Source organism: Mesoplodon mirus (assembly GCF_964341445.2).
Source record: "Mesoplodon mirus genome assembly, contig: HAP1_SCAFFOLD_820, whole genome shotgun sequence".
Classification (NCBI taxonomy): domain Eukaryota; kingdom Metazoa; phylum Chordata; class Mammalia; order Artiodactyla; family Ziphiidae; genus Mesoplodon; species Mesoplodon mirus.
In genome coordinates this window covers 14,518-158,696 of record NW_028295217.1, presented here as the reverse complement: position 1 = coordinate 158,696, position 144,179 = coordinate 14,518, and the positions used below count along the sequence as shown (strand labels likewise).

Below are 144,179 nucleotides of genomic sequence, written 5' to 3'. Positions count from 1 at the left end.
ATCTAATCGCTGCGCTACACTCGCCGACAAAATTATAAGAATTCGGAACGTAATAAATCTAAGGAACGGGCTATATTCACATCTATCTTCCCATCAAGGAAGAGAACTGCTAAATAGCAAGCTGAACTGCTTAAATACTATGCTGTCCAAACACATACATGCTCAAAGTCACGGCTGTTCGATAGCTGCGGATAAGATTTCGATAATCAGAGCTGAAGAGTTCCGAATATGACAGACTTGAAAAAGACAATTTATACTAACGTTCTATGTTTATGTGTAAATTTCTTAAGCGCAATTTCCATCGGTTATAACTGGGCGGGATTTCGTTATGTTTCTCTGACTTTTGCATCTTAACGCAGTAATGATGCTCTTCTCTCGTCCTTCCTTTTATCCCTTCTCTGAAGAACTTTGCAAGATCGGCATGTTGCTCGCGCATCTCCGCGTTTGGGTATCTACCGGAGTGCTTCTGCCGACGGACTTGTGCTTTTAAATTATCGGCTTTATTAGCACTGACATGGAGACGTTGATTTAAAGAGTCTCTTCAACTGCTTGAGGTTTCGAGAAACCTTTTTTCTTCGGCATCATAAATCACTGAGGTATTCCAATCTCGGCCTATCTAGTGATACCGTTCTTAACCTTCTTAGCTAATATCACATCGTTAGTCAAAGATTCAGACGCAAGTGTGTATGCGTTGTAGCGACGTATGTACAATACGCCTTTATACTATCACCAGACCCTAGATGGCTAGAATGATGCTGAGATTTAGTGACCTTGTTTGGCTCATCCCACCCAAAGTTGCCTTATTATAAGTTCTTTTGAGGTGATGAAAATAAGACAATTTATTTTCGCTATTTTTGGCGACAGCTACCATTGGATCGTTTGCAAGACTCCGCCAAGGAAATTGATATTTCTACGAGCATAGCTCTTCGGACTTTTATACAGCATAAGTGAAGCGGAAATGCTAGACGTAAGGTTGCATACTTTGATACACGACAAACGGTATTAATAAAGGTAGAATAAAGCAGTTTCTAAAGCCATGTGTTCAGCAGATCTAGGAATAAGGGAGGACGGTATACTTAGATATCTAAGTGCGTAACTAACACACAGCAGATTCAATAGAAAAGAAAATGTTAGATGATTTAAAACGTCAAAATAGAAATGAAACTGAATCAGTTGAAGTTTGGACGACTGACTAACAGAGAATTGGTTAACATGATACAACTTCTTGTCTGCCATGGACAACAATATTGGAATAGGAGGCACTCAAAAATACCGTAACAAGGATGAGGCTAAGAAGATTGTTAATTAACATTGTTAAAACGCGCAAATATAACCTTTTTCAACATGTTGCTAGAACAAAAAAGAAGGAAAGCTTTCGAAAATAATCACAATAAAGAGGGAAAATCACTTAAGAATGCCGCAGATAAATGCTAAAAGAATACACCCGTTTAGAAGTCGTCACGTGTTTCTTGTACACGAGCGCCAACAACAATTTATTGCAATTCAAACAGCTTGTGTTTTCCTTGTCACTAATGGTTTTCGCCCACACATACAAACAGTCATCAACAAATGAATTTACCAAAACCATAACAAACAATCAACAATCTACTTTTGAATAAATTTAATTATTCTGAATCCTATAAAAAGAAAAAAAAGCAAATTCCTCTCCACAGTATCGAACGATATATGGTAGAAATGTGCTTAGCAAGAAACATAATACTGTTATTAATGTTAAAGGATAAAGGATGAAGTGGTTGACGTTGATCAATCCTTGGGATGCGCCATGCATTCGACTTCATTAGACATCATAGAGGTGATTGAATGCATATGTGGCCTATACAATGCCTTGCGGGGGCCAGCCGATGTGTCAAGGCAGTATTTTTATCCTCCCATACAATTCTGGTACCAATTTACCGACTCCGAAGAGATAGTAATCTTGGTGAGCCCGCCGCGCGGTATCGAATGCATTGTGCATTGCAGGGCGCCTCTAACCACTGCGCTACACGTGTCCGTTATTATCGTTACGTTTATCAGTCTAACGTGCCCTTCCTCATCTTCGAAGTGGGATTCTCCAGGGTGAAAGTTTGAAACCAACGTTGCACTGTGCGTTTGTTAACAGCTCCTTGACCCCATGCGTTAATTGTGCTACTCTATGTCCCAGTCTGAAATCGTAGAAATAGACTTGTCGAAATTTTTCTTTTGACACCTGAATTTCTAACGTTTTAGATATGTCAAAAACATAATTGGCAGCATTAATTAATTATGAAATTAATTAAAACATATACAAGAAAAAGATATAGAGAGAGATAAGATAGGGGCACGTGTAGAGCAGTGGTTAGAGGTGTCCTTCAATACACACTTCATTCGATCCCCACGCCCTGGGCTCACCAAACCTTCCATCCATCCGGTTCAGCAAACTGGTACCAGAATTGTATGGGAGGATATAAAAAACACTGAGTTGACACATCGCGCAGCACCTGCAAGTTATAGTATAGGCCAGACATCATTCAATCACTTCTACGATGTCCGATGAAGTCGAATGCATGGTGCATCTATTAGGGATTGATCAACGCCAACCACTTTATCCTCTATCCTTTTGTAGAAGAAAAATGACATTACGAAAGCAACATTATTCTCCGAACAACCTAATACATTACTAACTAATTATGTGAATAAATAATAAACCTGATTTTTCGTGAATGAAGTTCTAACTTTCTTTTCTTGGCAATTTTGGTCCACGAATTCAGCTTCGTCATTTCGAGCACACCGGTTTTTTTTATCATTCATCTTAAAGTGTTACTGTTAGAACGCAAATATCCTTACAAAATACATGTGAATTTTCAAATTTACCTGTTGATATCCATATAAAATATTGTTGACAGAAAATGTAGGGTTTTCCATTCGCTCGAAATTGTATGAATGATAATACGAAGCAGCTACAGCAATTCCTCAGAAAAGAGGAGAATAAGCGGCGGAACCATAATGAAATTCGGTGTTAATGTCAATCAACTCGTTTATTTGCTATTAACAACCACAATGACATTGAAAATGAAAATTAAAAGCGGTGGAAAGTAAAATGACAATTAGGCAATCGACATAACTGTTTGCAAGCACTGTTATTCTCATCCCGTATGTCGATAAGATCATTACGACGTCTAGTTGTACTTTAATTGCGGAGAAACAAACTTTCTAATTGTATAATAAAAGAATAGAGCTAAATAATGGTACTCAATAATACGCAAAAATTTTGACCTCGCAATTTTACCAAAGGGGTGCATTTCAGTGCTTGGCCACGTTGCCTTTGGCTCGATCTCGTGTTCTCGGCAACCGAGGCCTCCATCATTCCGGATTCCAAAAATTGGTAGTGGATATGTTTGGGAGGATAAAAACATTGACTTGATAGGTGAGTTGCCCAACGAAAGTCATTGTTTAAATGTCATAATCATTCAATCATCTCTAATATGTATTAGCTCGAATGCATAGCGCATCCCTGAGGCATTAATATCACCAACACTGAGGATAACATTGAATTAAGAACAAACACACTTAATTGATGGATTTAATTCCAATGATTTCTGTCTGCATAACATGTCATAAAATTGGAATTTATAAAAGTCCTATCACAGCATTGCCATACACTGCATTTGCATATTTTCTGAAATTTAATGACCAAAGTAAAAATCGTAGAATTCCACTGTTTTCTTCAAAAAAGGCATTCTTTTCTAATATATATGTATATATTCGTATACTTTATGATGTCAAAAAATTTAGGAATTTGGGCATTCTTTGCATATTCCTTGAATGTGGATTTTGAAGCAAATGTACACCAAAAGTAGTATTCGAGAAGAATCTTGTTCTATAACCTCAAAGCGACAAAGCTAAGTCACTTTCTTAAGTCTCCAAGCTCTTCGCGGTGCTCAAGTACTTTAGTTGTCGGAAAATTATTGGGAGTTTTGGATAAACCATCATAACTCATTATGTGCTTACTATAGACTAGAATTATCATCAGGTCTAAACAATCCATCGTCGTTTGCTGTCAAGTTTTGTTAACAAATAAACGTTCAAGGTTATGGCTCACCTCCATGTTTCCTATAATTCATTCAACGATATGGAAGACAGGTTTCATAGGATTAGATTACATTTCGAACTTCCCAACAGAATTTACCAGGGACTTCTCAGACATCACAAGATACGAGTGTACTTGAATATTTATGAAATTATTAGTGTCCTAACGCTATCACTTAGCCATGTACTTGAAAAGGCTGATAGAATTTCGAGACAACGGAATGACAGAGACGCTGTGTTGCCTGTTATAACAGGTTCGAAAAAATCTACTTTAATGTGTACCAAACAGGTCAATACTAGATGTAGTCAATGTAGAGGTTGTACACTGCAATAATTGTAATATGTATATATATATATATATATATATATATAGTGTATATTGTAAACGATACGGATTTCAATCATGTTTAAATGATGTAAAATGTAAACGTCACATTTTAGAGAAACATTTTATTGAATATTTTGTGAAGAAAAATCGTTTAAAGGGTGCAAGTTATGTGAACACCTAGCATTTTTTCAGACAATCGTTTTGACGAAGCCGAGTGTTCAACTACATTACAATTTCATTCGTACAAGTCTACTCAATGATTTATTCTTTTTTTTAACAAACAATTAAACAAGATATTATTGCAAATGTTGAGCTTCAGAGCTTAGAAAATACAGTATTTATAGTCGTAGCTTCAATGATTTCTTCTAAGATGATTCTCACTTCACCATCAGCAATCTGTCGCCCTGAATTGGAAGTGTCAGAAAAAGTACCTACTTCAACATTTCCAGTGCAGTCACGGACTACAGAATCCAACTTAGACAAGAATAAGATCTTCGACAAGACAAAACGACAGATTAAAATTGTCATCAAAGTACTGAAGACAAGAGTAAAACCAGAACAAATGATGCGTGATGTGATCAATATTAACCTGGAGTGATTGGAGCTTGCTAATAGTCTCTAAATAAGAGCATATGAAATATTAGGATTTTGATTGTGAATTAATTTCACCGTCAGCATCTTCGACAGCTTCGCTCCTTTTATCATCCGACTCTTTTGTCTTATTTTCTTTATTGTCGACGTTCGAAGTAGACGCAATCTGAATTCTGTGTTCGACGCACGGAAATAACGAGCTGCGACTTATACTAGCAGCAGTGGTACACATGTATACAGTATAATTCTTGTAAATGCTTACCTAGTTAGATGTACAGTATATAGAATCATTTTATATTACACAGCTATTCCGCTAGCATTACGAAACCATACGATTAAAATATGAACGAACCTCGGTGATTGATCCAGTTGGCTCATCCGATGCTGCCGGACCAGTCTCCTCAACAGCTGGTGTTGAATCTTTATTTAATTCGCTATTAACGATATGCTGAAATCATATCAAGTAAACCAATGACACGCCATTCTCGATGAGAATGTTTTGAAGAGTCGCTAATTTAAAAAATGAATTCAAATTTTTAGAGTATCTTTACACGAACGAAGAATACAAACACACACAAGCAAATATACACGCCCAAATATTCACATGAAAATACGTAGGTATACCTTAATACGTACACATGAACAAACGTTTATATGTATATATATCGGACCACAGTTTAAAGATTTAGGTTCTGTCAGCATTCGCATTTTCGTTGAAGAACGTACCACCAGAGGTAAGATGCGAGCACTTCTGCTTAGGAAATACTTTTGATTAAGGGCTGGTAATACCAATGAGGAAAAAATTGTTACAAAACATTCTTTGATAATGCCCTGATAATGTCATACTTTTGAATGAATTGGTTGGTGTTTGTTCAGTACGACGATGATAATACAACAGCACTGAGTGAAGTTTAGTTTATTTGCGGTGTTGCGGTGTAGAAGGTAGAATCATATGATGTCGGTGAGTTAGTAAAAATTTTTGAAGCTTTTTTCAATTGTGCATAAATGTAATGTGTGTGCGCATGTGTACATCGCATGTGTACTTTTCTATGTACCTAACTACATAATTTACAAGTCTCTCTTTCTGATGCATAATTACAATTTTTAACAACCACAATAGAAAACCACTACGTAGAACTATTCTCTAACTTACCAAGTCTGTATTTCAAACATTTTGCTATGCCAAAAAGTGCATAAAGTTTTGTGAGTTAGAAAAAAGGCTACAAAATTAACATAGACTGAAAGTAGGCAGAGCAAAAATACACCTGTGATAGGTTGAGCGAGCCGTAACAGCATTGCGGATGCGCGCACAAACGATAGGTATCGATCGGACGAGAATACGAATGCGAAGGCAATAACATATAACCTACCTATGCAAAAAATAAATGGTTAACAATACTTAACCTTAGTGGTATAACAGCTTCTCTGCTTTGTCACACATTAATTCTTCGTGTCGGAGACAAAACAACGATTATGGAGTTTATCTCATCATATTTGTAAATCACATCTTTTCTTTTCGACTTTACGACGAATAACTAGAAAAAATAAATCAAATAACGATGATATTTTAAGGAAGACTACGAAAAAGAAAAAGCGAAAAAAAGTTCAAGAGAGGGTAGTAGAATTGTTCTTCGAGGCTAGTTATGTTTTTTCTTCTATGTGTGCCGAATAATCGCAAACTTCTTCATTAGCTCTTTTTTAATTTTAACAAAGCTTAAAATATACTAAATACGTTGGAATAACAGATCGTCGTAATATGAAGGTTAGCAGAGTGTGAGATTTTTCGTTTTCTTGAGCAGCGATGTGTGCATATCAACGCCAAAAATTCAGATAACAAACCGTACAAAGTGGAAAAACTTACCAAATCGTGTGGAGAAACGGTGGGAAGGAAAGTTGAGGTAAGTTAGAGTGCGCGGAAAAGCGCAGTGGATAAAAGTGCCATGCAATACATGTGGTCACGAGTCGACCCAGCAATTCGACGTGACCAAGCCGCCATTCATTCAGTGGAGGCGAATTCGTACAAGATTTATTTGTTAGGCAATCAATACTATACCTCGTATATTAAAAGGTCATAACGAATTATTTTCTGGACCAAATATGTATTGGGTCAATTTTAGTAAATGAAAAAAAAAAGTAAAAAATTAATGAATTTCGAATGCGTGGCGTATCTCTAAGGATTGTTCAACGCCAAACGTTTCAAGCTTATGGAACGTGTGCGTTTGTTTTCTTCTGGAATAGAAATGGGTAATTGAATTGGCCATGTGCACTGCTTTTACCTTGTATCCATTTACAGATCTACACATATTGCTGGAAAATTTTGATAGCTGTGCTAGAGTTTTCTCACATATTCATTCAAATGGAGTCGCTATTCTTTGTAGATCGAAGGAGGCTTGTCCCAATAAATCTGGCACCAATCTGCCGATTTCGGATGGTTGGGAGGGTTGGCTGGCCCTAGGCGTGGAAAACTACACTTATTATGCATGTGTTTTACAACATCTTCAACCACTACCCTTCCAATGCCCGAAAATGAACCGTCCAAATAAAATTGTAGGCTTATTGCTGCTCACATGTGTGAATAATGATGGAAGCAATTTTTAGGGCGAAAACAGAAAGGAATGTGGTGAAGTAGCAGTTGACATTGACAAATCTCAGGAACGTAGAGGAATCGTGGTTGAAAAAGAGAGAAGAAAAAAACTGAAACAAGAACGAAAGTCTCGCAGTGCCGATAGAGCACAAAGGCGTAGTGAAGTTAGCAACAACGAGAATGCATCGATGTTAAAAACACGGAACGATAAGTCCTTCTACGATGTACCGAAAGCGAAAAGTCTATGCAGAATGCAGAATGTCGATGATGAGCCGCAAGCAAAATCATTGAAACGATCGACAGAGAGGCTCTCAATTTCGCTATCAACAGATAATCGCTCTATTTGGGCTCAAAACCTCTTGATGCACGTGGTTTGTCTTTTTTATATTATTATTCTACTATGAACCGCCATGGAAGACAGCCTGTAAAAATCTACATAACAAAAAGAAAGGAACACGTTTAAGAACAATGTAAAATTTTAGAATATAACATCGTTAAGAAAAGAATTCATTCAAAATAAGAGAAATTCGCAAACGAACTACACATTTGAACACTGCAAGTGAAATATGACGAAGAACAGGTGTATTTATAATAGAAGAATAAAGTAGTGGTTTTATTATTAGTACTTAAATTTGTGCTTTCGATAAATAAAATTTGCTAAAGACTAGTAACTATAGCGACTCTTTCTTAGGCTTAGACAAGTTAATCGAACTATACTTTTTATTATACATGTTACATCACCCGATATCTCATATTTGCTAATACCAATACTTGCTCCATCGGAATCGCCTCCAACCACTAGTCTTTGAATTTGGGGGTAGATTCAGCTGATCCTTGAGGGTTTTAGTATTCTTTATGAAAGTGGTAAAATACGGATCGAATATCTCTTCGTTATCCTGGGACAGCTCTGAGGAGCGTTCTCATGTCTTAAACATAGGCAGTCACCAGTCCATTATTAATCATTCTTCGTGCGAAAAAACAAATAAGGCTAGATTTTCCCAAGGCCTTCCAGTGCCGGTATGTCTTTTAAAACTTTCTCAGTTATTCGTTTCATCAACTATATTACTGCAGGATAATGGTGATTGTTGCCTGAAATCTGACGGAACATGCTTGAATGCTGCTAATGAAGCACCTTCAGAAAGCAACAACGGCGCGGTTGGTATAATCACAAGTATTTCGTTCTATCATTATTAAACGATTGAATATCTTGTTCCAGGTTTCCGTTAGTACTAAAATCGTAAACAAGGAAAACATAACGAGTGATGTTACCAATAAAGACTACGATCACATGCTATTAGACATGCAAAAAGTGATTAAGAACTTTCTTGGAACTGCTACTGTATGTTTTAAGCTTCCTGAGGCGTTCAAATTTCAGCTTAACTTGAGTCATAGTTGGAGTACTCCCAAGCGGATTCTGGATTCATCGTATGTTACCAACGAACCGACAAACCCTTCTGTTTCATCTTCAGGAGTCGTACAAACGAGCACTCCTATTTGTGTGTTACTGCATTTTCATATTAATTCTATAGCCATCCACTGCATATTCACTCTTTTACATATATATATATATATATATATATATATATATATATATATACGTATGCACACGTACATACATGTGTATATACATATATATATGCATATATATACATATATGTGTATATATACATATATGTTTTTTAGCCTTAATAGCCAAAGCTACATCTCGACATCATGATCTTGCTAAAGAATTCCATGGTATATCTCTGATCCTGCCTGAAGGTAATTTACATGGAAAAATTGGCTTTAGTTCGGGTTCCTTTTATGTGTATAGAGTTGTTTTTTCTTTTCAGCTTCATCTACACTTGATGAGCACTCTGTTGCGGAAACCACGGGATCGCTTCATTTAAGTATAAGGACAATTCAAGAGGTTTTAAAGGAATACCTTTGATCCTAACGAAGAGTGTATCTTCGATAATCAAAAATTCTGAAACGAGTATTTATTGTCTTAACTTAAGCAAGAAGTATATTTAAAAGTGACTATTACACATAAGTTAGGTTAGTAAATTCTTGCGAAACATTGATAACCCTGGCATTAAAAACAGCATAGTTTTTCTCAGTTATTTATTCGTTAAAAAAGAGATCGCGGTGTTTGAGTTCTTGGAAGAACGGTGGAATTATCTCTAATGTCGAATCTTTTAACCCGTTTATGAAAATGTTTCTTATTAGTCGGACACCTTTCCAGAATTAAAACGAAAAATTTTTCAGAAACAACCCTCTGGTGCTTCCACAGAATCGTTAATGAAGGTGTTGGAAGAGCATAGAAAAAGTCGAGTGAAGGCACGAAAAGCTCATAATCACCTTTTTGCGCCTCCGGTTTCATATATGTCATTGCATATATCTTAATTAGTAAAAAAAGGTGCATTCACACTGCTCTATTTAAGTAAACCATCATTGCCGTGTACCTCGCGTAATCTCTCTTCCACTAAATCATGTAGCAGTGGTGGAATCATGGTAGGAGCTGTCTTTTATAGTTGCCGCAATAACATTGCGCAATATATTTGTAGTTTAGGCTGGATTCGCTGTGGCAGAAAATGCTTTGGTAGGTTAAGTTTCAAGTGTTTCTGTAAAGGCTGTCTTCCTGATTTATTTTCAAGGCTAACATATTCTGTTCAGGATAAAACTACAGATATGAATAAGACAATTGTTCCTGACAATGAAATGGTTTCAAAGGTTTCTGCCACATTGACGGTTGTTCTTTGACTTTATTTTGCTATCGTTCTATTTAGCATGATTCATTTTCCTTTCAGCTCTTTATTTTGCTCGCCCACCCACTACTTTTTTATTGCTCTTCTCCATATATTTAATCTATACAGCTTCCCGATGCAGACGTTATATCACGCGTCGCCTGAGAAGCTTATTTTGTACAAATTAAAGTTTGCAAAATTTTTTTGCAAACGGGTTAGTTCTTTTCGCGACGGAACTGTTCTAAGAAGAAGGAAACTAAGAGTACCAGCTTATTATTATGATTCCATATGTTTTATCATTGAAGACATTAGAGATACTCGACTCTATCGTAACAACTCGTATAACCTAAACGTTTTGCCATCAACTTTTGAACCTTTTGGTATACCATTTATATATATACTTGTGGAGTTTGTATATATGTATATATACATACAAACAAACATATATACAAACATATATACATATAACATTTATATATTTATAATATATATACATATATATAACCTCAGGAGGGGCTGGTGTAGAGCAGTGATTAGAGGTGAATTTGCAATATGCACTGTATCGAACAAAGGTTCGATCCCTTCATCTAAGCTCACCATGCCTTCATCTCTCCGTGGATGACGAGTTGGTTAAAACTTGTTTGGAAGGATAAAAGCACTAACTTGAAACATCATTGGGCCACCTTTGGCTAGTGTATAGGCCAAATACGCATTCAATCATTCCTATGATGGTTGATGGAATCGACCACATGCCACTTCCTTCATGGTCTAATCAAAGCCGAATAGTTAATCCTTTACCTAAGGAGCTTCTATTCACCAATTTGAAAACTTTTTGAGCTTGTGCAATCTTTCCAGCGTCCTAGAGAGGTTTTCAAACAGGAAATTTTCTCTACTGAAGCAAAGTTAGCAATTCGCATATTGTTTAGAAGACATTTTAAAAGTCTCCAGTTCTACTTTCATTGTAAGCTAAGTAAGACAGATTTTCAAATTTATCTCTTGATGGGATTTGGGATTCAAGAGGATGGAATACATAAGCGAAGTTTGGAATTCCTCTTAATAGTGTTAACAGTGGTTATGTGAAGGCACAGTCTAATAAATATGTTCATCTCTTCAAAAGATGTTGGTACCCTCGATTCTGATTCGTCGCCTGCCCAAGCCACTTTACTTTCACAACGAGATATTAGAAGTACTCCAAAAATTCTTAAAGTTCTGTTCATTCTCCCAGAAGCTGCAGTCCATTGCAAAATCTGTTCTCGATAATCCAAGTGTCGTGATGCATCATATTGCTCCACCACTGAAGTCATCTTTGTCCTTCTATGTACCTCTCTTTACTTTCTTCGCATATGAGAAACACTGGATGTTTCTGTGGCTTATGAATTGTATTTTTTACACTCGTTGAACAATTCGAAAAAGTTCAGTTCTCTTCGGCCGACATAACACAAGCGTTTATTTGAACATACAATTTAACATCCAGTTCAACTGTATCACCTGTATTCCCGTTGATCTTCGATTGAATCAAGCGGGCGCCAGTAATTCCTCCATCTGTCCCTGTCGCGTGCAAGAGTGGTCCAAAGGGTTCTGCTCGCTCTAGGGACACGTTGAGCATCATACCATTCGTTCAGCGTGTTTGTAAAGAACTCTGAAGAATCGGGTCGGTGGTCTTCCTGTTGTGCGCTTGACATCCCGAGGAATCCAATCCGTGGCGGCTCTTGTCCATCGGTTGCCATTTCGTCGCATCACGTGCCCGGCCCACCTTATTTTTGACATTTTGGCGTAAAGGACGGCGTCTCTAATTTTCGATCGTTGACGTAGGTCCGAGCTTCGTATTCCCTCTCTCACTTGCGTGACACGCGACACTCCTAGCATCGCCCTTTCGCTGAGTGTTCTTTCATCCTGCCTACGTAGCGATCAGGTCTCTGATGCGTATGTTAATGCAGGAAGCATAGTTGATTCAAAAATGTGGGCACGGAGTCGAGTGTTCTTCATCCTCTTCACTACATCCTCGATGCTCTTAAAAGCTCCCTAAGCTGCTCTCTTCCTCCTGCTCAGCTATGGAGCTACGTCATTCATCATTTGAGTTCTCGAGTTCTTCTAGGTACACATAACTGTTGCATTCGGAGATATTTGTTCCGTTGAGCTTAAATGGGGCCTTTGAGACCGATCCGTTTTCATGAATACCGTTTTCGTCATGTATAGTCGAAGACCAATACTTCCACATACTCGGTCAATGTCGGCAAGCATTCGTTCCGCCTGACTGATGTTTGATGTTATAAGGACGATATCATCAGCAAAGCTAAGATGGTGTAGTTGCCGACCATCATTTTTCACTCTTTCATTGTCCCATTCCAATTTTCGCATAACGTCTTCGAGGCTCGACGTGAAAAGTTTTGGCGACATTGTGTCGCCTTGTCGAACACCCCTCTTTACGTTCATTTTAATTGCGTTGTAAAATGGCGATACGGTATTCTATTCGTGAAATTCTTCTATAGCTCACGAAGGAGTGGTGTTTGGGTAGCGACGCCCTGGTTTCCCAGAGCTTCTATAACCGCTTCTGTCTCAACGGAGTCAAAGGCTTTCCTCAAGTCGATGAAAGTGAGACAGAGCGGTCTTTTATACTCTCGTGATAGTTCGATGAGCCTCGTTATTGTGTGTATGTGGTCTATCGTACTGAATCCTTTTCGGAACCCTGCTTCCTCGCATGGCTGTACCTCGTCCAATGTTCTGTCCATCCTGTTGAGAATGACTCTAGTAAAGAGTTTATTTACGACGGACAGCAGGCAGATTGGGCGATAGTTGCCAATGTCGTGGAGGTCTCCCTTTTTGTACAACAACACGGTTTTGCTGGTCTTCCATTGTTTGGAACCTTGCATTCTAACAGGTAGCCTGTGAAGAGACGAGCCAGTGCATTTGCACACCCAAATCGGTTATGCAAAATCTTCGGTTTACTATGATGTGGTCTATTTCACTATGGTACTCTCCATTGGGGGATTCCCACGTCCAGCGTTGAGAGAGGGGCTTTTGGAACTGTGAGTTACCATGGATTGTCTTGGTCGTCATGATAAACTCGGATAGCCTCTCTCCCTGTTCGGTCCAATCTTAGCGTTGAAGTCGCCAATTATGACTTTGAAGGAGGTATGATCTTCTCTGTAGAACTTCTCCAAGTCCATATAAAACGCTTCGACCTCATCTTCGTCGTAGCTTGAGGTAGCTGCGTAGACGACGTAGATAATTAGAGCCGGCATAGGCCCACATCTCTTCAACCTTAACCGTCCGATTCGGGTTGTTAGTTGTTTAAACGATTCGATGTTCATGGCCAAACTCGTGTTGACGAGGACACCAACGCCTCCAACTCCTCTATTGTCGCATGTTCCAAGGAAGAGTTCTTTTCCAGAATCATAAACGGCGTTAAAGGAATGATGTCTCCTCGTCTCAGCCAGTCCGATGTCGTCGTATCTGATCTTTCTGGCCTGCATCAGCAAGTCCTCAACAGCGGACTCAGATGCAAGCGATCTTGCGTTGTAGGTACAGATCGTCACCTTAGTCCTATCACATTTAGGTAGCCCAGATAGCCCTGAGATTGTAGCAGCCTCTCCGTACTCGTCCTACCCAACGCTGCCTTATCGGGGGCTCTTTCGTGGTCAGGAGAATGACTCTCATTTATTTTACTCTGTTTGGCATCTTTTGTACCCATGGGGTAGCTTGCCGGGCTCTAACCATGGGGGCTGAATATACTAATGAGTAGCTTGCCAGTCTTTCCCAGAGTTCATTGGAGTTGAGTGGACAGGACTCCTAACCGCCTCCCATGTACTTCCTAGTCACTTGCTTGCAGGCTTTTGGCCGAATTGACTTGTAGAATACAATTTGCACTGCCAGATCTGCGCAGCAGAAAAAGAGTGTTCATCCCTTTGATCCACCTGCTGCTCTGGGAAGCACAAGGTCGCTTTTGGTTCGCGTTTGACCCCCTATCCGCCACCTGGGGACGCGCCACGTAGCCTCACGACTAACCGGCTCGAGATCCATCAGTGAGGAAAAACCTCAGTGAGTGGAAATCCGTGGAACATCCAGTTATTACCAGCAATTGGTTGTTTTTCATTTGAAATCTCTTTTAAGAATCATAGTTGTAGTACTGAATTTATAAGAGGGTAGAGTTTTTGGCGTTGGTCAATAACTTTGGGATTACAATCTATTACGCTGAGCCTCGAACAGGTAAAATATTTGCCCTATACGATCTTGCGTGGCCTACCGATGTTTCCAGGTAATGTTTTTTTTTGGAACCACTTTCCTGATCTCAAAGGATGGAGAGTTCGGTTTGTTTGGAGCGCGAGATCGAGCCAAGCCTCGTTTATTATAGGGTTCCTAGGCGATAAATACTTTTCTTTAAAGTGGATAGTTGTAAATGTTGTATAAAATTGGAGAAATATACTATATGTGTTGCAAAATCGACCGCCAAAGGCGACAGCAACGTATTTCAATAGAAACATGGAAAACTAAATAGATAAGCCAAATTGTAGAGCCGAATACACAAATAAGGGGCGGGCTATTGCGAAACTACAGTGAAAATCATGAGTCACATATTATTCGTTGCGTGAGAGATGAGAAATTATACGTTGTTCCATGGGCTTGACACAAAAATTTAGACGTTGTACACGTTGTCTTAGGTGGGTTAAAAAAGAGATTAGATCAAGACGAACTGGAAATATATCTGGCTAAAAATTCACCTCTCAAAATGCTTTACATGGTGAAGACTCTACTCCGAAGCGAATGGTACCGCCAACATTCATTTGAATATTATTTCCTTCTCGGTTTCTTTTTGATTTTCTTTTTTTTATTTCCTAATGTATACATTTTAGAAAATGGATCATGGTGCTGCTTGTAATCAAGGGAAGGTTACATGCGAGGGAGAGGTGCGTTGTGAGGCGGTTTTTTTGCTTTTATGATTTTAATAGTTCCTCTTTCTCTTACAATATTCGTTCCTGGTGGTGATCCTTTTCGAGCATCGCGACGTTTGCGTGTGTTATTCTATAAAATACAAACGTACAAATCTTTTGAAGTTGCAACTACAACTGGGTGGCTTAAGCCACAATCATTATTGTCAGCCATCCCAATGTTCACCTTAAAGCTCTCTTGCATCTTATTCTGTCTCTCTGATATCTTTCTGGGCCATTTATAATGAATACAAGAATGATTGTAAAGTTGCATTCAAACCCCGTATACAATCCATTTTCCATCCTTGGATTAGGGTTATAAGGCAACGAAAGCAATAAAGGGAAAGCTAGGCAAGTACGATCTAATTAGCAAGCACTCTATGTATAATAAGTAAACAATTAGTATTTGTGTATAAATTTTTGTGTTCGCTCTCATCAACTTCCGTGCTGTTGTTTGCTTGTTTATTAGCTATTCAAGCTGTTTTTCATACATATTTTGGTAATTGTACGCATATCTCTATGATGACACTTCACTCCGTTAGCTGCATAGTACTATATGTTGCGTCCTATTGCTGTTTGTGAGTAAATGTAAGCCAAAACCAACTATGTATTTTTTATGATCAAAAATATAATTCCTATATCTGTTGTGCTGGGATGGTTTGCACACAACATACATTAGTCATAATCATTCTTGATTCTGTGTATACTGGTTGATTCTATGATTGGGAAGAAGTGGTGAGACACTTCAGAGCTTGAAGAAGTAAGTCCACGTATACTCTTCAAAGGTCGTTAAGGCAACTAATAGGTTTGCTAAGTTCCCCAGAGAGCGGCTCGTAGCTGTTTTTGGTCGTTATTCACTTCTTTCGTATGCCCCATACAACCTAATGACGTGCGAGTGAATGAAGTTGACGAATATATCTTTAGTTGAGCTCTCGACCGCATTCCTCTGCAAGATCATCTAGCTCTTTATCTACAAACGCTATGGTTCCATGCTTTTCACAACTGACTTCTAATCCGACGCGGAGGTTTTTTTTTCACTTACCAATAAGAATTTTATGACAGCTTTATTTTCTGAAAATTGAGATTTAGGTCTGTGCTTTATATCCCTCAACTCGAAGTAGCGTTCGGTTTCGTAGCTATTGGAGATACAGCTGTTTCGAACGTTGATGTTACCAATCGTACAGATACCTCTCTTCGAATAAGGGCGAAGCTCAGTCATTCTGGACCACCTTTTACTGTACACTAGTTATTTTCTAAAATCTTTCCTATCACTATTCAATGCTCTAATGAAGAACGACTATATTGGTTGCAGCTCTTGGACAGCCAAATCTTACTTCTGGATGCACGTCGTACTGTTCCGCTTCGAATTGAATTTTCCCCGTCTCAGATTGCTCGATTCTATACAAATCTTCTGATTGCGGTGGAGGGAGGAGATGGACCTCAAGTGAACTATAGGGTATTCTTTTTTTTCTTATAAGCTTTTATTTATAGATAATGTTTCATTGTTTCTTTTCTTTTCTTAAATCTTTGTTGTGTAACTTCAATGGTGTTAATTTCATTTTTATGGTTACTTTCAGCTGAAATAAACTCTTAATTTTTCTTTCTACTTTTTTAATACACTTCTACATAAAGTATTATTTCTTTTAAGATGCCGGTTCGAGGACTGGGTGGAGCTGCAGTTGTTAGAGTGAAGGCCAGAGATGACCTACGTATTTTACGAAATGGAACTTATATCTTACAGTCTTGTCATGAATCAACTTTCTCATTTTCGTTGACAAACTCAGGAAACCGGTTTGTTACTAACAACCGTTGTTGATTCAGAAGCTATTGGAAGAGCATTGTATGTGATTATATCTTATATGATTCATTATAAAACTTGAACTTTTAGACGAGCGTTTTCCCGTGTAGTCGTTTTATGCACTACAGAATCTGGCGCTCTGGAACACATTCCTGCTGATATTCGTCCAGCTCCTGGAATTGTGATAGATCGTGGTGACTCTAAGGAAAGGATATTCACTGTTATTTATTTTGCTTACGTCTTGTTTTTATTTTCATTTAAATGTCCTCTGTAGTAACACATTTAGATATGTGGTCGTAAACAAAATTCACTTAAAACTTATAATTATGATTTTATCCTGAAGAAAAATTTATCGTAACGCTCATCTAACTTTTCAAAAAATTTTGACGCGCTTAATATCGCCTACAGTTATTTTAGCCTTTTTAAGCTGGTTTCCATACGTCTCCATTCTCCCATATCTTCAATGAACTCAATTGTCTCTACTGCGTCAACAGCAGTAAGCATTTTTGCATACCTGTATTTCTGTACTCCCTTTTGGTTTCGAAACTTATTAGATCCATTTAAAGTAGTTTTGTTGTAGCAACAGCGAACAGCTAGTGAGCTTCAAGTGATGGTATATTGGGGAGAAGAACGCACTCGTCAACGACTAAGATGGTTGATTTACTTTCTCCTCATTCTTCTTTTTTGAGACATGAATATGGTGTTTTCATATCCTTACGTTTCACTATTTTTTACTTTCTTAAAGGTATCTCTGTCATTTCAGAATAGTTTTGTACATATTTCTTACTTGTATTTTTTATAGCTCACGAAGTTTTAGTTTCGAGAAATTGAAAGACATTTCACATCTGTGTGAAGGGATTCGTTTTACGGATGCTTTTCTTGGTGAAGAGTTATCATTCTGCCCTCCTGAAGACCATCCCATTACCAAAGAGGACGTGCGACTTTTCGATCAGAAGCTGAGGATGTCTACTATATATGTGAGTCGGTAATTTTTCGCAATGTCTGGTTTTCATAGCTGTATTATTTGTAGGTTTGCTCCCAGCTAGTTCGCCTAAGGCAATCATTGGCCTCGAGCTATTCAACATCGTTTGAGAGGAGCCTTCAACCAGAAGACACTTTTCGCGAGGAATCTACTTACAAAGTAGCTGTTCCTGACCAAACGCTGCAATAGATGGGATCAAATCTTATATTTAACTAGAGATTTTCTAATTTCTTATTTCGATCTCTGGATCTCTTTCACGATGTATGGTTAGAGGGTGATATAAAAGCTGTGTTTTTGTGATACATTTCGTTCCAACGCTGGAAATGCGTTTAATGTAATGTCATATTTGAAAAAAGTGAATTCAAGAGGCAAATGATGCTGGCGACATACTCTTATGGTCCTGAATACGGCCTGGATGTGGTCCATACAACAGGTTTCATGACGGAATCCTGATTGCTGTTGTTGTGACTCAAAGTTCACGATATGCAGAAGAGGGTAATCTTCGTGTAAAAATTGTAGAGAACACTCAACAAGCGTATCGGACAGTACTGATGAAGAATTCTTTTGTAACCTAAGGAGGAGGAGCGTGCGCGAGATCGACTATCTAGGATCCTTTCCTTTGAAAGTAAGACGTCATATGGCTTGTGGCTTTCAACAGAAATAATTTTGTAATGATTTTATTTGGCAATCAATGACGGAGTCACTGACCTATCTGTGAATAAATGAATAAAGATAGGTTGAGTCTCATGTGTAGATGGAAACGAATAACGCAGAAAATTATAAAATAGTTCTACAATTCTCAATTGATCTCAAAAAGAATCCTGAATGGTTACAATACACTACTTTCGTGGAGTGTTGCTATAGTTGAAAGAGTTCAAATGGCATTTGCAATACACCTGATTTAAATACTAATGGTGCGCGTGTAGCGTAGTAGTTAGAGGTGGCCTGCAATACGCTTTCCAACAATCCTTGGTTCGATCCCGTACCCAGGCACACTAAACCTTCCATTCCGCTGGAATCGGTATATTGGTACCAGACTTGGTTGAGAGGATAAGCACACTGACGTGATAGATCGGTAGGCCACCGAAAGTCATTTTATTGGCAAATATATGCATTTATTAATCTCTACAATGCTTGATGAAGTCGAATGCATAGCGCGAGACTGATCAGCACTGATTGATTGTCCTTTATTTTTCAAATAATAACAAAAACCACAACAATATATCGTACTTGGCAAGAAAACGGAAATATCGATGAAAAAAAAACATAAAAAAACCAAAGTGTGCATAGGATGAGACCGATGTCAAATAATATTGTGGTTTAATGAAACGAAGAAAAAACTCGAAAGAATCTAAAATGCCCAACTAATTTATGTGTGTAGGGTGGATACATATTAGAAAGGTATTTCTTCGCGATTCTTTTTATCCGTTTGCTAGCCTTAATAAAAGAACTAATTTACGTGGAAATTGTTTTGAAATTAGCAACATTGTCGCTTTTTAGATCCATGTTATATGGCTTTGGACAATTAGATCAAATTTGCCACACATTTTAAAAAGGGCAGCCAGAAACAGTCAATTATTTTGTACAAAAATCCTCGACAAAATCTGGTACCTGTAACGCTGTAGATTCTCGACTAATAGATTTACGTAACCCTCACATACGAATCATTTCACATCGGATCTCTGGCTAACCGATTACCATTTTTTCGCAGGAATCTCGAAAGCTACTACTACTAAGAAGTCTTTAACAACTAGACCGCTGCTGAAAACGTTTTCAGGCAAATCGTCGATTTCAAGACGTCAAAATGCTATGCGAACAAAAGAAAAGTGTCTCGTTGGTAGAATTAGTAGATTCCAACTGTTCCTTTTTTCAGAGTAGCCATGTTGTGTTTGATCAGGATTATATCATTTTAAAAGTAAATTATGACCTTTATAAATAAATCGTCTACAATCCATCGTTATTTTATCACCTGAGATTGTTTTCATGAGAGCAGCGATTTGAATCTTCCGATTTGTTAACAGACGAACTGCTCGACAACAATGTTACAAACCAAATTCAAGGTTTAAGGGCTTCGTTGGTCTGGTGCCGCATTGAACCAGTAAGGTTATTATGTTGTTAAATGGTTAGGAAAGTGTAATCTTCTGGAATTTACTAAAGAGACATCTGGGTAAAAATATGAAGGATATTGATACTTATACTACTTCATAATTGAAAATTAAACAATTGTTGTTCAACCCTTAAGTAGTCGCCAGTTATGCGGATTTGAAGAAGCCAATTGGTCCTGAACAAGTCTGGTACCAATTCTCCGACCCGACTCCGGAGGGATGATAGGCTTAATGGTCCTCGTGTATGATTGAACCAATACCTTTCTTTTGCTGAACAGTATCACTTCTAATGTGTTATCAATTCCTAATTTTAATAGTACTCTATGAAATTTAATGAATAAATTGAATGGATTCTGCTGCCTAGAATATAGCTTTTCGGTTCGTTTCCTTAACACAAAAACGCCATGTGTACCAAAATCGGTATACACCCCTTGAAAGATTCCCAGAGGTTTTCTTACCGCACTTCTTGAAATCACTAGAAAAGAAAATTCGACGTAAATCGTATGTCCGGAATAGCTCTTCGAAAACTGTTCTCTCTCCTAATAATTTATAAAAAACCTCCATTTAGAGCAGCTCAATTTGGGACAAGAGTGTATTGCTTTTTAAGAGAATATACACTACAGATTATGGCCAATGAGAAAACGCAGATATTCCCTTGTTTAGACATTGAGGTTCATTACCTTAGGACAGCTTTTCACTATGATGTAATAATAAATCAGTAATGATAAATGTTCTAACTTACTGTGTTTCTTTTCACGACAGTGAAATTATTGGAAATAATTTGGATATATAACAGCATCATTGCAGTTCTTTGAGAATTCTTCTTCAGACTGTTCAGACATTAGGGGTGAGAAGATTTTCTGTTTGGAAACAATTATTAATTCTTATTACCACCAATTTTTATTGCTGGTTTAGACCCTTACTGTTCGAGAACATACATATATGCGATATTATAGTACAGCCCATAAGATAGGTCCTTCTATGGAGTAAGTCCTCAGCCAAAGGAATACTTGTATACCAACACTATCGGTGTACAAATGCCTTCTCTTATTTAGAAATTCGTACATAAAGTACATCATTATGGAATGCACTACATCTGCACTAAAATTCAGTACATCCTGAATAACTTGTGAATTCTGAAGAACTTGGTTTTGTTCTTGGATCTCTTATGTGAGATGTACTGGTAGAAAGCTGTCACAATGAATTGTCACATTGTCATACGTCAGCAAAATGGAGATTTGCCATCGGACATCCAAATCACTTTCTTGACATAAAAGGCCAATGACACAATGAGATGGCATGATGAATGTTTTAAAGTGAAATAAGCTTAAAATGAAAAGTACACACACCTTAGAAAACTTACTAGTACTTTCCTACTTTGGTAGATCACTTTTTACAGATAAATAACTGGTGTTATTAAAAATTTTGCATCGTCCATGTAATGTATGTGTAAAACATGTAATGTATAATATTTTGTATTTGTATTACATTATTTTATTTATTTATATTTATTTATTATATTATTTTGCATTTGCCCTCAGGGCAGAGACGGTGATTGCATGATCTCAGGTACAGTGTACCTGATTTCTTGCAAAACTTGCGGAGACGAATATATTGGCGAAACGGGAAGACCTCTTTGTGTCCGCATTGAAGAACACCTAGATGGAAAATTTAAAAGCAAAACGAGTACTCCACTAGGCACGCATAGGACACAAAGACACAACGGAGAGGATTTTGATGTTAAGGTTAATATTCTTGCGCAAGAAACTAGCATATCGACGCGCAGGGTTCTTGAGGCATTTTGGATTAACTTCAAAAACCCAAATATGAACCGCAAGGAAGAGTGCCTCCTAATCACACGTGATTTCGCACAATATATCAGATTGATCTTCTAGTCTGATAAAGGGGCACTCTAGAAGGAAGTGTACCTCATTCCTCTTCCGCAGACACAACCTAGCGGTTGGTCGAAGGCAGAGAAGTGGTGAGTATTCGATGTTATTCACGCGGTTAGGACTTGGTTTTTGAGTTTCTCTGTTTGAGTTATTGACGTGTTTGGCTTGGTAGATCGCTGTCAGTCGACCTTTCCAGGCTCTGAAGAAGGCGACACGGCCGAAACGTCAGCCTCATAATAAACTTAACAACCTCGCGCTCGTTCAAAGAAGAAGAATCAAGAAGTATTAAACAATGCCGAGGTTAAAAGACAGTCGGTCTTGGAAATTGTGGAATTATAACTTTCTTACCTAAGCTTTATAACTTTAAGTGATATCAAGCTTCTTGCACAAATTTTTGGCCAGTAACAATAAGGATGATGCTCTTAGAAATGCATATTAGTTGACTCAGTCTTCCTCATTGATAATGATGTAAGGTGTGACACAGGCTGAAACTTATAGGAATGATAGAACAAAATTCTAATAAAGAATACTACCATGATATTCGTCCAAGCAGGCATTACGTTCATTTGGTGTGTTTCGGAAGTAAGCTCACAAGCAATGAGCATAAGCTTTTTACGGATTTTCCTCGCTAACGAGTATGTGGTCTTCGAACTTTCGGCAGATGAGTAATGTTATTGCTAACAAATATTTGAGAAACTCAGTTGAGAAAACACTACATATGTTATACTCTTTTCATAGTGTTTTGTATATATCACCTTTTTTACAGAATGGGTGAAATCTGATTTTTACAGGCACCAAGAGATCAGTATCGCCTCTTATAACTCAGCTCTGGCTTGCAGTTTTGTGGAAGCTCATCTGTGAAATAACGAGGAGAAATGTAACAAAAATATTTTTAAAAATTTAATCATATAGATAATGATGTATAATAATGCTAAAATTTGAAAGAGAAAACGTTCTTCCAAAAACTTGGAGTGAATACTTTTTAAATCATGAATTTACCTCAAACGAGTTCGAAATCATAGCACGATACCCAACGAAGCAAGCTTTACATCTACTGTTTAGTCTATAATTGAACAATTTATTTGATTGAAACAACTGCGCAAAAGCAACAAACAAACATAAACTAATAATTTACTATTTATCCCCGTCGAAGACGCTTCTATTCACGTAGACTTAGAGCCTGAGGAGTTTTGTTTCAATATTAATACACTTTATATCGATGGAACATTCTATCGATATGCTGTTTTTCAATACTTTATATTATTGTAGTATAATGAAGCCAAAGATTGTAGTGAATAACTTCTCACAGTTTCAAATTACTTTATTAATTACATTTCTGGTTGGTTTCATGCAAAAACATACAAGCGATATGACGGAATTAGTCGTCACAGCTGACACCACTTGCTCGCTAATTTCCGCTATTGCTGACAATGTGGCGCTGATCCAATGTTCAGTGTTCTCTTCTTTTTCCCATTATCTTTTCTTTGATCTTGATTCTGTAAATTGATAAATATTGAACAAGGGAAGTAAAACTGAATCAAAGAACTAGAAAATGGATGTATTGCACTTATATCCTTAATCCCTCAAGAGGTAAGGGTGTATTTTTTTTGCTAAAGTGATTGCAGTTGCTTAGTCAAGAACGGTAGAGATAAAAAATCGATAGTATACCGTAATGCTTTCTGACTTTCTAAGATTATGTCGCCATCTGCATTTAAGAGCTCACCTTAACGATCTCACTCGGTCTATATGCGAACACATCGTCCGCTTCATTCTAAAATGAACTAGAATAATTTGAAAGCAGAGTGATTTGATAAAACTTGCATGTTAAACTGAAGCATAGCTGTCTTGAGTTAGAGATTAATGGAATTAGTGACTATGTGCAAATTTTTGTTAGCTGCATAGATAAAAAGAAAGATTGTGACCTTGTGATTGAGTATGAAAGTCGTTACATCATTTGCCACCATTGACACGAGTAATTACGAGATTTATTTGAATAAAATTCATCTATTCACATAGAAAAGGCTATGATGGAAGATTTAAAAAAAATGCTCGTCAAAACTTCAGAAGTCTACGAAAAAAATCAAATTATGTACATGTAAGCATCACAAGACAAGAAATGTTGGAGGAAAGTGATAGTGATAGCACGAAATGCTACAGAAATCTTAACGAAAAAAAAGGAAGTAAACAAAGAACACGATGAATGTTGGGTGATCAAAAATTGCATTTAAGAACTGTTTATGAAATGTGAAAATTAAACCATTGAAATGATAATGTCTTCATGCAGATTCTTCTACCTTGACTGGCTTCAAAAGCTTCTCCTTTGAAATGAATTTCCTCATATCTTTAGCCGACCAACGGTCTTTTCCTCGTGCCGTCAACGTTCTAAAAGAAATATGCTCTTCTTCCACGACTATCTTAAGACTTCGAAAATTATTTAAACAAGTAATTTTTCTGCTCAATTACTGAATAATAAAAATAGACTCCTATACAAGTTTTAAGCACTAGAAATGTAACATTTTTGTTTTGTCCTCAATGATTTACTTGTCGACCGGGATGAAAGCGCTCCTGATTGTCAAACTGTGATGTACAACAGAGTTTCTTCCGACAGATGATCGCCCAAATTGAAAACGAGTTTGAGATTTCCATCCAAAAACCAAGCTGTTATAAATTATTGAGAATAATAGCTATTTTCCTGTGAAGCATAGTCGTTAAGTTGTAAACCTTGAGAAATTCCTAATAATGTTATAACGGGAAAAGAAAGAGATCTCACTAAACCAGCAACATACTCTTTATGTGTAACGGCAATATGAGACAATAGGCTTACTCTTGAATGTGTTGCAGCATGGAAGTGCCGAACTTGTCCTCAGGAAACCAAATGCACGAGCAATTACAACTATCTCAGATTTTAGCCGCTTAAATTAGATCTTAGTAATATTTCACGATTACTATGTAGCTCATGCTACTCGTTCGCAAGAGTTGGATAAAAAGTAAAGAAAAATAGAAGTCCGGAAGTCGACATTTTTAGTCAAACTTACCTTTTCATAAGTTTAAATGCTTTTTCACTAAACAACGTCCATCGTTTTGGTAGTGTCGGATTTTTATGCTTCAACCATTGCTCCCATTCCCAGTACTCCTTACACATGATAGACGCTTCTTGCCATAGGAATCGTCCTCTCAAGCAGTAGTAAAAGATAACACCTGAAGTGGCATGAAAATCAGTATGCCTTGCCATAGTTAGTCATTAAATTCTATATATTGTTCTTTCATTTTACTAAATGCTTCCTGAACCTTCTTCAAAATACTTTGCAAGCTCTCATACAACTTCAATTGTATATATGTTCTCCATTTCAAAAACTTGTTTTAAAAGCTACACTTCAAACATTGTTGTATTTTCTTATTGTGTTGTTAATTAGTGGTAATTATTAAACTTTTGAATGAAACGCGTGTCGTGTGGAAACCCCAGAGTGATATTAATGATTATGAACAGAAGCCATAGATTCATCAAGTCAAGAAAAAGATTGATTTTGGCTTTGAAAACATAACAGAAGAACTGCTGTAGGTAAGAGAACACAAATACTTACCTTGAACCTATTCTTGAAAAAGGGCATAAAGTGTAGATCCTAGAAGTGCAAGAATGTTTACCATTTTGAATACAGACAATCTAAGAAACCATGGGCACGGCTTCAGTGACCGAGTTATAAAAAGTGGTTTCTACCTCATTTTTACAGAGAAGATCTAATCATGAAACTTAGCCATGTACGTTTTTTGTGCATTCGTCTGTTTATTATATAACCATTCATGAAATGAGAAATTCCGTCTAAAAATAAGAACCGCACGTCTTTTTCAAGCAGCTCCCTTACTGCGACTCCAGGAAGAGTGGACGGTGTCGTTTTGCCGAAGAGTGTCTAACTGACGCCCATAAAGAACGAGATTGATAACCTCACATGAAAACGGATCAACGAACTCCATCATCAAATCTTATCCACGATGATTCAGATGAGGGATAAAATCGACGAAATCGATTCCAAGCATAGCTAGGGAGGAATAGAACTTTCGTCACACTAAAGGAAAGCTTGAAGCACATTCCAGATAAAGAAAGTGATGCTTGTAAACAGGAAATACTTTACACTACATTTTTCTTAACTAGGTAGGTTTAACAAAAACTTTTTAATCCAAAATTTAGTGGAAATTGTAAGAAGAATTATTAGTGATGTCGACGCCAAAAATAGGATAATTATAAGAGGCTGAAGATTTATGATAATGTAACACACCAAGTCAGTCTAGCCGCTGGGTTAAACGGCAACTTACAAGCGGTAGCATCATAATATCAGATGAATTCATTTCAAAATCATGTAAAACCACTATGAGTTGTTTTCTATTGAACAGTTCCTGATCAATAGTACTCGCGATAATTCCTGATAAAAAAATTTCTTGCAATAATAAGTTAATAAAGCGAAGATAAAGTGGTATGCCTCGATCAATCCCTGAAGAATGCGCCATACAATCGACTTCATCAAGCATCGTAGAGGTAATTGAATGCATATTTGCTCCATACACTGATCTGCGGTGTCTTCCTATGTATCAAGTCGATGCCTTTACCCTCTCATTATCAATTTTCCGATCTCGGAGGTACGGAAGGATTGGTGAGCACGATGCGCTGAATCGAACCATCGATCGATCCAGTGTGAATTTCAGGACACATCTAATCGCTGCGCTACACTCGCCGACAAAATTATAAGAATTCGGAACGTAATAAATCTAAGGAACGGGCTATATTCACATCTATCTTCCCAGCAAGGAAGAGAACTGCTAAATAGCAAGCTGAACTGCTTAAATACTATGCTGTCCAAACACATACATGCTCAAAGTCACGGCTGTTCGATAGCTGCGGATAAGATTTCGATAATCAGAGCTGAAGAGTTCCGAATATGACAGACTTGAAAAAGACAATTTATACTAACGTTCTATGTTTATATGTAAATTTCTTAAGCGCAATTTCCATTTTAAATCGGTTATAACTGGGCGGGATTTGGTTACGTTTTTCTGACTTGTGCATCTTAACGCACTAATGATGCTCTTCTCTCGTCCTTCCTTTTATCCCTTCTCTGAAGGACTTTGCAAGATCGGCATGTTGCTCGCGCATCTCCGCGTTTGGGTATCTACCGGAGTGCTTCTGCCGACGGACTTGTGCTTTTAAATTATCGGCTTTATTAGCACTGACATGGAGACGTTGATTTAAAGAGTCTCTTCAACTGCTTGAGGTTTCGAGAAACCTTTTTTCTTCGGCATCATAAATCACTGAGGTATTCCAATCTCGGCCTATCTAGTGATACCGTTCTTAACCTTCTTAGCTAATATCACATCGTTAGTCAAAGATTCAGACGCAAGTGTGTATGCGTTGTAGCGACGTATGTACAATACGCCTTTATACTATCACCAGACCCTAGATGGCTAGAATGATGCTGAGATTTAGTGACCTTGTTTGGCTCATCCCACCCAAAGTTGCCTTATTATAAGTTCTTTTGAGGTGATGAAAATAAGACAATTTATTTTCGCTATTTTTGGCGACAGCTACCATTGGATCGTTTGCAAGACTCCGCCAAGGAAATTGATATTTCTACGAGCATAGCTCTTCGGACTTTTATACAGCATAAGTGAAGCGGAAATGCTAGACGTAAGGTTGCATACTTTGATACACGACAAACGGTATTAATAAAGGTAGAATAAAGCAGTTTCTAAAGCCATGTGTTCAGCAGATCTAGGAATAAGGAAGGACGGTATACTTAGATATCTAAGTGCGTAACTAACACACAGCAGATTCAATAGAAAAGAAAATGTTAGATGATTTAAAACGTCAAAATAGAAATGAAACTGAATCAGTTGATGTTTGGACGACTGACTAACAGAGAATTGGTTAACATGATACAACTTCTTGTCTGCCATGGACAACAATATTGGAATAGGAGGCACTCAAAAATACCGTAACAAGGATGAGGCTGAGAAGATTGTTAATTAACATTGTTAAAACGCGCAATTATAACCTTTTTCAACATGTTGCTAGAACAAAAAAGAAGGAAAGCTTTCGAAAATAATGGATTAAAAAAAATTATAATTTTTATATTAATATAATAATTATAATTAAAAAAAATAAATTATGGATTTGCCGTCTACATTCCAACAGTTCCTCTTGCATGAACTTCGGCTGTGCAATGATAAAATCTCTAACCTCTACTTATGTTACCAACTCTGGAAGTGTTTCTTCAAAAAAGAAAACCTTGTTTGGTGTCAAGACCAAGACAAGAATATGTCTAGAACTATATCATATGAAAAATAAAAACAGGATTTTGATAAATAAGCAACATCAAAATGAAGGTCGTAACTTCAAGTCTGACTAGACTGCAGCAACTATTTATGCTATAAGATAAGATATTAATACGTTTCCGAAATATCTAGATAATAGGTATTGGAAAAAAATCTGTCAGATTGCAATCTATGAAAGTAGAGAATAATCTTCTCATTTTAATATACGATTGAGTAACAGCACATCACAATAAAGAGACATTAACATTTACGTGTGCAAATGTTATGACGATAAATCCTAGCGAAATGCAACTAGTGGGATGACAGAATGATGCTCGACTTTATTGGAAAGCGAAGAACGTCCATTTCAACCATATAAACATTAGAAGAAGGAGAATGACAATAAAATTGCCGGACGACAATAGCGACTGACAATAGTTAAACAGTCAATTGTGGCTGTTGCAAGAGAACATTTAACTGAGAATTTTTAGACGAAAATACTTTACTAAAAATACAAGATGAAGGTGCTACGATAATGTACGACTTAATATCAGTATCCTTATGCCAACTTTTTTGTTCGATGAATTATAAGAAAAAATTCCCAGAACCGACTATATCTTAACCTCGGCATTGTTCGATAATTGCAAACTTCTTCTTTAAGAAAACACGAGGTTGTTAAAATAATATTTATTAATTACACGTTGGCTGACGTTTCGGCGGTTCCGCCTGCGGTTCATGTTTGGGTTTTTGAAATTAATCCAAAAAGCCTCAAGAATTTTCGCGCTGATATGTTAGATTCTTGTGCGAGGATTTTAACTTTTATATCAAAATCTTCTTTGTTATGTTTTTCTGCTTTGTACGTACCTAGTGGAGTATTTGGTTTGTTTTTGGATTTTCTATCTAGGTGTTCTTTTATGCGGACACAAAGAGGCCTTCCCTCTCGCCAATATATTCGTCCCCGCATATTTTGCAAGAAATCAAGTACACTATACCCGAACTCATGGAATCACCGTCTCTCCCCTGAGGGTAAATCGTACATTTTTGCATTGTACATAGACGGTCATATAAGCGACTTTCAATTAATTGGCGCCGTAGAGGGTTTGGTGGTATTTCTATACTGCTACCGATTTTTTTAAGCCTGCCCCTTTCAAGTATCGTTTTATAGCTGTGCTTATTTCGTTCTTATTAAAGGGTAGGAGGAACGGGATTTTGTTTTCGCTAGACTTTTTATTACGGTTCATCGCCTTTCCTCTAAACATATCTCGAGAAGTTACAATATGGTAACCGTTGGAAATGGCTATTTCCGTGCCAAGTTGTGTGATTCCTCTCTCTGTTCTCCCCCTGTACATACACCGGAGGCTGTACGAAACCTGTTTCTTATCAGTGCTCTTTTGGTGTGTGAAGGATGAGAAGCGAGATAATTAACCAATATGTTTTTGTTACTTGGTTTACGGTACCGCTTCGTAGCATAGCTGTTATGATATAGGTTAACCTGAACGTTTAAAAATGGAAGCCAATCCTCTTTTGGTCTCTCTGGGGTGAACTTTATGTACTCTGTTTGTCCATTCAATAATTCAAAAGATTTGTTCATCTCCTCTTGTGTGGAGAAGATGACAAAACAATTATCAACATATCTACAGTAGGGTATCGGCCTAAGATTAATTACCGTGGCTTCTGTTTTAGACATGAAAGTAGTAGCAAAACTATGTGCCAGTCGCTGCCCCATTGCCAACCCTCTCTTCTGTGCGTAATATTTGTCAGACCATCTAAAGATTGAGCAGTTTAAGCACTCCTTTAGTAGGGTCATGATTTTTGGAATCGACAAGCCATACATGTTAATTTCTTCTTGGTGTTTAGAAAGGAATTCGAAAATGGCTTGCATTGCGGAGTCATTTGTTACGTTCGTATAAGGGTCGGTAACATCGAACGACTCCATGACGTTAGCGAGAATAAATAGAGGGCTTCAGAATTTGATAACATGTCCCGCGTATAGAAAAAAATTTCTTTATTGGATGGATTTCATGGGTTTTAAAAATGAAAAAATATTATGCAATTAAGATCAAAGAAGTCGTATTTCCTCTGAAAATCTTTTTTCCAGCTTATGCAGTTCATAGCTGTATTTCTCATATCCTAGCGTTCCATGCGATAAATATGATCCATTACACCTTCTGAAAATCAACTATGTTAATTTATTTTCAAAGGACGCCTATTCGGCTTTTTAAAATATGGCCTGTCCTTTGAATATTTCTAAGTACACAACAGAGATTTTCAATGTCAAAACCATTCTTAAATCTGTTTTCAAAAAGCTATTTAATGACTGCTTTCAAAATGTCTGGGGATCAAAACGGAATGCGGAAAAAAAAACCACGAAAAAAATGAGCATTGATACAATGCCGATAGTCGTCAATGTGTTAAATCACATCGTTATTTTTGAGTAAAAACATAAACATAAAGCAACGCTTAGAACTGGAAATGGCCACAAGATATGGACAAGGAAGACTTTACTTACACTCTGCACGAAGTTGGTTGTAAAGGTTTTCGTCCCGGAGATATGAGTCTTCACGTCGAAGAAGGTCGAGTATCAGAAGTTGATAACAACGAAAATAATTGGTGCTGCCATCTAAAAACTATTTGATGAGTTGTACAGAGACTTAACGTTATAATTGAATAATCATTCGTTATTTTCGAGACAGTAAAAAGTAAAAATGCATTCTAAGTGAGTGCCTCGTGAATTCAACGGATATCTGTGAGATAATCGTCAAGATGTCTGTTAAGCATTTGTTTTACGCAACAAAACCGATCTAATTTCTAATGATATTGTGATGTAGATGAAAAGCAGACTCTATACGATAACACACGACGTTCAGCACGTAGAACTGAATGAGACGACACTTCTAAGCACTTTGAAGACGTAGAATTTCTATCAAAAAATCGTTATGATCGTATCGTATCACATCGTAGGAAACAAGTGCTATGCATGTTCAACCTGGTCAATTAAATTCTAAAACAGGCGACAGTGCCGAAATGTTCGCCACAAAGAAAAATCATAAGAATCTGGCGTAATCTTACCAATAAACTAAGATCGCTGTTATCAACAGAGATTAAAGGAATAACGCTGTTTAAAAATAGTTTGTAATGCCCTCGTAGGTTTCATTTGATTTCTCAGATAAAAGATAGATAGTTATGATTGACAAAAATATGCACTAGATGGCATAAAAAATAGTTTCGACGATTTTTAAGTGTTTAAATTTTAAAGCAAAATACAGACTACTTTTTTCATTCTATTAAATTTACGTCCGATCTTTCAACATGTTTGATTGTGACACGTATTTTTGCTGGAACAAATATTCAACGGAACACCACTGCACATGGACGATCGCTTTCCATCCCTGGATGAAATTACTATTCATCATATCAGACCGTTCCACCAAACATTCACTCATACATGAAAAATGTTTTGCGAGATATTTCTATCGAAATATCATATTGAGACATAGAGTGTGCTACAATTCGAAGCGATAGTCAAATAATTTCCGCAATATTACTATTCATTGCCTTAGAAAACGCATGAAAACATAGTGATGAAACACAAAATATAACCAAATTAAAAGTAACTCGAAATTTTTTGTGTAAATAAACTGTGGACATATCATTCTTCATAAACGGAATCAATAAAATCACATACTCGATAAACGTTTCAGAGCCAGCCGTAATATTTCGAAGACAATTTTTTTTCGAATTCATTTGAAAGAGATAAAAGTACTAGGGTGAATTCAACTCCATGACGATTAATGCCAGAAAAGAGCTGAAACATTTGAACATGAAATAATCCATGACGCATAGAGGAATACGCTATTCGTAATTCTCGTTCAAATTTGGATATTCTGTTTCAGCATCTCACGTAATACTAAATTTATTTTCACACTATTGACTATAAAGAAAATTGAATTTTTTCGTGCGATTAACCATATGATTCTCAACGCCCTTTGCTAAGAATAATGGGCTTGCTATTTTATCCTTACAAAGAATATACAACATAAACACGGATGCATCGATGATCCCAATTGTTGGCATATGTGAATGTAAAGTAGAAAACAGATTCAGAGCTAGCATAGTGGCAGTAGGGCCGTTCATTAGAGCGGTTAAAAACAAAAGGCAATGGTTCGATCCTATCCTGGGCTAACCAAGCCTCCCATCCGTCTGAAGTCAGGAAATTGGTACTAGACTTGTCATAAACCCGCTAGTTCCCTCCAGTCTACAAAAACTGGCAACTGTCTTTGGTGGAGAAGTCGAAACTCTGTAGCATGCTTGTCTCAGGAATGGAGAATGAATCGCCTCGACTAGCCTTAAACGACGTTCATATATGAGACTGAAACTCTTCAAACAGCTGCCGAACCCATATGCGAAAATCCAAAGACCTTCGTGGATGATGGATACGAGAAAAGGAAGAAAATGCAAGAATTGCTGGAAACCACACAAATGTGATACATCTGTGATGTCGGGCCATGCAAGCGAAGGAAAAAATTATTGCGGACTTATCGCCACTCCTAATAAGCAGTTAAAGATGAGAACAGTTAAAAATGAAATTTAACATCATTATAAATTGACCAGCGTCAGCTTAGCTTGGGTTCAATGCCGATTTGGGCATCCAAGATCATCCCGATAACGGATGAGTGCTGATAGCGTTGATAGAAGCAAAATAAAACGCGCTGAGAGAAAGGCAAAGCGAGGGGCACGGATGGTGTAATTGACAACTGGTGAACCCCTGGAAAGGGCAATCATCTGGTTGGAAGTTTGCATCGCCCCCAAGTTTTGCAAATTAGCGTCTTAGCGGTTATATTTCGATTTATAATAGCACTGCAGACTAAGAAAAATAGGCAGTTAAAAATGAAATTTAACTCCTAATAGTTTCTCAAATTATGCACTCTAACTAGACATCAATTATTTCACCAGAATTAGAGAAAAAACATAAAGGACATAAAATAATTACAAGAAGCAAGAAATCCGATTCTGTGAAGGCGTGAATATTATACATTTGCCATTTTGCGTGGTGGAAAACAAAGCCATCACGTGAAAAATGACACTACGGTACTAAAAAATTAGAGAATAAAGATATGTTGCCGCACCAAATTAACCTAATTGCATTTGTTCGCCTGAATTTGACCTAGTAGGGACATGGAGAGAGATAGTGTCACTGAAACGATAGTGATACGACTGACAGGCGATTTTTTCGACAGAGAGAAACAGCTGTCCACAAATAATCAGTATAGGTGGCCCTACTGGAGAGGGCTCTAGTTGACATGTGCAAAAAGAAAAGGAAAGTTGGTAAAAGCTGGTAATATGCCAGAACTTGAAAAGCGAACAATTCAAAGTTCAAGACCATCCGAGGGCTGTGAAAACATTTATTTCACAACGCACAATTTTTTTAACGCACCAGCCTACTCTGTCAAATGTGCAACCTATACCAGAAATGTTCACGGTTTTATTCCTACGTACAATCAAGAACTCCTTGACAGCACATTGCATTTTCATAAACAAACAACAACACAAAGAAAAATCAACGGAAAAATAATACGTGTGTCGTGAATTCGTTGACTAAAATCATGAGTGCGTTTGTAGAAGAAGTGGACTAATCGTTCGCTGATCATTCCAACACTGAACCACCTATACCTATAAAAACCAATAGTTGAGGAATAAAACTCACACGAATTTATAAAGGAGATTCATTGCGAAATAAACTAAAAAAAACCTAAAATCAATCACATAAATATCGAATTGGGTGGTAACCTGAGAACGTAACCCGCTTACTCATCTGTGTCCCAGCTCAGCTTCCGAAGACGTCGCACGAGTGCAGTCTTTGTTATGCGTGGTTTCTTCAATACGGCTGAAGTGCTAGCCCATGTTTCACCTGCACAGCATAGAGGTGGAAGAACTCTTGTTGTGTTAAATAAGTGAGAACATAGATCGGCATCATAATTTTGATCAATTTGCTCTTTCAGAGGCCATACCGCGCCCATGATTATCGCTGTCTTCTATTTTCTTTGTCACCCAATAATCTACAATAATGCTTTACGAACATAGTAAACCAGAATTTATTCAAAATAAAGGAAAAACAGTATCAGAAAGATAAATTTAGAGAAAACATCATCGTGTGGACCTGCACAGCACCATTCTTCTAAAAAACTATAAAAACCAAACTATAAACGCAACCTCTTTTGTTTTTGTTTCCTTCTCGATTTCGCAAAACGTTCCTGCCTGAAATCCGGTTCAATTTTCAGGCTGCGTAAAACTCTTCAGTGACGGCGAAGTTGCTAACGTTTTTACCAGCATTGAATGTAATAAAAGTTAACGTATGTATACATGAAAAACGGTTACCATAAGGTATTTCAAATGCGATAGTGTTTAGTTACAAAAAGACGAATATAAGAAGCTTTGCAGAATACTTCTTAATTTTTCTTCTTTGAACAAACACGAGGTTTGTAAGCAATTTTATTATTGGGCTGACGTTTCGGCCGTATCGCCTTCTTCAGAGCCTGGAAAGGTCGATTGACAACGATCTACCAAGCCAAACACGCCAACAACTTAAACAGAGAAACTCAAAAACCAAGTTCCAACCACATAAACAACGTCAAATACTCACCACTTCTCTGCCTCCGACCAACCGTTTGGTTGTGTCTGCGGAAGAGGAGTGAGGTATACTTCCTTCCGGAGTGCCCCTTTATCAGACTAGAAGATCAGTCTTATATACTGTGCGAGATCACGTGTGATTAGGAGGCACTCTTCCTTGCGGTTCATGTTTGGGTTCTTGAAATTAGTCCAAAACGCCTCATGAACCCTGCGCGCCGACATGCCAGCTTTCTGCGCGAGAATATTAACCTTAACATCAAAATCCTGTCCGTTGTGTCCTTGTGTCCTATGCGTGCCTAGTGGAGTGTTCGCCTTGCTTTTAAATTAACCATCTAGGTGTTCTTTTATGCGGACACAAAGAGGTATTCCCGTTTCGCCAATATATTCGTCCCCGCAAATTTTGCAAGAAATCAGGTACACTGTACCCGAGATCATGCAATCACCGTCTCTGACCTGAGGGCAAATCGTACATTTATGCGTTGTACATAGACGGTCGTACAAGCGGTTTCGAATCAATTGGCGACGTAGATTATTCGGTGTTATTTCTATAACTACCACTGATTTCTCTAAGCCCACCCTTCTTAAGCATCTTTTTATAGCTATGCTTAATTCGTTCGAAATGAAGGGTATTTGCAACGGAATTTTATTATCGCTAGACCCATCGTTAGAGCTCATCGCCTTTCCTCTAAACTTATACCGAGAAGCTACGATATTGTAACCGTTGGAAATGGCTATTTTCCGTGCCAAGTCGAGTGAATCTTCTCTCTGTTCTCCTCCCGTACACACACCGGAGGCCGTACGAAACATGTCTCTTGTAGTGCTCTTTTTGTGTGTGAAGGATGAGATGAGAGATAATGAACTAGTATGTTTTTATTACTTGGCTTACGGTACCACTTCGTAGCATAGCTGTTATGATGTAAGCTAACCTGAAAGTTTAAAAATGGAAGCCAGCCCTCTTTAGGTGTCTCTCGGGTGAACTTAATGTACTCTGACTGTTCATTTAACAATTCAAAATATTTGTTCATCTCCTCTTGTGTGGAGAAGATGACAAAACAATCATCAATATATCTACAGTAGAGTATCGGCCCAAGATTAATTACCGGGGCTTCTATTTTAGACATAGACGCAATAGCGAGACTAGGTGCCAGTCGCTGTCCCATTGCCAACCCTCTCTTTTGTGGGCAATATTTACCGGATCATCTAAAGATTGACCAGTTCAAACACTATTTTATGAGGGTCATGATCTGCTCAATCGACAAGCCATACATGTTAATTTCTTTTTGGTGTTTAGAAAGAGGTTCGAAAACGGCTTGCATTGCGGAGTCATTCGATACGTTCGTATAATCGAACATCGAATGACTCCATGACGTAGGCGCTGTTAGGACGCTCGTAACGTAGATGGTCCAGAAACATTCGGGTGTTCGTGAGATGAGTTAGCAAATGTTTCAGTAACTGGACGACTATCAGGTTTATAAACCATGTTATTCTGTCCGTTGGCCCGTTTACACAACTGATAATTGGTCTAACCTTAAACGTTAATGGATTTGTTGACCACAATTCATCAGTGGATACCAGCTTATGAGTTTTAATAAGCAAGTATAGCACGGGACATGTTGGCAGATCGGTTTTTAGTTGAGAGATAAACGATGGTTTTAATTAGTTAATTTAATTTCAATTAATTTTTTCCTGGAAACTTTGCAGAATAATTGTAAAAGTTTAAAACAAACCTTCGTTCATCTATCTGGGCGGTCCTCCCACAGGTCATTTGTCTCGGGCGAGTTCTGAAATTAAACCAAATAGCTGTCACTTACAAAATATTTTATGGTTCATTTTGATTTATTTTTTATAACTGTTTAAAATAACTTACGCTTTGATCTTGGGCACAAGAGAGAACAGCAGTGGTGGGTGATGACGGTTGACCATCACTGCGCTTCGGTCGAATCCCTCCAGGGACAAAGAAGTCCCTAGAACTCTCCCTCCTGTTTCAATGGTCGGCAGCTAATAGTGAACTACAATAGGTGAACAATTCAAGAATCCTTTAATAATTGCTTATATTTTATTGAATAGAGCATTTTAACTGCAGAATTGTAAAATAGAGCATTCTTTCCTCCTGTGAACATGTCAGATTTATAGTCATCGTTGTTTTTGTTTATTCTTTTGTTTATTCTTTAAAAATCCTGCAGTAGAGAAAGGGTTTTTCTATAATCCACTCATGTTAGCTATTTCTAAAGTTTTCCATTGACAATAAAATAATGCTCTGTTTTGAGAAATAGAAAATTGCTAATAGACCTGGAATTAGGTGTCGTCGTCAATGTACTAACCGCATGTTTAGTCACTTCTTTCTTGTTCTTTAGAATAACTAATGGATATTTCATTTCATTATGAAATTTTCATTGATTTGAAATTTTCATTCATTCGTTGTCTCATTACTTTTGCCTTTCTTTTAAATTTAGCGTTCTCTGCTCTTAACTTACCTAATATGTTATTACTGCGATTGATGAACATCAGAATGAGCTTATAACAACTTTCAAAGAAAAGTACTGCAGGCATTCCAAGGCTCACAAGCGAACCGTATTGCCTTACCGATTGTATGAAATAGTTATTTGGGCCATGAAGGTATGTAAAAATTGATAATGTATTCTCTCTTTAAGTTCAACTTTATTAACATTTCGAATTATGTACTGTTTTGTTTTAAATGTTGGGTAAAAAAGTTGTATGGAATCGTACACAAACCTTCCTTATGTAGACCGAGATCTAACTGAATAGTCTGGTTGAAAGTTGTTTTTATCATTCCTTAAGAAATTTGTATAATAAAGAATGCCTCTCACGTCATCGAGGATACCATGCGTAAGCTAAGGAGAAATATCGTCATCAATCTCTTAGCGATTTTGTTTGTGATTGGAGATTTTTGCAGAGATGTTCTAGATTCTCTAAATTTAGATGGTCTTTTATAATTTTAGGCTGAGAGCTTTATCATTTTTTTCCTGCTACAAGGATGATCAAGCTGTATGAAGTTTGCCGTTGAGAAAACGAAGCTTGGCATTTGTGTTTTCACAATTTTAAAAGATCCTAATATATGTTCTTATGAAAAGAACATTGTATTTCTGTTAATGCCAAAAATTTTAAAGATCATATTTTTTTAGGTAGAGGAATGGTCTGCCTAGTATCCATTTTTTCCCAAAAATTAATTTTCCACCATATTTTGCGCTTTTCTTTTATTTCTGCAATATATATGTACATATATGTATCTATTTATTTATATTTTAAAATTATGTTATTGTATAGTACATTACGTCTTCAAATGCTCTTCATAAGTGAAAATTTAGGTCCTAATGAGAAGAAGAAAAAGACCTTTCTTGTTTACGGTCATCAGGTCGTACAGGCAGCTGACAAGAAGATCCGCTTTTATTTTTATCTGTGAGTAACGCAATATGTAATCTAAATGTAAAATGTTTTAAGACTGCTTTGCTTTTATGAAAGTTAGATTCGTTCAAGCTAACAGAGAAGGACGGTAGTTATTCGCTTAGTTGACGAGGTGATATTTTTACTTACGAGTTCCTTATTTCTTATGGGTAGCTATATTCGATATAAATATGTTTCCCAGTGACGATATGATTTTTAAGGGATGCACATTGAAACTGTAAACGTAAAATAACGATGTTAACTGATCTTATTAGGATGAAACTCCAGTTTATTGATTCATGTGCCTTTGCAATGAAGTGCTTTGTGCACTGACTTTTTAGTGTTGTATAATAAAATCATTCTCATTGAAGTGGACAAATCAAGGTCACATTTACTTTTGCATCTATTGCATTGATTCATGTCACGCTTGTCTTCAAAAAGGCAGGATTTGTTATTCACATTAATTTAAGGATTCTTAGTTTCGTCCTTTTTTAAAGGTATTATGATTGTAGTTGTAGTCTAGTTTTTGCTAATTCTTACTAGTGTTTCTTTTCGTTCCAAACATTTATGTAGCTTGTTTCCGAATTCATGAATGAGTCTCCTTTCGAAGCTCCTAAGGAAAGCTCTCAGTGGTCATAAGGGATATTTCTTCAAAAACATTTATATGAAATGATCTTCAAGCCTTCAGAGGCAAAAGAATTACCTCAAGTATAGTCTGAGCCGAGATGTTTTGCTATCTGCTCATTTGATAAAATATAATTCTATTCGAAGAAATGTTGTGTCCTATCAGTTCTCAGTGATGAATATATAATTTTCGTATTGGCGCAGAGCGAGTTTCAAATATGCTTGTGAGTTAAGCAGCAAAAAATATTACATAGCGTGCGGGTGAGGCCAAACTTTGATAAATACTTTTTATGTCCTAAATCAGCTGATGATTTTGATAAAATTTTGTGACAGCTGGTTGAATAGGAAGTTGCACTTTTCGCGCACACTACATCCACAATATTACTGTAAAGCTAACAACGATTTTGTTGACAAGTCGACTAATATCTGCAAGGAATGCCAATAGACAACGTCGACCTTACCCCATATCCTCCTCTAAGCCTAACAACAGCTGTCAACATGGTTGGATTCCACGCGAGGTCAGTATCGTAACCGTCTCTTTTCATCCGAAGCAAATTGCAGCAAATTGAATTGGTGATTGAGTGGTAGTGTTAAGTGACACACCGACTAGTTTATTGTTTTAGTTTTTGGTGCCTTTCTGCTCCATTTGATGATAGGATAGCTCTTGAATTAGTGATTTGCTCGTCAGTCGCCATGGAAGTTTTTTTGATTTTGTTGTCTTTACGGCCCTGCCTCAAACATGGGTAATTAAACCTTTATATACATGGTACACAAAAAATAATCACGAAAGAATGAGATCATGAATGTACATAGAATGAGACACTCAGTAATATGTTCAACAGAGAGAAGCAATATAATTACCTAGTTGCACCAACGTCAACGTTTTGCGATGTGGAGAACAGAAAAGATAAGGTTAACAGTGCACATTACGTAGATTACCTCGATTCCCGTTGATCTTCGCGTGTATCGAGCGGGCGCCAGTATTGTCTCCATCCGTCAGTGTCGCATGCAAGAGTGGCCCAATGTGTTCTGCTCGCTCTAGGGACGCATTGAGTATCATACCATTCCTTAAGAGTTTTTGTGAAGAACTCTCACCATCGGGTCGGTGGTTTTCCTGTTGTGCGCTTGGCATCCCGAGGAATCCAATCGGTGATGGCTCTTGTTCATCGGTTGTCATTGAGTCGCATCACGTGCCCGGTCCACCTTGTTTTTGACATTCTGGCTTAAAGAACGGCGTCTCTAATCTTCGATCGCTGACGTAGTCCGAGTTCCATATTCCCTCTCTCACTTTGCGTTAGACGGGACACTCCTACTATCGCCCTTTCGACTGCGCGTTCAGTAACGCTGAGTGTTCTTTCATCCTGCTTACGTAGTGGCCAGGTTTCTGATGTGTACGTTAACGCAAGAAGAATCGTCGAGTCAGAAAGGTGGGCACGGAGTCGCGTGTTCTTCATCCTCTTCACTACATCATCGATGCTCTTAAAAGCTCCCCATGCCGCTCTTTTCCTCCTGCTCAGCTCTGGGACTAGGTAATTCATCACGTTGACTTCTCGACCTATATACACATAACTACAGCATTCGGAGATATTCGTTCCGTTGAGCGTAAATGGGGCATTCGACACCAATCCGTTCCTCACGAACATCGTTTTCGTCAGGTTTAGCCGAAGACCAATACTTCCACATACTCTGTCAAAGGCGGCAAGCATTCGTTCCGCCTGACTGATGCTTGATGTTATAAAGACGATATTATCAGCAGAGCGAAGATGGTGTAGTTCCCGACCATCAATTTTACTCCTTCATTGTCCCATTCCAATTTTCGCATAATGTCTTCTAGGGTTGTTGTAAAAAGTCTTGGCGATATTGTGTCGCCTTGTCGAACCCCTCTCGTTACGTTAATTTTAATTTCGTTGTAGAATGTTGATATGATAGTTGTGAAATCCTTATACAGCTCACGAAGGATCTTGATGTACTGAGTAGCGACGCCCTGCTTTTCCAGAGCTTCTGTCACCGCTTCTGTCTCAAAGGAGTCAAAGGCCTTTTTCAAGTCGATTAAAGTGAGACAAAGCGGTCTTTTGTACTCTTGTGATACTTCAGTGAGCCTCGTTATTGTGTGGATGTAGCCTATCGTGCTGAATCTTTTTCGATACCCTGCTTGCTCGCATGGCTGTACCTCGTCCAATGTTCTGTCAATCCTATTAAGGATGACTCGAGTAGATAGTTTATAGACGACGGACAGCAGGCAAATTGGGCGATAATTTCCAATGTCGTTGAGGTCTCCTTTTTTGTACAACAACATGGTTTTGCTGGTCTTCCATTGATTTGGAACCTTGCATTCTGAAAGGTAGCGTGTGAAAAGACGAGCCAGTGTGTTGATGAGAACTGGCTTAGAACTGGATTCTCATCAACAATGTGCATACATGAAATAATTCAGTAATGTGTTCAACAGAGAGAACCATTGTAACTAGTTAGTTGTACTGGCGACTACATTAACGTCTTGAAATGGATTCACTAGCCATTATGAAGAACAGAAGAGTCCTACAAACATTGACTAACAATGAGAGTTTAGGAAGAATTGGAAAAGCGAAGCAAAACAGACGAGATCCGTTGACCACTCATTAGCCATACATTTGCTACTTCTGGGCTAGTTATTGACCTTGAGCTTTGGATGGGTGGAGACGGTCACGACACCAGTCTCGTATGGAATCCAACCATGCCGACAGCTATTGTTAGGCATGGAGGATTTGGGGTAAGGTCCATGTTGTCTATTGGCATTCCCAGCAGATATTAGCCGACTTGCCGACAATTCATTACTCATAATTGATCCATCAAAAAGACTCCTGCATATTCAAACTATTGAAGTAGAAGTTATTCCTTTGTTGTTTCACATGGCGATATCTTTTCAGTATGGTTGAATAAAGTGCGTTGAATTTGTGGCATTCAATTACTATTCATCCCTCTAATATTTTGTGGTTAATTTAGCTTTATGAAGTACCCATGGCTGCATGGTGGCCAAAAATATAGGAAAGAAATGAAGAGGGCACGACACTAGGATTCTGATATTATTCGTGTCTTCGCATATCCTTCATTATTAAATAGCTGCGATACGCGAAGAGGAACATAAGAATTTATTGGTACTTCCTTGAGTTATCTCAGGATTAACGAGATTACTATTATAGTAGTATAGGGATCTGCGATCCATAGGTATATTGATCATATTCCCTTCTCTCGTGAACTACCGTTAAATGAGGCAGATTGGTTGTGTTGCAGGTAAAGAACTGTAATAAAGCATAAAGGATAAAGTTGTTCGAGTTGATCAATCCTTGAGGGACGCGCCATACTTTTCGACTTCATCAAGTATTATAGAAGTGATTGACTTGCAGTGGCCTATCGTTGTATCAAGTCAGTATTTCTGTCCTCCCAGACAAGTCTGATCTACTAATTCGCCGACTCCTAAGGTACTAATAGCTTAGTAAGCCCAAGACGAAGGACCGAACCTCCGATCCGTCCGAGTATAAATTGCAGAGTATCCCTAACCACTGCGCTACATGCTCCCCATGAACTGTAAGGTGATTTCTAAAAATTTTGACATGATTTTAGAAACCGTCGCTTCTACGGTAATACGCCATTAAGATTGAAAAAAAGAAAATTGAAAGGTTGTAGAAAAAAAGCACCTTTGCAGTACTTTGCAATTTAATTCTTGCGTTTGAGCTAGCAAAAAATTGTTTAGACGACCTTATATTACTTTTCCTAGGCGTTGTTGAAAAGTTGTTGGTGTCGAAAGGAAGGCTTTCCTGTAACCGTTGAGCGAATAACTACTGGAAACATGCAATTATTCTACATAAGACTATTATAGGATTTTGTTCTTAGTTGATGATTTGGTAAGAACTTAAGCATGATTGAGTATAAAGTTTAAAAACTATGTTACTCTACCCATGGCTCCTAGCTGAATTGAAAATGAAGCCAACTCTTCAATACAGCGTACAACACATCGTTGCACTTCTGCGAAATCGCAGCTAAACCTTCTCGCGATGGCTATCAACAGTGGTGTTTAAAATGTCTCTGCTTCTCATTTGTGTTCTTCTAATCTTCCTGACATCGTCGTTTTACTGCCCGTCAACTCACATTGTTAGATAATGCACTCTTAAATTTTGTTTGTAAGTTTACATTTATTTTTACATCGATTCACCTGTATCACCCTCCGTTGATCATTGTTATGTGATCCGAACAGATTACGGTGGAGTTGTTACTTCTACCTGTAAAAAGAGAATACTGGTGGAAGCTGCTCGCTCTAGAGACTCGAAGAACATCGTAATTTCTCTTCTTGGCTTCTCTACGTGAGATTTCTAACCCTCGGGTTAGTGGTCTTTCTCTTGTGCAACTGATATCACGAGGAACACAGCCAATAACGGCTCCCGTTTAGCCGGTGCCGTTACATATCTGGCCTACCTTAATTTCGACGAGCAGATCTTACACAACTGCTTTTCTGATTTTTTACCAACTGAAATAGGTGTATTCTTCAGAATACCTATCACGCTATCGTAATCCTTGTTACTCCTTGCATCATCCCTTATAAAGCGCGCTCACAAGATTTCACCCTGGTTACGCCGAAGTTTTCGAAGCCATGTTAAGCCAAAAAGAATCATGGAATCAAAAAGAAGGGCTCGAAACTGCCTGTTCTCTGCATTTTTCACTATGTATCCGACGTTCCGCTAACCTCACCGACCCAGTCGAAAAAATCCCTTATTTATTAGTAAGGAAAATACGAAGAAAACACACGAAGAACGGTGAGGATTTAAGAAAGCTGTTCCGTATGCGATTGAAATTTAGATTTGAGTCTTTTCTCTGTAAGTGTTAGTCTTTTCCCTGTTAGCGTAGGTGCTGGGCTGAGAGCTGTGACCTGGACCTTTTCAGCCTATGAAGAAGGCGAACCGCCAAAACGTTATCGATCATATAATAAATATTGTTTTATCAACCTCGTGTGTGCTCAAGAAAAGGTATATAGATATCAATCAATGCAGAGGTTAAGAGAAACTCGGTTCTAGGAATTGTATTTTTAGTAGCCATTTGTGATATATCGCATTGAGGGCGTTTGAGTAAACAACCCGTATACGTTGGCAATGGCTAGTTTTCATGACCACTTTTGTCTCAATTGAATCAAGAGTGTTTAATGAAACCTACACAAATGTTATGTTGTGCTTTTGCTATAATTCAACGAGGTTTGTTGTCGTATGGGTGTAATTTATTGTACCGAATTCTTTTCCAAACCATGCCTGGTCTTCATCACTGCCATTCATCCAGCGTTCCGTCAATTCTAATCAATATGAGTGGAATTTATGTGAACACTCGTGTTGAACACAATGTGCGAAAATCTTGAACAATCTTAATGGGAAATAATTGTTTAACGCTCAGATGCAGTTGTTCGGGTCCAACCTTGTTAGAACCGAGTGCAATGCGATTCTTCATCAACGAATGAAGTGGGACTTCTGGGCAAAGCACTGCCCATACCTGCTGAGCTGATGTGTGCACAAGTGAACAGGGCTGTCAAAGATATATATAAAGAAATCTACGGATGGCCTTTTCTGGTAGTTGTTGGAATGTGTTAAGTTTTCCGTCAGAATTTCGGAAGTGTTTAGCTTGATCTGAAGTATCGGAAAGTGTTCCACTGGCATTGCTGAATTTTCCAATACTGTTAAATCTTCTTCTATCGCTAATCTGCAGATCTTCCCTAGCATAGGAAATGGTAGCCAATTGCCGATAGTTCATATATCTTTAGATTTATGTTTAAGCTAAAACATTTCTGCGGGTTGTTGAACGCGTTGCGATGACCCGATCGTATTCATCACCGATTTTTATAATCTTAAGATTTCATTTCCTGATATTTTCAGCTTTTTCTCCTTCTGTCCTAAAAAGGAGTCTGTGTGAATGATGCGACATTGTCCCATCATGTATGAAATTGGGGAACAACAGTCGCTTCCATTTGGTAAAATCTTCTGCTTAAATGTCGCTTTTTTTAAAGAGTAATCTCCATTGGGAGAATTACGAAGGATATAAGTCGTCCAGTGTTGAAATGTACGTCACCGGGTTTACGAGTTTCTATGAATGGCTTTAGTGATAAACTCTGATAGTTTCCCGCTCTGTTCGTTCCATTCTATTTATTTCGTGTTCTCGGATTTGAGATTATTTAGGCGGCCAGTGGGGTGTTATACTTCTCTCGTGTGCTACTACACGGGACTTATATTAATGTAAATCTTAAACATAATTAGTTAGGCACTTACACAAATAAGACGTCAATATAAAGAGAGATCGATAGAAGTAGAAAGCATACATTGTGTTGAAGCATACCTTCAATGATCCTGGTTTTATGAGAGGGAATAGATAACATGTGGGAGTTCAATCGAATTTTTGATTATCTTAATACCAGGACCGACTATTGGGAAGGCATAGCAAAATTAGGGGGTGGTTTTTCAGAGACCTCAACAACTGGATTTTACTACTATTAGTAAAGATTTCAAATAGTGTGACAAGAAGTAAGAGAGCGTAAAAGCGTCAGAAATAAATAACGATATTTGTAAAGCGTTTGGAGCGCATAGACGCTATCGTGACACAAAAAAAAACAGTAAAAAATATTAATAACTTTCATTATTAATTCCCTAATTCTAAAAAAAAGAATTACGCAGTTAATAAAGAAAGTTAATAACAGTTTCCAAGACCGACTATCCTTTAATCTCGGCATTGTTTAATACTTGAACAAACACAACGTTGGTAAACAATTTTACTTATTGGGCTGACTTTCGGCCGTATCGCCTTCTTCAGAGCCACTTCTCGATCTCCGACCAACCGCTTGGTTGTGTCTGCGGAAGAGGAGAGAAGAAGAATTGACAAAGTTAATAACATTGTAAGCTAACTGCAGCTTCAGCTCAATTGGGGTTTAAAACCGATTTGGGCAATTAACACAATCAGAGGTAATCAAGTTGACGGCGAATGGTGATAGCAATGATAGAAGTAAAACATACTGAAAGGCAAAGCAAAGCGCACAGATGGGTGTGGTGAATAACTGGTGACCCCCGCAGATAGGGCAGTCACGGGTTGGAAATTCGCCTACGACAAATTTCGTTGCAGTGTAGGGGTCCATCTCTTGTCTTGCTTAGCGAAACTGTAAAAACGATTTATATATTTCCACCGCGTAGCCGAAAACAAAAGCGTAAGAGCATGGCGAAAATCACAGCTATCTCATGATAAGAGTTAAGTCGCCTATAATATTGAGCATCATAAAAAGTTCTACATAAATCCAACGTTTGAAGGCTTTCGTTTTTCGCAGTCAACGTCGTGTTATGAGAGTGATGTGTTTAGTAAATCAAAGATTGTTATACTTCCGACCGCGTAGAATTTCATTTGATGCTATTCCATGTGTTTTCGCTTTGCATCATTTTCATGTAGTAAAAAAATATCATGTTCTATTGTCCTCTTATTAAATAGATCCTGGACTTGTACAGTGGCGAGTTCTTGCGACTGGGTTGGTTTTTGCTTTTGGTACTGAGGCTCCTGTTTCGAAAACTGGGACGATTTAGTGAGCGAGCTCGATTGCTTACCGAAGTGTATCGTTTGTGTTTGCGGCTACAATACGTCCATTACGAGCTTTGAAAAATCGAACTTTTAATAATGCTTATAAAGAATCGATAGAACACTTTGAAGAGGACTTGATGAGTTGAACATTGGCTTGATTGTTCGGTAGGCCACCGAAAGTTATGGGATGGGTCACATATGCATTCATTCACATCTGCGTGATGAAGACGAATGCATGGCGCATTCATCAACGTTGAGCGTTTTGTCTTTTATCTCTATCCACAAGCACTCCAATTAACGAAAATTGTTTGCGATTATCGAAAAAGTAGCATCGTCACGCATGCTTTGATGTCACCTGGATCACCTGGATTCCCGTTGATCTTCGAGTGTATCGAGCGGGCGACAGTACTGTCTCCATCCGTCCCTGTCGCGTGCAAGAGTAGCCCAATGGGTTCTGCTCGCTCCAGGGACACGTTGAGCATCATACCATTCCTTCAGCGTTTTTGTGAAGAACTCTGACCATCGGGTCGGTGGTCTTCCTGTTGTGCGCTTGACATCCCGAGGAATCCAATCCGTTACGGCTCTTGTCCATCGGTTGTCATTGAATCGCATCACGTGCCCGGCCCACCTTATTTTTGACTTTTTGGCGTGAAGAACGGCGTCTCTAATTTTCGATCGTTGACGTAGGTCGGAGCTTCGTATTCCCTCTCTCACTTGTGTGATACGGGACAGTCCTAGCATCGCCCTTTCGACTGCGCGTTCAGTAACGCTGAGTGTTCTTTCATCCTGCTTACGTAGACACCAGGTCTCTGATGCGTACGTTAAGGTAGGAAGAATCGTTGAGTCAAAAAGGTGGGCACGGAGTCGAGTGTTCTTCATTCTCTTCACTACATCCTCGATGCTCTTAAAAGCTCCCCATGCCGCTCTCTTCCTCCTGCTCAGCTCTGGAGCTAAGTCGTTCATCATGTTGATTTCTCGACCTAGATACACATAACTAGAGCATTCGGAGATATTTGTTCCGTTGAGCGTAAATGGGGCATTAGATACCCATCCGTTCCTCATGAACATCGTTTTTGTTAGATTTAGCCGAAGGCCAATATTTCCACACACTTTGTCGAACTCGGCAAGCATTCGTTCCGCCCGACTGATGTTTGATGTTATAAGAACGATGTCATCAGCAAAGCGAAGATGGTGTAGTTGCCGACCGTCGATTTTCACTCCTTCATTCTCCCATTCCAATTTTCGCATAACGTCTTCGAGGGTCGTTGTAAACAGTTTTGGCGAGATTGTGTCGCCTTGTCGAACACCTCTCTTTACGTTAATTTTAATTTCGTTGTAGAATGGTGATATGATAGTTGTGAAATCCTTATATAGCTCACGAAAGATCTTGATGTACTGCGCAGCGACGCCCTGGTTTCCCAGAGCTTCAATCACCGCTTCTGTCTCAACGGAGTCAAAGGCTTTCTTCAAGTCGATGAAAGTTAGACAGAGCGGTCTTTTATACTCTCGTGACACTTCAATGAGCCTCGTTATTGTGTGGATGTGGTCTATCGTGCTGAATCCTTTTCGGAACCCTGCTTGCTCGCATGGCTGTACCTCGTCCAGTGTTCTATCAATCCTGTTGAGGATGACTCGAGTGAAAAGTTTATAGACGACGGACAGCAGGCAGATTGGGCGATAATTACCAATGTCGTGGAGGTCTCCCTTTTTGTACAACAACACGGTCTTGCTGATCTTCCATTGATTTGGAACCTTGCATTCCGACAGGTAGCGCGTGAAGAGACGAGCCAGTGTGTTGATTAGAACTGGCGGAAGGTTCTTCAGATGTTCAGGTCTTATCCTGTCTAGACCGGGTGTTGTGCGGCTTCTCAGAAATGAGATAGCATGTTGGATTTCTGAAGGGAGAACCGGTGGAACAACATATTCGTCCTCTTTGATTTCATATGTAGGGAGGAGGACGTGGCTGTCGAAAAGATCAGAGTAGTAGTCGTGGATGATTTTCTCCATTGCCCTTCTTGAAGCTGTAAGTGTTCCGTCTGGGCGTCGGAGTGCAATCATCTTAGTTTTATAATTGGCAAAGCTCCGGCGAACGTTGCGAATGTTCTTCCCAACTTCAGCAGCTTCAACCATCACTGCAGTTCTTCTCTCTTTGAGATCTTATTTTATTGCCTTTCTGCACAGTTTTGCGAGTTCGGACGTGAGTTTTCGGTTGCCTGTGGCTCGCGCAATACCACGTTGGCGTATCAACTCGAGTGTTTCTGGAGAGAGACGTCTCTTAGTGACTTTGGGACACTCGGCGCTTATAGCACTAACGTGAAGATGTTGAATAAGCCGATTGTATTCTTCGTCAATGTTGTCAGTAACAGAATCTTTCCATAGGCCGACTATTGATTTGAATAAATCCCAATTAACGGCAGTTTTGGGATTTCGTTTTTTGAACATAGCGGCTTTCTCTCCTTTCCGCGAAAAAAAGAATTTTGCACGAAGAAGGCGATGGTCTGATCCGGTGTAGAACTTGGGGACAACAGCGACATCGGTTAGGCAAAACCTTCGGTTTACTATGATGTGGTCTATTTCATTATGGTACTCTCCATTGGGGGATTCCCACGTCCAGCGTTGAGAGAGGGGCTTTTGGAACTGTGAGCTACCATGGATTGTCTTGGTCGTCATGATAAACTCGGATAGCCTCTCTCCCTGTTCGTTCCATTCTAATCCGTGGGTCCCAATGTGATGTTCTTCAGACATTCTTCTCGGTCCAATCTTAGCGTTGAAGTCGCCAATTATGACTTTGAAGAAAGTATGATCTTCTCTGTAGAACTTTTCCAAGTCCATATAAAACGCTTCGACCTCATCTTCGTCGTAGCTTGAAGTTGGTGCGTAGACGACGAAGATAGTCAAAGCTGGCATAGGCCCACATCTCTTCAACCTTAACCGTCCGATTCGGGTTGTTAGTTGCTCAAACGATTCGATGTTCATGGCCAAACTCGGGTTGACGTGGACACCAACGCCTCCATCTCCTCTATTGTCGCATGTTCCAAGGAAGAGTTCTTCTCCGGAATCATGCACGGCGTTAAAGGAACGATGTCTCCTCGTCTCAGCCAGTCCGATGACGTCGTACCTGATTTTTCTGGCTTGCATCAGCAAGTCCTCAACAGCGGACTCTGATGCAAGCGATCTTGCGTTGTAGGTACAGATCGTCACCTTAGTCCTATCACATTTAGGCAGCCTAGAATGGCCCTGAGATTTTAGCAGCCTCTCCGTACTCGTCCTACCCAACGCTGCAGTATCGGGGGCTCTTTCGGGGTCAGGGGAATGAGGCCCATTTGTTATACTGTTTTTGGCGTTTTTTGTACCGACGGAGTAGCTTGCCGGGCTCTGACCATGGGGCTAAATATACTCATGAGTAGCTTGCCAGTCTTTCCCAGAGTTTAGTAGAGTGGACATTGAGCTTATTTGTTGGAGGCGACTACTAACCGCCTCACATGTACTTCCCAGTCACTTGCTTGCAGGCTTTTAGCCGAATTTACTTGTAGAATACAATCTGCACTGCAAGAGCATATCCACACACGCGTGCACGAACATGTCTACACAGCAACAGAAGGTATGTGCGAAATCGGCGCAGCAGAAAAAGGGAGTCCATCCCCTTAATCCACCTGCGGCTCTGGACAGTACAAGGTCGCTTTTGGTCCGCGTTTCACCCCCTATCCGCCACCTGGGGACGCGCCACGTAGCCTCGCGACCGCCGGCTCGAGATCCTTCCGTGAGGAAAAACCTCAGTGAATGGAGATCCGTGGATGCTTTGATGTAGGAAAAAGAATCTAAGGAAGCATATGAATGTAGCACATGCTGAGATATGTGTCTTCCACTACACTCATGATGTATGTTGATGTTAATTTATAGTTAAGGAGTGTAGATGATGTGTAGTAGACACTGTGATACAATCAACTCTTGGTTCTAAGTGAGCACTGTAATGAGAAAAGGCTCACCGCGAAGAGAGCTTGTGAGTCTACCGCAGAAATTTTTTGCTATGTCCTCGTTTAGGTATAAAAAAAAAGATAAAGGATAAAAAGGATAGTTGGCGTTGATCAGTCCCCGAGGGATACGCCATGTATTCGACTTCATTATAAATCTTAGAGGTGATTGAATGCATATGTGTCATATACAATGATTTGCGGGGGTAAGTCAATTCAGTGTTTTTATCCTCCCAGACATGTCTGCCACCAATTTGCCGACACAGTAGGGATGGAGGGCTTGGTGTGCGCAGAACGCGGGATCGAATCCACTGTGTATTGCAGGACACCTCTAACCACTGCGCTACACGCGTCCCGTTTAGTACATATTTGAAATTTCGACCTTTGCTCCGCCATCTATTTTATAATAGATAGTGACTGACGTTCTAGAAAATTAGACCAATTGAAACACGTGGTAGTTGTGAATGTTAATGATGCCGCACTTGACATTTTGCTCAAATATGTTGTGGTTGAACAGGTATATGTTAAAGTATACTTCGTATTTTATGATATATTTCAGTTTTGTACCGATGACGCATGTACTCGTTGTTTTTGCAGGATTTGCAAATATTTCGAGATCCGATTTTCGAACAATCCTCTTTCAAGTTGACACTTCATGGGTAGACTAACCCTAGTGGGTCAATACGATTTTACATTTAAAATAGTGTAACTGTCCGATACGCTGTAATTCAGCTACATCTGCTGTTTCTCAATGTCTCTACCAAAATACAAAAAAAAAATTTTTAAGTTTTTCTGCCTTTAAATAGATCAACTTGGATGCAGTCTTGATCTTGTATTTGTGTTAATTATGCAGTTTTTTTGTCCAATTTTTTATGTTTTCCTAACTTTTCTATGTTGTTAATGAGGAGACCGGCCAGTAGAGAGATCTCTGCTTCTTGAAAAAATAGAGCTACCTTTCAACGGACGAGAAGATGTTAAAAATCCCTTTGACGAATTGTAGAGTGCAGTTGTTTACTGGGTGTAATCAAAACTATTTGTCTGTAAAATGGCTAACTGTTCACCAGTGTTTTATGTCGTAAACACGTAAGTAACTAAACTTTTTTTTTGCAAAACTCCTACAATTAGCACTTCTTATATACCATCTGGATTCTTTCCATCCTCCAACTTTCATAAGAGTTTTAAATCGTTATAAGATAAAGCCCTCATAACTAGCACTCTAGATGTAAAATCGATGTCAATTTGAGGTTCGAGATAGTAGGTCAGCTTTTCCATTATTAGCACTTATCCTCATCGTTATGGGAAGCGAAGTCAAAAACTACTTCAAATCAAAATAACCGCTAAGAAGACACTGAGATATTTGCAAAACTTGGGGGCGGTGCGAACTTCCAACCCGATGATTGCCCTTTCCGGGGGGTCACCAAGTTATCCATTACACCATCCGTGCCCCTCGCTTTGCCTTTCTCTCAGCGTGCTTTTTTTTTTTTTTATTTTACTTTTATCAACGCTATCAGCACTCACCCGTTATCGGGATGATCTTGGGTGCCCAAATCGGCCTTAAACCCAAGCTAAGCTGAAGCTGCGGTTAATTTATAATGTTGAATTTAAAATTCAACATTACTTCAAATCAATTTGAAGAAATTTTTAACTAGAGTAATAGAAGAGTGCCTAAAATGGAGAGAAAGTAAAATCCATAATTTCAACTACTTTTGAGAAAAGAATACACAAAACATAGTAGCAGCTGGGAAAATTTGGTAAAACATTTAGTTTTGCTTGTGAAGGCTTTTCGAATACATCTAACTCATCAGAATCATCGACGAAAGTTTTTTCTACGACTGACTGTGCAACTTGGAATATCAGAGATAAATCAGGATAGACATGCCAACATTTTTTAACAATTTCCATTGACAAATTGCACAGAGGAGTGCAAGAAAAATTGTTATGAAAAGGTTCGGGTAAAAAGTAAAAATGATTTCCGATGTCGACTTGTAGATTTAACTTTCACTTTAGAAATAAGAGGTTGTAACCAACTTAACCAGGAATTAAGAATTTCATAACGACAAAGAAATACTATTGATATGTACCTAGAAAGCTTGAACGCCTTTATGCGCTTTACCAATGTTATTATTGATATGTGAAGTAATAGGAATAGAAGCAATTAAAAAGAAAACAACTGAAATTTTCGCGTTGAAATGGAGGAATTTTAGCAGAAAAGGAATTATTTTAATAAATCATAAAAATTTAATCCGCTAAAATAACTGGTTAAAAAATAATGTGTTAGTGTTCGAACGTTGCAGGGGGATCTCTATGGGCTGTTGAATTTCAATCACTGAGCGAATCAGAATTGGTTACCAAGCCTGATGTACTTTCATTATCCTGGAACAGGAAAGGGACAGGTTATGCTAGGGTTATAGTTATAGGGGAAAGGAGATAACATTTTACTTAATTGGCGACTGTTACATTTATCTTTGTGCCTTATTTACTTTAAAGAAGCAACGCTGGGAGACTTACATTTCTTCATTGTTGGCACAGTATCACTAATAAATTCAGATTTTAAAGCACAACATTTTATGGAGACTACAGTTAATGGGGGGATCATAGGCTGTATCTTGTGTCAAAAAGAAAAACAACAGCAACAATACCACATTGCTCCAGTTAGGATTTCTTTAAAAAAAGAAAGAAGAAAGGTTCATATTTCAATAAAAGAAGAATTAACAGTTAAAGCCCTAATATAAGATACGAAGAGCAATGTCCTCAGGGTCTATGTACATTTGATAACTAGCTTCAAAACTCATAATAAGATGCCGAGAAACTCCTCATCTCTATACTCATTCTCTGACGTAAATTCATCGTGGACCCCTACACAGAGAACTCAATGCTCATAAGCTTCAAAAACTTTAGCATCACTGTCGTTGAAGAGCTGACTTAAAACCTACTGGAAATCGTTATTAGAATCCCTGTTCGCCCCATAAAAGTTCAGCTCCTATCCAGTTTAAAATCGTTCAGATAAACGAAAAGCTTCATTACAGCACAAAGTAGAACTAATATTTCATAGATAGATGTGTTTGTGGCATTCCAACGACATAAACAAGCAATTAAGAGAAACGGAATAAGTCAACTGTTCACTTTTAAGTAGCGCTTTGCAGTATATCGGCGAATATAAAGCAATAAAATATAAATACACATAGACTGATAAAAGAAATTGCATTCGATGTATGGAGTCATTTGTATCGTCTGAAATGACCTAATGTAAAGATGTGGTTCCCATTGACTCCCGTATGACCCCTACAGAGGTCTTTACGAATGTGTTAATCAGCTGTCAAGAACATAGAACTTTGTTAAGTGCACGCATTCACTCACAAATATATACATAAAATGGAAATTCGAGCTATGCCTGGAATTTTATAAAGAATTTTTACCACCACATATAGACAAATACTAGTATGTTGGATGTTTCCTACATTAACTACTACATCATTGAATTTTCGTTTAACATTAAGAGGATGAAGACAAAGAAAAATAAGAATTCAAATTTACGAATTGCACGAACAACTCTTTGAAAATTTGGTGAACCAGTATACTTTCCATTTAGTTTGAAAGAAAAAGCTTCTTTTCAGTGCGGCATTGAACCAAAGCTTGTGCCTCTGGCAGTCATCATAAATTTCGGCATCAATAACACTGCCTTCATTTATCTTACCAGCGAGACTCCATTGGTGTGAACTATTTGCACAAGTTACACCTTCATTGCTGAAAAAAAATGTAATGAAATATATCTGCACTGATAGATTAGTTGTGAGAGTTTCATAACGGTTTACAGAATCATTGTGGATAGAAGGAGGGCGGGAAAAGCATCATGGAAACTTTTCTAGAAGTCCCTTGTCTTCTATGTGAACAGAAAGGATTACTTTTATGGGAAAAGCTTTAGCATAGAACAAATGTTCTGCATCACATGATTCCAACACCCTAATAATTGACATTGGTTGATGAACCGCAATGGATAGAGATTGGGTCACACACTACAATGATAGGTGGTGTATTACTGAAACCAACAAAATTCGGTCCCATCCTAATGATTTCAGTATTTGAGTTAGATATTACTGCAGGCGTCAAAAGGATGCTACCGCTACATGGATTTTGGCATTGGTCTCTAGGTGGCAAGATATATGCAATTAAAACGTGAGAAAATGAAATTTTGCTATTCATAAGAATTTTCGTAACAAACAATGAATGCAAGAGTCGAATGCAAGAAGTTTTGGAATCTCCATTATGTGTAATGTGAGTCATGTAAAATAAAAAAAGTATTACTTATTTAGTTGTTCGCATTCCCAGGACGAAGATACGCGACGTTTCTGTTCATTTGATAATCAACTAAATGTTTGGTAAGCACGTACTTGTCTGTTACTGGAAAAAAGAAGAAACATTGTTATTCAACCACAACTATGTAGAATTAACTTTAAAATATTACAGCTATACAATAGTATTATTAACAAACGTACATATAGTTAAGATATTTGGTTATGTTACCATAAGGTGGTTAACTTCGATCGAAAAATGATTTTTCGATAGCAAAAGCTATGCAGCAGAATAAATAAATAGCGGAAGTGAAATTAGCTTTAAGTGCTAAATATTAACCAAATGCGTGAAGATATGGACAAGCAGAGGCAATGAATTTGGTCCCAATATCAGTTGTTTGAGGAAACTTGTAGAATGAGAAACCATCAACCTCACTCTTCAGTAGTCATAAACATGAGCAAAATTATTTCATTTACGTAGTATTGAAGAATAGCTTGAGTTTCCTTGATGAGGGGATACATCGATATCAAAACTATTTTCATTCGAGAGGTGCCGCTAAAGCTATCCAGAGTGACGAATTCAGCATAAAAATAGATGTAGATGCCATCAGGCTTCTTGGAGTTGCCATTTGAAACTGAGTTTTTGTGCTTTATGAAGTAATATGAGATCAGAGTGGTTAAGTAAGTAATGTGAAGAATTTTTTTTGATTTCTTGAACAACAAGCGATCATTTTCTAAAAAAACATACACAGTTCGCAATAAATAAACCATTTTTTAAAAAAAAAACTCAATTAACGAGATAATTGACCAACTACTTGACTGGTAATTGAGAGGTATTCCAATTTCAATCGCAATCACGAATCATGTTTATAGTATGGAATTAGTGGGTATGAAAAGATAGAAGTGGATACCAGTAAAACACTTTCAAGTGTTGCCAGTAAAAGTCTCTTCTTTTATGTTCTCAACCCCTATTCTCCAGTTATAAGAAAAATAGATCTCCATTCTCTAGTTATAAGAAAAATATCCTCTGTTTCCGAAAACTGGAAAAACTGTAACTACATGAAATGCATATGAAACATAGCGCACCTATTTATGTCAACGAAGTGTATGTCCATCACAATATCTTCAATGTTCCTTAATATTGCGTAGACTTTCCTTGAGGAATAACCGCCTCTAAGTTGAAACGGTGTCATAAAGGTCTCGTATAGGCTCAGCTAGTTATCTACAACGATTTGAATACACTGAATAAATCCGCCATTTTGAAAACACTAAAATAGCCACCTGCATGCTTGAATAACACAATTTCGTTGGTGAAATACTTGAGAAATAATCTGCAATAAACCACATATTATACGATAAACAAATTCTTTAATATAAAAACCCGTTTGTCTTTGATTAGAAGAAAAAAACCACCAATCATACGCAACAAGAAAAAAGCAAAAGAAAAGCATTAAGCGTGGTTTCTGGAGAGCTAATAAGAAAGACTGTCATATGAAATTTAAAAAAATTTAAGGCTTTAAAATAACATAAGAAATTAAGAACGCTCAAAAAGCATGAATGATTCCCCACGCTTTCATATAATTAGCTATCCCAAATAATTGTAGCTTTGAGGTCTTAAGGAGGGGTGGATCGCGAAGAGTTTAAGCTAGTTATTTCTCATAAGATTAAATGACGTGACACGTAATGCTCGAGATAACTTGTATGCTGTACATTCGTAGAGGGCGAAGTGGAGGAATTGCATTGTATCCATTGAATCTTGTTCTCACCGTTTATTTTGCTACATAGAGTTTTTTTATCGTACTTTTTGGGCTCAATCGATACCTTGTCCAAAACATTTGTGGTAGCGATCATTACTTGTAAAGAGCTATTTTCAACGCCTAATAACTCTGCACATTTATTAAAACCGTTTTTTTTTTTTGGAAAGATTTCATCCACTAGTAATTTGAATGGTAATTGACTGACATTTTAATTCGTATCGCTATGATAGAACATGGTTATCATATGTAAAGGGCGGCTATAAAAAATATAGAAGTGGACTCAACACAGCTGAAAAATGCTTGTAAATGCTGGTAAAAATGCGGTTATGTGGAAATATAGAGAAAATTGCATATTTAACACATAAATGATCGCAGTTGATTTTATGGAGAGCAGAAAAGTCTTGAAGTTTTCTACGAAAAGTTGTTCGGTTCCGATAAGGTATGGACCACATAGCTCAAAGGTGTTTCAGAGTCTCGTAATTCACTTGAGTGCGTCTCTTTATGACCCACATTCTCTATGGCGTCCTCTTTAAAAGCAACAGTGTCTCGTCATAAAATGACCATCTCCAACAGGATTTTGTTTGTAAATTATTAAGGATAGAGAACATCTTCTCATAATCCGTGCAGACATAGCGGTTCGGTCAGATTTGTTATCGACTCCCAACAAGAAGTGCGATAAAAAATCTCTGCGAAGCGCTGGATGGATGTGGTGTGTTATAATTTCAGTACAGTGGTTGGTTATGTGTCAACACCTTATTATTAACACTTAATCGACCATCTGAATCCATTCGGATGCAGGCCTCTTCAGCAGTTCACAGAAGTTTTTTACGGGAATTTTTATAATCATTCGATAATCAATCTCGCCTATCGTTTATGGCCTGCATGGATCTTGAAATGTTTTCTGTATACTTAACTATTTCCAAAAATATTTGGGCAAGTGCATCGACCTTTAATTCGACTGGTAATCTATTGTGATTTTAATAATAGTCGCTATAATGAACCATAGTTGTCATATGGAATGAGGGATATAGAAAATACAAAAATGCGCTCAACATAAACTGGTAAACACTCCAAAATTGTAAAGGTGCTATTTTTGTGCTGTATACTTGATAACATAGTGTAAATAGTAGCATGCATACAATTCATACTCTTAGAGCAATAGAGGAAAGTATTTTCCACAATAATATCATTTTCTGAACCCTAAAACCATCGTGTATTGTTGAAAAACCAGCAAGTTGCGGCATCCGTGAAATTAACTGTGGTCTGTTATGTGTTACTACTGCCTAACATTAACAAGGACAGACGACCTACCAATTTTTTTAGCAGTTATAGTTAATTTATAGTTGTAACACAAGATCTGTTGCATCTAGGTTCTCCACTGAGAAACTGTTGATGCAGGCTAAGAAGATCAAGGTCGTTGTTTTCGGACTGGTCCAAATGAGATGATACCGCCCACTTGACACCGTCTATTGTACTGGAGAAACGCTTTCGAGAACATGCGAAAACAGGAAAGTCGGCAGCGTCGGTGCCCCCGTCGACACAAATATGACCATAAACATTGATTCTTTCGATCAACTAGCAACTCGAATTGGGCGAATACGGTTGAAGAGGCGCCTATACCGGCGTTGACATTCTTCATCGTCTACGCACTCACATATAGTCACGACTATGACGACGTCGAAGAGTACTATATAGACATGGAAAAAGCTCTACAGAGATGACCATACCTTTATCAACGTTATCACTGCCAATCCGCACGGTAAAATTAGTTAGTGGTTTAGTGAGATCTCTTTCTTTTCCCGTTATAACATTACTAGGAATTTCTCAAGGTTTACAACTTAACGACTATGCTTCACAGGAAAATAGCTATTATTCTCAATAATTTATAACAGCTTGGTTTTTGGATGTAAATCTCAAACTCGTTTTCAATTTGGGCGATCATCTGTCGGAAGAAACTCTGTTGTACATCACAGTTTGACAATCAGGAGCGCTTTCATCCCGGTCGACAAGTAAATCATTGAGGACAAAACAAAAATGTTACATTTCTAGTGCTTAAAACTTGTATAGGAGTCTATTTTTATTATTCAGTAATTGAGCAGAAAAATTACTTGTTTAAATAATTTTCGAAGTCTTAAGATAGTCGTGGAAGAAGAGCATATTTCTTTTAGAACGTTGACGGCACGAGGAAAAGACCGTTGGTCGGCTAAAGATATGAGGAAATTCATTTCAAAGGAGAAGCTTTTGAAGCCAGTCAAGGTAGAAGAATCTGCATGAAGACATTATCATTTCAATGGTTTAATTTTCACATTTCATAAACAGTTCTTAAATGCAATTTTTGATCACCCAACATTCATCGTGTTCTTTGTTTACTTCCTTTCTTTTCGTTAAGATTTCTATAGCATTTCGTGCTATCACTATCACTTTCCTCCAACATTTCTTGTCTTGTGATGCTTACATGTACATAATTTGATTTTTTTTCGTAGACTTCTGAAGTTTTGACGAGCATTTTTTTTAAATCTTCCATCATAGCCTTTTCTATGTGAATAGATGAATTTTATTCAAATAAATCTCGTAATTACTCGTGTCAATGGTGGCAAATGATGTAACGACTTTCATACTCAATCACAAGGTCACAATCTTTCTTTTTATCTATGCAGCTAACAAAAATTTGCACATAGTCGCTAATTCCATTAATCTCTAACTCAGGACAGCTATGCTTCAGTTTAACATGCAAGTTTTATCAAATCACTCTGCTTTCAAATTATTCTAGTTCATTTTACAATGAAGCGGACGATGTGTTCGCATGTAGACCGAGTGAGATCGTTAAGGTGAGCTCTTAAATGCAGATGGCGACATAATCTTAGAAAGTCAGCAAGCATTACGGTATACTATCGATTTTTTATCTCTACCGTTCTTGACTAAGCAACTACAATCACTTTAGCAAAAAAAAATACACCCCTACCTCTTGAGGGGATGAGGATATAAGTGCAATACATCCATTTTCTAGTTCTTTGATTCAGTTTTACTTCCCTTGTTCAATATTTACCAATTTACAGAATCAAGATCAAAGAAAAGATAATGGGAAAAAGAAGAGAACACTGAACATTGGATCAGCGCCACATTGTCAGCAATAGCGGAAATTAGCGAGCAAGTGGTGTCAGCTGTGACGACTAATTCCGTCATATCGCTTGTATGTTTTTGCATGAAACCAACCAGAAATGTAATTAATAAAGTAATTTGAAACTGTGAGAAGTTATTCACTACAATCTTTGGCTTCATTATACTACAATAATATAAAGTATTGAAAAACAGCATATCGATAGAATGTTCCATCGATATAAAGTGTATTAATATTGAAACAAAACTCCTCAGGCTCTAAGTCTACGTGAATAGAAGCGTCTTCGACGGGGATAAATAGTAAATTATTAGTTTATGTTTGTTTGTTGCTTTTGCGCAGTTGTTTCAATCAAATAAATTGTTCAATTATAGACTAAACAGTAGATGTAAAGCTTGCTTCGTTGGGTATCGTGCTATGATTTCGAACTCGTTTGAGGTAAATTCATGATTTAAAAAGTATTCTACGTGAATAGAAGCGTTTTCGACGGGGATAAATAGTAAATTATTAGTTTATGTTTGTTTGTTGCTTTTGCGCAGTTGTTTCAATCAAATAAATTGTTCAATTATAGACTAAACAGTAGATGTAAAGCTTGCTTCGTTGGGTATCGTGCTATGATTTCGAACTCGTTTGAGGTAAATTCATGATTTAAAAAGTATTCACTCCAAGTTTTTGGAAGAACGTTTTCTCTTTCAAATTTTAGCATTATTATACATCATTATCTATATGATTAAATTTTTAAAAATATTTTTGTTACATTTCTCCTCGTTATTTCACAGATGAGCTTCCACAAAACTGCAAGCCAGAGCTGAGTTATAAGAGGCGATACTGATCTCTTGGTGCCTGTAAAAATCAGATTTCACCCATTCTGTAAAAAAGGTGATATATACAAAACACTATGAAAAGAGTATAACATATGTAGTGTTTTCTCAACTGAGTTTCTCAAATATTTGTTAGCAATAACATTACTCATCTGCCGAAAGTTCGAAGACCACATACTCGTTAGCGAGGAAAATCCGTAAAAAGCTTATGCTCGTTGCCTGTGAGCTTACTTCCGAAACACACGAAATGAACGTAATGCCTGCTTGGACGAATATCATGGTAGTATTCTTTATTAGAATTTTGTTCTATCATTCCTATAAGTTTCAGCCTGTGTCACACCTTACATCATTATCAATGAGGAAGACTGAGTCAACTAATATGCATTTCTAAGATCATCATCCTTATTGTTACTAGCAAAAATTTGTGCAAGAAGCTTGATATCACTTAAAGTTATAAAGCTTAGGTAAGAAAGCTATAATTCCATAGTAAAAAATCGCTATCTCATGGAAAAACAATGACCATAAAAGGCGAAACTACTTTTTATTATACCAGAATCAATAAAATATCATCTGGTTGTCTCCTTTATGTACTAATTTTTTAAATCAAAATCTTTGTGTCACATGAAAATTTCTGCAGTCGTCATTCGGACTTTTAATCCTTGGCATAAAGCATTTAGGATTACTCGCATCCTTCAAAAGGTTGTTTTTTAAAGCCATCTTACATTTAACGTGCACTTATCTTAGCTAGGGAGAGTGTCACAAAAACTAACATATTTCACGTTTTCTACTCTTGCTCTTCTTTTTTTTTTTAAAATGCGACGTGGTAAATGGATATACCTTATTTTTTATACTTAGTTTTCTAAGTATTGCTTATTTGTCCAAAATGTAATATTCCTTTTTGAAATTAAAAATAAGTGATCGAATATAAAAGAGTGATTTTTACATAAACGAATATAAAGAGTAAAGTGACGACACGGAGTATACAGTTCATATTCATTGGTATCAATGGATTCAAACTGTGAAAATCGAAAATTTCAGGGTTTACCATTTTATCTACACATGTCTATTCACTATGACCAGTCAACATCCGAAAACAGCATTCGATTTCCTCACCTACAATTGGACCATCCAACACTTGAACAAATCAGCATCGAGCGGGTGAAAAGCGTCGAGAAAGCGTGCAAGAGACTTTTTCGAGTGCCTTCGGATTTAATGTAGTAATCATGTCGAGTGCCAAATATAGTTTAGTTTTCAAGCTGATATTTCCTTAAATATACCCCATTAAGAGATGCCATTAAGACACCATTTTGATACTGTGCTGGATTAGTGTTTTACTTAATTTGGGGTCAAAATTTAAAGATGATAATTTGCCTAGATTTAAACACACCTATAATTTTGAATTTCATTTTTAACTACCTATTTCTGTTAATCGGTAGTGTTATTATCAATCGAAATAACGGCTAAGACACTGAGATATTTGCAAAACTTCGGGGCGGTGCGAACTTCCAACCAGATGATTGCCCTTTCCGGGGGGTCACCAGTTATCCATTACACCATCCGTGCCCCTCCCTTTGCCTTTCTCTCAGCGTGCTTTATTTTACTATACACCTATAACTGTTCCAAAGCAGCATTCCGTATATGTGAAGCTAGATTTAACACAAATATTGCTTACCAGCACTTCTTTCCGCTGTATACTTTTTCGTCAAAGAATGATAGCCAATAGAATAAATCTACTCACAAAGGTCTGAACTATTCGCACTTTTAACGTTAGCTTTCTTTCAACCTATCCTCAATAACGGATACTTCGCCGATCATGTTCTTATTTTAGCAATAAATATCCGATTTTGAGCAGAAAATTGAACACCACTACAACATCGTTAAAAAAAATAACTTTATCGGCCAAAGTGAAAGCCTTAATAAGTACTGAATTTTTTTTTTAACTGTACAAGTTTAGACATTCCATCCATGCAGAAGATAAGATTTTTTAGTCTGAAGTCGTCAAAGGCCTGTTTGGTCGCTTCTGAATTGATGTTTAGTGCGAATGAAGTTGTCCAGGATTTTGAAGTGGCAGTAATCCGTAATTCCCACTTTAAATTAGTAAACATGTCCAACTCCAACATGTCCTTCTACACTACCACTTGCAATTCGCGCTGCTTATAATTACATAGTAGAAACCGTCTTTACCGATCTTTCATCAACATCCTATATTCCAATTTTTAGTACATTATAGCGACTTCTGCACACTAATTCTTGCCGTAGTAATTTTCCCAGGATTTTATGCGTTATGATTTCATGTGCTCAATAACATCCATGACCAGTGGCCGCAAAATTCTTCGAGCGTAATTTCGCACAAATGTGTTTCAGGGTTTTCTTCATGTGTCTTTTCTCTTGGTCATCATAAGGGTAGCTGCGATCCTTGTAATCCTCAAGCTGCTTTTCTCCATCAATAAACATTCCGAAACGAACGTTGTAACCATTGATCATTAGCAATTCTCTGACCAAATGCAGTTCAATGCAACCAGTTTCAACGATTTTGCGTCACTGTTCAATTGAAAGTTAAAAAAGTCAAATTTTGAAACGACATTATCTCAGTAGTCCAAATCAATGAAGGACAATGGACAAACCATTCGGCATTGGTCACTATCGTTGATTTTCTGAGCAATGCATCATGGATTCGACTTCAGGCATTGTAAAAGTGATTGAACGCAATGAGTTCCGGTTACCTGGCAATGTATGAAATCACTGGCCTTATCCTCCCAGACTAGTCTGGCACCAATTTCTCGTTACCAGAGGAAGGAAGGACTTGATTAGATCGGCTCTCAGATCAAACACTCAGATAGTGCTTATTCCATTGCACCTCTAACTACTACGCTACAGGTACCCACCCAGAATCAGTACAAGTTAGTATTAGAACAAGATCACTAAGAAAAATGGTGAAAAAAAACGTGAACTTTTCGCGTTACGAAATTGGGCAATCTACTCTAAATAATCCAAATATTTCCTCAATCTTTTATAATTTTTTGCTGCATTACCTTTACAATCAGTTTTGTGGTTTATCAATTGATTGAAACCGTTTATGCTCATCTCTGACACAGTCGACTAATCTGTTCTCCACACCCCATGAGCACCAGGAGCACAATGATTTTTTTGTATGAGGCTTTCTGTTTTCAATATCTGTGATAAAAGATATCCACGGCAGGCTTGCCAAGCTTTGTCATTGCAATGCAGGACCTAACAAAGGTGTAGCTTGTCAAGTTCCTCCTATTACAAGTCGGGTTTATTTATTGGAATCTACCTCACACGGTGTCCCATTTCTACCACCTCACTTCATTTCAGCCTTCTGGTCAGTTGACATGCAAAATACAATCCATGCACATTGAGAAAAACTCATAGATTTATTCATGAGTATGGTTACCTGTATTTGAAAAATATAAATCATTCCGACAATTCAGAAGCCAAAAATCCATCTCTTCAGCGTTTCACTATCTACTAACGTAGTCGTTTTTGGCATAGTTCTAATAAGTTAGCCACTAACTATGTGTCTGGGATTAACTGAGTTGAATTTTTTCACATATCTCCGTGGAGTATTTTGAATTATGGACGAAGATTAGGGCGAAAAACAGGAGCAAAGTTGTTCTTCCATTATCCGACGTCAGATGTTCTGCGGGTCCCAGCACATCTCTTATTGGTTTCCTCGTATTCACCATCTACGAAGGTCCACGGATTTGTGTGTGGATTCGGCTTGAAAAAAATAGGAGAAAACGAGATCAAACTCGGGCGTTGTTGCAGAATAGAGTATTTAAAACAGCAATGAGGATTAGGCCAAGGAATGCACAGGGCGACATTTGTTTCAAAAAAATCGTAACGGCGAGTTCTACCTTGGAAAATATAAAAGTCGCTGTCATTCCCCTGCTACGGTCGAAGGAGCTGGGCCACGAAACCCTGCCTCACTCACCATAGTTGCCGCATCTCTTATCTATCGTCTACGACTTTTTCAAGCATCTCGACAGCTTCCTGTTCGGTAAAAATTTCAGAAACAAACGAAGGCTTAAACTGCATTCAATGACTTCATCGCTTCCAAAAATGCAGAATTTTATGCAACCGATATGTGCCTCGTTCGCAAAAATATGTAAATTTTAAAGGTTTTTATTACGGTTAAGAAAGCTTACTCTGAGCTAAGATGTGGCTTTCTAAGAAATAGCCCACATTTTTGACGTCGGGATGCAAAAGCAGAATTTTAGAGGAGATTTTAGGACATGGTATGGGTATTGTAGAACTAAGAATATTAGAGTACAACTTTCTCTACATCAACTTCATATAATAGAAAGAAGTGGTAGAACCACTGTGTTTCTCAAGTAGAATTGGATTCAGATCTTTATGTTCACAATTGAACAGAAGCATTGTTTCCTGTTTTGGACTACTTCCAGTGTTTTTTTAACCTGTTATATTTTCCTGCAAAAATAGTGTATAGCTAATATTTAATAATCACCAACCGTGTTAGGTGAACTAATATCTTGCTTCAGTTTTCATCATTTCTTAGCAATATTTCGTAACACCTTTGCTTTGCTAGAGATAATACAAAAACTTTATTACTAAAGATGATGAAAGGCAACAGATTACTAATGAAGAACTGAGATATAATCGAAATAGCCTCTTTCCGGTTCAGTCTACTAACAGTCTTTACTCTAAATCTCCTTGATCAGCCGGTTCTCTCGTCATATAATATTTATATATTTTTATTTATTGTCATGTTATTTTTGATGAAAGAAGCTCATTTACAGATTGCAGATGATTTGAATCATTCCACGAAGATGGCGGTGAATTGAGGCTGTAGGGAAACTTGTAAACTGCAGTGATGTCAACTTAATACTCGACATAATCCTAATGTTCTAAACCTTTAAGATTTACCTAACTTCTAAGCAATTGTGAATTTCTACAAGATGTTTGCAGGTGTATTTCCAAGCACAGATCTAATCTTCATTCGAGGACAATTATTTGAAAAAAACAACACGCGTGATTGTGCTGCTTATGGAGAAGACTCAGGTGGCTGTCATTTCAAAGCCTAGCTGCCTACTTATTAACAGCTGCAGATTAATTAATCAAGCGCAAAAACTATTCGGTAGTGTTATTTACGAAGCACTAAAGTACTAAAGATATTAACAGAAAATGAGCATTTTATTGATGTTTACTTTAAACGCATGTTTCCCTGGGTATTTTTATAGTCGTTCTTCTTCAAATAATATGCGAACCCCAGTTCCCAGTAGTTTTAAGGAGTGCAAAGAAAAAAACCTCTATAAACCACTCGAATGAGGGTTGTACAGATTTTCGGCATGCGTTAATATGCAATGACTTAAGTCCTTATGTGACGTCATAAAACATAAAATAACGGATCAAAGGGATCGTCGTTGATCAATCCGTGAGGCGATGCGCCATGCATTCGACTTCAGCAGACATCATTGAGATGGTTGAATACATATTCAATTTATACAAACTTACGATATCTGACAAATGTAAGAGTCTAAATAATTTTCCGATCCCAGAGTGATATGGACGACTTAGTAAGCCCGGAATCGAACCAAGGATCAATCGTGAATTTTAGGGCGCCTCTAACCACTGCGTCATACTGTCGTCATGTGGAGTCATACGATGATTGAATGGTTGCTTTTAACTTTCAACACATTACATTCGAGATTTATTTGATCCAGTGCATTCAATGAGAAAATAATGAACGCTTTTAACTTTAAATTAATATATTGTCGGTTCGTATTGAACCTTAATACTTGGAATAAAACCATTGAAATCTATAGATTTTTGCCTACAGATATCCCATCAAATTAAAATTCTTATTTTCTAAAGGCAATGATATTCTTTTCACATTTCAGAGAGAAAGCCTTTATCTCCAATACAAAAGCTGTTCAATTCAACAACACAATATTTCGCCCTAGAATGCATAGACGTATTTTTCGTAGCTCCGTTTGTATTTGCGGCTACCGCGCTTATTTGAAAAGTTTGAAAAAATTTAGATTTGGTTTCATTTTTTTGGAATGTTTTGCTTCATTTGTAATAGATTTACATTACACTTGGAATGGTAGAGTAAAGTTGTTTTTATTGGTATGTAGATTTCCCAATTCCCTTACTATTAATGAAGAAATTATAGTCTGTTATCGAAAATACAGTTTCGTTACGGAAGTGTTAATAATGATTACTGAACAAATTGCATAATATACTTAATTTTTCAAATAGTGGAATAACATTGAAGTTCGCAACTTATTTATTTTCATTTTCCAATAGAATATAGTGCTTGACAGTTGCAATAAGCCGGAACTCTTAACATTTTATAGTTCTCTCGCACAGTTCGACGAGATCTACAATATTTTTTTTAAATCGTCGCGCAATATCGAATAAATAAACTGTAGGAGACACTATTATTGACATTCATAATCATAATGAATGCTTTCCTAAGCACAAATCAACAATTAAGAAGCGGTGGAAACTGCCTGCTGGCGGTCATAGGGATTTTATAGTGACGTGTTGATTTCTATCCATTTCTAGCTGGTTATCATGTTTTTCATTTCACGAATAGATGTGTAAAAGATATGTACGTGTTGTTTTCTTGATTTCGCTGATATAAAAGTAAACCGTCATCTCAGTGGTCTCAAATGAGTTCTCTACCTCGTAAATATACTCGCGCTCAACTTGGTGCTCCTCGTAGGTTTTTTGGAATTCAAAAATTCATATTTATCATTTTGAAATTTCCATATCGATTACTCAGAAATAATATATCGATTTTCTTAATGCTTTCTCTATTGTGTTTGAGTTTTACTGTTCCGTTAATGTTAGTGGATTTTTAACGTTTAATCTGGATGACCGTTGCTAGAGTCAGTATGCATTCCAAATATATTTTTTTATTTGTTGTTCTCTTTAATACCTTCAGACACTTCCAAAATGTCTAGCATTGCGGATGATGAAGAGATAGTGGAAGACAGATTCGATGATCAGAGTTTCGACGATGCCCCGCTTTCAGATCGTGAATCAAACTGTGAGTTTGCACTAGAATTGTTGTATACTAATTAACGAGGTACTCGTAGAATTTCCTCTGCAATCTACCATGTCGTGATGTCATTGTGTAATACTTTTTTTTTAATTTAGTTGATGAAAAGGAATTGCATGAATATGACAATGTTCAACAATCCGTTGACGAAAGGTATGTGTTTTGCGCAACAGATTGTTTTTAGCTAAAACAACTTCGAATGTATAACCTATTTAACAGGATTCATTCTTTCCTTTCCACAATTCCGGAGGAATCGAAGATTGGAGACATGCCAAATAGTGGTTTGCGCTTTAGTTCTTAATCTTAATCAGTATTTGTTGTTTTGGTATATGAGACTTCTAATCTTAAGCTCCACTTTTTATTTTCAACCACACTCATGTCTTTACGCAGATGAAATAGGTTCCTATACTTTTACAATTAACCATTCTGTCATCAATAAGTCGACATCCGTCGAATAGCAATACCTTCAATAACGATGATTGTTCATCCTTTCGGGCGGTTTCTGTCAAAAGCAGCGAATTTATTTCAGACCGTTAGTTTTGTGTTATTAGTCATCCAATATAAAGAACTGATAAGTCTCACTTTAGAAAAACCAATTGACATCATTCAAAGAGAGCAGGAATCATTTCTTCGCGATCATGGCCGCTTCATTTTAAACGATCCAAGGTTTGCAAACTGTTCCAACAAGTCTATATCTATTTACCATTTTATTTCTCTGTATTGAAGGTTCAATCAGAGCAATTTCGAGAAGGAGAATAGTTGGGAGCCAAGCATTATTAATCATTCTTCGTGCGAAAAAACAAATAAGGCTAGATTTTCCCAAGGCCTTCCAGTGCCGGTATGTCTTTTAAAACTTTCTCAGTTATTCGTTTCATCAACTATATTACTGCAGGATAATGGTGATTGTTGCCTGAAATCTGACGGAACATGCTTGAATGCTGCTAATGAAGCACCTTCAGAAAGCAACAACGGCGCGGTTGGTATAATCACAAGTATTTCGTTCTATCATTATTAAACGATTGAATATCTTGTTCCAGGTTTCCGTTAGTACTAAAATGTTTTGTCAGAACATCGTAAACAAGGAAAACATAACGAGTGATGTTACCAATAAAGACTACGATCACATGCTATTAGACATGCAAAAAGTGATTAAGAACTTTCTTGGAACTGTTACTGTATGTTTTAAGCTTCCTGAGGCGTTCAAATTTCAGCTTAATTTGAGTCATAGTTGGAGTACTCCCAAGCGGATTCTGGATTCATCGTATGTTACCAACGAACCGACAAACCCTTCTGTTTCATCTTCAGGAGTCGTACAAACGAGCACTCCTATTTGTGTGTTACTGCATTTTCATATTAATTCTATAGCCATCCACTGCATATTCACTCTTTTACATATATATATATATATATATATATATATATATACGTATGCACACGTACATACATGTGTATATACATATATATATATGCATATATATACATATATGTGTATATATACATATGTTTTTTAGCCTTAATAGCCAAAGCTACATCTCGACATCATGATCTTGCTAAAGAATTCCATGGTATATCTCTGATCCTGCCTGAAGGTAATTTACATGGAAAAATTGGCTTTAGTTCGGGTTCCTTTTATGTGTATAGAGTTGTTTTTTCTTTTTAGCTTCATCTACACTTGATGAGCACTCTGTTGCGGAAACCACGGGATCGCTTCATTTAAGTATAAGGACAATTCAAGAGGTTTTAAATACCTTTGATCCTAACGAAGAGTGTATCTTCGATAATCAAAAATTCTGAAACGAGTATTTATTGTCTTAACTTAAGCAAGAAGTATATTTAAAAGTGACTATTACACATAAGTTCGGTTAGTAAATTCTTGCGAAACATTGATAACCCTGGCATGAAAAACAGCATAGTTTTTCTCAGTTATTTATTCGTTAAAAAAGAGATCGCGGTGTTTGAGTTCTTGGAAGAACGGTGGAATTATCTCTAATGTCGAATCTTTTAACCCGTTTATGAAAATGTTTCTTATTAGTCGGACACCTTTCCAGAATTAAAACGAAAAATTTTTCAGAAACAACCCTCTGGTGCTTCCACAGAATCGTTAATGAAGGTGTTGGAAGAGCATAGAAAAAGTCGAGTGAAGGCACGAAAAGCTCATAATCACCTTTTTGCGCCTCCGGTTTCATATATGTCAGTGCATATATCTTAATTAGTAAAAAAAGGTGCATTCACACTGCTCTATTTAAGTAAACCATCATTGCCGTGTACCTCGCGTAATCTCTCTTCCACTAAATCATGTAGCAGTGGTGGAATCATGGTAGGAGCTGTCTTTTATAGTTGCCGCAATAACATTGCGCAATATATTTGTAGTTTAGGCTGGATTCGCTGTGGCAGAAAATGCTTTGGTAGGTTAAGTTTCAAGTGTTTCTGTAAAGGCTGTCTTCCTGATTTATTTTCAAGGCTAACATATTCTGTTCAGGATAAAACTACAGATATGAATAAGACAATTGTTCCTGACAATGAAATGGTTTCAAAGGTTTCTGCCACATTGACGGTTGTTCTTTGACTTTATTTTGCTATCGTTCTATTTAGCATGATTCATTTTCCTTTCAGCTCTTTATTTTGCTCGCCCACCCACTACTTTTTTATTGCTCTTCTCCATATATTTAATCTATACAGCTTCCCGATGCAGACGTTATATCACGCGTCGCCTGAGAAGCTTATTTTGTACAAATTAAAGTTTGCAAAATTTTTTTGCAAACGGGTTAGTTCTTTTCGCGACGGAACTGTTCTAAGAAGAAGGAAACTAAGAGTACCAGCTTATTATTATGATTCCATATGTTTTATCATTGAAGACATTAGAGATACTCGACTCTATCGTAACAACTCGTATAACCTAAACGTTTTGCCATCAACTTTTGAACCTTTTGGTATACCATTTATATATATACTTGTGGAGTTTGTATATATGTATATATACATACAAACAAACATATATACAAACATATATACATATAACATTTATATATTTATAGTATATATACATATATATAACCTCAGGAGGGGCTGGTGTAGAGCAGTGATTAGAGGTGAATTTGCAATATGCACTGTATCGAACAAAGGTTCGATCCCTTCATCTAAGGTCACCATGCCTTCATCTCTCCGTGGATGACGAGTTGGTTAAAACTTGTTTGGAAGGATAAAAGCACTAACTTGAAACATCATTGGGCCACCTTTGGCTAGTGTATAGGCCAAATACGCATTCAATCATTCCTATGATGGTTGATGGAATCGACCACATGCCACTTCCTTCATGGTCTAATCAAAGCCGAATAGTTAATCCTTTACCTAAGGAGCTTCTACTCACCAATTTGAAAACTCTTTGAGCTTGTGCAATCTTTCCAGCGTCCTAGAGAGGTTTTCAAACAGGAAATTTTCTCTACTGAAGCAAAGTTAGCAATTCGCATATTGTTTAGAAGACATTTTAAAAGTCTCCAGTTCTACTTTCATTGTAAGCTAAGTAAGACAGATTTTCAAATTTATCTCTTGATGGGATTTGGGATTCAAGAGGATGGAATACATAAGCGAAGTTTGGAATTCCTCTTAATAGTGTTAACAGTTGTTATGTGAAGGCACAGTCTAATAAATATGTTCATCTCTTCAAAAGATGTTGGTACCCTCGATTCTGATTCGTCGCCTGCCCAAGCCACTTTACTTTCACAACGAGATATTAGAAGTACTCCAAAAATTCTTAAAGTTCTGTTCATTCTCCCAGAAGCTGCAGTCCATTGCAAAATCTGTTCTCGATAATCCAAGTGTCGTGATGCATCATATTGCTCCACCACTGAAGTCATCTTTGTCCTTCTATGTACTTCTCTTTACTTTCTTCGCATATGAGAAACACTGGATGTTTCGGTGGCTTATGAATTGTATTTTTTACACTCGTTGAACAATTCGAAAAAGTTCAGTTCTCTTCGGCCGACATAACACAAGCGTTTATTTGAACATACAATTTAACATCCAGTTCAACTGTATCACCTGTATTCCCGTTGATCTTCGATTGAATCAAGCGGGCGCCAGTAATTCCTCCATCTGTCCCTGTCGCGTGCAAGAGTGGTCCAAAGGGTTCTGCTCGCTCTAGGGACACGTTGAGCATCATACCATTCGTTCAGCGTGTTTGTAAAGAACTCTGAAGAATCGGGTCGGTGGTCTTCCTGTTGTGCGCTTGACATCCCGAGGAATCCAATCCGTGGCGGCTCTTGTCCATCGGTTGCCATTTCGTCGCATCACGTGCCCGGCCCACCTTATTTTTGACATTTTGGCGTAAAGGACGGCGTCTCTAATTTTCGATCGTTGACGTAGGTCCGAGCTTCGTATTCCCTCTCTCACTTGCGTGACACGCGACACTCCTAGCATCGCCCTTTCGCTGAGTGTTCTTTCATCCTGCCTACGTAGCGATCAGGTCTCTGATGCGTATGTTAATGCAGGAAGCATCGTTGATTCAAAAATGTGGGCACGGAGTCGAGTGTTCTTCATCCTCTTCACTACATCCTCGATGCTCTTAAAAGCTCCCTAAGCTGCTCTCTTCCTCCTGCTCAGCTATGGAGCTACGTCATTCATCATTTGAGTTCTCGAGTTCTTCTAGGTACACATAACTGTTGCATTCGGAGATATTTGTTCCGTTGAGCTTAAATGGGGCCTTTGAGACCGATCCGTTTTCATGAATACCGTTTTCGTCATGTATAGTCGAAGACCAATACTTCCACATACTCGGTCAATGTCGGCAAGCATTCGTTCCGCCTGACTGATGTTTGATGTTATAAGGACGATATCATCAGCAAAGCGAAGATGGTGTAGTTGCCGACCATCATTTTTCACTCTTTCATTGTCCCATTCCAATTTTCGCATAACGTCTTCGAGGCTCGATGTGAAAAGTTTTGGCGACATTGTGTCGCCTTGTCGAACACCCCTCTTTACGTTCATTTTAATTGCGTTGTAAAATGGCGATACGGTATTCTATTCGTGAAATTCTTCTATAGCTCACGAAGGAGTGGTGTTTGGGTAGCGACGCCCTGGTTTCCCAGAGCTTCTATAACCGCTTCTGTCTCAACGGAGTCAAAGGCTTTCCTCAAGTCGATGAAAGTGAGACAGAGCGGTCTTTTATACTCTCGTGATAGTTCGATGAGCCTCGTTATTGTGTGTATGTGGTCTATCGTACTGAATCCTTTTCGGAACCCTGCTTCCTCGCATGGCTGTACCTCGTCCAATGTTCTGTCCATCCTGTTGAGAATGACTCTAGTAAAGAGTTTATTTACGACGGACAGCAGGCAGATTGGGCGATAGTTGCCAATGTCGTGGAGGTCTCCCTTTTTGTACAACAACACGGTTTTGCTGGTCTTCCATTGTTTGGAACCTTGCATTCTGACAGGTAGCCTGTGAAGAGACGAGCCAGTGCATTTGCACACCCAAATCGGTTATGCAAAATCTTCGGTTTACTATGATGTGGTCTATTTCACTATGGTACTCTCCATTGGGGGATTCCCACGTCCAGCGTTGAGAGAGGGGCTTTTGGAACTGTGAGTTACCATGGATTGTCTTGGTCGTCATGATAAACTCGGATAGCCTCTCTCCCTGTTCGGTCCAATCTTAGCGTTGAAGTCGCCAATTATGACTTGGAAGGAGGTATGATCTTCTCTGTAGAACTTCTCCAAGTCCATATAAAACGCTTCGACCTCATCTTCGTCGTAGCTTGAGGTAGCTGCGTAGACGACGTAGATAATTAGAGCCGGCATAGGCCCACATCTCTTCAACCTTAACCGTCCGATTCGGGTTGTTAGTTGTTTAAACGATTCGATGTTCATGGCCAAACTCGTGTTGACGAGGACACCAACGCCTCCAACTCCTCTATTGTCGCATGTTCCAAGGAAGAGTTCTTTTCCAGAATCATAAACGGCGTTAAAGGAATGATGTCTCCTCGTCTCAGCCAGTCCGATGTCGTCGTATCTGATCTTTCTGGCCTGCATCAGCAAGTCCTCAACAGCGGACTCAGATGCAAGCGATCTTGCGTTGTAGGTACAGATCGTCACCTTAGTCCTATCACATTTAGGTAGCCCAGATAGCCCTGAGATTGTAGCAGCCTCTCCGTACTCGTCCTACCCAACGCTGCCTTATCGGGGGCTCTTTCGTGGTCAGGGGAATGACTCTCATTTATTTTACTCTGTTTGGCATCTTTTGTACCCATGGGGTAGCTTGCCGGGCTCTAACCATGGGGGCTGAATATACTAATGAGTAGCTTGCCAGTCTTTCCCAGAGTTCATTGGAGTTGAGTGGACAGGACTCCTAACCGCCTCCCATGTACTTCCTAGTCACTTGCTTGCAGGCTTTTGGCCGAATTGACTTGTAGAATACAATTTGCACTGCCAGATCTGCGCAGCAGAAAAAGAGTGTTCATCCCTTTGATCCACCTGCTGCTCTGGGAAGCACAAGGTCGCTTTTGGTTCGCGTTTGACCCCCTATCCGCCACCTGGGGACGCGCCACGTAGCCTCACGACTAACCGGCTCGAGATCCATCAGTGAGGAAAAACCTCAGTGAGTGGAAATCCGTGGAACATCCAGTTATTACCAGCAATTGGTTGTTTTTCATTTGAAATCTCTTTTAAGAATCATAGTTGTAGTACTGAATTTATAAGAGGGTAGAGTTTTTGGCGTTGGTCAATAACTTTGGGATTTACAATCTATTAAGCTGAGCCTCGAACAGGTAAAATATTTGCCCTATACGATCTTGCGTGGCCTACCGATGTTTCCAGGTAATGCTTTTTTTGGAACCACTTTCCTGATCTCAAAGGATGGAGAGTTCGGTTTGTTTGGAGCGCGAGATCGAGCCAAGCCTCGTTTATTATAGGGTTCCTAGGCGATAAATACTTTTCTTTAAAGTGGATAGTTGTAAATGTTGTATAAAATTGGAGAAATATACTACATGTGTTGCAAAATCGACCGCCAAAGGCGACAGCAACGTATTTCAATAGAAACATGGAAAACTAAATAGATAAGCCGAATTGTAGAGCCGAATACACAAATAAGGGGCGGGCTATTGCGAAACTACAGTGAAAATCATGAGTCACATATTATTCGTTGCGTGAGAGATGAGAAATTATACGTTGTTCCATGGGCTTGACACAAAAATTTAGACGTTGTACACGTTGTCTTAGGTGGGTTAAAAAAGAGATTAGATCAAGACGAACTGGAAATATATCTGGCTAAAAATTCACCTCTCAAAATGCTTTACATGGTGAAGACTCTACTCCGAAGCGAATGGTACCGCCAACATTCATTTGAATATTATTTCCTTCTCGGTTTCTTTTTGATTTTCTTTTTTTTATTTCCTAATGTATACATTTTAGAAAATGGATCATGGTGCTGCTTGTAATCAAGGGAAGGTTACATGCGAGGGAGAGGTGCGTTGTGAGGCGGTTTTTTTGCTTTTATGATTTTAATAGTTCCTCTTTCTCTTACAATATTCGTTCCTGGTGGTGATCCTTTTCGAGCATCGCGACGTTTGCGTGTGTTATTCTATAAAATACAAACGTACAAATCTTTTGAAGTTGCAACTACAACTGGGTGGCTTAAGCCACAATCATTATTGTCAGCCATCCCAATGTTCACCTTAAAGCTCTCTTGCATCTTATTCTGTCTCTCTGATATCTTTCTGGGCCATTTATAATGAATAGAAGAATGATTGTAAAGTTGCATTCAAACCCCGTATACAATCCATTTTCCATCCTTGGATTAGGGTTATAAGGCAACGAAAGCAATAAAGGGAAAGCTAGGCAAGTACGATCTAATTAGCAAGCACTCTATGTATAATAAGTAAACAATTAGTATTTGTGTATAAATTTTTGTGTTCGCTCTCATCAACTTCCGTGCTGTTGTTTGCTTGTTTATTAGCTATTCAAGCTGTTTTTCATACATATTTTGGTAATTGTACGCATATCTCTATGATGACACTTCACTCCGTTAGCTGCATAGTACTATATGTTGCGTCCTATTGCTGTTTGTGAGTAAATGTAAGCCAAAACCAACTATGTATTTTTTATGATCAAAGATATAATTCCTATATCTGTTGTGCTGGGATGGTTTGCACACAACATACATTAGTCATAATCATTCTTGATTCTGTGTATACTGGTTGATTCTATGATTGGGAAGAAGTGGTGAGACACTTCAGAGCTTGAAGAAGTAAGTCCACGTATACTCTTCAAAGGTCGGTAAGGCAACTAATAGGTTTGCTAAGTTCCCCAGAGAGCGGCTCGTAGCTGTTTTTGGTCGTTATTCACTTCTTTCGTATGCCCCATACAACCTAATGACGTGCGAGTGAATGAAGTTGACGAATATATCTTTAGTTGAGCTCTCGACCGCATTCCTCTGCAAGATCATCTGGCTCTTTATCTACAAACGCTATGGTTCCATGCTTTTCACAACTGACTTCTAATCCGACGCGGAGGTTTTTTTTTCACTTACCAATAAGAATTTTATGACAGCTTTATTTTCTGAAAATTGAGATTTAGGTCTGTGCTTTATATCCCTCAACTCGAAGTAGCGTTCGGTTTCGTAGCTATTGGAGATACAGCTGTTTCGAACGTTGATGTTACCAATCGTACAGATACCTCTCTTCGAATAAGGGCGAAGCTCAGTCATTCTGGACCACCTTTTACTGTACACTAGTTATTTTCTAAAATCTTTCCTATCACTATTCAATGCTCTAATGAAGAACGACTATATTGGTTGCAGCTCTTGGACAGCCAAATCTTACTTCTGGATCCACGTCGTACTGTTCCGCTTCGAATTGAATTTTCCCCGTCTCAGATTGCTCGATTCTATACAAATGTTCTGATTGCGGTGGAGGGAGGAGATGGACCTCAAGTGAACTATAGGGTATTCTTTTTTTTCTTATAAGCTTTTATTTATAGATAATGTTTCATTGTTTCTTTTCTTTTCTTAAATCTTTGTTGTGTAACTTCAATGGTGTTAATTTCATTTTTATGGTTACTTTCAGCTGAAATAAACTCTTAATTTTTCTTTCTACTTTTTTAATACACTTCTACATAAAGCATTATTTCTTTTAAGATGCCGGTTCGAGGACTGGGTGGAGCTGCAGTTGTTAGAGTGAAGGCCAGAGATGACCTACGTATTTTACGAAATGGAACTTATATCTTACAGTCTTGTCATGAATCAACTTTCTCATTTTCGTTGACAAACTCAGGAAACCGGTTTGTTACTAACAACCGTTGTTGATTCAGAAGCTATTGGAAGAGCATTGTATGTGATTATATCTTATATGATTCATTATAAAACTTGAACTTTTAGACGAGCGTTTTCCCGTGTAGTCGTTTTATGCACTACAGAATCTGGCGCTCTGGAACACATTCCTGCTGATATTCGTCCAGCTCCTGGAATTGTGATAGATCGTGGTGACTCTAAGGAAAGGATATTCACTGTTATTTATTTTGCTTACGTCTTGTTTTTATTTTCATTTAAATGTCCTCTGTAGTAACACATTTAGATATGTGGTCGTAAACAAAATTCACTTAAAACTTATAATTATGATTTTATCCTGAAGAAAAATTTATCGTAACGCTCATCTAACTTTTCGAAAAATTTTGACGCGCTTAATATCGCCTACAGTTATTTTGCCTTTTTAAGCTGGTTTCCATACGTCTCCATTCTCCCATATCTTCAATGAACTCAATTGTCTCTACTGCGTCAACAGCAGTAAGCATTTTTGCATACCTGTATTTCTGTACTCCCTTTTGGTTTCGAAACTTATTAGATCCATTTAAAGTAGTTTTGTTGTAGCAACAGCGAACAGCTAGTGAGCTTCAAGTGATGGTATATTGGGGAGAAGAACGCACTCGTCAACGACTAAGATGGTTGATTTACTTTCTCCTCATTCTTCTTTTTTGAGACATGAATATGGTGTTTTCATATCCTTACGTTTCACTATTTTTTACTTTCTTAAAGGTATCTCTGTCATTTCAGAATAGTTTTGTACATATTTCTTACTTGTATTTTTTATAGCTCACGAAGTTTTAGTTTCGAGAAATTGAAAGACATTTCACATCTGTGTGAAGGGATTCGTTTTACGGATGCTTTTCTTGGTGAAGAGTTATCATTCTGCCCTCCTGAAGACCATCCCATTACCAAAGAGGACGTGCGACTTTTCGATCAGAAGCTGAGGATGTCTACTATATATGTGAGTCGGTAATTTTTCGCAATGTCTGGTTTTCATAGCTGTATTATTTGTAGGTTTGCTCCCAGCTAGTTCGCCTAAGGCAATCATTGGCGTCGAGCTATTCAACATCGTTTGAGAGGAGCCTTCAACCAGAAGACACTTTTTGCGAGGAATATACTTACAAAGTAGCTGTTCCTGACCAAACGCTGCAATAGATGGGATCAAATCTTATATTTAACTAGAGATTTTCTAATTTCTTATTTCGATCTCTGGATCTCTTTCACGATGTATGGTTAGAGGGTGATATAAAAGCTGTGTTTTTGTGATACATTTCGTTCCAACGCTGGAAATGCGTTTAATGTAATGTCATATTTGAAAAAAGTGAATTCAAGAGGCAAATGATGCTGTCGACATACTCTTATGGTCCTGAATACGGCCTGGATGTGGTCCATACAACAGGTTTCATGACGGAATCCTGATTGCTGTTGTTGTGACTCAAAGTTCACGATATGCAGAAGAGGGTAATCTTCGTGTAAAAATTGTAGAGAACACTCAACAAGCGTATCGGACAGTACTGATGAAGAATTCTTTTGCAACCTAAGGAGGAGGAGCGTGCGCGAGATCGACTATCTAGGATCCTTTCCTTTGAAAGTAAGACGTCATATGGCTTGTGGCTTTCAACAGAAAGAATTTTGTAATGATTTTATTTGGCAATCAATGACGGAGTCACTGACCTATCTGTGAATAAATGAATAAAGATAGGTTGAGTCTCATGTGTAGATGGAAACGAATAACGCAGAAAATTATAAAATAGTTCTACAATTCTCAATTGATCTCAAAAAGAATCCTGAATGGTTACAATACACTACTTTCGTGGAGTGTTGCTATAGTTGAAAGTGTTCAAATGGCATTTGCAATACACCTGATTTAAATACTAATGGTGCGCGTGTAGCGTAGTAGTTAGAGGTGGCCTGCAATACGCTTTCCAACAATCCTTGGTTCGATCCCGTACCCAGGCACACTAAACCTTCCATTCCGCTGGAATCGGTATATTGGTACCAGACTTGGTTGAGAGGATAAGCACACTGACGTGATAGATCGGTAGGCCACCGAAAGTCATTTTATTGGCAAATATATGCATTTATTAATCTCTACAATGCTTGATGAAGTCGAATGCATAGCGCGAGACTGATCAGCACTGATTGATTGTCCTTTATTTTTCAAATAATAACAAAAACCACAACAATCTATCGTACTTGGCAAGAAAACGGAAATATCGATGAAAAAAAAAAACATAAAAAAACCAAAGTGTGCATAGGATGAGACCGATGTCAAATAATATTGTGGTTTAATGAAACGAAGAAAAAACTCGAAAGAATCTAAAATGCCCAACTAATTTATGTGTGTAGGGTGGATACATATTAGAAAGGTATTTCTTCGCGATTCTTTTTATCCGTTTGCTAGCCTTAATAAAAGAACTAATTTACGTGGAAATTGTTTTGAAATTAGCAACATTGTCGCTTTTTAGATCCATGTTATATGGCTTTGGACAATTAGATCAAATTTGCCACACATTTTAAAAAGGGCAACCAGAAACAGTCAATTATTTTGTACAAAAATCCTCGACAAAATCTGGTACCTGTAACGCTGTAGATTCTCGACTAATAGATTTACGTAACTCTCACATACGAATCATTTCACATCGGATCTCTGGCTAACCGATTACCATTTTTTCGCAGGAATCTCGAAAGCTACTACTACTAAGAAGTCTTTAACAACTAGACCGCTGCTGAAAACGTTTTCAGGAAAATCGTCGATTTCAAGACGTCAAAATGCTATGCGAACAAAAGAAAAGTGTCTCGTTGGTAGAATTATTAGATTCCAACTGTTCCTTTTTTCAGAGTAGCCATGTTGTGTTTGATCAGGATTATATCATTTTAAAAGTAAATTATGACCTTTATAAATAAATCGTCTACAATCCATCGTTATTTTATCACCTGAGATTGTTTTCATGAGAGCAGCGATTTGAATCTTCCGATTTGTTAACAGACGAACTGCTCGACAACAATGTTACAAACCAAATTCAAGGTTTAAGGGCTTCGTTGGTCTGGTGCCGCATTGAACCAGTAAGGTTATTATGTTGTTAAATGGTTAGGAAAGTGTAATCTTCTGGAATTTACTAAAGAGACATCTGGGTAAAAATATGAAGGATATTGATACTTATACTACTTCATAATTGAAAATTAAACAATTGTTGTTCAACCCTTAAGTAGTCGCCAGTTATGCGGATTTGAAGAAGCCAATTGGTCCTGAACAAGTCTGGTACCAATTCTCCGACCCGACTCCGGAGGGATGATAGGCTTAATGGTCCTCGTGTATGATCGAACCAATACCTTTCTTTTGCTGAACAGTATCACTTCTAATGTGTTATCAATTCCTAATTTTAATAGTACTCTATGAAATTTAATGAATAAATTGAATGGATTCTGCTGCCTAGAATATAGCTTTTCGGTTCGCTTCCTTAACACAAAAACGCCATGTGTACCAAAATCGGTATACACCCCTTGAAAGATTCCCAGAGGTTTTCTTACCGCACTTCTTGAAATCACTAGAAAAGAAAATTCGACGTAAATCGTATGTCCGGAATAGCTCTTCGAAAACTGTTCTCTCAACTAATAATTTATAAAAAACCTCCATTTAGAGCAGCTCAATTTGGGACAAGAGTGTATTGCTTTTTAAGAGAATATACACTACAGATTATGGCCAATGAGAAAACGCAGATATTCCCTTGTTTAGACATTGAGGTCATTACCTTAGGACAGCTTTTCACTATGATGTAATAATAAATCAGTAATGATAAATGTTCTAACTTACTGTGTTTCTTTTCACGACAGTGAAATTATTGGAAATAATTTGGATACATAACAGCATCATTGCAGTTCTTTGAGAATTCTTCTTCAGACTGTTCAGACATTAGGGGTGAGAAGATTTTCTGTTTGGAAACAATTATTAATTCTTATTACCACCAATTTTTATTGCTGGTTTAGACCCTTACTGTTCGAGAACATAGATATATGCGATATTATAGTACAGCCCATAAGATAGGTCCTTCTATGCAGTAAGTCCTCAGCCAAAGGAATACTTGTATACCAACACTATCGGTGTACAAATGCCTTCTCTTATTTAGAAATTCGTACATAAAGTACATCATTATGGAATGCACTACATCTGCACTAAAATTCAGTACATCCTGAATAACTTGTGAATTCTGAAGAACTTGGTTTTGTTCTTGGATCTCTTATGTGAGATGTACTGGTAGAAAGCTGTCACAATGAATTGTCACATTGTCATACGTCAGCAAAATGGAGATTTGCCATCGGACATCCAAATCACTTTCTTGACATAAAAGGCCAATGACACAATGAGATGGCATGATGAATGTTTTAAAGTGAAATAAGCTTAAAATGAAAAGTACACACACCTTAGAAAACTTACTAGTACTTTCCTACTTTGGTAGATCACTTTTTACAGATAAATAACTGGTGTTATTAAAAATTTTGCATCGTCCATGTAATGTATGTGTAAAACATGTAATGTATAATATTTTGTATTTGTATTACATTATTTTATTTATTTATATTTATTTATTATATTATTTTGCATTTGCCCTCAGGGCAGAGACGGTGATTGCATGATCTCAGGTACAGTGTACCTGATTTCTTGCAAAACTTGCGGAGACGAATATATTGGCGAAACGGGAAGACCTCTTTGTGTCCGCATAGAAGAACACCTAGATGGAAAATTTAAAAGCAAAACGAGTACTCCACTAGGCACGCATAGGACACAAAGACACAACGGAGAGGATTTTGATGTTAAGGTTAATATTCTTGCGCAAGAAACTAGCATATCGACGCGCAGGGTTCTTGACGCATTTTGCATTAACTTCAAAAACCCAAATATGAACCGCAAGGAAGAGTGCCTCCTAATCACACGTGATTTCGCACAATATATCAGATTGATCTTCTAGTCTGATAAAGGGGCACTCTAGAAGGAAGTGTACCTCATTCCTCTTCCGCAGACACAACCTAGCGGTTGGTCGAAGGCAGAGAAGTGGTGAGTATTCGATGTTATTCACGCGGTTAGGATTTGGTTTTTGAGTTTCTCTGTTTGAGATATTGACGTGTTTGGCTTGGTAGATCGCTGTCAGTCGACCTTTCCAGGCTCTGAAGAAGGCGACACGGCCGAAACGTCAGCCTCATAATAAACTTAACAACCTCGCGCTCGTTCAAAGAAGAAGAATCAAGAAGTATTAAACAATGCCGAGGTTAAAAGACAGTCGGTCTTGGAAATTGTGGAATTATAACTTTCTTACCTAAGCTTTATAACTTTAAGTGATATCAAGCTTCTTGCACAAATTTTTGGCTAGTAACAATAAGGATGATGCTCTTAGAAATGCATATTAGTTGACTCAGTCTTCCTCATTGATAATGATGTAAGGTGTGACACAGGCTGAAACTTATAGGAATGATAGAACAAAATTCTAATAAAGAATACTACCATGATATTCGTCCAAGCAGGCATTACGTTCATTTGGTGTGTTTCGGAAGTAAGCTCACAAGCAATGAGCATAAGCTTTTTATGGATTTTCCTCGCTAACGAGTATGTGGTCTTCGAACTTTCGGCAGATGAGTAATGTTATTGCTAACAAATATTTGAGAAACTCAGTTGAGAAAACACTACATATGTTATACTCTTTTCATAGTGTTTTGTATATATCACCTTTTTTACAGAATGGGTGAAATCTGATTTTTACAGGCACCAAGAGATCAGTATCGCCTCTTATAACTCAGCTCTGGCTTGCAGTTTTGTGGAATCTCATCTGTGAAATAACGAGGAGAAATGTAACAAAAATATTTTTAAAAATTTAATCATATAGATAATGATGTATAATAATGCTAAAATTTGAAAGAGAAAACGTTCTTCCAAAAACTTGGAGTGAATACTTTTTAAATCATGAATTTACCTCAAACGAGTTCGAAATCATAGCACGATACCCAACGAAGCAAGCTTTACATCTACTGTTTAGTCTATAATTGAACAATTTATTTGATTGAAACAACTGCGCAAAAGCGACAAACAAACATAAACTAATAATTTACTATTTATCCCCGTCGAAGACGCTTCTATTCACGTAGACTTAGAGCCTGAGGAGTTTTGTTTCAATATTAATAGACTTTATATCGATGGAACATTCTATCGATATGCTGTTTTTCAATACTTTATATTATTGTAGTATAATGAAGCCAAAGATTGTAGTGAATAACTTCTCACAGTTTCAAATTACTTTATTAATTACATTTCTGGTTGGTTTCATGCAAAAACATACAAGCAATATGACGGAATTAGTCGTCACAGCTGACACCACTTGCTCGCTAATTTCCGCTATTGCTGACAATGTGGCGCTGATCCAATGTTCAGTGTTCTCTTCTTTTTCCCATTATCTTTTCTTTGATCTTGATTCTGTAAATTGATAAATATTGAACAAGGGAAGTAAAACTGAATCAAAGAACTAGAAAATGGATGTATCGCACTTATATCCTTAACCCCTCAAGAGGTAAGGGTGTATTTTTTTTGCTAAAGTGATTGTAGTTGCTTAGTCAAGAACGGTAGAGATAAAAAATCGATAGTATACCGTAATGCTTGCTGACTTTCTAAGATTATGTCGCCATCTGCATTTAAGAGCTCACCTTAACGATCTCACTCGGTCTATATGCGAACACATCGTCCGCTTCATTCTAAAATGAACTAGAATAATTTGAAAGCAGAGTGATTTGATAAAACTTGCATGTTAAACTGAAGCATAGCTGTCTTGAGTTAGAGATTAATGGTGTGATTGAGTATGAAAGTCGTTACATCATTTGCCACCATTGACACGAGTAATTACGATATTTATTTGAATAAAATTCATCTATTCACATAGAAAAGGCTATGATGGAAGATTTAAAAAAAATGCTCGTCAAAACTTCAGAAGTCTACGAAAAAAAATCAAATTATGTACATATAAGCATCACAAGACAAGAAATGTTGGAGGAAAGTGATAGTGATAGCACGAAATGCTACAGAAATCTTAACGAAAAAAAAGGAAGTAAACAAAGAACACGATGAATGTTGGGTGATCAAAAATTGCATTTAAGAACTGTTTATGAAATGTGAAAATTAAACCATTGAAATGATAATGTCTTCATGCAGATTCTTCTACCTTAACTGGCTTCAAAAGCTTCTCCTTTGAAATGAATTTCCTCATATCTTTAGCCGACCAACGGTCTTTTCCTCGTGCCGTCAACGTTCTAAAATAAATATGCTCTTCTTCCACGACTATCTTAAGACTTCGAAAATTATTTAAACAAGTAATTTTTCTGCTCAATAACTGAATAATAAAAATAGACTCCTGTACAAGTTTTAAGCACTAGAAATGTAACATTTTTGTTTTGTCCTCAATGATTTACTTGTCGACCGGGATGAAAGCGCTCCTGATTGTCAAACTGTGATGTACAACAGAGTTTCTTCGGACAGATGATCGCCCAAATTGAAAAGGAGTTTGAGATTTCCATCCAAAAACCAAGCTGTTATAAATTATTGAGAATAATAGCTATTTTCCTGTGAAGCATAGTCGTTAAGTTGTAAACCTTGTAAACCTTGAGAAATTCCTAATAATGTTATAACGGGAAAAGAAAGAGATCTCACTAAACCAGCAACATACTCTTTATGTGTAACGGCAATATGAGACAATAGGCTTACTCTTGAATGTGTTGCAGCATGGAAGTGCCGAACTTGTCCTCAGGAAACCAAATGCACGAGCAATTACAACTATCTCAGATTTTAGCCGCTTAAATTAGATCTTAGTAATATTTCACGATTACTATGTAGCTCATGCTACTCGTTCGCAAGAGTTGGATAAAAAGTAAAGAAAAATAGAAGTCCGGAAGTCGACATTTTTAGTCAAACTTACCTTTTCATAAGTTTAAATGCTTTTTCACTAAACAACGTCCATCGTTTTGGTAGTGTCGGATTTTTATGCTTCAACCATTGCTCCCATTCCCAGTACTCCTTACACATGATAGAAGCTTTTTGCCATAGGAATCGTCCTCTCAAGCAGTAGTAAAAGATAACACCTGAAGTGGCATGAAAATCAGTATGCCTTGCCATAGTTAGTCATTAAATTCTATATATTGTTCTTTCATTTTACTAAATGCTTCCTGAACCTTCTTCAAAATACTTTGCAAGCTCTCATATAACTTCAATTGTATATATGTTCTCCATTTCAAAAACTTGTTTTAAAAGCTACACTTCAAACATTGTTGTATTTTCTTATTGTGTTGTTAATTAGTGGTAATTATTAAACTTTTGAATGAAACGCGTGTCGTGTGGAAACCCCAGAGTGATATTAATGATTATGAACAGAAACCATAGATTCATCAAGTCAAGAAAAAGATTGATTTTGGCTTTGAAAACATAACAGAAGAACTGCTGTAGGTAAGAGAACACAAATACTTACCTTGAACCTATTCTTGAAAAAGGGCATAAAGTGTAGATCCTAGAAGTGCAAGAATGTTTACCATTTTGAATACAGACAATCTAAGAAACCATGGGCACGGCTTCAGTGACCGAGTTATAAAAAGTGGTTTCTACCTCATTTTTACAGAGAAGATCTAATCATGAAACTTAGCCATGTACGTTTTTTGTGCATTCGTCTGTTTATTATGTAACCATTCATGAAATGAGAAATTCCGTCTAAAAATAAGAACCGCACGTCTTTTTCAAGCAGCTCCCTTACTGAGACTCCAGAAAGAGTGGACGGTGTCGTTTTGCCGAAGAGTGTCTAACTGACGCCCATATAGAACGAGATTGATAACCTCACATGAAAACGGATCAACGAACTCCATCATCAAATCTTATCCACGATGATTCAGATGAGGGATAAAATCGACGAAATCGATTCCAAGCATAGCTAGTGAGGAATAGAACTTTCGTCACACTAAAGGAAAGCTTGAAGCACATTCCAGATAAAGAAAGTGATGCTTGTAAACAGGAAATACTTTACACTACATTTTTCTAACTAGGTAGGTTTAACAAAAACTTTTTAATCCAAAATTTAGTGGAAATTGTAAGAAGAATTATTAGTGATGTCGACGCCAAAAATACGATAATTATAAGAGGCTGAAGATTTATGATAATGTAACACACCAAGTCAGTCTAGCCGCTGGGTTAAACGGCAACTTACAAGCGGTAGCATCATAATATCAGATGAATTCATTTCAAAATCATGTAAAACCACTATGAATTGTTTTCTATTGAACAGTTCCTGATCAATAGTACTCGCGATAATTCCTGATAAAAAAATTTCTTGCAATAATAAGTTAATAAAGCGAAGATAAAGTGGTATGCCTCGATCAATCCCTGAAGAATGCGCCATACAATCGACTTCATCAAGCATCGTAGAGGTAATTGAATGCATATTTGCTCCATACACTGATCTGCGGTGTCTTCCTATGTATCAAGTCGATGCCTTTACCCTCTCATTATCAATTTTCCGATCTCGGAGGTACGGAAGGATTGGTGAGCACGATGCGCTGAATCGAACCATCGATCGATCCAGTGTGAATTTCAGGACACATCTAATCGCTGCGCTACACTCGCCGACAAAATTATAAGAATTCGGAACGTAATAAATCTAAGGAACGGGCTATATTCACATCTATCTTCCCATCAAGGAAGAGAACTGCTAAATAGCAAGCTGAACTGCTTAAATACTATGCTGTCCAAACACATACATGCTCAAAGTCACGGCTGTTCGATAGCTGCGGATAAGATTTCGATAATCAGAGCTGAAGAGTTCCGAATATGACAGACTTGAAAAAGACAATTTATACTAACGTTCTATGTTTATATGTAAATTTCTTAAGCGCAATTTCCATCGGTTATAACTGGGCGGGATTTCGTTATGTTTCTCTGACTTTTGCATCTTAACGCAGTAATGATGCTCTTCTCTCGTCCTTCCTTTTATCCCTTCTCTGAAGAACTTTGCAAGATCGGCATGTTGCTCGCGCATCTCCGCGTTTGGGTATCTACCGGAGTGCTTCTGCCGACGGACTTGTGCTTTTAAATTATCGGCTTTATTAGCACTGACATGGAGACGTTGATTTAAAGAGTCTCTTCAACTGCTTGAGGTTTCGAGAAACCTTTTTTCTTCGGCATCATAAATCACTGAGGTATTCCAATCTCGGCCTATCTAGTGATACCGTTCTTAACCTTCTTAGCTAATATCACATCGTTAGTCAAAGATTCAGACGCAAGTGTGTATGCGTTGTAGCGACGTATGTACAATACGCCTTTATACTATCACCAGACCCTAGATGGCTAGAATGATGCTGAGATTTAGTGACCTTGTTTGGCTCATCCCACCCAAAGTTGCCTTGTTATAAGTTCTTTTGAGGTGATGAAAATAAGACAATTTGTTTTCGCTATTTTTGGCGACAGCTACCATTGGATCGTTTGCAAGACTCCGCCAAGGAAATTGATATTTCTACGAGCATAGCTCTTCGGACTTTTATAGAGCATAAGTGAAGCGGAAATGCTAGACGTAAGGTTGCATACTTTGATACACGACAAAACGGTATTAATAAAGGTAGAATAAAGCAGTTTTCTAAAGCCATGTGTTCAGCAGATCTAGGAATAAGGGAGGACGGTATTACTAGATATCTAAGTGCGTAACTAACACACAGCAGATTCATAGAAAAGAAAATATTAGATGATTTTAAAACGTCAAAATAGAAATGAAACTGAATCAGTTGAAGTTTGGACGACTGACTAACAGAGAATGGTTAACATGATACAACTTCTTGTCTGCCATGGACAACAATATTGGAATAGGAGGCACTCAAAAATACCGTAACAAGGATGAGGCTAAGAAGATTGTTAATTAACATTGTTAACACGCGCAAATATAACCTTTTTCAACATGTTGCTAGAACAAAAAAGAAGGAAAGCTTTCGAAAATAATCACAATAAAGAGGGAAAATCACTTAAGAATGCCGCAGATAAATGCTAAAAGAATACACCCGTTTAGAAGTCGTCACGTGTTTCTTGTACACGAGCGCCAACAACAATTTATTGCAATTCAAACAGCTTGTGTTTTCCTTGTCACTAATGGTTTTCGCCCACACATACAAACAGTCATCAACAAATGAATTTACCAAAACCATAACAAACAATCAACAATCTACTTTTGAATAAATTTAATTATTCTGAATCCTATAAAAAGAAAAAAAAGCAAATTCCTCTCCACAGTATCGAACGATATATGGTAGAAATGTGCTTAGCAAGAAGCATAATACTGTTATTAATGTTAAAGGATAAAGGATGAAGTGGTTGACGTTGATCAATCCTTGGGATGCGCCATGCATTCGACTTCATTAGACATCATAGAGGTGATTGAATGCATATGTGGCCTATACAATGCCTTGCGGGGGCCAGCCGATGTGTCAAGGCAGTATTTTTATCCTCCCATACAATTCTGGTACCAATTTACCGACTCCGAAGTGATAGTAATCTTGGTGAGCCCGCCGCGCGGTATCGAATGCATTTTGCATTGCAGGGCGCCTCTAACCACTGCGCTACACGTGTCCGTTATTATCGTTACGTTTATCAGTCTAACGTGCCCTTCCTCATCTTCGAAGTGGGATTCTCCACGGTGAAAGTTTGAAACCAACGTTGCACTGTGCGTTTGTTAACAGCTCCTTGACCCCATGCGTTAATTGTGCTACTCTATGTCCCAGTCTGAAATCGTAGAAATAGACTTGTCGAAATTTTTCTTTTGACACCTGAAATTCTAACGTTTTAGATGTGTCAAAAACATAATTGGCAGCATTAATTAATTATGAAGTTAATTAAAACATATACAAGAAAAAGATATAGAGAGAGATAAGATAGGGGCACGTGTAGAGCAGTGGTTAGAGGTGTCCTTCAATACACACTTCATTCGATCCCCACGCCCTGGGCTCACCAAACCTTCCATCCATCCGGTTCAACAAACTGGTACCAGAATTGTATGGGAGGATATAAAAAACACTGAGTAGACACATCGCGCAGCACCTCCAAGTTATAGTATAGGCCAGACATCATTCAATCACTTCTACGATGTCCGATGAAGTCGAATGCATGGTGCATCTATTAGGGATTGATCAACGCCAACCACTTTATCCTCTATCCTTTTGTAGAAGAAAAATGACATTACGAAAGCAACATTATTCTCCGAACAACCTAATACATTACTAACTAATTATGTGAATAAATAATAAACCTGATTTTTCGTGAATGAAGTTCTAACTTTCTTTTCTTGGCAATTTTGGTCCACGAATTCAGCTTCGTCATTTCGAGCACACCGGTTTTTTTTATCATTCATCTTAAAGTGTTACTGTTAGAACGCAAATATCCTTACAAAATACATGTGAATTTTCAAATTTACCTGTTGATATCCATATAAAATATTGTTGACAGAAAATGTAGGGTTTTCCATTCGCTCGAAATTGTATGAATGATAATACGAAGCAGCTACAGCAATTCCTCAGAAAAGAGGAGAATAAGCGGCGGAACCATAATGAAATTCGGTGTTAATGTCAATCAACTCGTTTATTTGCTATTAACAACCACAATAACATTGAAAATGAAAATTAAAAGCGGTGGAAAGTAAAATGACAATTAGGCAATCGACATAACTGTTTGCAAGCACTGTTATTCTCATCCCGTATGTCGATAAGATCATTACGACGTCTAGTTGTACTTTAATTGCGGAGAAACAAACTTTCTAATTGTATAATAAAAGAATAGAGCTAAATAATGGTACTCAATAATACGCAAAAATTTTGACCTCGCAATTTTACCAAAGGGGTGCATTTCAGTGCTTGGCCACGTTGCCTTTGGCTCGATCTCGTGTTCTCGGCAACCGAGGCCTCCATCATTCCGGATTCCAAAAATTGGTAGTGGATATGTTTGGGAGGATAAAAACATTGACTTGATAGGTGAGTTGCCCAACGAAAGTCATTGTTTAAATGTCATACTCATTCAATCATCTCTAATATGTATTAGCTCGAATGCATAGCGCATCCCTGAGGCATTAATATCACCAACACTGAGGATAACATTGAATTAAGAACAAACACACTTAATTGATGGATTTAATTCCAATGATTTCTGTCTGCATAACATGTCATAAAATTGGAATTTATAAAAGTCCTAACACAGCATTGCCATACACTGCATTTGCATATTTTCTGAAATTTAATGACCAAAGTAAAAATCGTAGAATTCCACTGTTTTCTTCAAAAAAGGCATTCTTTTCTAATATATATGTATATATTCGTATACTTTATGATGTCAAAAAATTTAGGAATTTGGGCATTCTTTGCATATTCCTTGAATGTGGATTTTGAAGCAAATGTACACCCCAAAAGTAGTATTCGAGAAGAATCTTGTTCTATAACCTCAAAGCGACAAAGCTAAGTCACTTTCTTAAGTCTCCAAGCTCTTCGCGGTGCTCAAGTACTTTAGTTGTCGGAAAATTATTGGGAGTTTTGGATAAACCATCATAACTCATTATGTGCTTACTATAGACTAGAATTATCATCAGGTCTAAACAATCCATCGTCGTTTGCTGTCAAGTTTTGTTAACAAATAAACGTTCAAGGTTATGGCTCACCTCCATGTTTCCTATAATTCATTCAACGATATGGAAGACAGGTTTCATAGGATTAGATTACATTTCGAACTTCCCAACAGAATTTACCAGGGACTTCTCAGACATCACAAGATACGAGTGTACTTGAATATTTATGAAATTATTAGTGTCCTAACGCTATCACTTAGCCATGTACTTGAAAAGGCTGATAGAATTTCGAGACAACGGAATGACAGAGACGCTGTGTTGCCTGTTATAACAGGTTCGAAAAAATCTACTTTAATGTGTACCAAACAGGTCAATACTAGATGTAGTCAATGTAGAGGTTGTACACTGCAATAATTGTAATATGTATATATATATATATATATATATAGTGTATATTGTAAACGATACGGATTTCAATCATGTTTAAATGATGTAAAATGTAAACGTCACATTTTAGAGAAACATTTTATTGAATATTTTGTGAAGAAAAATCGTTTAAAGGGTGCAAGTTATGTGAACACCTAGCATTTTTTCAGACAATCGTTTTGACGAAGCCGAGTGTTCAACTACATTACAATTTCATTCGTACAAGTCTTCTCAATGATTTATTCTTTTTTTTTAACAAACAATTAAACAAGATATTATTGCAAATGTTGAGCTTCAGAGCTTAGAAAATACAGTATTTATAGTCGTAGCTTCAATGATTTCTTCTAAGATGATTCTCACTTCACCATCAGCAATCTGTCGCCCTAAATTGGTAGTGTCAGAAAAAGTACCTACTTCAACATTTCCAGTGCATTCACGGACTACAGAATCCAACTTAGACAAGAATAAGATCTTCGACAAGACAAAACGACAGATTAAAATTGTCATCAAAGTACTGAAGACAAGAGTAAAACCAGAACAAATGATGCGTGATGTGATCAATATTAACCTGGAGTGATTGGAGCTTGCTAATAGTCTCTAAATAAGAGCATATGAAATATTAGGATTTTGATTGTGAATTAATTTCACCGTCAGCATCTTCGACAGCTTCGCTCCTTTTATCATCCGACTCTTTTGTCTTATTTTCTTTATTGTCGACGTTCGAAGTAGACGCAATCTGAATTCTGTGTTCGACGCACGGAAATAACGAGCTGCGACTTATACTAGCAGCAGTGGTACACATGTATACAGTATAATACTTGTAAATGCTTACCTAGTTAGATGTACAGTATGTAGAATCATTTTATATTACACAGCTATTCCGCTAGCATTACGAAACCATACGATTAAAATATGAACGAACCTCGGTGATTGATCCAGTTGGCTCATCCGATGCTGCCGGACCAGTCTCCTCAACAGCTGGTGTTGAATCTTTATTTAATTCGCTATTAACGATATACTGAAATCATATCAAGTAAACCAATGACACGCCATTCTCGATGAGAATGTTTTGAAGAGTCGCTAATTTAAAAAATGAATTCAGATTTTTAGAGTATCTTTACACGAACGAAGAATACAAACACACACAAGCAAATATACACGCCCAAATATTCACATGAAAATACGTAGGTATACCTTAATACGTACACATGAACAAACGTTTATATGTATATATATCGGACCACAGTTTAAAGATTTAGGTTCTGTCAGCATTCGCATTTTCGTTGAAGAACGTACCACCAGAGGTAAGATGCGAGCACTTCTGCTTAGGAAATACTTTTGATTAAGGGCTGGTAATACCAATGAGGAAAAATTGTTACAAAACATTCTTTGATAATGCCCTGATAATGTCATACTTTTGAATGAATTGGTTGATGTTTGTTCAGTACGACGATGATAATACAACAGCACTGGGTGAGGTTTAGTTTATTTGCGGTGTTGCGGTGTAGAAGGTAGAATCATATGATGTCGGTGAGTGAGTAAAAATTTTTGAAGCTTTTTTCAATTGTGCATAAATGTAATGTGTGTGCGCATGTGTACATCGCATGTGTACTTTTCTATGTACCTAACTACATAATTTACAAGTCTCTCTTTCTGATGCATAATTACAATTTTTAACAACCACAATAGAAAACCACTACGTAGAACTATTCTCTAACTTACCAAGTCTGTATTTCAAACATTTTGCTATGCCAAAAAGTGCATAAAGTTTTGTGAGTTAGAAAAAAGGCTACAAAATTAACATAGACTGAAAGTAGGCAGAGCAAAAATACACCTGTGATAGGTTGAGCGAGCCGTAACAGCATTGCGGATGCGCGCACAAACGATAGGTATCGATCGGACGAGAATACGAATGCGAAGGCAATAACATATAACCTACCTATGCAAAAAATAAATGGTTAACAATACTTAACCTTAGTGGTATAACAGCTTCTCTGCTTTGTCACACATTAATTCTTCGTGTCGGAGACAAAACAACGATTATGGAGTTTATCTCATCATATTTGTAAATCACATCTTTTCTTTTCGACTTTACGACGAATAACTAGAAAAAATAAATCAAATAACGATGATATTTTAAGGAAGACTACGAAAAAGAAAAAGCGAAAAAAAGTTCAAGAGAGGGTAGTAGAGTTGTTCTTCGAGGCTAGTTATGTTTTTTCTTCTATGTGTGCCGAATAATCGCAAACTTCTTCATTAGCTCTTTTTTAATTTTAACAAAGCTTAAAATACACTAAATACGTTGGAATAACAGATCGTCGTAATATGAAGGTTAGCAGAGTGTGAGATTTTTCGTTTTCTTGAGCAGCGATGTGTGCATATCAACGCCAAAAATTCAGATAACAAACCGTACAAAGTGGAAAAACTTACCAAATCGTGTGGAGAAACGGTGGGAAGGAAAGTTGAGGTAAGTTAGAGTGCGCGGAAAAGCGCAGTGGATAAAAGTGCCATGCAATAATTAAACGATTGAATATCTTGTTCCAGGTTTCCGTTAGTACTAAAATCGTAAACAAGGAAAACATAACGAGTGATGTTACCAATAAAGACTACGATCACATGCTATTAGACATGCAAAAAGTGATTAAGAACTTTCTTGGAACTGTTACTGTATGTTTTAAGCTTCCTGAGGCGTTCAAATTTCAGCTTAATTTGAGTCATAGTTGGAGTACTCCCAAGCGGATTCTGGATTCATCGTATGTTACCAACGAACCGACAAACCCTTCTGTTTCATCTTCAGGAGTCGTACAAACGAGCACTCCTATTTGTGTGTTACTGCATTTTCATATTAATTCTATAGCCATCCACTGCATATTCACTCTTTTACATATATATATATATATATATATATATATATATATATATACGTATGCACACGTACATACATGTGTATATACATATATATATGCATATATATACATATATGTGTATATATACATATATGTTTTTTAGCCTTAATAGCCAAAGCTACATCTCGACATCATGATCTTGCTAAAGAATTCCATGGTATATCTCTGATCCTGCCTGAAGGTAATTTACATGGAAAAATTGGCTTTAGTTCGGGTTCCTTTTATGTGTATAGAGTTGTTTTTTCTTTTTAGCTTCATCTACACTTGATGAGCACTCTGTTGCGGAAACCACGGGATCGCTTCATTTAAGTATAAGGACAATTCAAGAGGTTTTAAAGGTATACCTTTGATCCTAACGAAGAGTGTATCTTCGATAATCAAAAATTCTGAAACGAGTATTTATTGTCTTAACTTAAGCAAGAAGTATATTTAAAAGTGACTATTACACATAAGTTAGGTTAGTAAATTCTTGCGAAACATTGATAACCCTGGCATGAAAAACAGCATAGTTTTTCTCAGTTATTTATTCGTTAAAAAAAAAGATCGCGGTGTTTGAGTTCTTGGAAGAACGGTGGAATCATCTCTAATGTCGAATCTTTTAACCCGTTTATGAAAATGTTTCTTATTAGTCGGACACCTTTCCAGAATTAAAACGAAAAATTTTTCAGAAACAACCCTCTGGTGCTTCCACAGAATCGTTAATGAAGGTGTTGGAAGAGCATAGAAAAAGTCGAGTGAAGGCACGAAAAGATCATAATCAACTTTTTGCGCCTCCGGTTTCATATATGTCAGTGCATATATCTTAATTAGTAAAAAAAGGTGCATTCACACTGCTCTATTTAAGTAAACCATCATTGCCGTGTACCTCGCGTAATCTCTCTTCCACTAAATCATGTAGCAGTGGTGGAATCATGGTAGGAGCTGTGTTTTATAGTTGCCGCAATAACATTGCGCAATATATTTGTAGTTTAGGCTGGATTCGCTGTGGCAGAAAATGCTTTGGTAGGTTAAGTTTCAAGTGTTTCTGTAAAGGCTGTCTTCCTGATTTATTTTCAAGGCTAACATATTCTGTTCAGGATAAAACTACAGATATGAATAAGACAATTGTTCCTGACAATGAAATGGTTTCAAAGGTTTCTACCACATTGACGGTTGTTCTTTGACTTTATTTTGCTATCGTTCTATTTAGCATGATTCATTTTCCTTTCAGCTCTTTATTTTGCTCGCCCACCCACTACTTTTTTATTGCTCTTCTCCATATATTTAATCTATACAGCTTCCCGATGCAGACGTTATATCACGCGTCGCCTGAGAAGCTTATTTTGTACAAATTAAAGTTTGCAAAATTTTTTTGCAAACGGGTTAGTTCTTTTCGCGACGGAACTGTTCTAAGAAGAAGGAAACTAAGAGTACCAGCTTATTATTATGATTCCATATGTTTTATCATTGAAGACATTAGAGATACTCGACTCTATCGTAACAACTCGTATAACCTAAACGTTTTGCCATCAACTTTTGAACCTTTTGGTATACCATTTATATATATACTTGTGGAGTTTGTATATATGTATATATACATACAAACAAACATATATACAAACATATATACATATAACATTTATATATTTATAATATATATACATATATATAACCTCAGGAGGGGCTGGTGTAGAGCAGTGATTAGAGGTGAATTTGCAATATGCACTGTATCGAACAAAGGTTCGATCCCTTCATCTAAGCTCACCATGCCTTCATCTCTCCGTGGATGACGAGTTGGTTAAAACTTGTTTGGAAGGATAAAAGCACTAACTTGAAACATCATTGGGCCACCTTTGGCTAGTGTATAGGCCAAATACGCATTCAATCATTCCTATGATGGTTGATGGAATCGACCACATGCCACTTCCTTCATGGTCTAATCAAAGCCGAATAGTTAATCCTTTACCTAAGGAGCTTCTACTCACCAATTTGAAAACTCTTTGAGCTTGTGCAATCTTTCCAGCGTCCTAGAGAGGTTTTCAAACAGGAAATTTTCTCTACTGAAGCAAAGTTAGCAATTCGCATATTGTTTAGAAGACATTTTAAAAGTCTCCAGTTCTACTTTCATTGTAAGCTAAGTAAGACAGATTTTCAAATTTATCTCTTGATGGGATTTGGGATTCAAGAGGATGGAATACATAAGCGAAGTTTGGAATTCCTCTTAATAGTGTTAACAGTTGTTATGTGAAGGCACAGTCTAATAAATATGTTCATCTCTTCAAAAGATGTTGGTACCCTCGATTCTGATTCGTCGCCTGCACAAGCCACTTTACTTTCACAACGAGATATTAGAAGTACTCCAAAAATTCTTAAAGTTCTGTTCATTCTCCCAGCAGCTGCAGTCCATTGCAAAATCTGTTCTCGATAATCCAAGTGTCGTGATGCATCATATTGCTCCACCACTGAAGTCATCTTTGTCCTTCTATGTACCTCTCTTTACTTTCTTCGCATATGAGAAACACTGGATGTTTCTGTGGCTTATGAATTGTATTTTTTACACTCGTTGAACAATTCGAAAAAGTTCAGTTGTCTTCGGCCGACATAACACAAGCGTTTATTTGAACATACAATTTAACATCCAGTTCAACTGTATCACCTGTATTCCCGTTGATCTTCGATTGAATCAAGCGGGCGCCAGTAATTCCTCCATCTGTCCCTGTCGCGTGCAAGAGTGGTCCAAAGGGTTCTGCTCGCTCTAGGGACACGTTGAGCATCATACCATTCGTTCAGCGTGTTTGTAAAGAACTCTGAAGAATCGGGTCGGTGGTCTTCCTGTTGTGCGCTTGACATCCCGAGGAATCCAATCCGTGGCGGCTCTTGTCCATCGGTTGCCATTTCGTCGCATCACGTGCCCGGCCCACCTTATTTTTGACATTTTGGCGTAAAGGACGGCGTCTCTAATTTTCGATCGTTGACGTAGGTCCGAGCTTCGTATTCCCTCTCTCACTTGCGTGACACGAGACACTCCTAGCATCGCCCTTTCGCTGAGTGTTCTTTCATCCTGCCTACGTAGCGATCAGGTCTCTGATGCGTATGTTAATGCAGGAAGCATCGTTGATTCAAAAATGTGGGCACGGAGTCGAGTGTTCTTCATCCTCTTCACTACATCCTCGATGCTCTTAAAAGCTCCCTAAGCTGCTCTCTTCCTCCTGCTCAGCTATGGAGCTACGTCATTCATCATTTGAGTTCTCGAGTTCTTCTAGGTACACATAACTGTTGCATTCGGAGATATTTGTTCCGTTGAGCTTAAATGGGGCCTTTGAGACCGATCCGTTTTCATGAATACCGTTTTCGTCATGTATAGTCGAAGACCAATACTTCCACATACTCGGTCAATGTCGGCAAGCATTCGTTCCGCCTGACTGATGTTTGATGTTATAAGGACGATATCATCAGCAAAGCGAAGATGGTGTAGTTGCCGACCATCATTTTTCACTCTTTCATTGTCCCATTCCAATTTTCGCATAACGTCTTCGAGGCTCCATGTGAAAAGTTTTGGCGACATTGTGTCGCCTTGTCGAACACCCCTCTTTACGTTCATTTTAATTGCGTTGTAAAATGGCGATACGGTATTCTATTCGTGAAATTCTTCTATAGCTCACGAAGGAGTGGTGTTTGGGTAGCGACGCCCTGGTTTCCCAGAGCTTCTATAACCGCTTCTGTCTCAACGGAGTCAAAGGCTTTCCTCAAGTCGATGAAAGTGAGACAGAGCGGTCTTTTATACTCTCGTGATAGTTCGATGAGCCTCGTTATTGTGTGTATGTGGTCTATCGTACTGAATCCTTTTCGGAACCCTGCTTCCTCGCATGGCTGTACCTCGTCCAATGTTCTGTCCATCCTGTTGAGAATGACTCTAGTAAAGAGTTTATTTACGACGGACAGCAGGCAGATTGGGCGATAGTTGCCAATGTCGTGGAGGTCTCCCTTTTTGTACAACAACACGGTTTTGCTGGTCTTCCATTGTTTGGAACCTTGCATTCTGGCAGGTAGCCTGTGAAGAGACGAGCCAGTGCATTTGCACACCCAAATCGGTTATGCAAAATCTTCGGTTTACTATGATGTGGTCTATTTCACTATGGTACTCTCCATTGGGGGATTCCCACGTCCAGCGTTGAGAGAGGGGCTTTTGGAACTGTGAGTTACCATGGATTGTCTTGGTCGTCATGATAAACTCGGATAGCCTCTCTCCCTGTTCGGTCCAATCTTAGCGTTGAAGTCGCCAATTATGACTTTGAAGGAGGTATGATCTTCTCTGTAGAACTTCTCCAAGTCCATATAAAACGCTTCGACCTCATCTTCGTCGTAGCTTGAGGTAGCTGCGTAGACGACGTAGATAATTAGAGCCGGCATAGGCCCACATCTCTTCAACCTTAACCGTCCGATTCGGGTTGTTAATTGTTTAAACGATTCGATGTTCATGGCCAAACTCGTGTTGACGAGGACACCAACGCCTCCAACTCCTCTATTGTCGCATGTTCCAAGGAAGAGTTCTTTTCCAGAATCATAAACGGCGTTAAAGGAATGATGTCTCCTCGTCTCAGCCAGTCCGATGTCGTCGTATCTGATCTTTCTGGCCTGCATCAGCAAGTCCTCAACAGCGGACTCAGATGCAAGCGATCTTGCGTTGTAGGTACAGATCGTCACCTTAGTCCTATCACATTTAGGTAGCCCAGATAGCCCTGAGATTGTAGCAGCCTCTCCGTACTCGTCCTACCCAACGCTGCCTTATCGGGGGCCCTTTCGTGGTCAGGGGAATGACTTTCATTTATTTTACTCTGTTTGGCATCTTTTGTACCCATGGGGTAGCTTGCCGGGCTCTAACCATGGCGGCTGAATATACTAATGAGTAGCTTGCCAGTCTTTCCCAGAGTTCATTGGAGTTGAGTGGACAGGACTCCTAACCGCCTCCCATGTACTTCCTAGTCACTTGCTTGCAGGCTTTTGGCCGAATTGACTTGTAGAATACAATTTGCACTGCCAGATCTGCGCAGCAGAAAAAGAGTGTTCATCCCTTTGATCCACCTGCTGCTCTGGGAAGCACAAGGTCGCTTTTGGTTCGCGTTTGACCCCCTATCCGCCACCTGGGGACGCGCCACGTAGCCTCACGACTAACCGGCTCGAGATCCATCAGTGAGGAATAACCTCAGTGAGTGGAAATCCGTGGAACATCCAGTTATTACCAGCAATTGGTTGTTTTTCATTTGAAATCTCTTTTAAGAATCATAGTTGTAGTGTATTATCATCGTCGTACTGAACAAACACCAACCAATTCATTCAAAAGTATGACATTATCAGGGCATTATCAAAGAATGTTTTGTAACAATTTTTTCCTCATTGGTATTACCAGCCCTTAATCAAAAGTATTTCCTAAGCAGAAGTGCTCGCATCTTACCTCTGGTGGTACGTTCTTCAACGAAAATGCGAATGCTGACAGAACCTAAATCTTTAAACTGTGGTCCGATATATATACATATAAACGTTTGTTCATGTGTACGTATTAAGGTATACCTACGTATTTTCATGTGAATATTTGGGCGTGTATATTTGCTTGTGTGTGTTTGTATTCTTCGTTCGTGTAAAGATACTCTAAAAATTTGAATTCATTTTTTAAATTAGCGACTCTTCAAAACATTCTCATCGAGAATGGCGTGTCATTGGTTTACTTGATATGATTTCAGTATATCGTTAATAGCGAATTAAATAAAGATTCAACACCAGCTGTTGAGGAGACTGGTCCGGCAGCATCGGATGAGCCAAGTGGATCAATCACCGAGGTTCGTTCATATTTTAATCGTATGGTTTCGTAATGCTAGCGGAATAGCTGTGTAATATAAAATGATTCTATATACTGTACATCTAACTAGGTAAGCATTTACAAGTATTATACTGTATACATGTGTACCACTGCTGCTAGTATAAGTCGCAGCTCGTTATTTCCGTGCGTCGAACACAGAATTCAGATTGCGTCTACTTCGAACGTCGACAATAAAGAAAATAAGACAAAAGAGTCGGATGATAAAAGGAGCGAAGCTGTCGAAGATGCTGACGGTGAAATTAATTCACAATCAAAATCCTAATATTTCATATGCTCTTATTTAGAGACTATTAGCAAGCTCCAATCACTCCAGGTTAATATTGATCACATCACGCATCATTTGTTCTGGTTTTACTCTTGTCTTCAGTACTTTGATGACAATTTTAATCTGTCGTTTTGTCTTGTCGAAGATCTTATTCTTGTCTAAGTTGGATTCTGTAGTCCGTGAATGCACTGGAAATGTTGAAGTAGGTACTTTTTCTGACACTACCAATTTAGGGCGACAGATTGCTGATGGTGAAGTGAGAATCATCTTAGAAGAAATCATTGAAGCTACGACTATAAATACTGTATTTTCTAAGCTCTGAAGCTCAACATTTGCAATAATATCTTGTTTAATTGTTTGTTAAAAAAAAAGAATAAATCATTGAGAAGACTTGTACGAATGAAATTGTAATGTAGTTGAACACTCGGCTTCGTCAAAACGATTGTCTGAAAAAATGCTAGGTGTCCACATAACTTGCACCCTTTAAACGATTTTTCTTCACAAAATATTCAATAAAATGTTTCTCTAAAATGTGACGTTTACATTTTACATCATTTAAACATGATTGAAATCCGTATCGTTTACAATATACACTATATATATATATATATATACATATTACAATTATTGCAGTGTACAACCTCTACATTGACTACATCTAGTATTGACCTGTTTGGTACACATTAAAGTAGATTTTTTCGAACCTGTTATAACAGGCAACACAGCGTCTCTGTCATTCCGTTGTCTCGAAATTCTATCAGCCTTTTCAAGTACATGGCTAAGTGATAGCGTTAGGACACTAATAATTTCATAAATATTCAAGTACACTCGTATCTTGTGATGTCTGAGAAGTCCCTGGTAAATTCTGTTGGGAAGTTCGAAATGTAATCTAATCCTATGAAACCTGTCTTCCATATCGTTGAATGAATTATAGGAAACATGGAGGTGAGCCATAACCTTGAACGTTTATTTGTTAACAAAACTTGACAGCAAACGACGATGGATTGTTTAGACCTGATGATAATTCTAGTCTATAGTAAGCACATAATGAGTTATGATGGTTTATCCAAAACTCCCAATAATTTTCCGACAACTAAAGTACTTGAGCACCGCGAAGAGCTTGGAGACTTAAGAAAGTGACTTAGCTTTGTCGCTTTGAGGTTATAGAACAAGATTCTTCTCGAATACTACTTTTGGTGTACATTTGCTTCAAAATCCACATTCAAGGAATATGCAAAGAATGCCCAAATTCCTAAATTTTTTGACATCATAAAGTATACGAATATATACATATATATTAGAAAAGAATGCCTTTTTTGAAGAAAACAGTGGAATTCTACGATTTTTACTTTGGTCATTAAATTTCAGAAAATATGCAAATGCAGTGTATGGCAATGCTGTGTTAGGACTTTTATAAATTCCAATTTTATGACATGTTATGCAGACAGAAATCATTGGAATTAAATCCATCAATTAAGTGTGTTTGTTCTTAATTCAATGTTATCCTCAGTGTTGGTGATATTAATGCCTCAGGGATGCGCTATGCATTCGAGCTAATACATATTAGAGATGATTGAATGAGTATGACATTTAAACAATGACTTTCGTTGGGCAACTCACCTATCAAGTCAATGTTTTTATCCTCCCAAACATATCCACTACCAATTTTTGGAATCCGGAATGATGGAGGCCTCGGTTGCCGAGAACACGAGATCGAGCCAAAGGCAACGTGGCCAAGCACTGAAATGCACCCCTTTGGTAAAATTGCGAGGTCAAAATTTTTGCGTATTATTGAGTACCATTATTTAGCTCTATTCTTTTATTATACAATTAGAAAGTTTGTTTCTCCGCAATTAAAGTACAACTAGACGTCGTAATGATCTTATCGACATACGGGATGAGAATAACAGTGCTTGCAAACAGTTATGTCGATTGCCTAATTGTCATTTTACTTTCCACCGCTTTTAATTTTCATTTTCAATGTTATTGTGGTTGTTAATAGCAAATAAACGAGTTGATTGACATTAACACCGAATTTCATTATGGTTCCGCCGCTTATTCTCCTCTTTTCTGAGGAATTGCTGTAGCTGCTTCGTATTATCATTCATACAATTTCGAGCGAATGGAAAACCCTACATTTTCTGTCAACAATATTTTATATGGATATCAACAGGTAAATTTGAAAATTCACATGTATTTTGTAAGGATATTTGCGTTCTAACAGTAACACTTTAAGATGAATGATAAAAAAAACCGGTGTGCTCGAAATGACGAAGCTGAATTCGTGGACCAAAATTGCCAAGAAAAGAAAGTTAGAACTTCATTCACGAAAAATCAGGTTTATTATTTATTCACATAATTAGTTAGTAATGTATTAGGTTGTTCGGAGAATAATGCTGCTTTCGTAATGTCATTTTTCTTCTACAAAAGGATAGAGGATAAAGTGGTTGGCGTTGATCAATCCCTAATAGATGCACCATGCATTCGACTTCATCGGACATCGTAGAAGTGATTGAATGATGTCTGGCCTATACTATAACTTGGAGGTGCTGCGCGATGTGTCTACTCAGTGTTTTTTATATCCTCCCATACAATTCTGGTACCAGTTTGTTGAACCGGATGGATGGAAGGTTTGGTGAGCCCAGGGCGTGGGGATCGAATGAAGTGTGTATTGAAGGACACCTCTAACCACTGCTCTACACGTGCCCCTATCTTATCTCTCTCTATATCTTTTTCTTGTATATGTTTTAATTAACTTCATAATTAATTAATGCTGCCAATTATGTTTTTGACACATCTAAAACGTTAGAATTTCAGGTGTCAAAAGAAAAATTTCGACAAGTCTATTTCTACGATTTCAGACTGGGACATAGAGTAGCACAATTAACGCATGGGGTCAAGGAGCTGTTAACAAACGCACAGTGCAACGTTGGTTTCAAACTTTCACCGTGGAGAATCCCACTTCGAAGATGAGGAAGGGCACGTTAGACTGATAAACGTAACGATAATAACGGACACGTGTAGCGCAGTGGTTAGAGGCGCCCTGCAATGCAAAATGCATTCGATACCGCGCGGCGGGCTCACCAAGATTACTATCACTTCGGAGTCGGTAAATTGGTACCAGAATTGTATGGGAGGATAAAAATACTGCCTTGACACATCGGCTGGCCCCCGCAAGGCATTGTATAGGCCACATATGCATTCAATCACCTCTATGATGTCTAATGAAGTCGAATGCATGGCGCATCCCAAGGATTGATCAACGTCAACCACTTCATCCTTTATCCTTTAACATTAATAACAGTATTATGCTTCTTGCTAAGCACATTTCTACCATATATCGTTCGATACTGTGGAGAGGAATTTGCTTTTTTTTCTTTTTATAGGATTCAGAATAATTAAATTTATTCAAAAGTAGATTGTTGATTGTTTGTTATGGTTTTGGTAAATTCATTTGTTGATGACTGTTTGTATGTGTGGGCGAAAACCATTAGTGACAAGGAAAACACAAGCTGTTTGAATTGCAATAAATTGTTGTTGGCGCTCGTGTACAAGAAACACGTGACGACTTCTAAACGGGTGTATTCTTTTAGCATTTATCTGCGGCATTCTTAAGTGATTTTCCCTCTTTATTGTGATTATTTTCGAAAGCTTTCCTTCTTTTTTGTTCTAGCAACATGTTGAAAAAGGTTATATTTGCGCGTTTTAACAATGTTAATTAACAATCTTCTTAGCCTCATCCTTGTTACGGTATTTTTGAGTGCCTCCCATTCCAATGTTGTTGTCCATGGCAGACAAGAAGTTGTATCATGTTAACCAATTCTCTGTTAGTCAGTCGTCCAAACTTCAACTGATTCAGTTTCATTTCTATTTTGACGTTTTAAATCATCTAACATTTTCTTTTCTATTGAATCTGCTGTGTGTTAGTTACGCACTTAGATATCTAAGTATACCGTCCTCCCTTATTCCTAGATCTGCTGAACACATGGCTTTAGAAACTGCTTTATTCTACCTTTATTAATACCGTTTGTCGTGTATCAAAGTATGCAACCTTACGTCTAGCATTTCCGCTTCACTTATGCTGTATAAAAGTCCGAAGAGCTATGCTCGTAGAAATATCAATTTCCTTGGCGGAGTCTTGCAAACGATCCAATGGTAGCTGTCGCCAAAAATAGCGAAAATAAATTGTCTTATTTTCATCACCTCAAAAGAACTTATAATAAGGCAACTTTGGGTGGGATGAGCCAAACAAGGTCACTAAATCTCAGCATCATTCTAGCCATCTAGGGTCTGGTGATAGTATAAAGGCGTATTGTACATACGTCGCTACAACGCATACACACTTGCGTCTGAATCTTTGACTAACGATGTGATATTAGCTAAGAAGGTTAAGAACGGTATCACTAGATAGGCCGAGATTGGAATACCTCAGTGATTTATGATGCCGAAGAAAAAAGGTTTCTCGAAACCTCAAGCAGTTGAAGAGACTCTTTAAATCAACGTCTCCATGTCAGTGCTAATAAAGCCGATAATTTAAAAGCACAAGTCCGTCGGCAGAAGCACTCCGGTAGATACCCAAACGCGGAGATGCGCGAGCAACATGCCGATCTTGCAAAGTTCTTCAGAGAAGGGATAAAAGGAAGGACGAGAGAAGAGCATCATTACTGCGTTAAGATGCAAAAGTCAGAGAAACATAACGAAATCCCGCCCAGTTATAACCGATGGAAATTGCGCTTAAGAAATTTACATATAAACATAGAACGTTAGTATAAATTGTCTTTTTCAAGTCTGTCATATTCGGAACTCTTCAGCTCTGATTATCGAAATCTTATCCGCAGCTATCGAACAGCCGTGACTTTGAGCATGTATGTGTTTGGACAGCATAGTATTTAAGCAGTTCAGCTTGCTATTTAGCAGTTCTCTTCCTTGATGGGAAGATAGATGTGAATATAGCCCGTTCCTTAGATTTATTACGTTCCGAATTCTTATAATTTTGTCGGCGAGTGTAGCGCAGCGATTAGATGTGTCCTGAAATTCACACTGGATCGATCGATGGTTCGATTCAGCGCATCGTGCTCACCAATCCTTCCGTACCTCCGAGATCGGAAAATTGATAATGAGAGGGTAAAGGCATCGACTTGATACATAGGAAGACACCGCAGATCAGTGTATGGAGCAAATATGCATTCAATTACCTCTACGATGCTTGATGAAGTCGATTGTATGGCGCATTCTTCAGGGATTGATCGAGGCATACCACTTTATCTTCGCTTTATTAACTTATTATTGCAAGAAATTTTTTTATCAGGAATTATCGCGAGTACTATTGATCAGGAACTGTTCAATAGAAAACAATTCATAGTGGTTTTACATGATTTTGAAATGAATTCATCTGATATTATGATGCTACCGCTTGTAAGTTGCCGTTTAACCCAGCGGCTAGACTGACTTGGTGTGTTACATTATCATAAATCTTCAGCCTCTTATAATTATCGTATTTTTGGCGTCGACATCACTAATAATTCTTCTTACAATTTCCACTAAATTTTGGATTAAAAAGTTTTTGTTAAACCTACCTAGTTAGAAAAATGTAGTGTAAAGTATTTCCTGTTTACAAGCATCACTTTCTTTATCTGGAATGTGCTTCAAGCTTTCCTTTAGTGTGACGAAAGTTCTATTCCTCACTAGCTATGCTTGGAATCGATTTCGTCGATTTTATCCCTCATCTGAATCATCGTGGATAAGATTTGATGATGGAGTTCGTTGATCCGTTTTCATGTGAGGTTATCAATCTCGTTCTATATGGGCGTCAGTTAGACACTCTTCGGCAAAACGACACCGTCCACTCTTTCTGGAGTCTCAGTAAGGGAGCTGCTTGAAAAAGACGTGCGGTTCTTATTTTTAGACGGAATTTCTCATTTCATGAATGGTTACATAATAAACAGACGAATGCACAAAAAACGTACATGGCTAAGTTTCATGATTAGATCTTCTCTGTAAAAATGAGGTAGAAACCACTTTTTATAACTCGGTCACTGAAGCCGTGCCCATGGTTTCTTAGATTGTCTGTATTCAAAATGGTAAACATTCTTGCACTTCTAGGATCTACACTTTATGCCCTTTTTCAAGAATAGGTTCAAGGTAAGTATTTGTGTTCTCTTACCTACAGCAGTTCTTCTGTTATGTTTTCAAAGCCAAAATCAATCTTTTTCTTGACTTGATGAATCTATGGTTTCTGTTCATAATCATTAATATCACTCTGGGGTTTCCACACGACACGCGTTTCATTCAAAAGTTTAATAATTACCACTAATTAACAACACAATAAGAAAATACAACAATGTTTGAAGTGTAGCTTTTAAAACAAGTTTTTGAAATGGAGAACATATATACAATTGAAGTTATATGAGAGCTTGCAAAGTATTTTGAAGAAGGTTCAGGAAGCATTTAGTAAAATGAAAGAACAATATATAGAATTTAATGACTAACTATGGCAAGGCATACTGATTTTCATGCCACTTCAGGTGTTATCTTTTACTACTGCTTGAGAGGACGATTCCTATGGCAAAAAGCTTCTATCATGTGTAAGGAGTACTGGGAATGGGAGCAATGGTTGAAGCATAAAAATCCGACACTACCAAAACGATGGACGTTGTTTAGTGAAAAAGCATTTAAACTTATGAAAAGGTAAGTTTGACTAAAAATGTCGACTTCCGGACTTCTATTTTTCTTTACTTTTTATCCAACTCTTGCGAACGAGTAGCATGAGCTACATAGTAATCGTGAAATATTACTAAGATCTAATTTAAGCGGCTAAAATCTGAGATAGTTGTAATTGCTCGTGCATTTGGTTTCCTGAGGACAAGTTCGGCACTTCCATGCTGCAACACATTCAAGAGTAAGCCTATTGTCTCATATTGCCGTTACACATAAAGAGTATGTTGCTGGTTTAGTGAGATCTCTTTCTTTTCCCGTTATAACATTATTAGGAATTTCTCAAGGTTTACAAGGTTTACAACTTAACGACTATGCTTCACAGGAAAATAGCTATTATTCTCAATAATTTATAACAGCTTGGTTTTTGGATGGAAATCTCAAACTCCTTTTCAATTTGGGCGATCATCTGTCCGAAGAAACTCTGTTGTACATCACAGTTTGACAATCAGGAGCGCTTTCATCCCGGTCGACAAGTAAATCATTGAGGACAAAACAAAAATGTTACATTTCTAGTGCTTAAAACTTGTACAGGAGTCTATTTTTATTATTCAGTTATTGAGCAGAAAAATTACTTGTTTAAATAATTTTCGAAGTCTTAAGATAGTCGTGGAAGAAGAGCATATTTATTTTAGAACGTTGACGGCACGAGGAAAAGACCGTTGGTCGGCTAAAGATATGAGGAAATTCATTTCAAAGGAGAAGCTTTTGAAGCCAGTTAAGGTAGAAGAATCTGCATGAAGACATTATCATTTCAATGGTTTAATTTTCACATTTCATAAACAGTTCTTAAATGCAATTTTTGATCACCCAACATTCATCGTGTTCTTTGTTTACTTCCTTTTTTTTCGTTAAGATTTCTGTAGCATTTCGTGCTATCACTATCACTTTCCTCCAACATTTCTTGTCTTGTGATGCTTATATGTACATAATTTGATTTTTTTTCGTAGACTTCTGAAGTTTTGACGAGCATTTTTTTTAAATCTTCCATCATAGCCTTTTCTATGTGAATAGATGAATTTTATTCAAATAAATATCGTAATTACTCGTGTCAATGGTGGCAAATGATGTAACGACTTTCATACTCAATCACACCATTAATCTCTAACTCAAGACAGCTATGCTTCAGTTTAACATGCAAGTTTTATCAAATCACTCTGCTTTCAAATTATTCTAGTTCATTTTAGAATGAAGCGGACGATGTGTTCGCATATAGACCGAGTGAGATCGTTAAGGTGAGCTCTTAAATGCAGATGGCGACATAATCTTAGAAAGTCAGCAAGCATTACGGTATACTATCGATTTTTTATCTCTACCGTTCTTGACTAAGCAACTACAATCACTTTAGCAAAAAAAATACACCCTTACCTCTTGAGGGGTTAAGGATATAAGTGCGATACATCCATTTTCTAGTTCTTTGATTCAGTTTTACTTCCCTTGTTCAATATTTATCAATTTACAGAATCAAGATCAAAGAAAAGATAATGGGAAAAAGAAGAGAACACTGAACATTGGATCAGCGCCACATTGTCAGCAATAGCGGAAATTAGCGAGCAAGTGGTGTCAGCTGTGACGACTAATTCCGTCATATTGCTTGTATGTTTTTGCATGAAACCAACCAGAAATGTAATTAATAAAGTAATTTGAAACTGTGAGAAGTTATTCACTACAATCTTTGGCTTCATTATACTACAATAATATAAAGTATTGAAAAACAGCATATCGATAGAATGTTCCATCGATATAAAGTCTATTAATATTGAAACAAAACTCCTCAGGCTCTAAGTCTACGTGAATAGAAGCGTCTTCGACGGGGATAAATAGTAAATTATTAGTTTATGTTTGTTTGTCGCTTTTGCGCAGTTGTTTCAATCAAATAAATTGTTCAATTATAGACTAAACAGTAGATGTAAAGCTTGCTTCGTTGGGTATCGTGCTATGATTTCGAACTCGTTTGAGGTAAATTCATGATTTAAAAAGTATTCACTCCAAGTTTTTGGAAGAACGTTTTCTCTTTCAAATTTTAGCATTATTATACATCATTATCTATATGATTAAATTTTTAAAAATATTTTTGTTACATTTCTCCTCGTTATTTCACAGATGAGATTCCACAAAACTGCAAGCCAGAGCTGAGTTATAAGAGGCGATACTGATCTCTTGGTGCCTGTAAAAATCAGATTTCACCCATTCTGTAAAAAAGGTGATATATACAAAACACTATGAAAAGAGTATAACATATGTAGTGTTTTCTCAACTGAGTTTCTCAAATATTTGTTAGCAATAACATTACTCATCTGCCGAAAGTTCGAAGACCACATACTCGTTAGCGAGGAAAATCCATAAAAAGCTTATGCTCATTGCTTGTGAGCTTACTTCCGAAACACACCAAATGAACGTAATGCCTGCTTGGACGAATATCATGGTAGTATTCTTTATTAGAATTTTGTTCTATCATTCCTATAAGTTTCAGCCTGTGTCACACCTTACATCATTATCAATGAGGAAGACTGAGTCAACTAATATGCATTTCTAAGAGCATCATCCTTATTGTTACTAGCCAAAAATTTGTGCAAGAAGCTTGATATCACTTAAAGTTATAAAGCTTAGGTAAGAAAGTTATAATTCCACAATTTCCAAGACCGACTGTCTTTTAACCTCGGCATTGTTTAATACTTCTTGATTCTTCTTCTTTGAACGAGCGCGAGGTTGTTAAGTTTATTATGAGGCTGACGTTTCGGCCGTGTCGCCTTCTTCAGAGCCTGGAAAGGTCGACTGACAGCGATCTACCAAGCCAAACACGTCAATATCTCAAACAGAGAAACTCAAAAACCAAATCCTAACCGCGTGAATAACATCGAATACTCACCACTTCTCTGCCTTCGACCAACCGCTAGGTTGTGTCTGCGGAAGAGGAATGAGGTACACTTCCTTCTAGAGTGCCCCTTTATCAGACTAGAAGATCAATCTGATATATTGTGCGAAATCACGTGTGATTAGGAGGCACTCTTCCTTGCGGTTCATATTTGGGTTTTTGAAGTTAATGCAAAATGCGTCAAGAACCCTGCGCGTCGATATGCTAGTTTCTTGCGCAAGAATATTAACCTTAACATCAAAATCCTCTCCGTTGTGTCTTTGTGTCCTATGCGTGCCTAGTGGAGTACTCGTTTTGCTTTTAAATTTTCCATCTAGGTGTTCTTCTATGCGGACACAAAGAGGTCTTCCCGTTTCGCCAATATATTCGTCTCCGCAAGTTTTGCAAGAAATCAGGTACACTGTACCTGAGATCATGCAATCACCGTCTCTGCCCTGAGGGCAAATGCAAAATAATATAATAAATAAATATAAATAAATAAAATAATGTAATACAAATACAAAATATTATACATTACATGTTTTACACATACATTACATGGACGATGCAAAATTTTTAATAACACCAGTTATTTATCTGTAAAAAGTGATCTACCAAAGTAGGAAAGTACTAGTAAGTTTTCTAAGGTGTGTGTACTTTTCATTTTAAGCTTATTTCACTTTAAAACATTCATCATGCCATCTCATTGTGTCATTGGCCTTTTATGTCAAGAAAGTGATTTGGATGTCCGATGGCAAATCTCCATTTTGCTGACGTATGACAATGTGACAATTCATTGTGACAGCTTTCTACCAGTACATCTCACATAAGAGATCCAAGAACAAAACCAAGTTCTTCAGAATTCACAAGTTATTCAGGATGTACTGAATTTTAGTGCAGATGTAGTGCATTCCATAATGATGTACTTTATGTACGAATTTCTAAATAAGAGAAGGCATTTGTACACCGATAGTGTTGGTATACAAGTATTCCTTTGGCTGAGGACTTACTGCATAGAAGGACCTATCTTATGGGCTGTACTATAATATCGCATATATCTATGTTCTCGAACAGTAAGGGTCTAAACCAGCAATAAAAATTGGTGGTAATAAGAATTAATAATTGTTTCCAAACAGAAAATCTTCTCACCCCTAATGTCTGAACAGTCTGAAGAAGAATTCTCAAAGAACTGCAATGATGCTGTTATGTATCCAAATTATTTCCAATAATTTCACTGTCGTGAAAAGAAACACAGTAAGTTAGAACATTTATCATTACTGATTTATTATTACATCATAGTGAAAAGCTGTCCTAAGGTAATGAACCTCAATGTCTAAACAAGGGAATATCTGCGTTTTCTCATTGGCCATAATCTGTAGTGTATATTCTCTTAAAAAGCAATACACTCTTGTCCCAAATTGAGCTGCTCTAAATGGAGGTTTTTTATAAATTATTAGTTGAGAGAACAGTTTTCGAAGAGCTATTCCGGACATACGATTTACGTCGAATTTTCTTTTCTAGTGATTTCAAGAAGTGCGGTAAGAAAACCTCTGGGAATCTTTCAAGGGGTGTATACCGATTTTGGTACACATGGCGTTTTTGTGTTAAGGAAGCGAACCGAAAAGCTATATTCTAGGCAGCAGAATCCATTCAATTTATTCATTAAATTTCATAGAGTACTATTAAAATTAGGAATTGATAACACATTAGAAGTGATACTGTTCAGCAAAAGAAAGGTATTGGTTCGATCATACACGAGGACCATTAAGCCTATCATCCCTCCGGAGTCGGGTCGGAGAATTGGTACCAGACTTGTTCAGGACCAATTGGCTTCTTCAAATCCGCATAACTGGCGACTACTTAAGGGTTGAACAACAATTGTTTAATTTTCAATTATGAAGTAGTATAAGTATCAATATCCTTCATATTTTTACCCAGATGTCTCTTTAGTAAATTCCAGAAGATTACACTTTCCTAACCATTTAACAACATAATAACCTTACTGGTTCAATGCGGCACCAGACCAACGAAGCCCTTAAACCTTGAATTTGGTTTGTAACATTGTTGTCGAGCAGTTCGTCTGTTAACAAATCGGAAGATTCAAATCGCTGCTCTCATGAAAACAATCTCAGGTGATAAAATAACGATGGATTGTAGACGATTTATTTATAAAGGTCATAATTTACTTTTAAAATGATATAATCCTGATCAAACACAACATGGCTACTCTGAAAAAAGGAACAGTTGGAATCTACTAATTCTACCAACGAGACACTTTTCTTTTGTTCGCATAGCATTTTGACGTCTTGAAATCGACGATTTTCCTGAAAACGTTTTCAGCAGCGGTCTAGTTGTTAAAGACTTCTTAGTAGTAGTAGCTTTCGAGATTCCTGCGAAAAAATGGTAATCGGTTAGCCAGAGATCCGATGTGAAATGATTCGTATGTGAGGGTTACGTAAATCTATTAGTCGAGAATCTACAGCGTTACAGGTACCAGATTTTGTCGAGGATTTTTGTACAAAATAATTGACTGTTTCTGGTTGCCCTTTTTAAAATGTGTGGCAAATTTGATCTAATTGTCCAAAGCCATATAACATGGATCTAAAAAGCGACAATGTTGCTAATTTCAAAACAATTTCCACGTAAATTAGTTCTTTTATTAAGGCTAGCAAACGGATAAAAAGAATCGCGAAGAAATACCTTTCTAATATGTATCCACCCTACACACATAAATTAGTTGGGCATTTTAGATTCTTTCGAGTTTTTTCTTCGTTTCATTAAACCACAATATTATTTGACATCGGTCTCATCCTATGCACACTTTGGTTTTTTTATGTTTTTTTTTTCATCGATATTTCCGTTTTCTTGCCAAGTACGATATATTGTTGTGGTTTTTGTTATTATTTGAAAAATAAAGGACAATCAATCAGTGCTGATCAGTCTCGCGCTATGCATTCGACTTCATCAAGCATTGTAGAGATTAATAAATGCATATATTTGCCAATAAAATGACTTTCGGTGGCCTACCGATCTATCACGTCAGTGTGCTTATCCTCTCAACCAAGTCTGGTACCAATATACCGATTCCAGCGGAATGAAGGTTTAGTGTGCCTGGGTACGGGATCGAACCAAGGATTGTTGGAAAGCGTATTGCAGGCCACCTCTAACTACTACGCTACACGCGCACCATTAGTATTTAAATCAGGTGTATTGCAAATGCCATTTGAACACTTTCAACTATAGCAACACTCCACGAAAGTAGTGTATTGTAACCATTCAGGATTCTTTTTGAGATCAATTGAGAATTGTAGAACTATTTTATAATTTTCTGCGTTATTCGTTTCCATCTACACATGAGACTCAACCTATCTTTATTCATTTATTCACAGATAGGTCAGTGACTCCGTCATTGATTGCCAAATAAAATCATTACAAAATTCTTTCTGTTGAAAGCCACAAGCCATATGACGTCTTACTTTCAAAGGAAAGGATCCTAGATAGTCGATCTCGCGCACGCTCCTCCTCCTTAGGTTGCAAAAGAATTCTTCATCAGTACTGTCCGATACGCTTGTTGAGTGTTCTCTACAATTTTTACACGAAGATTACCCTCTTCTGCATATCGTGAACTTTGAGTCACAACAACAGCAATCAGGATTCCGTCATGAAACCTGTTGTATGGACCACATCCAGGCCGTATTCAGGACCATAAGAGTATGTCGACAGCATCATTTGCCTCTTGAATTCACTTTTTTCAAATATGACATTACATTAAACGCATTTCCAGCGTTGGAACGAAATGTATCACAAAAACACAGCTTTTATATCACCCTCTAACCATACATCGTGAAAGAGATCCAGAGATCGAAATAAGAAATTAGAAAATCTCTAGTTAAATATAAGATTTGATCCCATCTATTGCAGCGTTTGGTCAGGAACCAGCTACTTTGTAAGTAGATTCCTCGCAATAAGTGTCTTCTGGTTGAAGGCTCCTCTCAAACGATGTTGAATAGCTCGAGGCCAATGATTGCCTTAGGCGAACTAGCTGGGAGCAAACCTACAAATAATACAGCTATGAAAACCAGACATTGCGAAAAATTACCGACTCACATATATAGTAGACATCCTCAGCTTCTGATCGAAAAGTCGCACGTCCTCTTTGGTAATGGGATGGTCTTCAGGAGGGCAGAATGATAACTCTTCACCAAGAAAAGCATCCGTAAAACGAATCCCTTCACACAGATGTGAAATGTCTTTCAATTTCTCGAAACTAAAACTTCGTGAGCTATAAAAAATACAAGTAAGAAATATGTACAAAACTATTCTGAAATGACAGAGATACCTTTAAGAAAGTAAAAAATAGTGAAACGTAAGGATATGAAAACACCATATTCATGTCTCAAAAAAGAAGAATGAGGAGAAAGTAAATCAACCATCTTAGTCGTTGACGAGTGCGTTCTTCTCCCCAATATACCATCACTTGAAGCTCACTAGCTGTTCGCTGTTGCTACAACAAAACTACTTTAAATGGATCTAATAAGTTTCGAAACCAAAAGGGAGTACAGAAATACAGGTATGCAAAAATGCTTACTGCTGTTGACGCAGTAGAGACAATTGAGTTCATTGAAGATATGGGAGAATGGAGACGTATGGAAACCAGCTTAAAAAGGCAAAATAACTGTAGGCGATATTAAGCGCGTCAAAATTTTTTGAAAAGTTAGATGAGCGTTACGATAAATTTTTCTTCAGGATAAAATCATAATTATAAGTTTTAAGTGAATTTTGTTTACGACCACATATCTAAATGTGTTACTACAGAGGACATTTAAATGAAAATAAAAACAAGACGTAAGCAAAATAAATAACAGTGAATATCCTTTCCTTAGAGTCACCACGATCTATCACAATTCCAGGAGCTGGACGAATATCAGCAGGAATGTGTTCCAGAGCGCCAGATTCTGTAGTGCATAAAACGACTACACGGGAAAACGCTCGTCTAAAAGTTCAAGTTTTATAATGAATCATATAAGATATAATCACATACAATGCTCTTCCAATAGCTTCTGAATCAACAACGGTTGTTAGTAACAAACCGGTTTCCTGAGTTTGTCAACGAAAATGAGAAAGTTGATTCATGACAAGACTGTAAGATATAAGTTCCATTTCGTAAAATACGTAGGTCATCTCTGGCCTTCACTCTAACAACTGCAGCTCCACCCAGTCCTCGAACCGGCATCTTAAAAGAAATAATGCTTTATGTAGAAGTGTATTAAAAAAGTAGAAAGAAAAATTAAGAGTTTATTTCAGCTGAAAGTAACCATAAAAATGAAATTAACACCATTGAAGTTACACAACAAAGATTTAAGAAAAGAAAAGAAACAATGAAACATTATCTATAAATAAAAGCTTATAAGAAAAAAAAGAATACCCTATAGTTCACTTGAGGTCCATCTCCTCCCTCCACCGCAATCAGAACATTTGTATAGAATCGAGCAATCTGAGACGGGGAAAATTCAATTCGAAGCGGAACAGTACGACGTGGATCCAGAAGTAAGATTTGGCTGTCCAAGAGCTGCAACCAATATAGTCGTTCTTCATTAGAGCATTGAATAGTGATAGGAAAGATTTTAGAAAATAACTAGTGTACAGTAAAAGGTGGTCCAGAATGACTGAGCTTCGCCCTTATTCGAAGAGAGGTATCTGTACGATTGGTAACATCAACGTTCGAAACAGCTGTATCTCCAATAGCTACGAAACCGAACGCTACTTCGAGTTGAGGGATATAAAGCACAGACCTAAATCTCAATTTTCAGAAAATAAAGCTGTCATAAAATTCTTATTGGTAAGTGAAAAAAAAACCTCCGCGTCGGATTAGAAGTCAGTTGTGAAAAGCATGGAACCATAGCGTTTGTAGATAAAGAGCTAGATGATCTTGCAGAGGAATGCGGTCGAGAGCTCAACTAAAGATATATTCGTCAACTTCATTCACTCGCACGTCATTAGGTTGTATGGGGCATACGAAAGAAGTGAATAACGACCAAAAACAGCTACGAGCCGCTCTCTGGGGAACTTAGCAAACCTATTAGTTGCCTTAACGACCTTTGAAGAGTATACGTGGACTTACTTCTTCAAGCTCTGAAGTGTCTCACCACTTCTTCCCAATCATAGAATCAACCAGTATACACAGAATCAAGAATGATTATGACTAATGTATGTTGTGTGCAAACCATCCCAGCACAACAGATATAGGAATTATATTTTTGATCATAAAAAATACATAGTTGGTTTTGGCTTACATTTACTCACAAACAGCAATAGGACGCAACATATAGTACTATGCAGCTAACGGAGTGAAGTTTCATCATAGAGATATGCGTACAATTACCAAAATATGTATGAAAAACAGCTTGAATAGCTAATAAACAAGCAAACAACAGCACGGAAGTTGATGAGAGCGAACACAAAAATTTATACACAAATACTAATTGTTTACTTATTATACATAGAGTGCTTGCTAATTAGATCGTACTTGCCTAGCTTTCCCTTTATTGCTTTCGTTGCCTTATAACCCTAATCCAAGGATGGAAAATGGATTGTATACGGGGTTTGAATGCAACTTTACAATCATTCTTCTATTCATTATAAATGGCCCAGAAAGATATCAGAGAGACAGAATAAGATGCAAGAGAGCTTTAAGGTGAACATTGGGATGGCTGACAATAATGATTGTGGCTTAAGCCACCCAGTTGTAGTTGCAACTTCAAAAGATTTGTACGTTTGTATTTTATAGAATAACACACGCAAACGTCGCGATGCTCGAAAAGGATCACCACCAGGAACGAATATTGTAAGAGAAAGAGGAACTATTAAAATCATAAAAGCAAAAAAACCGCCTCACAACGCACCTCTCCCTCGCATGTAACCTTCCCTTGATTACAAGCAGCACCATGATCCATTTTCTAAAATGTATACATTAGGAAATAAAAAAAAGAAAATCAAAAAGAAACCGAGAAGGAAATAATATTCAAATGAATGTTGGCGGTACCATTCGCTTCGGAGTAGAGTCTTCACCATGTAAAGCATTTTGAGAGGTGAATTTTTAGCCAGATATATTTCCAGTTCGTCTTGATCTAATCTCTTTTTTAACCCACCTAAGACAACGTGTACAACGTCTAAATTTTTGTGTCAAGCCCATGGAACAACGTATAATTTCTCATCTCTCACGCAACGAATAATATGTGACTCATGATTTTCACTGTAGTTTCGCAATAGCCCGCCCCTTATTTGTGTATTCGGCTCTACAATTCGGCTTATCTATTTAGTTTTCCATGTTTCTATTGAAATACGTTGCTGTCGCCTTTGGCGGTCGATTTTGCAACACATGTAGTATATTTCTCCAATTTTATACAACATTTACAACTATCCACTTTAAAGAAAAGTATTTATCGCCTAGGAACCCTATAATAAACGAGGCTTGGCTCGATCTCGCGCTCCAAACAAACCGAACTCTCCATCCTTTGAGATCAGGAAAGTGGTTCCAAAAAAAAGCATTACCTGGAAACATCGGTAGGCCACGCAAGATCGTATAGGGCAAATATTTTACCTGTTCGAGGCTCAGCTTAATAGATTGTAAATCCCAAAGTTATTGACCAACGCCAAAAACTCTACCCTCTTATAAATTCAGTACTACAACTATGATTCTTAAAAGAAATTTCAAATGAAAAACAACCAATTGCTGGTAATAACTGGATGTTCCACGGATTTCCACTCACTGAGGTTTTTCCTCACTGATGGATCTCGAGCCGGTTAGTCGTGAGGCTACGTGGCGCGTCCCCAGGTGGCGGATAGGGGGTCAAACGCGAACCAAAAGCGACCTTGTGCTTCCCAGAGCAGCAGGTGGATCAAAGGGATGAACACTCTTTTTCTGCTGCGCAGATCTGGCAGTGCAAATTGTATTCTACAAGTCAATTCGGCCAAAAGCCTGCAAGCAAGTGACTAGGAAGTACATGGGAGGCGGTTAGGAGTCCTGTCCACTCAACTCCAATGAACTCTGGGAAAGACTGGCAAGCTACTCATTAGTATATTCAGCCCCCATGGTTAGAGCCCGGCAAGCTACCCCATGGGTACAAAAGATGCCAAACAGAGTAAAATAAATGAGAGTCATTCCCCTGACCACGAAAGAGCCCCCGATAAGGCAGCGTTGGGTAGGACGAGTACGGAGAGGCTGCTACAATCTCAGGGCTATCTGGGCTACCTAAATGTGATAGGACTAAGGTGACGATCTGTACCTACAACGCAAGATCGCTTGCATCTGAGTCCGCTGTTGAGGACTTGCTGATGCAGGCCAGAAAGATCAGATACGACGACATCGGACTGGCTGAGACGAGGAGACATCATTCCTTTAACGCCGTTTATGATTCTGGAAAAGAACTCTTCCTTGGAACATGCGACAATAGAGGAGTTGGAGGCGTTGGTGTCCTCGTCAACACGAGTTTGGCCATGAACATCGAATCGTTTAAACAACTAACAACCCGAATCGGACGGTTAAGGTTGAAGAGATGTGGGCCTATGCCGGCTCTAATTATCTACGTCGTCTACGCAGCTACCTCAAGCTACGACGAAGATGAGGTCGAAGCGTTTTATATGGACTTGGAGAAGTTCTACAGAGAAGATCATACCTCCTTCAAAGTCATAATTGGCGACTTCAACGCTAAGATTGGACCGAACAGGGAGAGAGGCTATCCGAGTTTATCATGACGACCAAGACAATCCATGGTAACTCACAGTTCCAAAAGCCCCTCTCTCAACGCTGGACGTGGGAATCCCCCAATGGAGAGTACCATAGTGAAATAGACCACATCATAGTAAACCGAAGATTTTGCATAACCGATTTGGGTGTGCAAATGCACTGGCTCGTCTCTTCACAGGCTACCTGTCAGAATGCAAGGTTCCAAACAATGGAAGACCAGCAAAACCGTGTTGTTGTACAAAAAGGGAGACCTCCACGACATTGGCAACTATCGCCCAATCTGCCTGCTGTCCGTCGTAAATAAACTCTTTACTAGAGTCATTCTCAACAGGATGGACAGAACATTGGACGAGGTACAGCCATGCGAGGAAGCAGGGTTCCGAAAAGGATTCAGTACGATAGACCACATACACACAATAACGAGGCTCATCGAACTATCACGAGAGTATAAAAGACCGCTCTGTCTCACTTTCATCGACTTGAGGAAAGCCTTTGACTCCGTTGAGACAGAAGCGGTTATAGAAGCTCTGGGAAACCAGGGCGTCGCTACCCAAACACCACTCCTTCGTGAGCTATAGAAGAATTTCACGAATAGAATACCGTATCGCCATTTTACAACGCAATTAAAATGAACGTAAAGAGGGGTGTTCGACAAGGCGACACAATGTCGCCAAAACTTTTCACATCGAGCCTCGAAGACGTTATGCGAAAATTGGAATGGGACAATGAAAGAGTGAAAAATGATGGTCGGCAACTGCACCATCTTCGCTTTGCTGATGATATCGTCCTTATAACATCAAACATCAGTCAGGCGGAACGAATGCTTGCCGACATTGACCGAGTATGTGGAAGTATTGGTCTTCGACTATACATGACGAAAACGGTATTCATGAAAACGGATCGGTCTCAAAGGCCCCATTTAAGCTCAACGGAACAAATACCTCCGAATGCAACAGTTATGTGTACCTAGAAGAACTCGAGAACTCAAATGATGAATGACGTAGCTCCATAGCTGAGCAGGAGGAAGAGAGCAGCTTAGGGAGCTTTTAAGAGCATCGAGGATGTAGTGAAGAGGATGAAGAACACTCGACTCCGTGCCCACATTTTTGAATCAACGATGCTTCCTGCATTAACATACGCATCAGAGACCTGATCGCTACGTAGGCAGGATGAAAGAACACTCAGCGAAAGGGCGATGCTAGGAGTGTCGCGTGTCACGCAAGTGAGAGAGGGAATACGAAGCTCGGACCTACGTCAACGATCGAAAATTAGAGACGCCGTCCTTTACGCCAAAATGTCAAAAATAAGGTGGGCCGGGCACGTGATGCGACGAAATGGCAACCGATGGACAAGAGCCGCCACGGATTGGATTCCTCGGGATGTCAAGCGCACAACAGGAAGACCACCGACCCGATTCTTCAGAGTTCTTTACAAACACGCTGAACGAATGGTATGATGCTCAACGTGTCCCTAGAGCGAGCAGAACCCTTTGGACCACTCTTGCACGCGACAGGGACAGATGGAGGAATTACTGGCGCCCGCTTGATTCAATCGAAGATCAACGGGAATACAGGTGATACAGTTGAACTGGATGTTAAATTGTATGTTCAAATAAACGCTTGTGTTATGTCGGCCGAAGAGAACTGAACTTTTTCGAATTGTTCAACGAGTGTAAAAAATACAATTCATAAGCCACCGAAACATCCAGTGTTTCTCATATGCGAAGAAAGTAAAGAGAAGTACATAGAAGGACAAAGATGACTTCAGTGGTGGAGCAATATGATGCATCACGACACTTGGATTATCGAGAACAGATTTTGCAATGGACTGCAGCTTCTGGGAGAATGAACAGAACTTTAAGAATTTTTGGAGTACTTCTAATATCTCGTTGTGAAAGTAAAGTGGCTTGGGCAGGCGACGAATCAGAATCGAGGGTACCAACATCTTTTGAAGAGATGAACATATTTATTAGACTGTGCCTTCACATAACAACTGTTAACACTATTAAGAGGAATTCCAAACTTCGCTTATGTATTCCATCCTCTTGAATCCCAAATCCCATCAAGAGATAAATTTGAAAATCTGTCTTACTTAGCTTACAATGAAAGTAGAACTGGAGACTTTTAAAATGTCTTCTAAACAATATGCGAATTGCTAACTTTGCTTCAGTAGAGAAAATTTCCTATTTGAAAACCTCTCTAGGACGCTGGAAAGATTGCACAAGCTCAAAGAGTTTTCAAATTGGTGAGTAGAAGCTCCTTAGGTAAAGGATTAACTATTCGGCTTTGATTAGACCATGAAGGAAGTGGCATGTGGTCGATTCCATCAACCATCATAGGAATGATTGAATGCGTATTTGGCCTATACACTAGCCAAAGGTGGCCCAATGATGTTTCAAGTTAGTGCTTTTATCCTTCCAAACAAGTTTTAACCAACTCGTCATCCACGGAGAGATGAAGGCATGGTGACCTTAGATGAAGGGATCGAACCTTTGTTCGATACAGTGCATATTGCAAATTCACCTCTAATCACTGCTCTACACCAGCCCCTCCTGAGGTTATATATATGTATATATACTATAAATATATAAATGTTATATGTATATATGTTTGTATATATGTTTGTTTGTATGTATATATACATATATACAAACTCCACAAGTATATATATAAATGGTATACCAAAAGGTTCAAAAGTTGATGGCAAAACGTTTAGGTTATACGAGTTGTTACGATAGAGTCGAGTATCTCTAATGTCTTCAATGATAAAACATATGGAATCATAATAATAAGCTGGTACTCTTAGTTTCCTTCTTCTTAGAACAGTTCCGTCGCGAAAAGAACTAACCCGTTTGCAAAAAAATTTTGCAAACTTTAATTTGTACAAAATAAGCTTCTCAGGCGACGCGTGATATAACGTCTGCATCGGGAAGCTGTATAGATTAAATATATGGAGAAGAGCAATAAAAAAGTAGTGGGTGGGCGAGCAAAATAAAGAGCTGAAAGGAAAATGAATCATGCTAAATAGAACGATAGCAAAATAAAGTCAAAGAACAACCGTCAATGTGGCAGAAACCTTTGAAACCATTTCATTGTCAGGAACAATTGTCTTATTCATATCTGTAGTTTTATCCTGAACAGAATATGTTAGCCTTGAAAATAAATCAGGAAGACAGCCTTTACAGAAACACTTGAAACTTAACCTACCAAAGCATTTTCTGCCACAGCGAATCCAGCCTAAACTACAAATATATTGCGCAATGTTATTGCGGCAACTATAAAAGACAGCTCCTACCATGATTCCACCACTGCTACATGATTTAGTGGAAGAGAGATTACGCGAGGTACACGGCAATGATGGTTTACTTAAATAGAGCAGTGTGAATGCACCTTTTTTTACTAATTAAGATATATGCACTGACATATATGAAACCGGAGGCGCAAAAAGGTGATTATGAGCTTTTCGTGCCTTCACTCGACTTTTTCTATGCTCTTCCAACACCTTCATTAACGATTCTGTGGAAGCACCAGAGGGTTGTTTCTGAAAAATTTTTCGTTTTAATTCTGGAAAGGTGTCCGACTAATAAGAAACATTTTCATAAACGGGTTAAAAGATTCGACATTAGAGATAATTCCACCGTTCTTCCAAGAACTCAAACACCGCGATCTCTTTTTTAACGAATAAATAACTGAGAAAAACTATGCTGTTTTTCATGCCAGGGTTATCAATGTTTCGCAAGAATTTACTAACCTAACTTATGTGTAATAGTCACTTTTAAATATACTTCTTGCTTAAGTTAAGACAATAAATACTCGTTTCAGAATTTTTGATTATCGAAGATACACTCTTCGTTAGGATCAAAGGTATTCCTTTAAAACCTCTTGAATTGTCCTTATACTTAAATGAAGCGATCCCGTGGTTTCCGCAACAGAGTGCTCATCAAGTGTAGATGAAGCTAAAAAGAAAAAGCAACTCTATACACATAAAAGGAACCCGAACTAAAGCCAATTTTTCCATGTAAATTACCTTCAGGCAGGATCAGAGATATACCATGGAATTCTTTAGCAAGATCATGATGTCGAGATGTAGCTTTGGCTATTAAGGCTAAAAAACATATGTATATATACACATATATGTATATATATGCATATATATATGTATATACACATGTATGTACGTGTGCATACGTATATATATATATATATATATATATATATATATATGTAAAAGAGTGAATATGCAGTGGATGGCTATAGAATTAATATGAAAATGCAGTAACACACAAATAGGAGTGCTCGTTTGTGCGACTCCTGAAGATGAAACAGAAGGGTTTGTCGGTTCGTTGGTAACATACGATGAATCCAGAATCCGCTTGGGAGTACTCCAACTATGACTCAAATTAAGCTGAAATTTGAACGCCTCAGGAAGCTTAAAACATACAGTAACAGTTCCAAGAAAGTTCTTAATCACTTTTTGCATGTCTAATAGCATGTGATCGTAGTCTTTATTGGTAACATCACTCGTTATGTTTTCCTTGTTTACGATGTTCTGACAAAACATTTTAGTACTAACGGAAACCTTGAACAAGATATTCAATCGTTTAATAATGATAGAACGAAATACTTGTGATTATACCAACCGCGCCGTTGTTGCTTTCTGAAGGTGCTTCATTAGCAGCATTCAAGCATGTTCCGTCAGATTTCAGGCAACAATCACCATTATCCTGCAGTAATATAGTTGATGAAACGAATAACTGAGAAAATTTTAAAAGACATACCGGCACTGGAAGGCCTTGGGAAAATCTAGCCTTATTTGTTTTTTCGCACGAAGAATGATTAATAATGCTTGGCTCCCAACTATTCTCCTTCTCGAAATTGCTCTGATTGAACCTTCAATACAGAGAAATAAAATGGTAAATAGATATAGACTTGTTGGAACAGTTTGCAAACCTTGGATCGTTTAAAATGAAGCGGCCATGATCGCGAAGAAATGATTCCTGCTCTCTTTGAATGATGTCAATTGGTTTTTCTAAAGTGAGACTTATCAGTTCTTTATATTGGATGACTAATAACACAAAACTAACGGTCTGAAATAAATTCGCTGCTTTTGACAGAAACCGCCCGAAAGGATGAACAATCATCGTTATTGAAGGTATTGCTATTCGACGGATGTCGACTTATTGATGACAGAATGGTTAATTGTAAAAGTATAGGAACCTATTTCATCTGCGTAAAGACATGAGTGTGGTTGAAAATAAAAAGTGGAGCTTAAGATTAGAAGTCTCATATACCAAAACAACAAATACTGATTAAGATTAAGAACTAAAGCGCAAACCACTATTTGGCATGTCTCCAATCTTCGATTCCTCCGGAATTGTGGAAAGGAAAGAATGAATCCTGCTAAATAGGTTATACATTCGAAGTTGTTTTAGCTAAAAACAATCTGTTGCGCAAAACACATACCTTTCGTCAACGGATTGTTGAACATTGTCATATTCATGCAATTCCTTTTCATCAACTAAATTAAAAAAAAAGTATTACACAATGACATCACGACATGGTAGATTGCAGAGGAAATTCTACGAGTACCTCGTTAATTAGTATACAACAATTCTAGTGCAAACTCACAGTTTGATTCACGATCTGAAAGAGGGGCATCGTCGAAACTCTGATCATCGAATCTGTCTTCCACTATCTCTTCATCATCCGCAATGCTAGACATTTTGGAAGTGTCTGAAGGTATTAAAGAGAACAACAAATAAAAAAATATATTTGGAATGCATACTGACTCTAGCAACGGTCATCCAGATTAAACGTTAAAAATCCACTAACATTAACGGAACAGTAAAACTCAAACACAATAGAGAAAGCATTAAGAAAATCGATATATTATTTCTGAGTAATCGATATGGAAATTTCAAAATGATAAATATGAATTTTTGAATTCCAAAAAACCTACGAGGAGCACCAAGTTGGGCGCGAGTATATTTACGAGGTAGAGAACTCATTTGAGACCACTGAGATGACGGTTTACTTTTATATCAGCGAAATCAAGAAAACAACACGTACATATCTTTTACACATCTATTCGTGAAATGAAAAACATGATAACCAGCTAGAAATGGATAGAAATCAACACGTCACTATAAAATCCCTATGACCGCCAGCAGGCAGTTTCCACCGCTTCTTAATTGTTGATTTGTGCTTAGGAAAGCATTCATTATGATTATGAATGTCAATAATAGTGTCTCCTACAGTTTATTTATTCGATATTGCGCGACGATTTAAAAAAAATATTGTAGATCTCGTCGAACTGTGCGAGAGAACTATAAAATGTTAAGAGTTCCGGCTTATTGCAACTGTCAAGCACTATATTCTATTGGAAAATGAAAATAAATAAGTTGCGAACTTCAATGTTATTCCACTATTTGAAAAATTAAGTATATTATGCAATTTGTTCAGTAATCATTATTAACACTTCCGTAACGAAACTGTATTTTCGATAACAGACTATAATTTCTTCATTAATAGTAAGGGAATTGGGAAATCTACATACCAATAAAAACAACTTTACTCTACCATTCCAAGTGTAATGTAAATCTATTACAAATGAAGCAAAACATTCCAGAAAAATGAAACCAAATCTAAATTTTTTCAAACTTTTCAAATAAGCGCGGTAGCCGCAAATACAAACGGAGCTACGAAAAATACGTCTATGCATTCTAGGGCGAAATATTGTGTTGTTGAATTGAACAGCTTTTGTATTGGAGATAAAGGCTTTCTCTCTGAAATGTGAAAAGAATATCATTGCCTTTAGAAAATAAGAATTTTAATTTGATGGGATATCTGTAGGCAAAAATCTATAGATTTCAATGGTTTTATTCCAAGTATTAAGGTTCAATACGAACCGACAATATATTAATTTAAAGTTAAAAGCGTTCATTATTTTCTCATTGAATGCACTGGATCAAATAAATCTCGAATGTAATGTGTTGAAAGTTAAAAGCAACCATTCAATCATCGTATGACTCCACATGACGACAGTATGACGCAGTGGTTAGAGGCGCCCTAAAATTCACGATTGATCCTTGGTTCGATTCCGGGCTTACTAAGTCGTCCATATCACTCTGGGATCGGAAAATTATTTAGACTCTTACATTTGTCAGATATCGTAAGTTTGTATAAATTGAATATATATTCAACCATCTCAATGATGTCTGCTGAAGTCGAATGCATGGCGCATCGCCTCACGGATTGATCAACGACGATCCCTTTGATCCGTTATTTTATGTTTTATGACGTCACATAAGGACTTAAGTCATTGCATATTAACGCATGCCGAAAATCTGTACAACCCTCATTCGAGTGGTTTATAGAGGTTTTTTTCTTTGCACTCCTTAAAACTACTGGGAACTGGGGTTCGCATATTATTTGAAGAAGAACGACTATAAAAATACCCAGGGAAACATGCGTTTAAAGTAAACATCAATAAAATGCTCATTTTCTGTTAATATCTTTAGTACTTTAGTGCTTCGTAAATAACACTACCGAATAGTTTTTGCGCTTGATTAATTAATCTGCAGCTGTTAATAAGTAGGCAGCTAGGCTTTGAAATGACAGCCACCTGAGTCTTCTCCATAAGCAGCACAATCACGCGTGTTGTTTTTTTCAAATAATTGTCCTCTAATGAAGATTAGATCTGTGCTTGGAAATACACCTGCAAACATCTTGTAGAAATTCACAATTGCTTAGAAGTTAGGTAAATCTTAAAGGTTTAGAACATTAGGATTATGTCGAGTATTAAGTTGACATCACTGCAGTTTACAAGTTTCCCTACAGCCTCAATTCACCGCCATCTTCGTGGAATGATTCAAATCATCTGCAATCTGTAAATGAGCTCCTTTCATCAAAAATAACATGACAATAAATATAAATATATAAATATTATATGACGAGAGAACCGGCTGATCAAGGAGATTTAGAGTAAAGACTGTTAGTAGACTGAACCGGAAAGAGGCTATTTCGATTATATCTCAGTTCTTCATTAGTAATCTGTTGCCTTTCATCATCTTTAGTAATAAAGTTTTTGTATTATCTCTAGCAAAGCAAAGTGTTACGAAATATTGCTAAGAAATGATGAAAACTGAAGCTAGATATTAGTTCACCTAACACGGTTGGTGATTATTAAATATTAGCTATACACTATTTTTGCAGGAAAATATAACAGGTTAAAAAAACACTGGAAGTAGTCCAAAACAGGAAACAATGCTTCTGTTCAATTGTGAACATAAAGATCTGAATCCAATTCTACTTGAGAAACACAGTGGTTCTACCACTTCTTTCTATTATATGAAGTTGATGTAGAGAAAGTTGTACTCTAATATTCTTAGTTCTACAATACCCATACCATGTCCTAAAATCTCCTCTAAAATTCTGCTTTTGCATCCCGACGTCAAAAATGTGGGCTGTTTCTTAGAAAGCCACATCTTAGCTCAGAGTAAGCTTCTTAACCGTAATAAAAACCTTTAAAATTTACACATTTTTGCGAACGAGGCACATATCGGTTGCATAAAATTCTGCATTTTTGGAAGCGATGAAGTCATTGAATGCAGTTTAAGCCTTCGTTTGTTTCTGAAATTTTTACCGAACAGGAAGCTGTCGAGATGCTTGAAAAAGTCGTAGACGATAGATAAGAGATGCGGCAACTATGGTGAGTGAGGCAGGGTTTCGTGGCCCAGCTCCTTCGACCGTAGCAGGGGAATGACAGCGACTTTTATATTTTCCAAGGTAGAACTCGCCGTTACGATTTTTTTGAAACAAGTGTCGCCCTGTGCATTCCTTGGCCTAATCCTCATTGCTGTTTTAAATACTCTATTCTGCAACAACGCCCGAGTTTGATCTCGTTTTCTCCTATTTTTTTCAAGCCGAATCCACACACAAATCCGTGGACCTTCGTAGATGGTGAATACGAGGAAACCAATAAGAGATTTGCTGGGACCCGCAGAACATCTGACGTCGGATCATGGAAGAACAACTTTGCTCCTGTTTTTCGCCCTAATCTTCGTCCATAATTCAAAATACTCCACGGAGATATGTGAAAAAATTCAACTCAGTTAATCCCAGACACATAGTTGGTGGCTAACTTATTAGAACTATGCCAAAAACGACTACGTTAGTAGATAGTGAAACGCTGAAGAGATGGATTTTTGGCTTCTGAATTGTCGGAATGATTTATATTTTTCAAATACAGGTAACCATACTCATGAATAAATCTATGAGTTTTTCTCAATGTGCATGGATTGTATTTTGCATGTCAACTGACCAGAAGGCTGAAATGAAGTGACGTGGTAGAAATGGGACACCGTGTGAGGTAGATTCCAATAAATAAACCCGACTTGTAATAGGAGGAACTTGACAAGCTACACCTTTGTTAGGTCCTGCATTGCAATGACAAAGCTTGGCAAGCCTGCCGTGGATATCTTTTATCACAGATATTGAAAACAAAAAGCCTCATACAAAAAAATCATTGTGCTCCTGGTGCTCATGGGGTGTGGAGAACAGATTAGTCGACTGTGTCAGAGATGAGCATAAACGGTTTCAATCAATTGATAAACCACAAAACTGATTGTAAAGGTAATGCAGCAAAAAATTATAAAAGATTGAGGAAATATTTGGATTATTTAGAGTAGATTGCCCAATTTCGCAACGCGAAAAGTTCACGTTTTTTTTCACCATTTTTCTTAGTGATCTTGTTCTAATACTAACTTGTACTGATTCTGGGTGGGTACCTGTAGCGTAGTAGTTAGATGTGCAATGGAATAAGCACTATCTGAGTGTTTGATCTGAGAGCCGATCTAATCAAGTCCTTCCTTCCTCTGGTAACGAGAAATTGGTGCCAGACTAGTCTGGGAGGATAAGGCCAGTGATTTCATACATTGCCAGGTAACCGGAACTGATTGCGTTCAATCACTTTTACAATGCCTGAAGTCGAATCCATGATGCATTGCTCAGAAAATCAACGATAGTGACCAATGCCGAATGGTTTGTCCATTGTCCTTCATTGATTTGGACTACTGAGATAATGTCGTTTCAAAATTTGACTTTTTTAACTTTCAATTGAACAGTGACGCAAAATAGTTGAAACTGGTTGCATTGAACTGCATTTGGTCAGAGAATTGCTAATGATCAATGGTTACAACGTTCGTTTCGGAATGTTTATTGATGGAGAAAAGCAGCTTGAGGATTACAAGGATCGCAGCTACCCTTATGATGACCAAGAGAAAAGACACATGAAGAAAACCCTGAAACACATTTGTGCGAAATTACGCTCGAAGAATTTTGCGGCCACTGGTCATGGATGTTATTGAGCACATGAAATCATAACGCATAAAATGCTGGGAAAATTACTACGGCAAGAATTAGTGTGCAGAAGTCGCTATAATGTACTAAAAATTGGAATATAGGATGTTGATGAAAGATCGGTAAAGACGGTTTCTACTACATAATTATTAGCAGCGCGAATTGCAAGTGGTAGTGTAGAAGGACATGTTGGAGTTGGACATGTTTACTAATTTAAAGTGGGAATTACGGATTACTGCCACTTCAAAATCCTGGACAACTTCATTCGCACTAAACATCAATTCAGAAGCGACCAAACAGGCCTTTGACGACTTCAGACTAAAAAATCTTATCTTCTGCATGGATGGAATGTCTAAACTTGTACAGTTTAAAAAAAAATTCAGTACTTATTAAGGCTTTCACTTTGGCCGATAAAGTTAATTTTTTAACGATGTTGTAGTGGTGTTCAATTTTCTGCTCAAAATCGGATATTTATTGCTAAAATACGAACATGATCGGCGAAGTATCCGTTATTGAGGATAGGTTGAAAGAAAGCTAACGTTAAAAGTGCGAATAGTTCAGACCTTTGTGAGTAGATTTATTCTATTGGCTATCATTCTATGACGAAAAAGTATACAGCGGAAAGAAGTGCTGGTAAGCAATATTTGTGTTAAATCTAGCTTCACATATACGGAATGCTGCTTTGGAACAGTTATAGGTGTATAGTAAAATAAAGCACGCTGAGAGAAAGGCAAAGGGAGGGGCACGGATGGTGTAATGGATAACTGGTGACCCCCCGGAAAGTGCAATCATCTGGTTGGAAGTTCGCACCGCCCCGAAGTTTTGCAAATATCTCAGTGTCTTAGCGGTTATTTCGATTGATAATAACACTACCGATTAACAGAAATAGGTAGTTAAAAATGAAATTCAAAATTATAGGTGTGTTTAAATCTAGGCAAATTTTCATCTTTAAATTTTGACCCCAAATTAAGTAAAACACTAATCCAGCACAGTATCAAAATGGTGTCTTAATGGCATCTCTTAATGGGGTATATTTAAGGAAATATCAGCTTGAAAACTAAACTATATTTGGCACTCGACATGATTACTACATTAAATCCGAAGGCACCCGAAAAAGTCTCTTGCACGTTTTCTCGACGCTTTTCACCCGCTCGATGCTGATTTGTTCAAGTGTCGGATGGTCCAATTGTAGGTGAGGAAATCGAATGGTGTTTTCGGATGTTGACTGGTCATAGTGAATAGACATGTGTAGATAAAATGGTAAACCCTGAAATTTTCGATTTTCACAGTTTGAATCCATTGATACCAATGAATATGAACTGTATACTCCGTGTCGTCACTTTACTCTTTATATTCGTTTATGTAAAAATCACTCTTTTATATTCGATCACTTATTTTTAATTTCAAAAAGGAATATTACATTTTGGACAAATAAGCAATACTTAGAAAACTAAGTATAAAAAATAAGGTATATCCATTTATCACGTCGCATTTTAAAAAAAAAAAGAAGAGCAAGAGTAGAAAACGTGAAATATGTTAGTTTTTGTGACACTCTCCCTAGCTAAGATAAGTGCACGTTAAATGTATGATGGCTTTAAAAAACAACCTTTTGAAGGATGCGAGTAATCCTAAATGCTTTATGCCAAGGATTAAAAGTCCGAATGACGACTGCAGAAATTTTCATGTGACACAAAGATTTTGATTTAAAAAATTAGTACATAAAGGAGACAACCAGATGATATTTTATTGATTCTGGTATAATAAAAAGTAGTTTCGCCTTTTATGGTCATTGTTTTTCCATGAGATAGCGATTTTTTACTATGGAATTATAGCTTTCTTACCTAAGCTTTATAACTTTAAGTGATATCAAGCTTCTTGCACAAATTTTTGGCTAGTAACAATAAGGATGATGATCTTAGAAATGCATATTAGTTGACTCAGTCTTCCTCATTGATAATGATGTAAGGTGTGACACAGGCTGAAACTTATAGGAATGATAGAACAAAATTCTAATAAAGAATACTACCATGATATTCGTCCAAGCAGGCATTACGTTCATTTGGTGTGTTTCGGAAGTAAGCTCACAAGCAACGAGCATAAGCTTTTTACGGATTTTCCTCGCTAACGAGTATGTGGTCTTCGAACTTTCGGCAGATGAGTAATGTTATTGCTAACAAATATTTGAAAAACTCAGTTGAGAAAACACTACATATGTTATACTCTTTTCATAGTGTTTTGTATATATCACCTTTTTTACAGAATGGGTGAAATCTGATTTTTACAGGCACCAAGAGATCAGTATCGCCTCTTATAACTCAGCTCTGGCTTGCAGTTTTGTGGAAGCTCATCTGTGAAATAACGAGGAGAAATGTAACAAAAATATTTTTAAAAATTTAATCATATAGATAATGATGTATAATAATGCTAAAATTTGAAAGAGAAAACGTTCTTCCAAAAACTTGGAGTGAAAACTTTTTAAATCATGAATTTACCTCAAACGAGTTCGAAATCATAGCACGATACCCAACGAAGCAAGCTTTACATCTACTGTTTAGTCTATAATTGAACAATTTATTTGATTGAAACAACTGCGCAAAAGCAACAAACAAACATAAACTAATAATTTACTATTTATCCCCGTCGAAGACGCTTCTATTCACGTAGACTTAGAGCCTGAGGAGTTTTGTTTCAATATTAATACACTTTATATCGATGGAACATTCTATCGATATGCTGTTTTTCAATACTTTATATTATTGTAGTATAATGAAGCCAAAGATTGTAGTGAATAACTTCTCACAGTTTCAAATTACTTTATTAATTAAATTTCTGGTTGGTTTCATGCAAAAACATACAAGCGATATGACGGAATTAGTCGTCACAGCTGACACCACTTGCTCGCTAATTTCCGCTATTGCTGACAATGTGGCGCTGATCCAATGTTCAGTGTTCTCTTCTTTTTCCCATTATCTTTTCTTTGATCTTGATTCTGTAAATTGGTAAATATTGAACAAGGGAAGTAAAACTGAATCAAAGAACTAGAAAATGGATGTATTGCACTTATATCCTCAACCCCTCAAGAGGTAGGGGTGCATTTTTTTTGCTAAAGTGATTGTAGTTGCTTAGTCAAGAACGGTAGAGATAAAAAATCGATAGTATACCGTAATGCTTGCTGACTTTCTAAGATTATGTCGCCATCTGCATTTAAGAGCTCACCTTAACGATCTCACTCGGTCTACATGCGAACACATCGTCCGCTTCATTGTAAAATGAACTAGAATAATTTGAAAGCAGAGTGATTTGATAAAACTTGCATGTTAAACTGAAGCATAGCTGTCCTGAGTTAGAGATTAATGGAATTAGCGACTAAGTGCAAATTTTTGTTAGCTGCATAGATAAAAAGAAAGATTGTGACCTTGTGATTGAGTATGAAAGTCGTTACATCATTTGCCACCATTGACACGAGTAATTACGAGATTTATTTGAATAAAATTCATCTATTCACATAGAAAAGGCTATGATGGAAGATTTAAAAAAAATGCTCGTCAAAACTTCAGAAGTCTACGAAAAAAAATCAAATTATGTACATGTAAGCATCACAAGACAAGAAATGTTGGAGGAAAGTGATAGTGATAGCACGAAATGCTATAGAAATCTTAACGAAAAGAAAGGAAGTAAACAAAGAACACGATGAATGTTGGGTGATCAAAAATTGCATTTAAGAACTGTTTATGAAATGTGAAAATTAAACCATTGAAATGATAATGTCTTCATGCAGATTCTTCTACCTTGACTGGCTTCAAAAGCTTCTCCTTTGAAATGAATTTCCTCATATCTTTAGCCGACCAACGGTCTTTTCCTCGTGCCGTCAACGTTCTAAAAGAAATATGCTCTTCTTCCACGACTATCTTAAGACTTCGAAAATTATTTAAACAAGTAATTTTTCTGCTCAATTACTGAATAATAAAAATAGACTCCTATACAAGTTTTAAGCACTAGAAATGTAACATTTTTGTTTTGTCCTCAATGATTTACTTGTCGACCGGGATGAAAGCGCTCCTGATTGTCAAACTGTGATGTACAACAGAGTTTCTTCCGACAGATGATCGCCCAAATTGAAAACGAGTTTGAGATTTACATCCAAAAACCAAGCTGTTATAAATTATTGAGAATAATAGCTATTTTCCTGTGAAGCATAGTCGTTAAGTTGTAAACCTTGAGAAATTCCTAGTAATGTTATAACGGGAAAAGAAAGAGATCTCACTAAACCACTAACTAATTTTACCGTGCGGATTGGCAGTGATAACGTTGATAAAGGTATGGTCATCTCTGTAGAGCTTTTTCCATGTCTATATAGTACTCTTCGACGTCGTCATAGTCGTGACTATATGTGAGTGCGTAGACGATGAAGAATGTCAACGCCGGTATAGGCGCCTCTTCAACCGTATTCGCCCAATTCGAGTTGCTAGTTGATCGAAAGAATCAATGTTTATGGTCATATTTGTGTCGACGGGGGCACCGACGCTGCCGACTTTCCTGTTTTCGCATGTTCTCGAAAGCGTTTCTCCAGTACAATAGACGGTGTCAAGTGGGCGGTATCATCTCATTTGGACCAGTCCGAAAACAACGACCTTGATCTTCTTAGCCTGCATCAACAGTTTCTCAGTGGAGAACCTAGATGCAACAGATCTTGTGTTACAACTATAAATTAACTATAACTGCTAAAAAAATTGGTAGGTCGTCTGTCCTTGTTAATGTTAGGCAGTAGTAACACATAACAGACCACAGTTAATTTCACGGATGCCGCAACTTGCTGGTTTTTCAACAATACACGATGGTTTTAGGGTTCAGAAAATGATATTATTGTGGAAAATACTTTCCTCTATTGCTCTAAGAGTATGAATTGTATGCATGCTACTATTTACACTATGTTATCAAGTATACAGCACAAAAATAGCACCTTTACAATTTTGGAGTGTTTACCAGTTTATGTTGAGCGCATTTTTGTATTTTCTATATCCCTCATTCCATATGACAACTATGGTTCATTATAGCGACTATTATTAAAATCACAATAGATTACCAGTCGAATTAAAGGTCGATGCACTTGCCCAAATATTTTTGGAAATAGTTAAGTATACAGAAAACATTTCAAGATCCATGCAGGCCATAAACGATAGGCGAGATTGATTATCGAATGATTATAAAAATTCCCGTAAAAAACTTCTGTGAACTGCTGAAGAGGCCTGCATCCGAATGGATTCAGATGGTCGATTAAGTGTTAATAATAAGGTGTTGGCACATAACCAACCACTGTACTGAAATTATAACACACCACATCCATCCAGCGCTTCGCAGAGATTTTTTACCGCACTTCTTGTTGGGAGTCGATAACAAATCTGACCGAACCGCTATGTCTGCACGGATTATGAGAAGATGTTCTCTATCCTTAATAATTTACAAACAAAATCCTGTTGGAGATGGTCATTTTATGACGAGACAGTGTTGCTTTTAAAGAGGACGCCATAGAGAATGTGGGTCATAAAGAGACGCACTCAAGTGAATTACGAGACTCTGAAACACCTTTGAGCTATGTGGTCCATACCTTATCGGAACCGAACAACTTTTCGTAGAAAACTTCAAGACTTTTCTGCTCTCCATAAAATCAACTGCGATCATTTATGTGTTAAATATGCAATTTTCTCTATATTTCCACATAACCGCATTTTTACCAGCATTTACAAGCATTTTTCAGCTGTGTTGAGTCCACTTCTATATTTTTTATAGCCGCCCTTTACATATGATAACCATGTTCTATCATAGCGATACGAATTAAAATGTCAGTCAATTACCATTCAAATTACTAGTGGATGAAATCTTTCCAAAAAAAAAAAAACGGTTTTAATAAATGTGCAGAGTTATTAGGCGTTGAAAATAGCTCTTTACAAGTAATGATCGCTACCACAAATGTTTTGGACAAGGTATCGATTGAGCCCAAAAAGTACGATAAAAAAACTCTATGTAGCAAAATAAACGGTGAGAACAAGATTCAATGGATACAATGCAATTCCTCCACTTCGCCCTCTACGAATGTACAGCATACAAGTTATCTCGAGCATTACGTGTCACGTCATTTAATCTTATGAGAAATAACTAGCTTAAACTCTTCGCGATCCACCCCTCCTTAAGACCTCAAAGCTACAATTATTTGGGATAGCTAATTATATGAAAGCGTGGGGAATCATTCATGCTTTTTGAGCGTTCTTAATTTCTTATGTTATTTTAAAGCCTTAAATTTTTTTAAATTTCATATGACAGTCTTTCTTATTAGCTCTCCAGAAACCACGCTTAATGCTTTTCTTTTGCTTTTTTCTTGTTGCGTATGATTGGTGGTTTTTTTCTTCTAATCAAAGACAAACGGGTTTTTATATTAAAGAATTTGTTTATCGTATAATATGTGGTTTATTGCAGATTATTTCTCAAGTATTTCACCAACGAAATTGTGTTATTCAAGCATGCAGGTGGCTATTTTAGTGTTTTCAAAATGGCGGATTTATTCAGTGTATTCAAATCGTTGTAGATAACTAGCTGAGCCTATACGAGACCTTTATGACACCGTTTCAACTTAGAGGCGGTTATTCCTCAAGGAAAGTCTACGCAATATTAAGGAACATTGAAGATATTGTGATGGACATACACTTCGTTGACATAAATAGGTGCGCTATGTTTCATATGCATTTCATGTAGTTACAGTTTTTCCAGTTTTCGGAAACAGAGGATATTTTTCTTATAACTAGAGAATGGAGATCTATTTTTCTTATAACTGGAGAATAGGGGTTGAGAACATAAAAGAAGAGACTTTTACTGGCAACACTTGAAAGTGTTTTACTGGTATCCACTTCTATCTTTTCATACCCACTAATTCCATACTATAAACATGATTCGTGATTGCGATTGAAATTGGAATACCTCTCAATTACCAGTCAAGTAGTTGGTCAATTATCTCGTTAATTGAGTTTTTTTTTTAAAAAATGGTTTATTTATTGCGAACTGTGTATGTTTTTTTAGAAAATGATCGCTTGTTGTTCAAGAAATCAAAAAAAATTCTTCACATTACTTACTTAACCACTCTGATCTCATATTACTTCATAAAGCACAAAAACTCAGTTTCAAATGGCAACTCCAAGAAGCCTGATGGCATCTACATCTATTTTTATGCTGAATTCGTCACTCTGGATAGCTTTAGCGGCACCTCTCGAATGAAAATAGTTTTGATATCGATGTATCCCCTCATCAAGGAAACTCAAGCTATTCTTCAATACTACGTAAATGAAATAATTTTGCTCATGTTTATGACTACTGAAGAGTGAGGTTGATGGTTTCTCATTCTACAAGTTTCCTCAAACAACTGATATTGGGACCAAATTCATTGCCTCTGCTTGTCCATATCTTCACGCATTTGGTTAATATTTAGCACTTAAAGCTAATTTCACTTCCGCTATTTATTTATTCTGCTGCATAGCTTTTGCTATCGAAAAATCATTTTTCGATCGAAGTTAACCACCTTATGGTAACATAACCAAATATCTTAACTATATGTACGTTTGTTAATAATACTATTGTATAGCTGTAATATTTTAAAGTTAATTCTACATAGTTGTGGTTGAATAACAATGTTTCTTCTTTTTTCCAGTAACAGACAAGTACGTGCTTACCAAACATTTAGTTGATTATCAAATGAACAGAAACGTCGCGTATCTTCGTCCTGGGAATGCGAACAACTAAATAAGTAATACTTTTTTTATTTTACATGACTCACATTACACATAATGGAGATTCCAAAACTTCTTGCATTCGACTCTTGCATTCATTGTTTGTTACGAAAATTCTTATGAATAGCAAAATTTCATTTTCTCACGTTTTAATTGCATATATCTTGCCACCTAGAGACCAATGCCAAAATCCATGTAGCGGTAGCATCCTTTTGACGCCTGCAGTAATATCTAACTCAAATACTGAAATCATTAGGATGGGACCGAATTTTGTTGGTTTCAGTAATACACCACCTATCATTGTAGTGTGTGACCCAATCTCTATCCATTGCGGTTCATCAACCAATGTCAATTATTAGGGTGTTGGAATCATGTGATGCAGAACATTTGTTCTATGCTAAAGCTTTTCCCATAAAAGTAATCCTTTCTGTTCACATAAAAGACAAGGGACTTCTAGAAAAGTTTCCATGATGCTTTTCCCGCCCTCCTTCTATCCACAATGATTCTGTAAACCGTTATGAAACTCTCACAACTAATCTATCAGTGCAGATATATTTCATTACATTTTTTTTCAGCAATGAAGGTGTAACTTGTGCAAATAGTTCACACCAATGGAGTCTCGCTGGTAAGATAAATGAAGGCAGTGTTATTGATGCCGAAATTTATGATGACTGCCAGAGGCACAAGCTTTGGTTCAATGCCGCACTGAAAAGAAGCTTTTTCTTTCAAACTAAATGGAAAGTATACTGGTTCACCAAATTTTCAAAGAGTTGTTCGTGCAATTCGTAAATTTGAATTCTTATTTTTCTTTGTCTTCATCCTCTTAATGTTAAACGAAAATTCAATGATGTAGTAGTTAATGTAGGAAACATCCAACATACTAGTATTTGTCTATATGTGGTGGTAAAAATTCTTTATAAAATTCCAGGCATAGCTCGAATTTCCATTTTATGTATATATTTGTGAGTGAATGCGTGCACTTAACAAAGTTCTATGTTCTTGACAGCTGATTAACACATTCGTAAAGACCTCTGTAGGGGTCATACGGGAGTCAATGGGAACCACATCTTTACATTAGGTCATTTCAGACGATACAAATGACTCCATACATCGAATGCAATTTCTTTTATCAGTCTATGTGTATTTATATTTTATTGCTTTATATTCGCCGATATACTGCAAAGCGCTACTTAAAAGTGAACAGTTGACTTATTCCGTTTCTCTTAATTGCTTGTTTATGTCGTTGGAATGCCACAAACACATCTATCTATGAAATATTAGTTCTACTTTGTGCTGTAATGAAGCTTTTCGTTTATCTGAACGATTTTAAACTGGATAGGAGCTGAACTTTTATGGGGCGAACAGGGATTCTAATAACGATTTCCAGTAGGTTTTAAGTCAGCTCTTCAACGACAGTGATTCTAAAGTTTTTGAAGCTTATGAGCATTGAGTTCTCTGTGTAGGGGTCCACGATGAATTTACGTCAGAGAATGAGTATAGAGATGAGGAGTTTCTCGGCATCTTATTATGAGTTTTGAAGCTAGTTATCAAATGTACATAGACCCTGAGGACATTGCTCTTCGTATCTTATATTAGGGCTTTAACTGTTAATTCTTCTTTTATTGAAATATGAACCTTTCTTCTTTCTTTTTTTAAAGAAATCCTAACTGGAGCAATGTGGTATTGTTGCTGTTGTTTTTCTTTTTGACACAAGATACAGCCTATGATCCCCCCATTAACTGTAGTCTCCATAAAATGTTGTGCTTTAAAATCTGAATTTATTAGTGATACTGTGCCAACAATGAAGAAATGTAAGTCTCCCAGCGTTGCTTCTTTAAAGTAAATAAGGCACAAAGATAAATGTAACAGTCGCCAATTAAGTAAAATGTTATCTCCTTTCCCCTATAACTATAACCCTAGCATAACCTGTCCCTTTCCTGTTCCAGGATAATGAAAGTACATCAGGCTTGGTAACCAATTCTGATTCGCTCAGTGATTGAAATTCAACAGCCCATAGAGATCCCCCTGCAACGTTCGAACACTAACACATTATTTTTTAACCAGTTATTTTAGCGGATTAAATTTTTATGATTTATTAAAATAATTCCTTTTCTGCTAAAATTCCTCCATTTCAACGCGAAAATTTCAGTTGTTTTCTTTTTAATTGCTTCTATTCCTATTACTTCACATATCAATAATAACATTGGTAAAGCGCATAAAGGCGTTCAAGCTTTCTAGGTACATATCAATAGTATTTCTTTGTCGTTATGAAATTCTTAATTCCTGGTTAAGTTGGTTACAACCTCTTATTTCTAAAGTGAAAGTTAAATCTACAAGTCGACATCGGAAATCATTTTTACTTTTTACCCGAACCTTTTCATAACAATTTTTCTTGCACTCCTCTGTGCAATTTGTCAATGGAAATTGTTAAAAAATGTTGGCATGTCTATCCTGATTTATCTCTGATATTCCAAGTTGCACAGTCAGTCGTAGAAAAAACTTTCGTCGATGATTCTGATGAGTTAGATGTATTCGAAAAGCCTTCACAAGCAAAACTAAATGTTTTACCAAATTTTCCCAGCTGCTACTATGTTTTGTGTATTCTTTTCTCAAAAGTAGTTGAAATTATGGATTTTACTTTCTCTCCATTTTAGGCACTCTTCTATTACTCTAGTTAAAAATTTCTTCAAATTGATTTGAAGTAATGTTGAATTTTAAATTCAACATTATAAATTAACCGCAGCTTCAGCTTAGCTTGGGTTTAAGGCCGATTTGGGCACCCAAGATCATCCCGATAACGGGTGAGTGCTGATAGCGTTGATAAAAGTAAAATAAAAAAAAAAAAAAAAGCACGCTGAGAGAAAGGCAAAGCGAGGGGCACGGATGGTGTAATGGATAACTTGGTGACCCCCCGGAAAGGGCAATCATCGGGTTGGAAGTTCGCACCGCCCCCAAGTTTTGCAAATATCTCAGTGTCTTCTTAGCGGTTATTTTGATTTGAAGTAGTTTTTGACTTCGCTTCCCATAACGATGAGGATAAGTGCTAATAATGGAAAAGCTGACCTACTATCTCGAACCTCAAATTGACATTGATTTTACATCTAGAGTGCTAGTTATGAGGGCTTTATCTTATAACGATTTAAAACTCTTATGAAAGTTGGAGGATGGAAAGAATCCAGATGGTATATAAGAAGTGCTAATTGTAGGAGTTTTGCAAAAAAAAAGTTTAGTTACTTACGTGTTTACGACATAAAACACTGGTGAACAGTTAGCCATTTTACAGACAAATAGTTTTGATTACACCCAGTAAACAACTGCACTCTACAATTCGTCAAAGGGATTTTTAACATCTTCTCGTCCGTTGAAAGGTAGCTCTATTTTTTCAAGAAGCAGAGATCTCTCTACTGGCCGGTCTCCTCATTAACAACATAGAAAAGTTAGGAAAACATAAAAAATTGGACAAAAAAACTGCATAATTAACACAAATACAAGATCAAGACTGCATCCAAGTTGATCTATTTAAAGGCAGAAAAACTTAAAAATTTTTTTTTTGTATTTTGGTAGAGACATTGAGAAACAGCAGATGTAGCTGAATTACAGCGTATCGGACAGTTACACTATTTTAAATGTAAAATCGTATTGACCCACTAGGGTTAGTCTACCCATGAAGTGTCAACTTGAAAGAGGATTGTTCGAAAATCGGATCTCGAAATATTTGCAAATCCTGCAAAAACAACGAGTACATGCGTCATCGGTACAAAACTGAAATATATCATAAAATACGAAGTATACTTTAACATATACCTGTTCAACCACAACATATTTGAGCAAAATGTCAAGTGCGGCATCATTAACATTCACAACTACCACGTGTTTCAATTGGTCTAATTTTCTAGAACGTCAGTCACTATCTATTATAAAATAGATGGCGGAGCAAAGGTCGAAATTTCAAATATGTACTAAACGGGGCGCGTGTAGCGCAGTGGTTAGAGGTGTCCTGCAATACACAGTGGATTCGATCCCGCGTTCTGCGCACACCAAGCCCTCCATCCCTACTGTGTCGGCAAATTGGTGGCAGACATGTCTGGGAGGATAAAAACACTGAATTGACTTACCCCCGCAAATCATTGTATATGACACATATGCATTCAATCACCTCTAAGATTTATAATGAAGTCGAATACATGGCGTATCCCTCGGGGACTGATCAACGCCAACTATCCTTTTTATCCTTTATCTTTTTTTTTATACCTAAACGAGCACATAGCAAAAAATTTCTGCGGTAGACTCACAAGCTCTCTTCGCGGTGAGCCTTTTCTCATTACAGTGCTCACTTAGAACCAAGAGTTGATTGTATCACAGTGTCTACTACACATCATCTACACTCCTTAACTATAAATTAACATCAACATACATCATGAGTGTAGTGGAAGACACATATCTCAGCATGTGCTACATTCATATGCTTCCTTAGATTCTTTTTCCTACATCAAAGCATCCACGGATCTCCATTCACTGAGGTTTTTCCTCACGGATGGATCTCGAGCCGGCGGTCGCGAGGCTACGTGGCGCGTCCCCAGGTGGCGGATAGGGGGTGAAACGCGGACCAAAAGCGACCTTGTACTGTCCAGAGCCGCAGGTGGATTAAGGGGATGGACTCCCTTTTTCTGCTGCGCCGATTTCGCACATACCTTCTGTTGCTGTGTAGACATGTTCGTGCACGCGTGTGTGGATATGCTCTTGCAGTGCAGATTGTATTCTACAAGTAAATTCGGCTAAAAGCCTGCAAGCAAGTGACTGGGAAGTACATGTGAGGCGGTTAGTAGTCGCCTCCAACAAATAAGCTCAATGTCCACTCTACTAAACTCTGGGAAAGACTGGCAAGCTACTCATGAGTATATTTAGCCCCATGGTCAGAGCCCGGCAAGCTACTCCGTCGGTACAAAAAACGCCAAAAACAGTATAACAAATGGGCCTCATTCCCCTGACCCCGAAAGAGCCCCCGATACTGCAGCGTTGGGTAGGACGAGTACGGAGAGGCTGCTAAAATCTCAGGGCCATTCTAGGCTGCCTAAATGTGATAGGACTAAGGTGACGATCTGTACCTACAACGCAAGATCGCTTGCATCAGAGTCCGCTGTTGAGGACTTGCTGATGCAAGCCAGAAAAATCAGGTACGACGTCATCGGACTGGCTGAGACGAGGAGACATCGTTCCTTTAACGCCGTGCATGATTCCGGAGAAGAACTCTTCCTTGGAACATGCGACAATAGAGGAGATGGAGGCGTTGGTGTCCACGTCAACCCGAGTTTGGCCATGAACATCGAATCGTTTGAGCAACTAACAACCCGAATCGGACGGTTAAGGTTGAAGAGATGTGGGCCTATGCCAGCTTTGACTATCTTCGTCGTCTACGCACCAACTTCAAGCTACGACGAAGATGAGGTCGAAGCGTTTTATATGGACTTGGAAAAGTTCTACAGAGAAGATCATACTTTCTTCAAAGTCATAATTGGCGACTTCAACGCTAAGATTGGACCGAGAAGAATGTCTGAAGAACATCACATTGGGACCCACGGATTAGAATGGAACGAACAGGGAGAGAGGCTATCCGAGTTTATCATGACGACCAAGACAATCCATGGTAGCTCACAGTTCCAAAAGCCCCTCTCTCAACGCTGGACGTGGGAATCCCCCAATGGAGAGTACCATAATGAAATAGACCACATCATAGTAAACCGAAGGTTTTGCCTAACCGATGTCGCTGTTGTCCCCAAGTTCTACACCGGATCAGACCATCGCCTTCTTCGTGCAAAATTCTTTTTTTCGCGGAAAGGAGAGAAAGCCGCTATGTTCAAAAAACGAAATCCCAAAACTGCCGTTAATTGGGATTTATTCAAATCAATAGTCGGCCTATGGAAAGATTCTGTTACTGACAACATTGACGAAGAATACAATCGGCTTATTCAACATCTTCACGTTAGTGCTATAAGCGCCGAGTGTCCCAAAGTCACTAAGAGACGTCTCTCTCCAGAAACACTCGAGTTGATACGCCAACGTGGTATTGCGCGAGCCACAGGCAACCGACAACTCACGTCCGAACTCGCAAAACTGTGCAGAAAGGCAATAAAATAAGATCTCAAAGAGAGAAGAACTGCAGTGATGGTTGAAGCTGCTGAAGTTGGGAAGAACATTCGCAACGTTCGCCGGAGCTTTGCCAATTATAAAACTAAGATGATTGCACTCCGACGCCCAGACGGAACACTTACAGCTTCAAGAAGGGCAATGGAGAAAATCATCCACGACTACTACTCTGATCTTTTCGACAGCCACGTCCTCCTCCCTACATATGAAATCAAAGAGGACGAATATGTTGTTCCACCGGTTCTCCCTTCAGAAATCCAACATGCTATCTCATTTCTGAGAAGCCGCACAACACCCGGTCTAGACAGGATAAGACCTGAACATCTGAAGAACCTTCCGCCAGTTCTAATCAACACACTGGCTCGTCTCTTCACGCGCTACCTGTCGGAATGCAAGGTTCCAAATCAATGGAAGATCAGCAAGACCGTGTTGTTGTACAAAAAGGGAGACCTCCACGACATTGGTAATTATCGCCCAATCTGCCTGCTGTCCGTCGTCTATAAACTTTTCACTCGAGTCATCCTCAACAGGATTGATAGAACACTGGACGAGGTACAGCCATGCGAGCAAGCAGGGTTCCGAAAAGGATTCAGCACGATAGACCACATCCACACAATAACGAGGCTCATTGAAGTGTCACGAGAGTATAAAAGACCGCTCTGTCTAACTTTCATCGACTTGAAGAAAGCCTTTGACTCCGTTGAGACAGAAGCGGTGATTGAAGCTCTGGGAAACCAGGGCGTCGCTGCTCAGTACATCAAGATCTTTCGTGAGCTATATAAGGATTTCACAACTATCATATCACCATTCTACAACGAAATTAAAATTAACGTAAAGAGAGGTGTTCGACAAGGCGACACAATCTCGCCAAAACTGTTTACAACGACCCTCGAAGACGTTATGCGAAAATTGGAATGGGAGAATGAAGGAGTGAAAATCGACGGTCGGCAACTACACCATCTTCGCTTTGCTGATGACATCGTTCTTATAACATCAAACATCAGTCGGGCGGAACGAATGCTTGCCGAGTTCGACAAAGTGTGTGGAAATATTGGCCTTCGGCTAAATCTAACAAAAACGATGTTCATGAGGAACGGATGGGTATCTAATGCCCCATTTACGCTCAACGGAACAAATATCTCCGAATGCTCTAGTTATGTGTATCTAGGTCGAGAAATCAACATGATGAACGACTTAGCTCCAGAGCTGAGCAGGAGGAAGAGAGCGGCATGGGGAGCTTTTAAGAGCATCGAGGATGTAGTGAAGAGAATGAAGAACACTCGACTCCGTGCCCACCTTTTTGACTCAACGATTCTTCCTACCTTAACGTACGCATCAGAGACCTGGTGTCTACGTAAGCAGGATGAAAGAACACTCAGCGTTACTGAACGCGCAGTCGAAAGGGCGATGCTAGGACTGTCCCGTATCACACAAGTGAGAGAGGGAATACGAAGCTCCGACCTACGTCAACGATCGAAAATTAGAGACGCCGTTCTTCACGCCAAAAAGTCAAAAATAAGGTGGGCCGGGCACGTGATGCGATTCAATGACAACCGATGGACAAGAGCCGTAACGGATTGGATTCCTCGGGATGTCAAGCGCACAACAGGAAGACCACCGACCCGATGGTCAGAGTTCTTCACAAAAACGCTGAAGGAATGGTATGATGCTCAACGTGTCCCTGGAGCGAGCAGAACCCATTGGGCTACTCTTGCACGCGACAGGGACGGATGGA

General features: G+C 37.7%; 2 protein-coding genes and 1 long non-coding RNA gene across 3 annotated transcripts; 1 reads left to right on the top strand and 2 right to left on the bottom strand.

The window, feature by feature from the left end:
• Window positions 1-33,842: 33,842 nt before the first annotated feature.
• On the bottom strand, window positions 33,843-34,618 carry LOC309797646. Its single transcript, XR_014292761.1, has 3 exons — window positions 34,507-34,618; window positions 34,105-34,352; window positions 33,843-33,966 (listed from the first exon to the last, which is right to left on the bottom strand). It is a non-coding gene; the product is annotated as an uncharacterized lncRNA (long non-coding RNA).
• A 32,702-nt stretch (window positions 34,619-67,320) lies between these two features.
• LOC309797648 (uncharacterized protein) lies at window positions 67,321-91,218 on the top strand (the record flags this gene model as incomplete). The annotated part of the gene is made up of 6 exons (XM_082646106.1): window positions 67,321-67,504; window positions 67,615-67,669; window positions 67,736-67,797; window positions 68,104-68,182; window positions 68,243-68,496; window positions 91,181-91,218. The coding sequence occupies exons 1-6, from the start codon at window positions 67,411-67,413 to the stop codon at window positions 91,216-91,218; spliced, it is 582 nt and encodes a 193-aa protein (XP_082502232.1). The 5' UTR covers window positions 67,321-67,410.
• A 67-nt stretch (window positions 91,219-91,285) lies between these two features.
• Window positions 91,286-123,981, bottom strand: LOC309797647 (uncharacterized protein; the record flags this gene model as incomplete). The annotated part of the gene is made up of 6 exons (XM_082646105.1): window positions 123,798-123,981; window positions 123,633-123,687; window positions 123,505-123,566; window positions 123,120-123,198; window positions 122,948-123,059; window positions 91,286-91,345 (listed from the first exon to the last, which is right to left on the bottom strand). Exons 1-6 carry the CDS (start codon window positions 123,889-123,891, stop codon window positions 91,286-91,288), a joined length of 462 nt encoding a protein of 153 aa, XP_082502231.1. The 5' UTR covers window positions 123,892-123,981.
• Window positions 123,982-144,179: the final 20,198 nt, after the last annotated feature.